The sequence below is a fragment of the Prionailurus bengalensis genome, chromosome C1 (genome assembly GCF_016509475.1).
Source record: "Prionailurus bengalensis isolate Pbe53 chromosome C1, Fcat_Pben_1.1_paternal_pri, whole genome shotgun sequence".
Lineage (NCBI taxonomy): Eukaryota > Metazoa > Chordata > Mammalia > Carnivora > Felidae > Prionailurus > Prionailurus bengalensis.
In genome coordinates, this window is record NC_057345.1 from 219,273,499 (window position 1) to 219,416,981 (window position 143,483).

At 50.1% G+C, this 143,483-nt stretch overlaps 1 protein-coding gene across 8 annotated transcripts; it reads right to left on the reverse strand.

Annotated features, from left to right (window-relative positions):
• Positions 1-18,042: 18,042 nt before the first annotated feature.
• Positions 18,043-98,495, reverse strand: COL6A3 (collagen type VI alpha 3 chain). 8 transcript variants are annotated; one of them, XM_043578253.1, is made up of 44 exons: positions 98,064-98,495; positions 83,860-83,980; positions 81,734-82,351; positions 75,842-76,444; positions 71,471-72,055; positions 69,178-69,777; positions 67,269-67,841; positions 65,058-65,666; positions 62,408-63,013; positions 60,186-60,800; positions 58,687-59,286; positions 57,545-57,882; positions 56,327-56,405; positions 55,074-55,219; positions 53,540-53,632; positions 52,837-52,890; positions 51,830-51,901; positions 50,791-50,817; positions 50,397-50,441; positions 50,223-50,276; positions 49,705-49,767; positions 48,883-48,948; positions 48,473-48,526; positions 46,270-46,305; positions 45,605-45,667; positions 44,715-44,777; positions 43,367-43,429; positions 42,579-42,641; positions 41,062-41,112; positions 40,826-40,861; positions 40,314-40,376; positions 39,403-39,465; positions 38,130-38,162; positions 38,009-38,045; positions 37,896-37,907; positions 37,306-37,799; positions 35,719-35,815; positions 34,208-34,906; positions 32,789-32,891; positions 29,395-29,792; positions 27,830-28,093; positions 26,712-26,810; positions 19,415-19,579; positions 18,043-18,755 (listed from the first exon to the last, which is right to left on the reverse strand). In XM_043578253.1, the coding sequence occupies exons 2-44, from the start codon at positions 83,948-83,950 to the stop codon at positions 18,715-18,717; spliced, it is 9,534 nt and encodes a 3,177-aa protein (XP_043434188.1). In that variant the 5' UTR covers positions 83,951-83,980; positions 98,064-98,495; the 3' UTR covers positions 18,043-18,714. The 8 variants fall into 8 exon arrangements, with proteins under 8 accessions (XP_043434188.1, XP_043434190.1, XP_043434189.1 ...); XM_043578255.1 differs by lacking the exon at positions 81,734-82,351; XM_043578254.1 differs by lacking the exon at positions 69,178-69,777.
• Between the last annotated feature and the right edge of the window lie 44,988 nt (positions 98,496-143,483).

Consider the following 143,483-nt stretch of genomic DNA (forward strand, 5'->3'; position numbering starts at 1 on the left):
TTCAGGCCAACTTTGAACTAATCAACTTCATGGTGTCCCTTTTTTATGGTTTTACCCAAAATGTATGGGCTCATAGGAGGCAATGCCTTGCACATAGAGCATTTCACCGGAAAAGTGCCCTCCAAACACCTGGTCACCAGATCTCTCTCCTGGCAGCCAGCCACAGGTGCTTCCTTACTGCCACAGGTGAGCCTCACGGAACCAGAATCTGAATTGGAGAGCTGCATGCAGGAAGCCACTGGAACGTGCTTTGGGGAGCAACACTGTCATCTCCAAGGATGGTCAGAGTTTTGGGGGTGGGGGAGGCTTCAGTGAGGGGAGTGAAAAGACTTGGGCAGATGACAGCAATCAAATGGAATGGAGTGGTTTTCATGAGGTTGTGGGGGGCAGCTCTGGGAGATGGTGATGGGGAGCAGAGAAGGCAAACCCATCCTACTGGCCCTGGTATGGCTGGGATTCAAAGAAAAACCCTTGAAAGAACGAAGGCAGAGAGCATTCCCCTTAACAGAAAACCAGTTTTAGGGTAAGGCAAGTAAGAGAAAAAAAAAAAAAAAAGATTCTGAAAACTTTTTGAGAATACAAGGGGAGTTTGCCATGATACAGGTGATCCAATAGGCACGGTGGAAAGATCTAGAAAAGAGGGAAGAAATAGGGGTTGGAGCCTAATTAGGAGGTGCAGAGAGCGTGTGGGAGGAGTCTCCAGCAGTGATGAATGACCAAACCTCCCACTAACCGAGCTGTCAGCCTCCCACCAAGCAGCCCAGGGCCTCTGCCGCATGGGTCCTGGGCTCTGGTAGAACTTGTAAGCAGCCAAACTCAATACTCCCAGGCTTTGCATGTTTCAGCCAAATAAGGGACTCTTCCAGACCCTGACAAAAGGCGAAGAAATAAACCCTGGGATGTTGTCAAGAAACACAAGACGGAAGTGGCACCAGTGGCCATTTCTCCCATGCCCCACACCGAGGACAGGAAGAAAGGCACCTGGTCTGGGCATCCTGCCGGGAGCAAGGCGGGGCTGGGCACAGGTGCGGTGTTGCGTCATGGCACGCCTGTGCTGGGTCCCCACTTTCAGAGGCCTTGCTCTTTCTCCACTAGCAGTCACGTAGAGCCACGGTCGGCCCATTGGCTCTGGGGCCCAAGGATGCCCCGAGATGCTAAGAAACCCGAGGCCCCCATTTGGTTGGGGTTTCCCTGGCAACAGAACCTTGGTGAGCTGCCTCTCAATTTCGGTTTGCGATACGCACGGTGACCTCAGGCCACAGCCTGAGATCTAGGAGTCAACCACTCTTAAACGCTTGCCTGCCGGATGTGACAATCGAAACTCACCTTGCTTCTACGATTAACAACGGACCCCAGGGAGTCTGCCCTTTGCTGGGGTTCCTTGAGTAGGACATGGCTTCTGACACCAGGAGGTGGGGCTATGGGGCAGCTGCCGGAGAAAAGCCAGGGGCCTGGGCAGATGCCCAGACAGCATTTGCTACACGGTGTTCTAACCTGGAGACAGAGATGACGTTTATATGCATGGCAGCAGCGATGACGTTTGCAAGGGGGAAAAAAAAACAGTAGGTTTGAGCTCATAAAAATTTAAAGCCATGAAAATACCAGGAAAGGGGTGAACACTTGAAAATGTGCAATATTTGTCAAAGTCCTTCAATGAGTGAAAAAAAAAATCTTTAAAATAGAACAATAAATAGGCCAAAAGAAAAATAGCAGAGATACCAAGGCAGACTTTCAGACTGTGTTGAATTCAAAAGTCAGGTTGTCCGTTTAGCGGCTATGTGACTCAGGGCAATTACAAAACCTCTCTGAGCCTCCGTCGCCCTGCCTACAAAATGAAAAACTTGCATTTTTTTTAAATTGTGTTAAATGTTTTTATTTTATTTTTGAGAGACAGAGTGCGAGGGGGGGAGGCGCAGAGAGAGAGGGAGACACAGAATCCGAAGCAGGCTCCAGGCTCTGAGCTAAGAGCTCAGAGCCTGACGCGGGGCTCGAACCTACGAACCATGAGGTCATGACCTGAGCCGAAGTCAAATGCTTAACCACCTGAGTCACCCAGGTGCCCCTGGGTGACTTGCATTTTTACTGGAAGAATGCAATGCAATGGGCTCCAGATACAGAGCACAGTCTCTGGTCTGGAAAAGCCACTGTGTCTGTTACCTTTAGACTTTTTTGCAACTGTTTAGACTGCATTCTAAATGTTTAAAATTTTAACTTCTCTAATAATTTTAAAATTAAAATCATGCAACATAAATTCTCACATATCGAATGGGCAAAGAGTTCATGAAATCAACATAGCCCTAACGGATGGATGGAACATTTCAAAGCCCATAAGTAGGAGTACAAATTGGTATCACTTTTCTCGTGGGCAATTTGGGGATGCATGCCAAACAACAAGATGGAGAATGGCCCTCTGACCATATATTCCATTTCTTACCATATATTCTGCAGGAACAAAAAGAGAGCTGGGTTAAGATCCATGCACAGGGTTACTTGCCACCGTGTTATTTATTAACATGAAAAAGTAGAAACAATGTGGGTGTTTCGAAAAGCGAGCTGATGGGGGCTCCTGTGTGGTTCAGTCCATTGCGTCCGACTCGATTTCAGCCCAGGTCACGATCTCATGGTTCGTGAGATCGAGCCTCACTTTGCTTGGGATCCTCTCTCCCTGCCTCTCCCCCACTCATGCTCGCTGCCTCTCTTTCTCTCTCTCAGAATAAATGAACATAAAAAAGGAAAAGTGAGCTGGTATCATTGTGGGTCATGCAGAGGTGCGAAAGATCACAGGTGCATCAAAAGGAGGCTCCAGGGTCCTGATCGGTAACCAGAAACACCATCGTGATCTGTTTAGTAGGTGACAACTAAATATTCTCTCCCCTTGAGATTCTCTCGTCCGTCACCCTTCGTTTGCAGAACCCACTCCCCTGACTCCTGCTTCCCATCCCCCATTCCCGGTGAACCCTTCCGAAGATTCCACCTCTGGGTCCAGGTCTCTCCTCACCCACCCAGTTCCCCAGCGCCTGGTGCCTGCCTTGCTTCCCTTTGCTCGGTCCACAGTCTCTCTGGGCAACAGCATCTGTGCCCAAGGTTTCCACTGCACAGGGATTCTCCTGAATCTGTCGTCCAGCTGACTTCCCTCCTCTGCTTCTCTTGTGTGGCCGATGCTTGCTTAACAGCTTACGCACCATAAGAGCCTCAAGACCATGAGTCGTCGTTCTCCCGACCGGTCCATAACCCATCATGTGCTCCCCGTCTCGAGGAATGGCCCCACCTCGCATCCCGTTCTGTAACCCGGGCCTGGAAACCACCATCGGCCGCCTGCTGTCCTCACCGGCCCCATCGAAGCAGCCCCCCGGCCCTCTCGTTCCGGCCCCACGTCTCCTCCATCCACCACTCCTTCCTCCCCGGCACGAGGCCCTTATCAGGGTCTTCGTCATTTCCAGCCAGACCGTTCATAGCCTCCTTTCCTGCCTCCCATGAACCAAACAGTTCATGACAACAGCCGGTGGGGAGTAGACTGTCCTGCTACCATGAAACGTAATTGTGCCGTTTGCCCGCTTAAATTTTTAGTCGATGTCCCTTCACCTGCTCCGTATTAAACACTCTTTTGCATGACAGGCTGGGCCCTTCAAGACCTACTCTGAGACTCTCAGTCCCAGCTTATCTCCACCGTCTCGAGAAGGTCAGCGATAACAAAGCTCATGTCCCCCTGAACACCGTCCTCCCTCCAAAGCCAAGCATTGCTTGGCGCTCAGGTGCCCACGCTGCGTCCTTTGTGGCCTTTGGAGCCACCAGCCCTGCTGTCACCTGCCCCTGGGGCCCGGGGCAGACTCAGACGCGCTTCTCCTTAGCTCCTCTCTTCTTCATTGTCACCTCGACTAGAGGAAACCCCACCTGTGTTCACTTGCCGGTGTGGCTACCTCTGAAGGCCTCCCTCTGGGGGCAAGAGCCGAGACTTTCTGTTTTCTTATCCCAGCTGCCTTTCACGGGGCCTGGCTCACAGGGGCCCTGCAGACAGAACTGTGATTGCCGTGTGCATTATCTGCCACCCCGACTAGACCGGACACAGAAGGCTCTGTCGTGTCCAAGGCTGTCAACGCCGAGTCCAGCAGAATGACACATGTACGGCACACGGCACGGAGCACAGACACGAGCCGCAATAGGGGCCGGGCAGTGAAACTCACACCTCCCCCCTGCCCCACCCCCCAGCGTGCTCTAGCAGGACTGTCCTAGATCCGAATGGATTTTATAGCTGCCAGCTGTGACGGTGACCGAAGGAGACGAAACCCAAGGCCAGGTTGAGAAGGGGAACCTGGTCTGTAGCTTTGTTTCCAGAAACTTCTTCCTCCGGGAATTTCATTTATGAAAATGTCTCCGGCATTTGGCTCCCATAGCGGGCGTTTTCTTCTCTCTCCTCAGGGCCCGGAAGCCCAGCACATCCAGGACAAGCAGGGGATTCCCTCAGGTACCCTGCTGGGCCTATACGAAAGCAGCGTTGCCGAATGTAATGAATTCTTGGACAACTTTGGCAACCGTCCTAGTCGGGCACAGGCAACCGTCCTAGTCGGGCACAGGGTGAACCCCTCCAGGCCCTGCCATGTGTTCTGTACCTCTGTTGGGGTCACATGCAGTGACCCTAAGGTCGAGGGGACTCCATTTCCAGGCCACGGCTGCAAAATGTTGCACAGTCCGTATACGACAGACCGGACGCAGCAAAACTGAATTTTAACTCGGTGTCTCTGAACCAGAGATTGAAAACTGGTGGCCCAAGGGCCACTCTTGCCTAGAGGAAATTTATTCGGCAGTCGTGTATTAAAGTCATCAAACCTGCGTGCCTGTGAGAGAGACGAGTCCCCCCATCTGCCTGTCCTCTGACCTTAGTCATCTGTGACCCTGGTCGGGGTCTGTGACCACGCCTAAACCTGGCACACCCCGTGAGCTCCAGACTCAGGGGCGGAGCCTGAGGGTGGTCTCTGAGATGCGGTCACGGCGGCTGCTGTGGCCTGGTCTTTTCTGCCCACTTGGAAACCCCGTATTGAGGAAGGGGGGGAATTTGGGGGCCCAGACGCCAAGGAGGCATGACCGCCCTCACTGCCAGGGCACTTACAGACCCGACCGACCTGAGGGGCTCCATGCTGGGGGGGCCCCTCTCTGAAAAACAAAAATCAATTTGGGGTGGGGCTTGAGTAACAGCTTCTGCCAAACGAGGGAATTAGGGTCCCAACGAGACCCAGGAGACAGTTCCTATATTTTCGCAGTAGATATAAATGGGCTGCGGCCGCAAAGCCTAGTGAACTACCCCGGGCTATTTTTAGCCCCTCCTCTCTGCCACGCTGGCAGATGTTCTCCTGCTAAAAGGCAGGCGATGGGTTCCATGTGTGCAAACGGGAACAGAGCGGCTGAAATGCTTCCAGACGCTGAGTCCGTTTCCTTAAAAGGACTGAGAAAGTCACATCGGGTGGCCACAGGGACAGGAGCACGGACCCCGCGCAGAGGACAGATTTCCATCCGAGAGGGCTCTTTGGGCCCAGCAAGGGAGCCCGGGCACGAGCATCCTTTACGTGAACATAGGTTTTTGTTTTGAAACTCAGATACAGAGGAAGAGTTGAGCCGACAGCTACGTTGCATTCTGACAGTCTGAGGAAAGACAATCCTCGTGTGATTCATTTGTGGCAGACACTTTAGAGTCACTCACATAAATCCCCTTCAGGCATTTACTTTACGAATCAAAGCTGTTCCCCCGGCCAGTTGGTTAGAGCTTGATGCTAAACAGACCCAGTCCTCAGCTCACGCCTTTCCCAGGGCAATGTCACAGAAGGAAATAGTTTTCAGAATATGTTCCAAGACGAATAGAATAGAATAGAAACAGAATAGAATTAGGATTAGAATATTTCTTTCTTTTTAAATCTTTATTGATTTATTTTGAGAGAGAGAGAGAGAATCCCCCAGGCAGACTGCACACTGTCGGGGCGGAGCCTGATGCAGGGCTTGAATTCACCAATCATGAGATCACGATCAGACCCAAGAAACTCTGAAATCGAGAGTCAGGCGTTTAGCCTGACTGAGCCACCCAGGCGTCCGAGGATTAGAGTATTTCTAACTTTTTTACCTTAATTCTGAATACAGTGAAATCTGCCTAAGTTTGTGTTTCTGGAAGTGGTTAATCTTTCTTTTTGATATCCTGAAGTTGTGTCTTATCGTGAGTAGTATTAACTCCCTTGATGAGGTCGGAAATTCAACAAACCATTTATTGTGCTTAAGGCCAAGCCCTCTGTTGCCCCACTAGATATAGAAAAACATAGATGGGGAAATGTTTGAAGTCGTTTGTACAGCCCTAGACTCCTGTTCAACCTCCATACCGTTTGCCAAAACCTAGCTGTAGGTCATAAGTGTTAAACCTGGCCCAGGAGTTAGTGAAGGCTGCCAGGAAATTGAGAGGGTGGGGAGTTAGGAGTGGGCTGGAGTGCTGGGCAGAGACCCCCGACATCCAAATCAAGACCTGCAGTGAAAGGTGCCTCGTGGAGGCAGTGGAGCTGACAGTCCGGAGTTCTGGGCCACCGTGATGGAGCCACAATAAACTAAATGTCCCATTAGCTCAAGTGCTCCTCCTTGACAAAAGCTATAAAGCTTTGTTTCGGCTATTCTGCTCTTCCTTTGGAAAACGTCAAGAGAGTTCATCGAGAAGAATCTACCTTGTACGGTGAAACCTTGGGATTGCAAGTAGCTTGTTGTGCGAGTGTTCCGCAGGACAAGCAAACATTTCTAATGCATTTTCACTTGATAAACGAGCGACGTCTTTTGCAATCGAGTGGTATGTGACATCAAACACCACATGATCACAACTGAGCCAGTGGTTCTTCTCTCCCTCTCTCTCTCTCTCCGAGACTGTAGGTGATCGTCTCCCGTGCTCAGATGCTTGGTCTCAGGCCACGGTGTTTGGTGGAAATCAGTGATTTTTCAGAACGTTGGAAGGTGCCCATAACTGGCACGAGTGTATTTTTTGTCACTTCAAAGCACCTATGGACACTCCTTTGCTTTTCCACGTGAGAGGAAGTTCAGCGAGGCTTTGCTTCATTCTAGGTCAGGCTTCCAGCAGACACAGACCCTTTTCTCTCCCGCTTTATTTCCAATTACATTAAATACAGTAGGACACGAGTTTAGTCAACATCAGTTAGTGATAGTGAAAGTCGTCCTACACAACAACCCTCTTCTCTCTTGCCTCCTTTGTGCCAGCCACGAAGGTTTTCAAAGCGTGAGTTAATTGGTGTCTCTCGCTATATTTTGTATTTTCCTTTTTACTTCAGATTATATGACAGCATTGTAATCATTTTTATATGACTATGTTTGGATTGCAAAACAAAGCATCTGAGTCTCTATCATTTCTTATGGGAAAATTCGCTTTGATGTACAAGTGCTTTGGATTACAAGCATGTTGCCAGAACAAATTATGCTCGCCCACCAAGGTTTTACCGTACTAGTGGGTGAACTATATGCGGTTTCTTAAATGGCACATACCGTCATGAGCCGTGGATGCATCCACGCAGACCCGCACCGTGATGGATAGATACAGTAGTGGATACAGTCGACCCACATCCTCCTGACCGCCATCCCACCTATCTTTAGGCTCCTGGGCCTGAAGGGTGGGGGGCTTCTTTGCCAGTTGTCCCGCCAATGACTGGGGATGTCTGCTGGGGGCTGTGGGGAGACACTCCCTCGCACCCGAGAAAGCCACAGAAGCGCGGGTCCTGATCTTCCCTGCAATGGTGCCGTGTCCAAATGAGAGCATCTTGGTACCAGGCTGAGGGTGAGCCCAAACTGAAAACAGCACGCAACGAGGATGGAACCTGGACCCTCAGAGGCATCATCCAGCCACCTGACTGGCCAGTCGCGCAGTCCAGGCTCCAGATTTTCTTTGCAGCGGAGGCAAAGGCTGTTCCTAGGGCCCAAGCCAATTCGAGACAGGGCTCCAGGTCCCGGCCGCTGAGAACATGTACTGCACACGTCAGCATCCGCACGGGTCTTCTCCAGACCTCCCCGGCCCGGTCTCAGCAGGACTCAGTGCAACAAAAGTCTCTGTGTCCTTGAAACAGTTCACGTTCGTGCTTCCCATGACCCCCGTCCCTCCTGGGCTTGGCCTGTTTCCTCCGCTCGGCCCGAACTGTCAACGAGCCGAGAGGCCTCTCCTGACTCCCTTTCCCTTCCTTACCTACTTGCAGACCAGGCCATTTATCGGGACTCATGGCTCAAAGGACTTTATGTTCCCAAGCTGCCACATTTATACCCCCCGCCCCAACTGCTCCCTGGAGCTGCATCTATTTTTCTGACACCACTTCGAAGATTGATGAGCTTCCTGAATTAAAATGCACATGAGGGAGGTGCCTGGGGGGCTCAGTTGGTTGAACGTCCAACTCCTGACTACGCCTCAGGTCATGATCTTGCGGCTCTATGGGACGGAGCTCCGAGTCAGGCTCTGCGCTAAGAGTGTGGAGCCTGCTTGGGATTCCCTCTCTCCTTCTTCCTCTCTCTGCCCGTCGCTCACCCTTTATGCGCTCTCTCTCTCTGTCTCTCAAAATAAATAAATAAACATTTAAAAGAAGGAATGAAAATAAAATAAAATGAACCTGAGACAATTCTTGACTCCTCAACCGCACTTCTGAAGATAACCAACACTGATGCTCCCCCTCCCCCTCCGTTTTTCCTCATCTCAGTAAAAGGCATCACCAACCATTTAGCTTCTTTTCCGACCCATGTGTCTAAGTCGTAAGCATGTCGTGTGGATTCTATCCCCCAAATAAGTCCGAACCCGTCCTCTCTTCTCCACTGCCATGGCCAACGCCTGGTTCAAGCCTCCATTTTCTCTAAACCGGGGCCACGGCTCCTGAGACTCCCGTGTTTGCCTCAGCCACAGCAGCCACCCTGCTATTTCTCCCAAGTACCAGAGTCCATGCACCAGACTCAGGAGAGACTTTGGCCCGGCCCTTCTCTCCACCTAGAATGTTCTTCCAGGTCCTCCCATGGCTGGCTCCCTTTTTGCCTTTTGGGCTTGAGCTGATAAACCAACGGCTAGGAAGGCTTGCCCTAACCCCACAGACCCTCTGGGCCCCCCGTGATGCATCCTTACTTCCACACAGTCTGACTGCTGCAGAGACAGGGAGCGTGTACCGTCCGTCCTGCGTCTGGAGGCCTCGTGTAGCACCTGGCACATGGTAGCTACTCCACAAAAGTCTGTCCCACTTCAGCTTCTAGGCTGCAAGTGCCAGAAACTCACTCTGGTGAACACACACAGAAAACTACTTTCTTAGAAGGATATCGAGTAGCTAGCAGCAACAACGGGAAGACTTAGAAAACCAGTTTGTTTCCCAAAACGGACAGGAGCCCCAACAGCCGGAGAAACAGCCAGAATGCAGACCACAAGCACCATGGCTCTCTCTAGAGCTCCTGCACCGAGGGACACCGGATGGGCCTTTGCCAAGACAGTTTGCCGCCTCCAGCCCGGTGGAGTGCCGGGCCCATGTGGGTCCATGGGGAGAGCTCAGAGTATCTGCTCAATCACTGCTCCCACTAGAGTGGCCAGGAATAGAGCATCCCCTCCGTCCTCTCTGACAATCCTCTCTCATCGGCTCGATTTTTTGTCTCCACTGAGCTTCCATGGGTTCGTGTCCAACCAGGCTGCTAGCCGTCACACTCTTCAGCCCACCTGTGAGCTCCCCCGCAGCCACGGTGGACGGGTCCAGGTGTGCCAACAGCTCTCCACCCCAAGGGCCCACGTCTCCCTGCTTCTTGGCCTGAGGACTTTCTGTAGCAACAGTGCGGGCCTAGGCAACCCAGAAGTGCTGGGACTTAACGCCCCCATCGTAGCCCCAACCACGAGAGATGAGAGTCGAGAGACAAGCACCCATCTCCCCTCCCTCATCACACTTCTCCCCGGCTCCTGGCAGCTCCCCAGCAGGATGAAGCCCCAGGTGTCTGCGGCCACCCCACCCAGAGGGGGAGCCTGCCCAAAATTAACGTACTTGCTGTTGACTTTTCTCTGTACTTCCTTTCAATTCCCTCAGCTGCGTTTCCCGCATACTTTCCCGAACCAACTACCTGCAACCCAGCAGTCAGGGTCTGCTCTTAGAGGCACCTGAACAAAGACTGGTGCACAAATGACCACGAGCTTCTTAAACCAGAATTGCTCCCATCAAGCGCAACTGCCCTAACTTGGGTCTTTCCAAGTAGAAGTATTCTTCCTCGAGGGCATCGACTTCACCGTTTTTTGTTTTTGTTTTTTGTATTGTGCTATTTCTGTTTCAAACATCTCCCAGAAAATTAGTGCCAATCCTGGAACTTCAGCATTCCTGTCGAATTCAAACCTGCTTGGCGAGTTCCATCTACAGATGCCCAAGCCCCTTCCAGGAGATGACATTTTGCAACAGCGTGGCCTGAGGGTTTTCACAGACACCTGTGACTTAAGGCAAGAAAAGAGCATCTACTTTCCAGGTTGAGTATTACTTGGAAGGTGTTGCCCTTATGCACAGACTGGCCCTTTCTCCCCTGGCTGTTCCCCCATTACCCGCCCCCCCAAACGTCTCTGGGCTATAACAACGGAACTTTAAAATACCCCTTCTTGGGGCGCCTGGGTGGCGCAGTCGGTTAAGCGTCCGACTTCAGCCGGGTCACGATCTCGCGGTCCGTGAGTTCGAGCCCCGCGTCGGGCTCTGGGCTGATGGCTCGGAGCCTGGAGCCTGTTTCCGATTCTGTGTCTCCCTCTCTCTCTGCCCCTCCCCCGTTCATGCTCTGTCTCTCTCTGTCCCAAAAATAAATAAAAAACGTTGAAAAAAACAAATAAAATAAATAAATAAATAAAATAAAATAAAATACCCCTTCTTTGGGGTGTCTGGGTGGCTCAGTCGCTTGAGCATCCAACTTCGGCTCAGGTCATGATCTCACAGTCTGTGAGTTCGAGCCCCGTGTCGGGCTCTGTGCTGACGGCTCAGAGCCTGGAGCCTGCTTTGGATTCTGTGTCTCACTCTCTCTGTGCCCCTTCCTAGCTTTCTCTCTCCCTCTCTCTCTCTCTCAAAAACAAATAAAATATTTAATAAATAAATAAATACAATACCCCTTCTTCGGTATTTCGCTCTTTGGCCTGCCCATGTGGGCCTCCAAGATCAGGAACAATGCGGAAAGACATCTGTGAACTGGCTCCACACTGGGCCTCCGAACCTCTGAAGGACCGTCCAGCTCTGGAGTCGTGATTCCAAACAAGCAGAAAGACACCCCCACCCCCACCGAGAACCCAGTGGCGCTAAGAACAGCCCATCATGTCAGCTCGGGGGAAGGTGGGAGGCCCAGACAGCATTAAAGCTCAGACCGGCAAACTGAAGTTGGAGAAGGAGCAGGCCACTGGGCAGCCTGGACGGTGGCCCGGTGGCACCACTCCACCAACAGCCCCCAGCTTCTCTGGAAGCCGCTCCCAGATGGGTGGGCCCGGATGACCTGGCTCCTGAGGAGCAGCCAGGTCCAGCTGGAAGTTCGACAAAAGGAATTGGCAGGGAAATCTGAACTGTTCCCTAAAAATGAATCACCATGGGGGACGAAATTTAAGATTGCTCTTCCGAGTTCATGATAACTGGCTTCCTACAAAAAGACCGGCTTCCATTCATGCTTGTGATTTTTTTTTTTTAAGTTATATAGAAAGTTGTTGGAGAAGGGTAGCTGAAGGCACTTATATTCACAAATCCAGCCAAGATGATGACATACGGACTGAAACGTGCTAATAGTTGGGTCCAAACAGATGTCCCAGTGACCTGGCCGCAGAGGCTTGAGCAGGCCATCCTCCCTACTCAGGCCCTAAACTTGAGCTGAACGTCTAGCTTCTCTGAGTCCTTCCCTGAGCAGAGAAGCTCCGGATAATGAGAAAGACACGAGAACAATTATAACACAAAGAAGAGGGCAGGACAGAGAGAGAACCTCTGTCCACGGAAAGTGACACCAGGTCTCGAGTAGGGTGCTGGGTAGGGCTTGCTTTGTGCTGGGAGAAGACAGAGCCACAGCCGAAATCCAACCCCCAGGCAAGCAGTCCAAAGCCCCTGGAGAAGACGGCGAGGGTCCCGCCAGAATCAATATGTCCTCAGAAACTCTGGAGCGCATCTGGGTCACGACGTCTGGCTCAGATTCAGCCTCCATTAGATCGTTAGCTGGGTGAACTGGACCACTGGGACCCCCCCTGCTGCATCATCTATGAAAACCAGAGTGATGACCACACCCAGACAGCACTGCCCGAGGGAGTGTGTGTGAGTTAGTGTGTGTGAAACACCTCGTACATTGCCTGACACACAACTGCTCCTGGATAGAGACGCGTTGTTATTAATGTCACACGAGCTGCTAGGACAGCCCCAAACCTCAGTGCGTTACCTGTAGAAGTTTAGTCCTTGCTCACAAAATCCAAAACAGGTGTGGCAAGCCACCTCCAGACGGCCGATATGGCAGTTCTCTGACGCTACCCCAGAAAGAACCACGTGGACGTTCGGATCTGGGGCCCACCAGGGTTCGAGGAAGGGCACAGCGTCTGTGACATGGGCTGGCAAAAGGACGGGTCTTGGAAAGAAGTCCACAGCTGTCAGGGGTCAGGGCTCCTGCGGCTCAGACCACACTTTGCTGAACGCAAGCTCAGGACAGATGATCTAACGCGGGAATTTATTTTAGCTCCTTGGTGGGAATAAACGTGAAAAACTGGAACACAGAAATTACATCCATTCTTGCATATTTCAGATCAAAAGCTACCCAGAGCCCACGCTTCGCCTCCTCTGCTATTTCTCGGTCGTGGCCACTGTTGCCTCTCACTGTCACCTGAGTTTCTGCCATAGTGTCGTCACTGCTGCCACCGTCTCACTGCTCGGATGTCTCGTCCATGCAAGGCAGCCAGGGGACCCTTTAAGATTCATAGCAGAGCAGGCAGGCCCCTTGATGGAGCTGCTGAGCGGCGCCTCCTGTGGCACAGAGTATAGGCCAGCGGGCTTATGGGGCCACTGGCGTGCCTCCAGCCCTCCCCTGCCTCGCTGCAGCCCTGCCATGGTCTTCCCTGGTGGTCCTCCTTCTGCTTGAGAGGAGGACTCTGTGCTCTACGGTCCCCTCTTCCCAGAACCCTCCTCAGTTAGCCACCTGGCCGCCTCCCTCAACATCCCCAAGTGTTCCATCACAGCAGACTCCCCAGCCAGGCCCCCAGGTCTCCCTGCCGGAATTGGGTGCCCCCCCCCACCCCAGCAGGGCCAGCTCCCATAGCAGCCTGGCTGGCATTCGCTTCTTGTCCCACTTTCCACTCTTGTCTGTCTCCCGCCATGAGAACGTGAACCCCCAGGGACACACACGATGTGCTCAGTGTCTGTAAAATGAATGAACATAACCAAGTGTCAGTTGAACAAAACAGAATCATCTAGAAAGGAAATATTTGTGCTAAAATGGGAAATCTGGTGTGGCCGAGCCCATTGAGGACTGCTCGGCTCTATCTTGTAATTCATATGGGGGTGAGAAACAGCTAGAAGATTAGGGTCTGGATGTGAGGGAAGGGACAGCGCAGTAGCTGGCCAAGAAAATTTTGCCGCATTTGCTTATTTAATATATTTTCCCTTTGTTAGAAAGAAACATATATTTGTGTGTGTGCATGTGTATGTGTGTGTGTGTGCTATTATTGTATTAAATATACAGATTTGTATCATTTTTTAATATTCTATCATAAACTAAAACTGATTAGTGGCCTGGGCCACTTACCAACATTATGACCTATTTAATGGTTACTTTTCCTTTTCTGTTGTCAGCAAAGCATGATGAATTTCAGCATCCCCCTCTCGTTACCCATTTTGATGGCCTCAAATTCATTTTTGTCATCGCAAATAATGCTGCATGGAATATCCTTGGACAAAAATTTGTGTGCACCTGATTTCTTCCTTGGGATAAATTTCCACATGGATATTTACTGGGAGCAAAGTTGCACATGGGGAAATGTTACACATCGTGAGTATGGGGGGGATGCCATGGGAACATCTGTCAAAACTCAGCAAACAATATGCATAAATGGATGTTTTCTTGTATGCAAAGTTGTTTTTTTTTTTTAATTTTTTGAAACCTTACTTATTTTTGAGAGAGAGAGAGAGACAGAACGCCAGCGGGGGACGAATAGAGAGAGGGGGAGACACAGAATCCGAAGCAGGGCCCAGGCTTTGAGCTGTCAGCACAGAGCACGATGCAGGACTCGAACTCATGAACCTCAAGATCATGGCCTGAGCTGAAGTTGGATGCTTAACCGACTGAGCCACCCAGATGCCCCATAAAGTTGATTTTTTTATTATTATTTTTTTTTTTGGTGGGGGCTGAATAGACGTCCTGGGAACAGTGCAGGAAGCACAATGTCCACCATTCCCCATCTCTTGGGGTTTTGCTTTCCCAGACGAAGAGCCCATGCCAGGGGGCGGGCCAGCACCGCTGTGGGCACAAAGGGCTATAAACATCTGGGTGCAGGAAGAGGAGGGGGAGACGTGAGGCAGCTGCTGGAGGTGGGCAGAGGCAGCTTGTTAAAGGGCACTTGTATGGCGTAAGCCATGGAATGTGTGAGAAGCTTCTCTCCAGTGTCTTGGGTTCAAGTCTTCCTTCTGAATGCCCCTAAGGCCAAGAATGGGGGAGTGCAGTATTCAGCCCATCGCGAAGGGGGCCAGGGCCCAGAACTCTCTGCTTATTGAGCTCCCACGAGACGGGTATTACCTACTTGCTAGATCCTGCTCTCTCAGACTTGGTCAAGGGCCCAGCTCAAAGCACACTGCCCCGAGTCACTGCTGAGATAGAACAAGATAGATGGGACAAGGTCATGGTGGCCCTGAGAGGGCAAAGCAGTGCTTGCTTCTTTCACCTTCCACGGGAAAGGGAAAGGACTCACTTCCTAGGGTGGCAGGAAGCCACACTGCCCAAAGTTGGCCCCCAGTTTCCTCCAGAGAACCAGTATGTGCCTCAAGAAGCCAGACTGGGGACCCTGACTCAGAGGGAGGCCGGGGCAGGGCAGGGCGGGTTAGCAGGGCAGCAGCAGGGAGCCAGGGCCAGCCTCGCCCCGGGAGCCAGGAGGGCGCTGCAGCACAGAACCCCACAGGCCTGGCTACAAAGACGAATAGGGGAAGAGAATAAGCCACAGACTTCTCCACCCTGACTGCACGCAGGCTGGTGAATCCAGCCTGTGCGGGGTTCACAGCGAAAGGCTGTGAAGTGTATATTTAAGTCCTGGAGCGCCTCGGGTGGCTCAGTCGGTTAAGCCTCTGACTTCGGCTCAGGTAATTATCTCATGGTTCATGGGTTCGAGCCTCGAGTAGGGCTCTGTGCTGACAGCTTGGAGCCTGGCGCCTGCTTCGGATTCTGTGTCTGCCCCTCCCCACTCATATTCTTTAAGTTTTAAAAAGGATGGGACCCAGCCTTAAGATCCAGTAGCGATGGTTTCCATAACCAAAAGCGACTAGAAAGTGATAGGATTCAGGGGGGCCTGGGTGGCTCAGTCGGTTGAGCATCCAACTTCAGCTCAGGTCATGATCTCACGGTTCAGTTCGTTGAGTTCAAGCCCCGCATCGGGCTCTGTGCTGGCAGCCCAGAGTCTGGAGCCTGCTTCAGATTCTGTGTCTCCCTCTCCCTCTGCTCCTCCCCCCGCTCATGCTCTGTCTCTCTGTCTCTCAAAAATAAATAAAACATTTAAAAAATTGTTTTTTTAAAGGAAGTGATCGGATTCAGCGGAAAGCCCTCACTGGAGGGCTAGCTAGACCCTGGAGCAAGCAGGCTGGCAGCAGGTACAGGAACGGCTAGCGCTGTGTTATGGGCTCAGTCGTGCACTCTCTACTCCCTTCCCCCCAAAAGATATGCCAGGACTCCAACCCCCAGTACCTTAGGATATTTGGAAATAGGGTCATGGCAGCCATAATAAGTTAAGGTGAGTCATACCATAGTAGGGTGGGCCCCTAATCCCGTCTGACCGGTGTCCTGAGGAGAAGACGGCCTGTGCAGACAGAGGCAGAGACCAGAGCAATACAGCTGCAAGCCAGGAGGTCACCAGAAAGTATGAAGAAGAAAGGATTTCCTACAGATTTCGGGGGTAGCGTGGCCCTGCCATCTCCTCGATTTGGGACATCCAGCCTCCAGAGCTGTGAGAGAATAAATCTCTGTTGTGTCAGCTGCCCGGTGTGCGGGGCCCCAGCGAGCGATCACAGACCGTCTCATGGCTTATGTTCCATCCGCTGAACTTGCGATGCCCCCTCTCCCTGGCCCCACTGCAAATATTTCTTTGCTCCGATGGTACGAACTTGAACACATGCAGCCCGAGGGGAGGCACATGGGCCTATTTATAGGGAAGGGGGGGCTCTTCCTCTAAGATTGGGGACTTTGGGGGCAGCTGTTCCCGAGAAAGTCACAGAATGCACATTTCCCACCCAGGTTGAGTATCCATGTGAAGGGAGTTACTTCGAAGTCCCCTGGGATGACCTTATCCTAAAAAGGGGTCCTTAAAGATGGTGGGAGGAGTCAGCATGACCTAGAGGGCAGAGAGGGCCCATGGTGGGGGAAGGTTGGTGTAGTGCATTGCTCGCATGAGAGGAACCCCACGGGGCTTCTGCACAGGACGCGAGCAGAGGTGTCGGGGGGATGCCCTGACTGTGAGAGTGTCCGAGGGCTTCCCAAAGCTTCTTGGTTCCCTTGAAGCTGCCCTGGTGTCCATCCAGGCCCTCTCAGTCCCAAAGAAGGCAGGTAAACTCACAGCCCGGATGTCCTGTGAAGTCTTGAGTCCTCCCTCAAATTCCTGCAAATTCCCAACAGAGGTCTCCTCTGCCCACCCCCTTCCTTCTGCTTCTACGTGTCCACCACCCCAATACAGGCACACAGCTCACTTCTTCCACCAGTTTCTAGGCAGATGGGGCCTCTCGGAGTGTATTTTGAGAATTTAAAGATGTCACCCAAAGACCCGGATGGAAGTCACAGGGAGTGGCTCGCAGGGAACTTGGCACACTCTCTGACCTCCCGTTCCTCTCTGTGGATTAAGTGACAGGGTCATCCCTGGTCTCACACAAAGCAGCTCGGCCCATGCCCACGGCCCCTGCCATCTGTCAGGAGCACTTGTCAGAGCAGATGTGTTTTGGCAAAGGAATCCAGTGTCTCTCCTAAGTGGGTTTCAGGTGCCCCCGAAATATGTATTTATTTGGGTCTTGTGTTCTTTCTGAAGACGGGAGAAAAAGGTCTTTAAGGGAAAAAAAGCTTAGGTTTTGTCTTTGAGACCAGAAATGAGTCGTCCTGACCAACTGTGTCCCATCTCTCAGTCATTGTGGGGTGAGAGCAAACTGAAACCCCAGAAACAGTCACTTTAAAGAGGTGGCACGAGGGCACCTGTGTGGCTCAATTAAGCATCCAACTCTTGGTTTCGGCTCAGGTCATGGTCTCACGGTTTGTGAGTTCTAGCCCCGCATCGGGCTCCATGCTGGCAGTGTGGAGCCTGCTTGGGATGCTCTCTCTCTCTCTCTGCCTCTGCCCGCTCACTCTCTCTGCCTCTCTCAGAAACAAATACATAAGTAAACAAACTTAAAATTAAAAAATAAATAAATAAAAAGAACAGGCAGGGAAGGAGGTCATGGCTCTGGGTCTCGCCAGAAGTCAGAACAGAGGATAAATGTCAGCTTGGCTGCAAAAGATCACAGACTCCAGAAAGGGGGCCTAAGCAGGGAAGGTGATCCACCAGGTCCCAGAGCACTGCAGCGCCAGTGGGCTGAGCCCCCGGTGTCCCCACACTTGGTGACAGGGCAGTCTTGATCCCCCACTGCAAACACAGGGTGGTGCCCAGGACCACGGGCCTGGGCTGGGCCCCCTTTCCCCGGCCCGGGGTCACTGTGACAGTAAGTGCTACAGAAAACCAGACGGCCAATGACACCAAGCCCACAACACTTTCAATATACTTTATTAAAAAGTTTCTTTGTATAAATTTCCTAAAATCTTTAAAATTAAAATTAAACCCCCTCCCCACCCCCCACCCTGCATAAAAAAAAAAACCACACAACATTAGAGGAATGCCAAAAATATTCTCTATTATGACTTTCTTCATTCTTTAATGAAGGCATTGGTCCCACAACAGTGCACCAAGATTCAGGGATTTTGCTTCCTTCTAACTAGGTCGTTTGTTAGAGGCTTTAGGAAAAGAAAATTAGCTTGACATCTAATCTAGGAAATTGGGGGGGGAGATTAAAAAGTTGGAATCGTATTTCTTCACCGTACACAGGCTTTCCATCTAAAGTCATGCTCTTTAAGCATGCTCATTAAGTCATGCTCATTAAGCAAGAGGGAAGAAATGAACCAAGCAGAAGTATATAGAGTAGCAGTGAAATTTGGAGTTACGTTCTAGATCTTACACTTGCCCGACACAGGCATAGCATGAAACTCCAGAGGGGATCTGAGCTTACAGACATGTCCACATAAACACCAGCAGTGGATAACTATTACACAACGTTCAAAGTATACGATATAACTGCCTGGAGACAGAGAGCGTTGGGTCCACAGACACATTTAGCACCATATTGATAGGTCATGCGGCAGAATGGTTCGTCCCAAGTTCGAACGTACATCAAAGCGGGAAATGGAACAGTGCAAGGATGTCTATACCCAGAGCTTCTACAGAGACGACTCGGAAATGGCTGCCTCCTTCTTCAAGAGGTATGTGGTGCTGGTCGGCCACGCTTAGGTCCCCATGGCAGCCATGACTCCGGGGTTGACGAGCGCTGAGCATTGATGGAGGGGGCGGGCCGGTGAGGGTGGGAGAGAAGAGGAGGGAAAAAAGCCACATCACTGACCCAAAAGGACACAAAAACGATCCCACGGCTTCTAGTTTTCCTCCCCAGTCTTTCTTCCCCGCTCAGTGCCTTTAACGGCGCCCCTGGCACTCCCTGGCCTGGGGTCTGGGTCTGCGTGTGCAATCTGAGCCCATCGGCTGCCTTGCATCACCAGCCAGGCCCCTGGGCACCCTGTACTTTCCCATTCTGGCACCAGCCGGGCACCCGGAGAAGCTGTTTTTTCTGTGTTAGCCGTCAAGTTGCCCAACGTAACGGAGATACTGGGTGGCCCCAGTGTCCACATCAGTATAAAGACGAAGCAAAATTATTTAAAGATGAGCAGGAAAGAATAGTTTGGTCTTGTGTTTACTTCGTGGGCAAAAACCCAAGTACACAAGAATGTTTTTAGGAAATAGCAATAATTCAGAAAATTAATTTCACGTGTTCTATTTGAGCATCTTCCGTATCTAAAGATACAACGTACCCCCTTTGTCCTATCCACCGTAATCATTGTAATTCTTGTATCTTAAAAAAGGTGAATCATCGGCCCGGACCTCTTGTCTGATTTGCAAAAGCCACAGACGCAAAAAGAACAAGCAATCACTTACCGGGAGCGCAAACCTTTTCACATTCTTTCTGTGAATTAAATCTGTTCTCGTTGCCGCCGCAACCTCCGTACCAGAATCTCGCACAGCTTTGGGTGTCCGTGTCGTAGTACCATTTTAGTATGAATTTCCTGCAAGTCCCTTCTTCTTTGGGTAGCTTACATATATCTTTAATAACGGGATGAGAACAGAGCATCATTTAGGACACGCTAAGGACTCTGCTCCCAGCGCGAGGGGCTGAAGGTCTTATCACAAGGCTGGCCAGGCAAACAGGAGAGTTTTGAGAAGGGAAACCTGTCACCCTCCCCACGCCTCCACCTTCTGGCTGTCAGACGCACATGAATCTCACCCACAGCAATAATGCAGTCGCCTCGATGAAAGGACCTCGCCAATTTTACTCGGACCCCAAATGCAAGCCATCGTTACTGGATAATTTCAGATGGAATGAACTGTTTCCCCTTTTCTCATCATGGGGCCATTTACTGTCCAATTCCTCCAACACTAAAGCCCCAGCTAAGAAACTACCGCTTAAAACTATGGCGCTTTCTACTCCTCGGCCAAATGGCACGTAAGTTCTGTCAGATTCTAGTTTAAACAGAAGGCTGTATATCTCACTACAAGATGAGCGGAGGGGAAATAAAACTCAACGTGGAAAAGAAACATCTTTCTGAGTATATGTGCATGTATGCCCGTGCGTGCGTGTGTGTGTGTATGTGTGTGTGTGTAGCTGGCAGCCTTCGAGAGCAGCCAAATTAAACAAGCAAAGCAAAGTGCTACCGCTGCTGTAAAATGCACGATGGCAAAAATGTCACATCGCAGAGCTGTTTTGAAGACACGGAGGCATTCTTTGTCCCGTTAAGGAAGTTTATGTTTTCAATGCATACTTCCGGTGTGGCCCAGCTGCAAAGTAATGCCGACGTCAGAGCCATTGCACAACGCCTGCAAAGAAAAGTTTACAGCCCTTCCACAGGAAAACATCTGTTTACAGAGTGCTGGCAAACTCTAGGTCATGCTGGGAAAGAGGAGCATTAATGTCAACCATCTTCTGTAAGTTTGAAAAACGTAATCCTTCCTTCTATAAAACTCCCTGGAGGGGACAGTGCTACATGTTTACAGGAGTAGCCAACACGCCTGAGTCACCGGGCCCTCCCCACGCAGGGCTGACGTCCCCACCCCCGTGGGTTGCTCACAGCTGCAGAGCTGGTGAGCACGTGCAGCTCTGATTGCACCAAGAAGTGAAAGGAAAACCTAAATCTTCAGGTAAAGAACCAAAGCTTGGGTCAACCGTCATGGACCAGACTCGGGTACACAGGATTTAGGCTCAGAATTGGCCCAAAACATTCCCTGGGGACATGGGGGAGGCCATCACCTAGGCACAGACTGGTGGCTCCACAGTCTCTCCTAGTTGCAGACCCTCTCAAGGGCCCAGAAAGCCAGTGGCCCTACCAAGAGCCTTGGAAGACCCAACGAAGCCAGAAGAAAGTGACGACAATTACAAAAACAACTTTCTTGCTCCCAAATGTGCCTACCACCAAAGGAAAATGCCTGGCTTTCAAGAAATGTCCTGCGGGGAAGTGAGCAAAGCAAGAGTATTTCAGCCACCAAAATTTATCCCTCATTTGCCAGTGGGTTCCCCTTTGAGTGTGAGGCTTGGGCCAAATGGTTGACTCGTCCCCCTTCCTTCTTCCCCTGAGCATCCCCCATATGGCTCATGTCTGTTCCATCTAATTTGTTCCACGTGCCATCAGTCCTGGCCACCTCTGTTTAGCTATTCTGTTCCCGTTCCCCCGTGCTCTTCTGAAGCAGACACGGGAAGTCTCCCCAGACCTGAAGCCACACAGCCCAGCGGCTGCCCTGCAGAAGGACACTCTGTTCCCTGACTGGTTGGCTTCTCCAGCCTCCTAGGGTTTTCATCGGAATGGTTCATCACCAAACTATCACTCCTGCAATTCCACAACCTTTATGCCAGTGACAGTCGCTGCTAAGACCCTGTAGCTTTACCAAGATGACATAGGGGCGCTGTCACCGTGGGCACACAGATATTTGGTAGACCAAGAGAAACATATTAATGAGGGCCCTGCACTGTTGGAAGACAAAAACGTGGGATTCTTCCCTCTTAAAGCATGGAAATGAAAGGTTTTGTCCTAAGAAGCCTTGTAGTTTTCATTCCCATCATCCTGACTTCTGAGACACGCCATGTAGACGGGACTCAGCTGTGTCAGTGCTAAAACAACCATTTTAAAGACACAAAACTAAAAATGTCTTATTGTCCAAAGAGGTGTTGATTAGATGGACCTCATTGAGCTTTTCCCCAGAGCAAGTGTTTGGACACAACAGTTGTCCAGGTTTTCACTCCAAAATGAGTGTGCCCTTTGGGCACAAGCCTGGAAGAAGCCCGGAGTCCCCTCTGATGTGAGAGGAAGGTCAGGCTGCATACTCATTAATTTTCTCCTCCTTATGGTGAGAACCCAACAGGAGCCTGAAGGCCAATAGGGAGCGACATTTTCAATAACCTTTCCTGATTCACTTTTGCCGAGAATAACCACATAATAGGTTCCATCTGAAAAGATAGACTTGAAGGGTTGTGGATTCAGATCACTCTCTGGTGACACTTGCCAGTGAAATATGAACTGGTCAATGGGCACCAGTGAGCATCCAAATACAAGAGGAAACTGAGGCAAGGGCATCTGGAAAACCCTGCCAGGGAATCCCACCTGTTCACAGAAGCCATGGGAGCCAACCTAGGAGTCTTAGAACAGCAACCACAGGGTGGAAGGTGCCCTAAGAAACATGAAAGACGTGTGCATGTGTACATGTGTGTGTGTGCACATGTGTGCGTGCATGCCCATGCGTTCTATTCATTTAAAAAATTAAGAGGGCTATGCATGGGGTCATTAACAGCGGTCATCAATGCTTCAACTATGGGAGTCATATTTTCTTAGGTTTTTTTTGTAAGTTCTGGATTCTCCACAACGAATATCTATGATTTTATAATTAGAAAGAGATATTACTCTTTGAAACACATAAAGGGTTCAACTGAAAATCTTGCCTTTTTTTATAGTTTGAGATTTCTAAAAATTTTTTTAATGTTTTATTTATTTTTGATACAGAGAGAGAGACAGCATGAGCAGGGGAGGGGCAGACAGAGAGGGAGACACAGAATCCGAAGCAGGCTCCGGGCTCCGAGCTGTCAGCACAGAGCCCGACGCGGGGCTCAAACCCACGAACCACGAGATCATGACCTGAGCCGGAGTCGGACGCTTAACCGACTGAGCCACCCGGGCGCCCCCAATTTGAGATTTCTATAGTGTCTATGAGTAGCATTTAAAAGTTATCAGCTTTGGGGCACCTGGGTGGCTCAGTCGGTTAAGCTTCCAACTCTTGGTTTCAGCTCAGGTCATGATCTCACGGTTCATGAGTTCCAACAGTGATCACCTTGTGTTCTAAATCCAAAGTGCTACTCTGTAACAAAATACAGTTCCTTGTAACAAGCCCCAGTGAATCTTTTATTCACGGAGGTTAAAAAAAAAAAAGGCAAAGAAAAGTATCTAACCTTTAATATGAAGAAAGGGACACATCTTTGTAAATACAAACCGTGTTTCTAATTAACTGGTACTGCGAAAAATAAGAGAAATTAAACTGTACTCACAACCACCTATAAAAACCAGTTTTTAAACTTAACTTTGCCTCCGCTGCCTAGAAAAAAACATCTTTGGAGAGATAATTTATAGTATGCATAGTAATTGATATTTAGATGCAGCTACTGAGTAAGAATACAGTGAGTATATTTTTAAAAGCTACTTAATAAAGTGATTCACTGTCTCTCTTTTTTTACCTGTAAAAATAGGAGTATCATAAAAATGTTTTACCCCCCTGGGAAAAATTCCTAAGATGACTTAACTATGGCAGGGGACAGGGAGGTGGGGAGACAGGGGAAGCTTTTGTCTCCTGATTCTTCTTTCCCATTTGGAGGTTTAAACATTTTAAAGTAAGTATCTGATCGATTTCCTTCAAAAGAGTTCTCAAAGACTCACAGGCACCACCAAAATCCCTTTTCTCTGCCACATGGTGAAAGGAGACCTAAGTGTTAAAGGTCCAGATTAGGGCACCTGGGTGGTTCAGTCATTTGAGTGTCTGACTTCAGCTCAGGTCATGATCTCGCGGTCTGTGAGTTCGAGCCCCATGTCGGGCTTTGTGCTGACAGCTCAGAGCCCGGAGCCTGGAGCTTGCTCCGGATTCTGTGTCTCCCTCTCTCACTTCCCCTCCTCTGCTCATGCTCTGTCTCTCTCTGTCTCAAAAATAAATAAACATTACAAAAAAATTAAAGATCTGGATTAAAAGGACTTTCCTAACTCTGAACCCATGACTCAGTCTTAAGCAACAAACACAACAGCCCAGTCAGATTCTTGTTTAACAATTATGTTGTTTATATCAACCAAATATTGTTTATATATTCCTGTCCCTTCTGGGCCACACAAAAAAAGAACCAAAAACATCCCCAAGTCTTGCCATGGAATTTACTCTCAGTCATTTTCTCTCAATGAAGCACCGAATTTGTAGGAATTTACAATCTCTACTCTCTATGAGGGGTAAAGTTACCAGTGACCAGGAAATAAGAGACAGATTTCAATTACTTTGAAGTCAGAATTTCATCTTCCCTGACCCAAATCTTTGGGGAAATCCTAGTGAGTTCTTTGCCGCTTCTCTCTGAGCTCGAGCACCATGCTGGGAACCAAGTCACCATGGAGGTGACCCAGGAAGGGGGCAGAAGGGGGACAGGAGCTGAAAGGACCCCCGTGCAAGGGACAAAGGCTCAACCACGGTGTCTTCATGCGAGACTCAGAAGACGCCTTATGTGCAGAAATCAAAGAGGCAAAGACAGATGTCTTCTCCACATACTTCTCCTTTTGTTAGTTTGAGTTGAAAATTACAACCTTAAAAGCTTTTATAAAATCCTTTTATACAATCTCGAACAAGTTCAAGTTTAATTACCCTATCTACCCTGAATTCCTGAATTCTTTCTATATCTCTTTTCTACATCTCTTTCTCTTTGATATCTCTTTCTAGTCTCTTTTCCCATAAATTTATATCAAGAGGAGACAACGTCTTGTTTTTCAGCCAACCTTTCCAGTGGGAAGGCTGCAAGAGTTTGAAAAATGCATGGCTGCCTCTAACATAGACCAATTCCTAAACTTGCTTCCAAAAGCAGATTTTTTTTAACCTTTTCCAGTTCTATATGTAATTCATTTCTTTACAGTAATTACACAACTATGTGTATGATAGTTCCACAATTCCTGCACTGACTTAGTTACTTTATTTCTAGTAAACTCCCAATGCCACCTGTCAATAGGGGTTGTGGCTGTACTAATGGATGACAGAAAGAGAGAGAGATAGATGGATATAGACATAATACAGTATAGATACAGATATAGATACAGATACAGATATATAAAGGTACAGATATAGATCACTGATATATGTGTGCACAGATACACGGCTACAGGGCAAGTCCACTGATGGCATAAAATAGTCTAGCAATAGAGAAGATTCTCTCTAGAAACAACTAAAAGAATCAAGAGGCCTCTCCTCCCGAGGGGCCACAAAGAGATGGGGGTGTGGAGACAGAAATCATCCAATATTATTTACACACAGATGGGATGGGATGCAGTCTCTACACAAAGGTAGAGACCGGAGGTGAAGAAACAGACATCATCTCCAAAACTTGCAGAGCAAAGAGTAAAATGATAGAATCCTCATGGTGCCCAGGTGGCCCCATCAGTTAAGCGTCCAACACTCGATGTCATGATCTCACAGTTCACGGTTCATGAGATCGAGCCCCGTGTCGGCCTCCGCCCCGGACACGGAGCCTCCTTAAGACTCTCTCCCTGTTCCTCTGCCCCTCTCCCCGGCTTGTGCACTTTCTTTCTCTCTCTCTCTCAAAGGAAGAAAGAAGAAGAAAGAAAGAAAGAAAGAAAGAAAGAAAGAAAGAAAGAAAGAAAAAGAGGAAAAGAAGAAAGAATCCTCACTAATGGCTCAGAAAGCAATGTGTCGCTGCTTCTGACAATGCCATGAGTATTGAGAAAGCACAGAGCTTTTAAATCCAGAACAAAGGCAGCGTGCCTCGGCAAATGCCTTCTATCAGAGTCCACTGCAGAAATAAACATTGTAAAGAGGAACGCCTTCCTTCTCCGGATGGCGGCCAGCATATCAAAGAATAAGGACTTGTCTTCACAGTGAGGGGGGTCTATAAAACAATAACATAGGTAAATGCCCATGGAATGTTGACTTCGGAGACCGGTGCCAACATCTTCTGAAGAACACTTATATATACGCAGAGCACACCAACTATATCAATAATCAGTTTCTCAAGGGAGAACAGTCTAAGCTCAGGGTCCACTGGACAAGGGTGAAGGTCTGGAAGGATCACGGAATCCCACTGCCCAGGAACAAAAGCACGTATCAGCTGTTGGTTCCAGAAACAGGTCGAACTCATCACTCATGTAAGGGTACACACACTTGGGCTCAGGCACACGGACAGTGGGATGATAGGGTAAGCCAAGGTGTGTGCTTAGGGAATGAGGACCAGAACATCCCTCCCGTGGTTCGCTTCCAAACGCATGCCTTTCACGGATTCTAATCTTGGTTGTTTTGTGTTCTTTTAAGCAGCTGTCATTAGATTGAGTCACTGAGTGGACAAATCCCTATGCTTCCAGCTTCATGAACCATAAATCAACTCTAGTCCCAACAGGAGGCTCAGGGGAATCCAATGAACACACACATGAACTCCTGGCTATAGCCCCAAAGCAACGGCCATCTGGCTTTCTTTTAAGAGTCTGGTGACAGGAAAGGAAAGTCACTATTTACAACTTGGACTACGCAGAATCACACCACATTGGGCCACAAAGAGCCGAGGTGGAACATTCCCATAGAATCCAGACTTGCCTGAGAATCAGAATCCCAGTGGATGACCCAGAGTGGAGGCTTCAAAGGCTTTGAAATGTCTGGTAGAGGGGCGCCCGGTTGGCTCAGTTGGTTAAGCATCTGACTCTTGGTTTTGGCTCAGGTCATATCTCATGGTTCGTGGGATCAAGCTCCAAGTCTGGCTCTGCACTGACAGTGTGGAGGCTGCTTGGGATTCTCTCTCCCACTCTCTGCCCCTCCCTGGCTCACACACGTGTTCTCCATCTCTCTCTCTCCCTCTCTCCCTCTCTCTCTCTCAAAATAAATAAAAAAATTTGTTTTAATGTCTGGTAGAATGCTTTCTTAGTGTTGTTAATGGACCCAATACTTCACAACTCACCTGCTTCACCACCAGCCAATGGCTCTGTGCTCACCATCAGATTGATGGTTGAACTAGAAGCTGACCTTGCTTGTGGTGGAGATGGAGGCTGAGCTTTCTCTACAAAAGAGAAAATACATGCGACTCATAAGAAACACAGACACGGAAGGGCTTAGGAATTCTCAGCAACTGAGGCAGGCTGCCTTTCTGGGTTACCATCTCATGCAAGGGCGAGCCACCGACACACAGAGACCGGCCAAGTCTCTACAGACACTCCCGAGGTCCTCTCATCTCATTGGGCAAATGGAGGGAATCTCTGAACTCTGAACAAATCCTCCCATTTCCCATGTAACCTCTTCCGTCCACATGGTTCCGTCCATGAAAATGGAGCCCCAGCGTGGAAGGCGTTTTGCACCCACATCTTCACAGATTACATGGTGACTGATGGGAATTCCCTTTCTTCAGGCATAATTCCTTGACCTGAATTACGCTAGCCCAAATAGAAAGGCATGGGGGTGGGGGAATCCTGGAGAAGGTTCAAAGGGGAGGGGGATGGTGGGATTGTAGCTAACAGAGCCTGGAAACACATGCAAGGGCAGGTCGAGGGCCTCGGTGCCAAGGCGGAGCCAGGGAGACAAGAGGCCACGGAGGGCAGAGCCACAGCCTGGTGCACCGGGGATGGGACGTGATGCCCTCTGCGCCTGGCTGTACGTGTCCCCTGGTCTTAGGGTGGTAAGAAGCAGGGACTCCTAGGTTCCCCTCTGAGAAGCCAGTGACTCTGGGGGGTGTTTTCTGTTCACTGAACTTGCAAACAAACTTTAGAAACACGGTCGTGGTGGGCAGTCGAGGCCCCAGTCAGGGTCCACGAATGTATTTCTTTCTCCCAGAGAAGGGGCTTCACCTTAGGCCAAACGGATCTGGCTTCCCCCATAAAGCATCCCAGGACCCCCACGGCAGGACAACAGTTCACAAGGAACCCATCTTCCGCGGGATTAATTTACGAAACGGGGCACAACCAAAACACCCAGGACAACCTCCTCATTTCAGATCCAGTGAATAAGAACCATCCCCTTTGTGTCCTGTTTGACAGTCCATGCGGAAATCAGGTACTGGCTGCTCAGGGTGGCTCACGTACTCACTTGTAGTGAAACTTCCTTGGTAGGCAGCTCTGACCTGAGACTTCAAGTAGCAAAGCACCACCACGTGGTACGTGTGCCCAGCGAGCAGGCCCCCGATGGCACGCTCCGTGACCGACAGGTTCTGCCTCAGCACCAGGGACTGATCATGGGCCGAGGTGACAGTGAGGTCATAAAAGTAAGGACTGGGGGGCTCGGGCCTCTCCCAGTGGATTCTGGCGCTGTTCTCTGTGACGTCCGACACCTGGACCTCCCGGGACGCCTTAACTGGAAAACAGATGGAAGCAGAATGTGGGGATAAAACTTAAAACCCCACGTGACTGTAGCACACAGGCAGCAGAAGAACAGAAGCGATGCATCAGCAGGCAACTGGGTGGGAATTCGGGTGAGCAAGGAACTAATTTCTTGTTTGAGCGCCTGAGAACTGTTAGTCTCGTAAGCTACCGACATACACGAAACATGGAATTCATAATCTCATTACTCATCAGCAAGATGCATCACTATTTCTTTTCTATGGAGAATCTGTGCTGTTAAAGAGAAACTTTGAAAACACACAGTCCAGGGGCACCTGGGGGGGGTTCAGTCGGTTGAGCATCCGACTCTGGCTCAGGTCACGATCTCGAGGTTTGTGACTTCGAGCCCCGCGTCGGGCTCTGTGCTGACAGCTCAGGGCCTGGAGCCTGCTTGGGATTCTGTGTCTCCCTCTCTCTGTCCTTCCTCTGCTCTCATTCACTCTCTCTCTCTCAAAAATAAATGAATATAAAAAAAAAGAAAAAGAAAACACACAGTCCAGTGTGCTAATCTGAAACGAGACATCCAAAACAGAATGAGCTCCGTAATTTAGAATGTGTTAAATTTAAACTCCAGGGCGTGACAGGAAATTCTTTTAAAGGAATCCCTTTCTCTCTGTTCATCAAATGAAGACAATTTCTACCTTTTCGCAGACACACTCATTCTGCCTTCACCTTTCTGTATGGTTTGTGACTCTCTAGTATCTTCTAGCATCAGAGGAAAAAATAAAACAAATTCTGGGTCTCATTAAGCCCGCCCACCCTCATATCTCATTCCATCTGGAAGGTGTCTTCCCCATGGACAGCATTTGTGGGGCAGGGGGGTTAATCGTCCAGGCTGTGACTTGCCCAATATTGGAATCATCCCAATATTGGCAACAGCCCAATATTGGCAATAGTCACCAAACATCCCAATATCGCCACAGCGTGCATCTTGGGGCCTCCTTCCCGCGGGAAAACCCAAGATGGGGTTCAGGGCCCGGGGTGGGCAGTGGGGGAAGGAGGCAGCAGAGGGCGGGAGACCCATTTCACCTGCTTTTTGAGAGGAGCTCCCCACCCTCACAGAGCTAAGAGACAGACCGCTTCCGAACAGAAAAAAAGCAACGCTTTGACAATCGCACGCTCTGACCGGCACCTTCTAAAACGCATCATCATCTAGATGCACAAATCCCAGCTCAGTGACGGCATTTCAACTGCTTTATAGACAGGCTTCGAAGGACGTGCCCTGAGCACAGGGAATAAGGATGTCACAGCTGGGCCCTCACGGTGCTTTCTTACCCACGGGCTTAGCAGCGTCTGTCTTGCTGGTGGCCAGTTTGGCGGCCTGGGGCTTGGCGGCCTCGGGCTTGGCGGCCGCTGGTTTGGCTGCGGCAGGGGGTCTCACAGCTGCTGGCTTCGCGGCCGCCGGCTTCGCGGCCGCCGGCTTCGCGGCCGCCGCGGGTCTGACCGTGGCCGTCTTGGTGGCCTCGGGCTTGGCGGCCACGGGTCTCCCAGACACCGGTCTCGAGGCCGCCGGTTTGGGCGCAGCTGGCTTTGCTGCGACCGGCTTAGAGGCCGGCAGGTTTACTACTGTGACTGGTTTCATCGTGGTGGTCACCGCTTCTGTGGAGGCCACTGGCTTCGCTGTGGTCACTAGTTTGGTTGCGGGACTCGAAGTCACGTTATTCGGAATATTTCTGTTAAGACAAATTAAGTACTGTTTAATATTATTGTTGTTTGATATTTAATTATTTAATTTATCATGTAATATAAGTATATTTATATATTTATATAAATTAGTGTAATATTATATAATATATAAAATACATAAATATAAATATATATAAATATATTATATTATATAATTAATAATATATAATATAATTGTATAATATAATTACCTATATTAATATATAATAATATATTATATATTATATATTATAAATATATAATAATATATAAAATATTTTATATATTATATAATATTACATATTATAATATGCATATGTACATATACATAATACATATGTAAAATATGTATATTATATATTCTATAATATTACATATATATAAACGTAATATTATAGAATATATAATAAAATATTGTTTAATATTTAACTATTGTTAAACATTGCATGTCTTTGCCAGCTACCTACGCTTTACAAAAACACAATCCCATGAGCTATGTGAAATTTGCTGCTTTATCAAAATGCACGCAGTAGTTCTGATATTACACATCAGTATTGCTTATATTAAATTCTTTCCTTTTAGAATCGTGCCACAGAAAAGATACTGAAAAGCATATAAAGTAATAGAATCATTAAAAATGAAGCCCACAGGGGCGCCCGGGTGGCTGAGTCAGTTAAGCGTCTTGACTCTTGGTTTCAGCTCAGATCGTAATGTCACGGTTGGTGAGTTCAAGCCCCGAGCTGGGCTCTGTGCGGACAGTGGGGAGCCTGCTTGGGATTCTCTCTCTTCCTCTCTCTCTCTGCCCCTCCTCTCCCTGCTCTCTCTCTCTCTCTCAAAATAAATTATTCCTTTAAAAAGTGAAGCCTATATTGTACTATACATACATCTGTCATCTTAATTCTAATTTATACAATAAGGGCAGGAGAGGGGTGCCTGGGTGGCACAGTCGGTTAAGCGTCCAACTTCAGCCAGGTCACGATCTCGCGGTCCGTGAGTTCGAGCCCCGCGTCAGGCTCTGGGCTGATGGCTCAGAGCCTGGAGCCTGCTTCCAATTCTGTGTCTCCCTCTCTCTCTGCCCCTCCCCCATTCATGCTCTGTCTCTCTCTGTCCCAAAAATAAATAAACGTTGAAAAAAAAAATTAAAAAACAAAAACAATAAGGGCAGGAGAATGTAAAGAGACAATAGTAAATACTTTAATTATTATTCTTGTTAGCAAAATTACAGTAATAATACTCGAACAACATTCGAAATGTAAAAATTGACCAACTGAAACATATACACCAAGAAATAAAAAAAAAAAAAAACTGTTAACAGCTACTCTCATGATAAGGAAATATCCATTCAACCAAATGCTGTGCTGAGCTCAAAATTTTAAGGTCGGTGTATACTTTCACTCCCAGACCTTATTGTGTGTGTTTGTTTGCATTAATTTTCGCGTGTGTGGTTGGTTTTTTTTTTTTCCACAATGTCTTGATCTATTATGAACGTCTAGAAAGAACGGCAACATAAGGAGACACGGATCCACCAACAGCCGCACAGATCCAGCCTGTGTCCACTTCCAGCCCCGAGATGGGCACTCGTGAATTCCTAGAGCCGTCACGCTCCATGTGTTCGGCAGTAGATTTTTCAGTTGGTGTCATAAAACCTCAAATACTATGTTATATTGCCCATTCTGTCTTCCTAAAGATCAGGTTAAGAATGTTTGAGAGGAATCCGAAAGATAATTAAGGCGAGGGAAAGAGAGCCCCTGAACCTGGACAGAGCAGGACACACAGCACGACACCAGAAAGGGTCACAGCGCCCTCAGCGGTGATTTTCAACCTGAGAATGGAGTACCTTTCTCCAGGGACAAGGGCAAGAGCTGAAGGACAGAAGGGCTGGTAGAGGGAGGCGGTTCTCTGTCCCCACCCTGGAGGTCAGCCGGGAGAAAACCACATACTCATTTTTAAAGGATTAAGTCGGGTCTGCATCTCCTCTGGGGGCTACAGGCAGAACCCTCCGCTCCCCGACAAAGCGTAACAGTCCGTGGCACGCCCTTTAGGGGCACAACTTGCTGGCACATTGGCCGGGCTCAGTTCCTGCCACCACATGGCCATCGCCTAGCCCTCTGTCACACGGCCACCCGGCCCTCCTCTCTGCTCCCGGAGTTGGCACCAAAGACAAGAGCTGAGCCAGCATCCCCGTGGGTACGAGCCCCCCAGCCCCCACCCTCTCGTCTGCCTTCCTGGAAGAACACGCACGTCGCCTCCCGATGTCACCGCCATCACCTATGTTATCATGGCACTGATCGTTTTAAGTCTCGGAGCCCATTTCTTGGTTAATGTATTCAGTCCTTCCATACGAGGTCATTTCACACCAGGTGCCGTAGACTGTTTCAACACATGGCCCCAACTCCCCACCCTCTCTGTTCCCATGCCCTTCACAGTGTGATGTGACAGGGCCTCCCATGGAGTGTAGTCCCCCGCTGTTGAATCTAGACCGGCTGGCCCACTGGACATGCCTTGGCCAACAGACTGCGGCAGAAGTAACTGTTCGCTGGCTCCAGTCTCGGCCCCAAGAGGCCTCACGGCCTCTGCCTTCTCTCACGGAACCCTTCCCATCCACCTGGGAGCCAACTCCCAACACTGCCTCCTGGAGAAGGAGAGGCCATGTGGAGCCGAGGCGAGCCAACTGGCCGAGACCATCCTGACCACCGTCCACAGCCGACAGCTGACATGACCACAAACATGTGAGCGAGCCCAGCTGAGCCCAAGCAGAAACTGCTAACCCACAGAACCGCGCGTCAAATAAACAGTTGTTTTAAGCCACTACGTTTCGGGCAGTCTGCTCCGCAGCAAAAGCGAAGGGATACAACAGATTCTCTGCAGAGCATGCTCCACGTGTCCCTCGGGAAGTCACAGTCTCTGGATTTCAATGTCCCCGTCATGAAGTTAGACATTGTCTGGAGGACCTCCGCCCTCTCTCTAGCACTGTAGTTTTTAAGACAATCGTGACGATACTTACAACTGTTTGTGACCAAACTTCACAGGATTCTTTGTCAGTTGGTCCCCTTGGAACCAATCACACTGTTTCCTGATATCTGGGGACAAGTAAAAAGCATTTTCACCTGCAGAGAAAGAGAGGGAAAAAAATATCTTGCAAGTGCCTGTAGATCCCATGCAAATTAAAATTAATCTGCTAACGAGTTCAGTGGAGCCCACAGCAGGCAGTCGTGTGTATTTGTTGAATTCATTCATTCCCCCAGACAAGCTAAGTCCAATCAATTTAAACAGTAAGCCTACCGGTCCTCGATCCATAAAACATCTCAAGCCAAAATCTTTTGTTTGGCAATAGTTGGGTGATGAGGTTTGAAGAAAAGATTCACTCGGTGTGAAGGGAAGATAGGAATCAAAGAAAAATCATAGAGTTTAACAGGTTCCAAGCTCCTGAACATCAAATTGTGATCGAATTACTTGTAATATTTTCTCAATGCTGTGTTTAATAAAACTTTTGTTTTTAATCTTTGGAAGGCAGTGACAGCGTTCCCAGTGTGAACCTGCTGGCCTACCTTTGCTTCATGTTTTTCCTCTAAGACTCTGGAGGGACAGGCCTTCACAAACTGAAATGCTGTTTTCACAGAGCTCACCTTTCCCTTGAATAATAAACTCTCCACACATGCGTGTTTGTTCCTACTTCCTACAGCTCCCTTATTTATGAGACACTCTCCTCTGCTGACCTGGGGCCATGAACTGCGCTGACCTGGGGCCATGAGCCGTGGCCGGGCCCTGGGGCATCAGGAGAACGATACCCTCCCTCAGGGACCATGCATTCTACTGGGACCACAGATCACACAAATGAATAACCAGCAGGCCTTGGGATAGATATGGTAATTAGCATCCAGACTAACGATGAGAAAGCCTTGGGAGTGGGGAGCATTCACGGTGAGTAGGGGCAACTAGAGATATGCTTTGAGGATGATTGTGGGTTTGCCGCTAAAGCAGAGGTGGGGAGAGATCTCAGGGAGGAGAGTCCCATCAGCAAAGGCCCAGAAGTTTCCAAGTATGGGGCTAGCGGCTAAGTCCAGATCAATGCAACTCCTTCTAGGAGCTTCCCTATTTATTATGTCATGCATAATAAGTGGGCACTTGATCTGCGGTATACTCGCAGGGTCTATGGCTGGGAGGCGCCCAAGCAAATTTGGTTGAATACAGGAGTCAACAAGGACAGGATGTCCAGCTGTGGGTTCACTGTCAACCTTGGCTCCTAAAGTGTGTCTGAGATACGGCAGGTGTCATACATATGTGTGTTGAATGAATGAACAAGTCGGCATCAGCGCGCTAGATGTCTCTTCCGCGCCCGCGGCCCCACGTCCCTGATGGCCTGAGGGTATGGGCTGGCAGGAAGACCCTGACCCAGGCCCACGCTGTCCCCTGAAGGACTTACTGCTGATGAAGGATGGCAACAACCTCCCAAAGCGCATCAGTGGCTCCTCGTTGAGCTCAGTCGACTTATCCAACAGTTTGAAGAAGACGTCGCTCGGCTCACTGGCGAAGTTGTACAGCTCCTTGACGTTCACCTTCCTGCCAATGCCCAGAATCACGAAGAAGTAACCCTTGCACTTGGCCTGCAAGATGACCCCCTGGGCCTCTTCCAGCTGCTGCTTGTCGACCTCTCCCGTCAGCATCAGAACCACGACTTTCATGTCCCGTGGGTTGGGTGCGCTTTCGAAGACGTTCTCTATGGTGTATTGGATGGCGCGGCCCAAGTCCCTGGTGCCCTGCAGCTGTGTCATTCTGCTGCTGAGAAAGTCCACCAGCTTCTCCTTGGAGCTGTAGTCCGTCAGGGAGACCTCCACCTTCACGGGGGGCACGCTGGCGTTCCCTGCCGACTCATAGGGCGCGTGCTGCACCACCGCCACCCTGGCAAAGTGCTGGGCGGCCTTGGGGTCTGGGCTCAGGTCCAGCTGTCTGACCAGGTACCCTATGTACTTCCTCATCTCATTGAACTGGAACAGGCTGGTGGACTCGGAGCTATCTAAGACGAAAGCCAGGTCAATGTCCGCGTCACTGCCCGCCGCTCTCCTGTCCCTGAAGGAAGGCCTCCAGCTGCCAAAGCCACAGGACGGGTCAATGTTGCAGATGTCTAGAAAGAAGATGGGCAGCCCATTTATTCTGTGACTCCCACTGCAAGACTGTACGTTATCTGTTGGGAGTCTGGGGTAATTAAATCGTCACATAATACAGAAGCCTATTCATCGCTTGCTGCCTTTTTGTGGCCAGATTTCAGTTTTCATCACCTAACACTCAATCAAACAGATCAGTGAGCTGAAATTCTTATTCTGATACTATGGTATTGGTGTTAGAAGGAGGAAGAGGAGGGAGAGGAGGGGGAGGGAGAGGGAGGAGGGGAGATGCTGGAGGGAGAGGGAAACGGGGAAGGGAAAAAAGGGTGGAGGAGGGAGAGGGAGGGGGAAGGGAAGGAAGCGGGGGAGAGGGAAGGGGAAGAAGGATGGGGAGGAGGGGGAGAGGAAGGGAGAAAGAAGAATTAGGGGGGAAGGGAGGGGAGGGGAGGGAGGGGAGGGAGGGGAGGGAGGGGAGGGGAGGGGAGGGAGGGGAGGGGAGGGGAGGGAAGAAAACTACTTCTTTGCCACGCTGAAGAAATGTGTTCTAGAAAGGCACAAAGCCAGATCATTGAAATCTGGACTCCAAGGTCAAAATGTAAGCAGAGCCTACTTCCTCCTTTATTTCCTGTCTATCAAAGAGAAGCTTGGCCTGAGGGGTTCCACTTTAAATATGGAAACTACTTATGTAGGAATTACACTGGCAAACGCAAGGCGTGATGAATCTTCATGCACCTCAGGCCCTTTACATGGATGACAAATATTCGTTCAAATGTCGCCCCGTGGATAGTACAGTACATCTTGTAACAGACCGTCCTATTCGAGAAGCCCTTACCCAGGCAAACGTGACACGTCAGGACGGTCTTCAAGAAGTCGGTGAGGTCTCTCCTAGGGGGCAGGACAAGCGCGTGTCCCACCGCGGTGTTATTGATCTGGTTCAAACAAAAGGAAATGCTTGGTAGGCGTGTCCGTGATAAGTAACCCCTTGAAAATGGAGCAGGGGAGTCGAGTCGTGTCCAGAAAATAAGCTTCCCAACAGATCACCCCCTCTTCTCGGGGGTGGTGTTGGTGGGGCTTGGGAGGAGGTGCTGAGCTTAATAGGAAAACACAGGCTTTCTTCTGTGGAGCTGAGCTGAAGTTCAGATCCCTCTCCTGCACTTTCCGCTGGGCCCGAAGAAAAATTATTTAACCTCTCCGAGGTCCAATTTCCTGAGCCGAAAATGGGGGTAATGTTAAATTCCCCATGTCCAATTACATGACGCATTAGAAATGGCTGCTATAGCTCTAGGAAATAGTGGGCACTTGGAATGGCACAGTTATTCTCGGCCACAGTAACAGCCACCGACACACGTTAGCTCCAAACTCTCCCAGACGGGGATTTAACCACAAGGCAGGTAGTGAAATCGCTTCTAGAAGGTTCAAGAAGCCCTGCTCATCACGGTGCCTTGGGACCCCATCACTAAGTATTCATTGCGTGTAAAAGTAAAGTTAACTAATGAATGAATAATTGACTTTTCGAACTTGCTGGGGCACTGCTGTTAAGAGACAGAAGTGGTTCTGGGTCACTCAGCCCACACGAGGGAAAATGTACATAAATGAGCCCCTTGTGAGGGCAGACAGTTGAAAGCCCAAGCTGGGTTCCCAGGCCCAGCGTCGTGTGCTCCAACTGGCCCGTGGTTTGGCAGAATAAACCCTGAGGGATGGTACCAATGACCAGACCGTCTTTCGCTGACGTGGGCAGGGGTAAAACCATAGAATACCCAGTCTCGGAGGGAAGACGGTAGGGACCATCCCTCCCCCACTTTGCCTTTCACAGGCGAGAAACCTAAAACACAGAGAGGTTAAGTGACATGACCATATTACTTCGGTGACTTAAAGCTAGAAAGTGGGCGGGCTGGAACAAGGGCTCTTTCCCATCATGCCCACTGCCCACTCGGCCTGAGCAATGCAGCCATCATTGGCACTGAGTAAATATTAAGTGATGAATTAGCCAATTATGATATATATCATTGTCACAATTAAACCAGCTATTTAAGCAAATGACAAGGGAGCACTGTGCGGCTTCACAGCGAAGGCTGACCATCCTGGCTGAAGAAAGGTTGGAACAGGGGTGCATGGACGTCTGGGGGACCTCCCTAGGGCACTGGCAGCCTCGGGGTCAGCCCTGGGAGAGTCTCCTCCAGCAGGTGAGGAAGGACCCAATGGGAATAAATCACAGGCATGTAGATGTCGCTCTAGAGCCAGAGCCACTCGGCTGTCCTGGAAATATCGCTCAAGTAGCTGCCAACCACAACAGCCTCATCCAGGAGCTTTTGGAAACTATGGTGCATGAATCCATCAAGCAGGCACCAGGTGCCCGAGAACATTCTCAGAGCCCAAGAAGAGCCAAAGGAGATGTCAACCGTGCCCACAGGGTACAGACCTGCAATGCGTTGATAAGCTGCCGGTCCTCCTGGCTCGTGAGGAACAAGGGGGTGATCCCCGCATCCGAAAGCTTTAGCACAGCCTCCCTGAGCTGTGGGGACGCCCTCGTGGGCTTATTGCTGAAGAAAACAGCCACTTTCCTCATCAGGAATCCGTTCCTCACACGCTTAAACGTGTTTCTGGCCACGAAGGACATGGCCGTTTCCAGACTCTGTTGCTTGGACGTCAGAGCCACCTGAAGGTTCTTGATCTTGTCCAAGAGGACCGACTTCTTCTTGGAGTCGGCAAACCGGATCTCCGTGGTCACCTCATTGTTGTAGGTGACCACGGCCACGCGTGCCCCCCGCGGGCAGTTGCTCTCAGCAATGGTCAGGTCGCCCACGATGCTCAGGAGCACATCCCTCATCCGGCTAAACGTGTCTTGGGTCACCCCCTCCGAGGTGTCTAAGGCAAAGGCCAGTTCCGTCGGGAAGACGGGGCATTCCAGGGGCCCTGTGGGAAATGGCGGGTTTTCAAAGACAAACTTTACTTACTGGGAAAGGGGTCTTCTTCCCGCAGGAGAAAGTCAGACGGCTGAAGTCAACTTACCGTAGCAGCAAGCTAGAAAAGAAACAGAGAGAGGAGTGAAACACAGGTACCGCATGAGCATTTCAAACATGAGAGCAGACGTGCGTCACAGACAGCAAAGATCATGTACTTACGACATTTATCTTTGATGCTTTGGACAAGGGCACATTGCTTTAAAAAGAAAGGAAAGAATCGTGAGGGGGGCGGACAAGAGGCTTACGGCTCAACGACTGGTGATACACACATGCAACTTACATCCATGGAGTCACCTCTGTTGCCCTTGGGACCCTGTGGAACGAGAAGGAGAGGGTGAGAAGCATCACAGACGCGCGGGACCAGCAACGTGACAGAAACACGGCTGAGGGAGCAAAGGTGGGTCTGGGCGGCCCTTGACCATTTTCAGGCTCTCCCTGTAAATCTGACTTTACTGCTCAAGGAACAAAAGAGAGGGGAAACTTTGAGGACAGAAGTGTTTCCCCTGCAAAATGAAAAGCTCCACACCCTAAAAACCCGGAAGGTTGTGACAAATCAAAGGGATCACACATTTGGGCTCGAGTCTAAACATGACTTCTCCTCAGAGTAGAGCTTTCTTTCCACCTGCGATCTTAGTACCTCCTGTTCACAGAAGGGACAGCGACGCGTCACTTAGCTAAGCCTCAGCTCCAGATCTAAAGCACACTGGCTGGATACCACCCTAGAGGAGGTCCAAGGACAGACCCGTGGCTGCTCTCAGGGTCTTATCACAATACACAGCCACCCTGACAGCCAAGCAGTTGTCTCCTGGGCCAGTCAGGTGCGTTTCCACAAGACTGCAGACTGCCTTAACTTTCTCCGTTAAATGCTTCACTTTCTTAAAGGCAGAAATCACTTGACTTAGCCTTTATCCAAGTCTGACCAGTCTAATCCCTCCACCTTTCCTTGTACGAGTGATTGTCCGTCATTCTTTGAACCTCATGAAATGTTAACGTAGGGAGACAATATAGGGAGAAATTCAAGAAGATATTCATAATGAAGAAATGCAAGGGAAAAGCTGCAGTAGGTCGCCCTCTTGGCCCCAGGTGGCCCAGCACTCGTGGGTTTTAAACCATAAATCAGAAGCTGTCTTGGGGATTTTATAGACCACAGGAAATAGTTCGCAAACCGACGTCTGACATAAATTATACTATTTCTACAAGATGCAACCAAGAGGTATTAGAACTTGTCCTCTCTCTCTCTCTTTTTTTTTTTTTTTTTTGTCCTGTACACAAACCTCAAACCTACCCCAGGAAATTATAAAGGCAAATTACAATATACCCTAGACCACAAGGTTCCACAAGAAACTTCTTTGGAACGTTTCTGGTTAGTCTCAAATTCAAAAGCTCTTTTCTCCATTGTGACATCAAAAGAAAAGTGGTTTATAAAAAAAAAAAAATCAATGGCAACAAAAATGCAGCACGTCTTTTCTGGGAGGCTGTAGGAAGTCTACAAAGGGACACATGTAAAGCTTCCAGCCCATGGCTGGACTGGAACTGGGTGGGTGGGTACTTACAGATGGTCCTGGGTAGCCAGGGTCCCCCTTCTGCCCAATTGCCCCTGGAGGTCCTGAATTTCCCTAGAAAAGGCAGAACAAACAGTGAGATGCTTGCCCAAGACCGATTAAGAAGACTATCCATGGAGGGGCGCCTGGCGGGCTCAGTTAAACGCCTGACTTCGGCTCAGGTCACGATCTTACAGTTCGTCAGTTCAAGCCCCGCATCAGGCTCTATACTGACAGCTCAGAGCCCGGAGCCCGCTTCGGATACTGTCTCCCTCCTTCTCTGCCCCTCCCCCCCTTCTCTTTCTCTCTCTCTTTCAAAAATAAAATAAACGTCAAAAAATTTTTAAATAAAAATTAAAAAAAAAAAAAGACGATCCACGGATGTGCAAGAATGCAATAAACGGCAATCAGTGAGACCAGCGCTCGGTGCAGATAACCAATCCAACGTGGTAAAACCACCTGGAAAAGTAAATGATGCAGTTTGTCTCCACTGAGCAAATTAACAGGATCATATGACGATTTTAACTATATTTCAAGCTAAAAATAACCGTTTCCCACATCGAGACCGCGACGTGCTAATTCAGGACTCGGTGCAATCTTAAGAGGATGAGTAAACATCCACTGAAGACAGTCATTTGGAGCCAAAAGCAGCTTCAGGAAGAGGACGGTTATGCCTTGGAGCGCGGGGTCTGGTGATCCTCGAGATGTGTTAGCAGAAGGGCTCCCGGGGCCTCCCCGTAAGGGCAGCACGGCTGAAGAAGGCAGTGTAGACAACCACAAGGGGTCCTGAGGACACCGGCCTGGGGCCTAGGACTCCTTTTCTTGTACCCCACATGCCACCAGCCAGGTTGCCGGGGAAGAAGGAGAATGTTCACCACACGTGTTTTCATCCCCCACCTGCAGCCAGGTGCGGGCAGACTCACCCTTCGGCCCCTGATGCCTTTGGGTCCTGGTCCTCCATCCGTCCCAGGCTCGCCAGGGGCACCCTGCAAAGAGAGCCGGGAAGAGGCACATTAAGTTCTGAAACGGAGGGTCCAGCGGAGGGCCCCCGGGCATCTGGACCACACTCCCCAGGGCAGCCCAATGGCTAACTCTGGTTTACATTCCACTGGGTTACTAGTACATCTGTGTCCTCCACAGATGCAGCCTTAGTTTACCGCCCCCATGATGACGATGTCATACAGATCAGAGCACGTCAAGTTTACAAAGTGTGTGATTGCCATGTCATGATCCAACCCTCGCAAGGCCCAAGGCAAGTACACTGTCCACTGTCACCTCCACTTAACGGGTGAGGGAGTATCTCAGAGAGGGCAGGGCCTTCGTAAGCGGCTGACCCCACACTAACACCACAATATTCCGATTTTCAGCCCATGAACATGCCAGACGCAGCCCCCCAAAATGGTGACGTTTCACCACCAGGGGAATATTTATTTACCTTTGGACCAGGGTATCCAGGGAATCCTCTTTCTCCCTGTAAGAGGCAAATAAATAACTCAGTTTTGGGTCCTAATTTACATGCATCTAAAAGAAATTATTCTTGAGCAGAAACGAATACATCCACGGAGTCACCAAGACAAAAAAAAAACTCATGACATTCCAACAAAATTTTGAGAAATACTTCTCTAAAGACACAAGACACCAGAAGCTCAGGAATCCTCAGCAGATACGCACTTTTCTGCCTTTGCGTCCTTCACCGCCAACCCCGTCTCTGCCATCATCGCCCTGGGGGTGGAAAGGGAGCATTACCACAGGCCGCCATGCTGGGCACCCCACAACCACTCTGTCTAGAGCCCGGAGCACAGGGTCGTTGGGTCCCTGAAGGGTTCCCAGATCAAGGAAGCGTTCCTGCTCCCACCCCATCCTCCATGTGTAAACAAGAAAGCCGTCTGCAAGTAAGTGGCCTTCATGGACTCCTTCGGGAAAATGGTGCTGCTGTGCCACCGATAAAAAGAACATCTGACAGCCACCGGGAAAGACAGCACTTGGGTGTGGAATCAAAGGCCCGCGGAATCTCTGAGACTCTTAGAGCAGAAAGGACTCCCAAAAGTCACCTTGCCAAAGTGCATCCTTGACTCTTTGATTCTAGCAGGAACGCAGGACTCAGTCTCTCACGCCCTCCTGAGTCTCCTGCGCTCAGACCTTCTCTCCTCTCCCCCCGTGGCTTCCCCCCCTCCTTCCAGGTCATGCCACTGGACTGCCTTCTTTCCAAACACCCCCCTCCCTATGCTCTCCAATCTGTCCCATCACACCCTCGCGGGAGACTTTCAGAACTGCACTCCATTGACTATTTCAAAAGACTCAGAACAATATGTGTGAAATATATACACTGGTATCTCTAAAACATACCCAGAGCATGCTATTTAGTTAAAGTTTTAGGCAAACATCAACAGCTAAAGAGCCATTGCCCCCAAATTTATGGACACGCCATCAAGAGATTTCCTTCTGGTCTGAACAGATTTTAAAGCCTGATTTTTTCCCCCTCTGCTTCTGAAACTGAAAGTAACAGAAACGGATCCTTCAAACTTCAGTTTTTTGTAGAGAGGTTACATACACACACAAAAAAATATTTTTAAGTTTGGGATTATAAATCAGATCAACCGGGTTCTCAAAACTTTCTTAAAACAGTCTATAGATTTCTTTGCCCTGTACAGAAGTGTATATTAAAAGAGTATCGTTCGTGAGCAGTCAGATTGTCTTTAGATAATATTTTAAAAAATGAGTTATCAAGGTAATAACTTCTATTCCTAGGATGTCTCATCCAAAGGAAACAGTTTCAATCTGGATTGAGACCTGATCAGATATGATTCCATTTTAACCAAAGGACATTTATTTCTCTGCAGAAAAACTCCATCTAGTCATGGTCACAAACCATTTGCAGGACGACAATGAAGGTGGTTCAAGCTTCAGTGAGTCCCCATATTCACTTACCAGGAAAAACACAAGAAAAAAATGTCTTTCCCCACTCTTCCCCGATGTAATGAAACTTATTTGGAAATTGATTTGCTGTTTATAAGCAGTCAGTCTCACTGCATTCGGTCATATCCCCAAGGACACAAGGAGCAACTATCCAGTTACCTGTTTAGGACCAACCCAATTTGCAACGAGAAAGGCTAGCCCAGAGAAAGGCCCCGTCTCCCCTGCCTCGCACCTTCCAGCAAAGGATTGGCCACAGCACATCCTGATCTTACCGTCTCCCCTCGGGGGCCCCGGCTCCCGACTCCTCCCTTTGGTCCCGGCTCTCCAGGCTCGCCCTACACACGAGAAACAAGGCTGAGACAGCTGTGGGGCTGAGACCATTAAAACATGACTCCAAGCAATTTCTGTTCTACGTGATGCCGGTGGTAAGGTAAAGTCAGTGGGTGTTGACTACAGCAGGGAAACCCCCCACCACCACCAAGAGACCGAGAGACAACCGTGGATTCACACGAACACATTTCCTTTACTGAGAAAAGGCTGCCCTTTGAGGCCCGTTCTGATAAATTGTGTTTTTTCTTAAGGCTTATGGAAAGTCGGTTCTCAGACAGTCTTCGTATGACAAGCTGCTGTTATCCAAAAGAGTCGGGGAGCTGGGCCTCTTGGATTAGCTAAATATGGCCAGCAGAGCTCTGTGCGTGCGGTGCCAGTGTTTAAAGAATGTGTGTTCAATGCAACACTGGGGCTGTGCTAAGTGCCTCCCATCCGCTCTGATGACTCCAAGGAGGCCAAACTCCCGTCACATACACAGGCACGAACAGATCAGGGAATCCACCAGCTGCTGGCAGGTTCTGGCCACAAGAAAGCCAACCCGCTGAGTATAGCCCATGAGTTCCCTTCAGGTGGGACAGGACAGGGATCCCACTGGCCAAGCCGGGCTGGCAGCTGGGGAGGCTGGATGCAGACTAAGCAGGTGAGCACACGGACAGATGAGGGCAAGGCCACAGAGGGTACGGCTGGGCCCTGACCTCAGGAAATGAGCTCTACTTTGGTTAAGACAAACCTTTCTTCCCAGGGGACCGACTCTGCCACGTTCTCCAGGAGCACCCGCAGTCCCTCCGCTGCCCTGGAGCAGGGAGAGGAGCATGTCAATGAAATATTCACCCTCCAGCCAGAGGCCCTGCACTCGGCCCCCACCCCGCAGCACTCAGTGCCAAGTGCGGTGCCGCAGACCCAAATGCACATGGACATGGCTTGTGCAAATCTAACACATCCGTGTGACCGCTCGGAACCAGCCTCCACAAACCAACCCATGTTGCAGTTAATATCCCGAGTCCCTGACTAGAAGAGAAGAACCCAGATTTTGTGGGACTTTGTTTCCTCTCCCTTTTCACACCTCCACAGTGACACCTGATTATACAGGGGCAGAATCCTGTACACATATCCCCTGAGGGAGTAAGTAAATAATGAAGAAACATAGCTCTTAAAACGGGGTGCAGCCTCCAGAGCCCAGAAATGACCCACACGAACATGCGAGAAACAGGTGGTAGGAGCTCTTTGTCATTGGTGACTATTAGAAGAGTTTCACCTCACCCCCACTCCACCTTAGACTCTTGACTAACGAGAGCTTAAATGATGTTGAGTAAAACCCACAAAAGCTTTGAAAATAGGTATTTATCAGACGGCGAACCAGGAAAGGAATGTCTAAGCCAACAAGGGATCTCACAAAGTTCCTACTTGGTTGCAACACCTTTCTGTCCATTTCTGTAGCAACAAGCCAGCTCTTTGCCACTTTTCGGTTATTACTGTTTTCTGTAACACATGACAGGGTGGCTCCCTGAACAGCACGTCAGACAGGACGGACACCAAGTGTGCAGTGCTGGGGACCCGGGCCCCACACAGCTAACTCATTTCTGCTCATGGTCGCCGAGCCCCGAGATGCATGTCCATGCCTGTGGTCGTTCAAGTTTAAGGAGCAGCTTCAGTGTTGAACCTGAGGGTGGGGAATGCCTTACACTGAATACCGAACCACAAGACAAACTCCAGGGGCCACATATGAAACAATTTGGCATAAGCCGAGAATTGGGGCAGATTTAGAGTTTACAAAGGTCCAGCCTCAGGCTTTGGAAGTACAGGACGGCCTCACCACCCAGCTGGCCAATGTTTGGAAGGAGCAGCACTGGGATTCAGAAGCCCCTGGAGCACCAAGAGAAAGGGTCTCTTACTTCCTCAGGCAAACTGGCCAGTCGCCGTGAGGACTGAGGTTGACCCGGGGTCTGTGCTGGCAGGGGGGAGGCGAAGGGAGAAGTCTGCCTCTTAACACAGAGGTCCTACACAATCCGCAGGACCTCAGCCTGTGCAGGCCGTGCTCCCGCTTAGCTAAAGACAGGGGTGGGGTCAAGCGGACTTACCCGAGGCCCAGAAATGCCTTGTTCACCAATCAGGCCTGGGGGACCCGTGGGACCAGGTGGACCCTGAAGAAGCAAAAGGCCAATATAAGTGCTGCGTTGAGGTGGCGTTCCATGAGGAACGTCGGGGTGACACCTGCACTTTGCACAGAGCCCAGAGCCTCGCTCCCGCCGGCCAAAAAGACCGCTAGAGACCATGCTTCTGTCTCAGCTGTTAACAGCAGCTCCAACCCGGGACACTAAGGGGGAGGTTAGCTTAAGAAAAATACAAGGAGCCCGGAGGGCTCAGTCGGTTAAGCGTCTGACTCTTGATCTTAGCTCAGGTCATGCTCTCAGGATTTGTGAGTTTGAGCCCCACATCAGGCCAGAGACAGAAAGGAAATCAGTGGTTTCCAGGAGCTGCAGGAGAGGATATGGGAATGACTGCCTAAGGGCTCGGGGGCTCCTCTGGGGATGATGAAAATGTTTTCAAACTATGTAGAGCTTATGGTTGTACCACACTGTGAATGTATTATGTGCCACTGAACTCTTCAGTAGTTAATTCTGGGTTCGATTATATAAAACTGGCTGTCACCTCATTCAAATCGAAAACCATCTGGGGACTCCTGGGGAGCTCGGTCGGTTGAGCATCTGACTCTTGATTTCAGCTCAGGCCACGATCTCACGCTTCGTGAGTTCAAGTCCTGGGTCAGGCTCCGTGCTGACAGCGTGGAGTCTGTTTGGGATTCTGTCTCTCGCCCGCTCCCTCTACCCCTCCCCTGCTCGTGCTGTCTCTGTCTCTCTCAAAACAAATAAACATCTAAAAATAAACACACGGAACAATTTAAAAACACATACTGGAGGAGCACCTGGGCAAACATCACAAGGCGCACGGCCGCGCTGGGAGTACTGACCTGTCCACCTCGGGTGCCCTGCTCTCCCACGGAGCCCGGCTGGCCCGGGCCGCCCTTGTTGCCCTTGGAAACAAAAGAAGATGAAGGGGGGGGGGGTCAGAGTGGTTGAGGCCAGTGTCAGCTGTGTATTCGACAGTCACGTCTGGACAAAGGGGGTAGGGGAGCAGCCCCACAGGGGAGTGGAGGCCACCAGGGCAGTGGCCCCAGGATGAGACATTCAGCACGTACAGCCAGTGCCATTCTGCACGCTTACGATGGTTCCCCACACCTGCCTCACCTCTGCTCAGGATGGTTGTGAAATCAGGATTTTTGAATCCAAACCTGCCTTGCACAGCTGGGCAGACGGACACAGTAAGACGCGGAGACCGGCCGCCGAGCGGGTCAGCGGGCGCGTCAGGGACGAGGGACGCCCGGACACCCCCTGCTCCGTTCCTCCCCTCAGTCTCTGCCCCTGGTCCCCACAGCCACGCGGTTTCACAAGTCGTTTGGAAGAGGCTAAATGCACGGAGTCGGTACAGAAGGTGGTGGCTGGTGTTTGAGCCCCACGCCTTGAAGGCAGAGGGACAAAGCTTTTGGCTCCCCGGCTGATTGCATTCTTGCCCTTTGAGAGCACGTGGTGAGTCATGGTGTGAGGGCAGAAGAAAGGCACCAAATCAGAGGCTTACCTTAGCTCCCGCTGGTCCCCTTCGGCCAAAGCCGCCCTGTGGAGGAGTCACACAAACTGAGAGGGAGCCTGGGGACGGAGCCCGGGGCTTTCTGCAACATGAGTCGCCACGAGCCAGCCAATGTGCCTGGCCGGCCCTGAGCAGACTCAAGAGAGACACCCTTCCTCCTGCCCTCCTCTCCGCCAAGTTTTGCTTCCACGCTGCCCTGTTAGCCTCCCAAATGGGAGTTTCCAGAGTTACTCCCAACCTGCCAAGCAAAACAATGACTCCTTCTGGCTGCACGATCCCAGCCAATTTCAAAAAAGGATGTAAAAATGGTAACGTCAACCTGTCTGTTTTTCAACCATTTTCCTAACTGCAGGCAGAAGCAGTGAAATACATCAATTATAATGGAAGGGAGTCCCAAACTCTCCAAACGCTCCTGGCCAAATATAACACACACTCAGCTAAGTAAAGCGTCGGGAGTGCACATACGTGAACCTAAAAAGCCCAACCGTACTTAGTCTGGCCTCATGACTTGGCAGCATCTTTCTCGATGTTCCAGAGGTGACCCTTCGTTCAAATAAATGTGGGCCCATCGCATAAGCAATGCTTTCATTCCGATTCTGTGATGGCTTCCTCTCCATCGGAAAGGTTTGGGACGGGAACGCATGAAGGTCCTGGGTGTATCTTTGTGAGGTGAAGGGTTAGTGTTCTGGACACTGTGAGGCACCAGCTCTGTTATGGGGCTTGGCCCATCTGTGGCGTCCACCAAAGAAAGACATTCTCCACTCCCAACGGGCCAGCCCAGAGACCTTCTGGGGTGACTGTTTTAACATTATTCACGGTGGTGGAAACTTCTTTAACGGAAGGCCTTGGCCTCCTTCTACGGATGACACGTGGACAAGTGGAGGAGGAGACGGGCCAGGCGGCTCCTTCAGAGTAACAATCTGCCTGGCCTCCCCCTCCCCCAAAGGGCACAACTAGGAGCACAACCAGAGGCTAAGTGCTCAGTGACGCAGTGCTCAGGCCAGAGGCAGCCCGCAGAAGCCCCAGTGTGGCTGTGTGAGACGTGAGGTGGCCCGGTGGGAAGGACACGTTTCACCTTGGCCTGAGCCGGGCACAGCGAGGTCCTAAGGGAAGGAACCGGAGGCCCCCGGGCCAGGCCTCACCCTAGCGCAAGGAAAGAAGCAGGTTGACAAGAGCCCTTGACTCCATCAAGGGTGAACCGAGGTCTCCACCTCGCGCGCAGAAATAAAACAAACTGCAGGCAGGACTCTGTGTTAAGTCACTTCGTGAAAACAAGTTTTGGTTCCGTCACACGCTGAGCGGGTGGCTCATTATAACAGCGGGGTCTTTCCTCATTGGTCACTTTGCAGTTCGCTCGCAGTAACACTCAGAACTTCTAAGGTGGCGTTTTCAAATTTTGTTTTTCTTCTGAATTCTAAAGGCACAATTTTAAAACTTACGCCCCTAGCATACCATGTAATCACGGGTGAGAGTCAGCCCTTCCAAAAGCTCCCATCTCAGGGCACAGCCCCGTGAGGGTCCAGCCACTGATGGATCCCTCACCGCGTGGCTGGTGCTGGGGAAACGGCGGAGGTACCATTTTTGGCCGCCCAGACCCAGCCTGCTGCCGCTCTGCTCTCTCAGCTTGTGAGCAGAGCCATCCTGACTGCCCCTGACGCCTTACAAACTTCCAGACCACTCCTCCCCCGTGCAGGGACCCTCTTCTCCCTCTGGAGCCACGCTCTGTGTTCCCCGGGGCCCTGGGAGCTGCCAAGGGTTTCCCAAGGGTCGTGTACATAGCTTTGGTCTTAGCAGCTCTTCGAGGGGACTCAGAGATTAGGGACGCAATGAGCTCTCCTGCAACAGACATTCGCGAAATGTCTCGCAAAGGCAACCGCCTGATGCAATTCACTAGAAAACACAATCTGGTGTCGTCGCTTGAATTACAGCCGCACCAACAAACAATGACTAAACCCACAAGCATACAACCCATCAGCCCTCTTGCCCCTCACTCCCTCACTCCCTCCTGAGTTTGTGCTTCTGTTTGGATTTTTTAAATATTTAGCGGGACAGAGCCTAGCCACATGTTTGAAATCCCCCTCAAAGCCCCCAAGTAAAAAGTTGCTGAGTAACGCTGCCCCAGATCGTGTTGGTGATTCAGGAGGCACTTGCTAGGACTCCCCACAAAGCCCCCTGAGCCCCAAGAGGCACTCACGTCCTTCCCGGTTTCTCCAGGCCTTCCAGATACCCCGTCTCTCCCAGGGAGACCCTGACATGGAGAAAAAATCAGCGTAAGACTCTCATCCAACTCTGGCATATTGTGCCAGAGACCACGGGAAGGGGGTTGCTTGTACACACGGCAGAGGCCGGGGGGATGCTTGGTGGGACCCCTTAGACGGGGGACATGCCGTCTGCACAAGCCTGAGAAGCACTTTCCGTAAATACCTAAGGGGCATAAATTCTGCAGAAAAGGAGTCCCTCTGGGTAGCAGGTGGACACTGCCTTCCCAGGCACACAGTCCACACCCGACCTCGTGTGCCCATAGCCGTGAAGACCACTTCTGTGGCCCCTGTGGCTGGGGGTGAGCCCTCGGCAAAGGGGGTCCGGGGATGCAGAGCACCGTACCATGGGGCCGATGTCTCCGGTTTCTCCTTTGGGCCCTCTCTGCTGACTGTCCCGTCCTGAGTCACCCTGCAGACAACACAGGTCAGGGACATGAGCCACGTGTGCAAGAAAAAGGCACTTCAAATTCGCCTTAGGTAAACAGAAGAGTTTGCCACCCTTCTCAGTCTATGGCTCTACAAAACCTATAGGCCAACCCCCTCCCGAGCCAGCCTCCCTCCTCCTGGGCCAGCCTCCCTCCTCCTGGGCCAGCTTCCCTCCTCCCCACCAGGCCAGCTTCCCTCCTCCTGGGCCAGCTTCCCTCCTCCCTACCAGGCCAGCTTCCCTCCTCCCCACCCAGCCAGCCTCCCTCCTCCGGGCCAGAACAAGACAAGAGGGACGGTGAGACACTATTCTCCCTGTTGAGGAAGGACCGCTGCCCACTGCCCAGGGCTGAGAGTGGTTTGGGACCCCACGATCAGGCTGTCAGAGTGAGATGGGTGGGCCATGGGGGATGTGGCCAAGGCGTGGCCCCTCAGGGTCCTACATTTTTGTCACCTCTGATACTTTTCTGAGCACCTGACCCCGCTAGATTAAAGCGCCTTGAGACCACCTTTGAGGGAAATTCCTGAGGCCTTCGTATGACAGGCCTTGCAAACACTATCTTTGCAGCTAGAGAGCAAACGTGTCTCCAAAACTGTAGGAGGAGGACAAGCCATGTACATTATCAACACATTCTAAAGCAATTTCAAAACTCTGGTTAAAAGCTCTTCCTCCCAACTCACTTTCCAACGACCCCCCTCCCCAGACTTGGGTCCCAAACTGTCCGTGAGAAAGCTCCCTTACCGGGTCACCTCGAATTCCAACGTCTCCCCTCTCCCCTTTGTCCCCTTTGGGTCCTTTGTCACCCTAAATAAAAATACCAGCAGAGACAAAAATTAGATAAGGTTTCAAATTTGTATCTCGCCCCTTAAAAATCACGTTCTTCAGTTTATAAATCTTAAAAAGAAGAGTATCTCCCGTTTACTCGTTTACATGAAGGTAAATCTACTTCCAAATATTTCCAATTTGTTCAGGTAATCCCAAATCTTTACTAGGACCTACTCTGGACCAGGCACCAGGGATTTATTTAAACAGAACACAGTCAGTCCCTGCCCTAGGAGATATACTCTTCAGACTAAAAGATACGATGTAATTGTCACAACGGACAGAGGACACAGGAGACACCACAGAAGCACCCCCAGAGGACATCAGGGAAGGCTGCCTGGAGGAAGCAGTCTTTACATACAAGAATAAAAAAAATTTTTCTTAGGTGAAAAGTTTTTAGTTTTTCCATAGCGGAAACACTATGGAAACATACTTACCCTTCTGCCGGGACTCCCTTTCTCTCCAGGAGAACCGGGTAATCCTTTGTCCCCCTGTCAAAGACAACAAGAAAACGTCACTCCTGGCACAATTTCCACCGTAGACTGAAGCATGAGTCACAGGGATGCTCGGGACCGGACGCGGTTGGGACTTAAGAGTATGAAATTGCTTACATCTTCGCCGTTGAGACCATCCAGCCCGATTTCTCCTAATTCACCCTGCACGGGAACAAGACACACGGTGAGGGGAGAAAGCCACCTGGTAAAGGAAAAATGACCAAAACGGGGGAACGCTTTGAATTTCAAAAACGAGGGGCGCCTAGGTGGCTCAGTCGGTTGAGTGTCCGACTTCGGCTCAGGTCATGATCTCACGGTTCGTGGGTTCAAGCCCCGCATCAGGCTCTGTGCTGACAGCTCAGAGCCTGGAGCTTGCTTCGGGTTCTGTGTCTCCCTCTCTCTCTGCTCCTAACCCATTCGCTCTTGCTCTCTCTCAAAATTAAATAAACATCACCAAAAAAAATTTGAAGATAAATAAATAAATTTCAAAAACGAAAACCAGCGTAGGTACCTTCTCTCCTGGGAATCCGCGAGAGCCCTGGAAGGGAGAGGAAAGGGGAAACATTAGCTCCTCCCTGAAGGCCAAAGAGAAGAGGCTAGAACAGCAGGGGGTGGAGGGAGGGGCCCACCCCACCTGAACGCCCTGAGTCTGAAATTCAGTGCCGGGGATTCATCTGTCTGCCTTGTCCCCTCTCCATCCCGTGGGGGATCCTGAGGCTAATTGCCCTGGCCCTGAGCAGGTGGCCTTCTTGGCTCCTTGGTCAGGAGGGGTGGGTCCTGAAAGCCAGGGACCCGGCTACAAGACCCCTTTGTGACTTTGCCACATGCTGGCCCTTTCCCTTCAGCACCTGCTTTCAAACCTCAGCAAACAGAGGAGAAAGCACATTCAAGTGTTCCACACAAGGAATTTTCCAGCACGAGCCACCCTCTTGCTTCCTCCCACCCCGCCTGGACACCACCCTGGCTCCTCGGGGGGGCCCCGGGAGCTGGAACCACTGCCCCCCGCCCCCGGCCCGTGTTCTCTGTCCTTGTGACTCCTTCCTGGCTGCTCTACACGCCATAGAAAATGCCTCCTTCGTGGGGGGTGGGAGGGAGGGGAGGATGGGTGATGGGCATCGAGGAGGGCACCTGCCGGGAGGAGCACTGGGTGTTGTATGGACACCCTTGACAATAAATTTCATATTTAAAATAATATGTCACGACTTATTGTCAACTTGACAATAAATTTCATATTTAAAATAATACAAAAAAAAATACAAAGACATATAAAGTAAAAAAGAAAAAGAAAAAGAAAAAAAGAAAACGCTTCCTTCATTCCCAGGCTCCCTTCCCAGCGCAGCCAGTGCCACTGACCCGCCAGACTGCGCCCTCTCGCCACGATGCGAGGCCACTGGCTGCTGCACACGGATGACACAAAGGCCCCGGGGGCCTTCCTCCCCTCCAGGCATTTGGGGAAACTGTCTCACTTCTGCACGTGCCACTGAAAGCCTCTGCCTGCGGGGCCCTGGTGCTGCGGTCCCCACGCTCACACAGGGCTCAGCACACGGTACCTTTATTCCTCTCTGCCCGGGGCAGCCCTGGAAACCTTGAGTGCCGTTCACGCCGGGAGGACCCCGTTCACCCTGCGGGAGAAATGAAGGCAGTTACGAGGTGGAGCTCCGGGCCACCACGCCTCCTCTGAGTGCGCAGCCCTGGGAGGGTGGGGCCTAGAAAGCGGATTTCGCTGGGCTGGCGGGGATGCTGTTCCATCCCGGTGGGGCCTCCAGCATTCCTGCACCCCCCGGCCCTGGGCCTGGCCTTGAACCTGCAGTTCCTGCCCCTGGAGGGACCAGGGAGGGTCTGCAGCTCAAAAGGGTACCAGGGTGAGCAGGTCACTGGGTCCTGGGTGTGCGTGAGTGTCGGGTGCCCACAGAATCCCGGGCCTGACAGTTCCTCTGCATGGTCCCTTGTTCCCGGCTCTCCAGTGGGTCCTGGGGCCAGCCTGACACCCAGCACTGCCAGCTGGGACCCTGTGACTTCACCACTCCCCACGGACCCTGTATCCCCGTCCCAGGGCTGGGCTTCTTTCTAGTGTCTCAAAGCCTCTCGGACCACATCTGCCCCAGGCACTGCTTCTCAAACCCCCAACCAGACCCTCTGGCTACTGATGACCCAAGTCAGTAAACCTCCCTTAAAGGGCGTGACCCCGACGACCACCCTGGTTGGGTTTCCCAGGCGCCCCTGCTCTGGCTCACTCCCCTCTCTGCTTGGATGTCTGGGTCTGCTGGGTATGCCACATTCGGTGGCCCCCAGTCTCAGAAGCCATTAAGTCTCTCCCTCTGAAATAAGACCAGCAAAGTGCCTGCACTTCATGTCCATATCTGTCTTGTTGGGGACGTCACACTGTTCTCCACAGTGTAGAAATCTGAGTGGAGTTGCTAAGGAGGTTAGAAACTGATGTTATCCCAGTAGGAAAGTCATTGGAAATGGAACAGATTATGAGCCCCACAATTCAACCCCAATGAGTGAGGAACAAGGAGGCAATAAAAGCTTAAAGAACAAGCCATCTTGTACTTACGGGTCCGCCCTCGTCACCAGGATAACCTCGGTAGCCATCTTCCCCGGGAATACCCTAGAACAGAGTAAGTTCATGCTTCAGTTAAAGCTCATAGTTTTCTTTGTTCTCCAAATATCGCCCTGCCCCCCTTTCTTGGGTAGAGCAATGCCACCATGTAGCACGGCTTTAGGCGTCCCCTTGAATTGGGGTTTCTTCTTACTGTTACAGCATAATTTATCAGAATCTTTAAGGCTCGTCTCCACCAAGAAATCCTGCCAGTTTCCTGTAACTTAGACACCTACTAAGAATCCTTGCTGACCATCCACAATGAGGATGCCAGTCAGTGATGCCCACTAATTTTAACATTATTTTTTTAAGTTTACTTGCATTTATCTTAAGAGAGAGAGAGAGAGAGCAGAGGAGGGGCAGAGAGAGAGAGGGAGAGAGAGAATTCCAAGCAGGCTCCACCCTGTCAGTACAGAACCCGATGCAGGGCTCGATCTCAAGAATCGTGACATCAAGAGTCAGACAATTAATCAACCGACTGAGCCACCCAGGGGCCCCTGATTTTAACATTATTTTATAAAATGATAAACAGACCCCCTCACCCCAAGGAAAGAGAGAAGGCAGCAGGCATTCAGCACCCCTCAGGCCTCATGTTGCACCCCTTCGGACTCTCCTGAAATCTAGTCCCAGACGTCAGAGAAGGGCAAAGCCAGCCTACCTTTGGCCCAATGCTGCCAATGGGCCCGCGGTCTCCCCTTTGCCCGGAGCATTTGCAGGGAACTCCACAGCAAGCTTTCTCAGCAATGTTGTCCTACCAAAAGGAAAAGAAAGTTCAAGTCTGAACAAATGCCTAGGAAAAGAAAAAAAGCATAAATACGCCGTGGAGGTCAAAATCGATGTACGTGGATTTCACGGTGAGAGATGATCTTCTTCCCACAGAGCATTTCCTCCAAGACTGCTCAGCAGTCAGGGTGGCAGAGGGCAGCCACCAACGTGGGAGCATGGACAGCAACCAAAGTAACACAGACCATACTCACGGTGTCACCGCAGGCTCGGCCTTATTTCTAAAAGTTTCCAACACACGTATCCAAATTTCAAATGTTAAGCATAACTTACATATTTTTAAAACCCCGAAGAGCAAGACCTAACAAATAAATTGCATACGGCCGGGACAGAATGCGGTTCCACAATGGAGATCCTTACACCCTTCCTCAGGACCATGGTCAGAGCACAGACTGGCTCCAGCTGGGAGGAGACCTTGGGAACAGCCGCGGTGTGGGGCCGACACACAAGTGGTCCCCGCCTCTTGGCCACCAGCACCGCCACTCTGGGCCACCAGTGGGGCCACACTCATCAGACACCCTCGACGTTCCCTTCCCATCCTAACCCCTGACCTTATTGGGAAAGCGCATGCCCAACCAACATTTCCATCTGCTAAACTCGTGGTGCTCAAACACTTTTCTCACAGCGAGCTTCCTAGAGTTTTCATTTCCTCCATGGCCCAGATGCATCAACTAACGCAAACTCCTTCCACCCAATAGAAAAATAAAATCCCAATTCCAGCCCTAGGAAGAATGCAGGAGGGAAGAAGGAACAGTCAGTTTATCCTCCAGCTCACTGTTGCCACCAGAAAGCAATGTCCGAGTTGACCACTCAGCCCCACGTCCCCCAAAAAGCCCACCCACTCCCGGCCCCAGGGCTAGCACCTCCAGCTGAGAGAGGCTGAACCCCGGCATTAGGATGCCTCATGAGGGCACCTTTATTTGCTCCAAAGGAAATTAGGAGAGAAGACAAGGGAGGTGCCTCTCTGCCCAGAAACGGTCTTTCTTTTCCTGCATCGTCTTATTTTCACATGTAACTTTTGGATGCTGAGGACAGTTTCCTGTTTGGGGACAGTCACTCTGATGTCTTGCCTTCCCAGCCATCTTATGAACGGAAAGGTTCTCACGAAAGGGAGCAGAGGAAACTGTCAGGTAATACCACCAGCATGCCTAGAGACCCATTTTCCAGCTTGCTGCTTTCCCAGCTCTTGGACACCTCCGTGTTCTGGACTCACACCTGGGATGGCCGCAAGGCAGGTCCCAAGTGAATTAAATAAACCGAATTACCCACCCAAAGGGCCCCTCTGCCATTCACCTCACAAACAAACAAACAAACAAACAAACAAACAAACAGAAATGCCTTCGTGATCTTAAATGACAGAAAAAAATTGGTGTCTTGACCGCTTTGTGTGTAGAGACACAAAAACTCACGAGCTGCTCCGCCAGTTCATAATCGAGGTCCAGCAGGTTAAGCCTCAGGGGCCTGTTGTACATGAAACCTCGCCCGAACTCCAACTGCATCAGCTGCTCCAAGTTGGCTACACGTTCAAGGCCCACCAGGATCAGAGCTTGGACGCCTGCAGGGGGAGGCACATTCGGTGCGGCTCAGCTGGGCATTCCAGAACCACCATGGCTTTTCCCTCCTAACTTTTTTTTTAAAAGAAAAAACTTCAGGGGTGCCTGGGTGGCTCAGTTGGTGAAGCGTCCAACTTCGGCTCAGGTCATGATCTCACGGTTCGTGAGTTCAAGCCCCGCGTCGGGCTCTGTGCTGACAACTCAGAGCCTGGAACCTGCTTCGGATTCTGTGTCTCCCTCTCTCTGCCACTCCCCTGCTCATGCTCACTCGCACTCTCTCACTCTCCCGCTCTCTCTCAAAGATAAACATTAAAAAACTGCTTTAAAGAAAACTTCAGTATAAAATGTGACCTTTACCTAAAACATGTTGAATCAAACCAGTTAGCTTCTCTGAAGAGTTAAAATACTGGAACTTTGGAATTCTCTAGCAATTGTTCAAGGAATGTCAGTAACTAAACTGATCAGCAGAAATACAGGAAGTGACACCATGAAACGCATTCATACGTAGATTCTCCAACTCTGACAAAACTCAGGTGTGCTTCAGGGAGAGTTGCCACACCGCACCCCCAACACCAGATAGTAGCGATCTCGTCCTCTTGGCTCAGGAAAAGCCAGCTAATAAAGAGAACACTCTTAGGATAAGTTATGCTTTTTGTGAGCCTCTGGTGTTGGCATTCTCGTTGTGATAATCAGTGCAACCAGATTCCAAACCAAATAAACAGATATTACATCTGATAACGGGCATCCTTGTCTGTCTAGTTACCTTAAATCTGGAAGATGTGGTTTCACTGTTGATTTTAGAGCAAAGTGCATTTTCTGCTTTAAGTTGTAATGATTTCAAGCGGTAATCACGAAGTCATGTTCTTTTGCAAAAGCATCATGCTTTCAAGACGTTCTACCACCCGAATGAGTCTGAGAGCCTGAGGGTCCTGGGTCAGGATTTGGTGAGGAAGCCGACTGTGGCACAAGGGGAACCGCGGTAACCCCAGGGAGGCGACAGAGGGCCAGGCTGCGAGGAGGAGTCCCCCGGCCCCCCAGAGGACTCCAGCAGCGTGGTGTCCCTGCCTCACCCAGGCCAACTTCTCCTGTTTGGAAAGCCCACGACCCACCTTCTTGTCGGAGATCCTCAGACGCCCTTTGTAAATCAGCCAGATCTCCGTCCACCCCATCAGTAAAATGAATGACCACCTAAAAGCAAAAGAGGTGTCAAACCCCAGCCCAAATTACAAGGAAATGACCTCCCGGGGGTCGGGGAGATAGGCCCATTCAAACCCTCCATCCACAGTTGAGGAGACTGGGGCCAACATTGAGAAACAATCACCCCCACTCATGGTTCTTTAATAACATGCACTAAAGGAGGGATAAACGAAGTGGGTATATGGTGGTGTTTGACTTACTAAAAAAATTACAATAAAAATAAAAAGAGTATTCATCTCATTTTCCTATGTATGTGATGTAGTTTCTAGAAATGTGTGTGTGTGTGTGTGTGTGCGCACGCGCGTGCGTGCGTGCATGCTACGGGCTGACCCATGTCCCTCCAAAAGTCATATGTCAAAGCCCTAAACTTCAGTCCCTCAGAATATGACTGTATTTGGTGATAGAGCTTTTAAAGCATCATTAAATTCAGTGAGGCCACTGGGACCATGTGGTCTCTAATCCGATGTGACTGGTCTCCTTCTAAGAGAGATTGGGACACAGACACACACAGAGGGAAGCCCGAATGGATACAGAAGGAGAAGGTGGCCATCCACAAGCCAAGGAGAGAGGCCTCCAAAGAAACCAACCCAGCAGAGACTGATCTCAGACTTCCAGCCTCCAGGACTAGGAGAATACATTTCTGTTGTTTAAGCCACCCATTCTGTAGTAATATGTCTTGTCAGCTCTAGAAGACCAATGCTGTGTGTGTGTGTGTGTGTGTGTGTGTGTGTGCGTATTCACACTATATATGTATGTATCTGTATGTAGGTACACATACACGCAGAGAGATTGAGAGAAGAGAGCGTGATGTACTCAACGGGTAGGACAATAATCAAACAGGAATTAATCATAAATTCAGCTCAATCAAGCTTAATTACTGATTTCCAGGATTTTTTTAGAGCATAAGTAAAACTATTGAAACGGGACAGATATCACATTTTGGACTTTTATGACCAGTTGACGATAAAGCACTTTTACGTTCAGGCACCACCAACCCCATCAAGCATGAAAAGCGCTTCTAGAAGAACACTTGGGGGTAAGGGGCTTCTGGACACGGAGGTGCTCCTCCTGACCAGTACAAGTCCAGAAACTGCATGGGAACCTGGAACAAGGGGGGAGCCCATGCTCACCTTTACGTTGTCTGCTGAGGACTGTCTGAACTTGTTCTGATAGACCTTCAGCGTGTCCGCAGTGAGGACGTAGGGGTGCTGGCTGCGCATGTTCTGGAACTTCTCAAACAGCTCCGGCTGGTACTCGGCAAAGTCAAAGGCCTCCACGGGGCCCGAGGGCGTGTTGGCCACCACCGACACGCGCACAGTGGGCATCTGGCCGCCGGTGCAGCTGATTCTTTGCATCTGGCTGATTCTATTCAAGATGGTGTCCACCTTGGACTCAAGGCCCTTCTGGGTCACAAATACGTTCTGATCCCTTGACCCATCAAACCCCAGAATCACATCCAGATTACAGACTGCAAAAAGGAAAGGAGGCAGTGAGCTCTAAGTCGAGGTGGCCGAGATGGGTCCAATACACAGGCACAGCCCCGGGACGTGGACCGGGCATCACGCTCGAGGGCAAAATGAGATCCTCTATGTATGAGCTTCGAGAAGCAATTCAGTCTGCCTCTCTCTCAGGGAACACCAGTGCTGACTCTTAGGAACTGAAAGCGTAGGCCATTTTAAAGTGTTTGCTTTTCTGGAGTGTTCATCACTTTTGGCCTGCTCTACAGCAGGTGTTCACATCCATCTCAAGATTGTGCTTTAAATGAAATGCACTTGAGAACTCAAATACTCTGAACTCAAATAGTTGATCTAAGGAGCCTATAAACAGAAACAGGGATCAGTAAGTCTGAGTAATTTGGGGAATTCAAGAATAGAGGGGGAAAATACATCTTATAAGATCAAGAAAATACAGACTTCCACTCTTACCCTGAAAGATAAGATATCCTTATCGATAACAGGGGCTAAGTGGTTACCAGGATCCAACCCACACAGTTGGGTAAGCAGAATGCCTGAAGCAGCCAAAGGCTCAAGGAATCCATAGGCCAGCAGCGGGCATCTAAATATCTAAACTAGGTCCAGGGGCACCTGAGTGGCTCAGTCGGCTAAGTGTCCGACTTAAGCTCAGGTCACGATGCCGTAGTTCGTGGGTTCAAGCCCCACACTGCTTTCCATGCTTTTAGTGCAGAGCCTGCTTGGGATTCTCTCTCTCCCTCTCAACAGATGCTCCACATTGGCATGACAGGATGAAAATGTACCTAAAGGGGATTGGTTACCTTTGGAAACATCGGTCACACCCGGACACAAGGTTTCATGCATCGCATCATGCAGAGTTTCCAAAACTTGCTCGCTCAGCTCAGACAGCTCCTGGACGTTCCCCACACGGAACGCCGTGGCGCTGTTGGATGCGATCTTCCCAATCTCCTCTGAGTCGATGTTCTTCACGCCCACGGCAAACACTTTGACACCTCTCTGGGTGAGAGCCAGGCTGGCTTCCTGGGCATCCTCCACCGACTTCCCGCCCGTGATCACAAATGCTATCTGAGGGACCCTCTGATCCAGGCGGCTGCCCGCCTCCGGCACGAAATGATTCAGCCGCAGGTGCTGGAGGCCCACCTTGGTGTTTGCGTGTCTCCCCCCTTTGTAGACCACTTTGTTGATAGCGTCGATAATCTGCTGCTTGGTGGTAAAGTCCCTCAGGAAGAACTCATCGGTGGGGTCCGAGTTGTACTGGACCAGCCCCACTTGGATGGAGTCGCCCCCCTCATACAGTGTGTCCACAATTTCAGACACGAAACGGAGCACTTCCTGGAAACTGTCCCTCCTGAAATTGATGGAGCCGTCCAACAGGAACACAACGTCTGCTTTCTTTTTCTCTAAAAGCGGTTAAAATGGAAATGAGAAATTTGGTTTCCATATCCAGAACAAATACACAAAGTGTAAAATAACTGAAAAAAGGCATTCTTGTAACTCGTTCACAGCAGACACCTTTGCTTTATTCCATGCCTCTACAGGGCCCAAATTCACAGCCACCATCATGCTAAAAACAAGAAGATAAATGATAAATCATCTGAACAAAAAGCTAGGAGGCAGGAGGAGGCAGGAGGACGCAGGGAAACTGAGAACTGAGTCCTGGTTATCCCATGCAAAAGGGCCTTATGGCAGATTCAACGGTCCATGAACTCAGATGTTTTAGGAAATGCCGCTCAACACGATCCTTCTGGTCAGAAATAAACAATGGTGTCTGACGGGTGTTGGGAGAGATATGCTAGAGGCAGAACGAAAAAGGGCTGGGAGAAATAGACTGGAAGTAGACCCTATACACCTTGGAAGGGCTGCCTGCCAGCATGCTAAGAGCTCCATAGAAGCCCGCCAAAAGCGAAAGGCATTTGATGGTAATTTCCTAATTATAATCAAACAATGAAGACTGGAGTAAAAGAGGGGTATGGATTGGCCAACCTCAAAGATGCTGTCCTATTCTGAGAGCCAGTGAATCTGTGGTTAGTCCTCAATGCACCTTCATAGAACCTTTCAGCGGGGCTACAACTAGCCTCATAGAAGCCTCACGGAAGAATTAATGACCCTATGCTTTCCGGGTTATGTTTCCTTCTACAGTTTCAACTAAGTCATTTTTCCAGGATTTAGTTTCTAATATTATATGCAGCAACGACCATAACAGAAGAAAACTATTAAAATACATGCTAATTGCATTTTTTTTTTCAATTAAAAAATAACAGATGTCACACTCTGTGGTTATGTGTCCCAGAGGTCATACCTGGCCGTGAGGGAGACGGTATGTCCACTCCTGGAGGTGCAGGTGTGATCCCGGAAGGTCCAAAAGAGTTCATGATTTTTTCTTCTATGTTGGGGAGGTCTCTGAATTCTCGCACCGTGAAGACCAGTCTGGGGTCATTGGTGATGGTCTGCAGCTCTGTTCTGTCCACATTTCGGTCTCCTACCCCTAAACTCACAATCCCTGAGGAGCTAATCACCTGTGAAAACCTGGAAATATCATCCTGGGATTTTCCACCCAGAAACAGAACCAGGTGTTGAGGTACGCCATCTTCTATCCGGCTCCCAGCAGACTTGACAAAGAGATTTCTTGCCACAAACTCCAGAGCTTTGCCGGTATTCAGCGGGGACCCCCCTTTGAACCTCAGGCGACGTATTGCATCAAGCACAGGGGCCTGGGATCTGTGGGTCTTCAGGTAGAATTCTGGGAAGACCTCATTGCTGAACTGTACAACCCCAATCCTCACTTTGTTGGGGCCAATGTTGAGTCTGCGAACAATTCTGCTAACAAAGTCCCGAATATGCGCGATGCCATCTGGCCTGACGTTGTCAGAGCTATCAATTAGGAAGACAATGTCTGCAGCATCACTCTCAACATCTGTGGATAGAAAGAAAGGAAGAGGAAAACTCAGTATGTGACTGGTGTTTCTTTGGCTTTGTTTCGGCTTTTGTTTCTGAACTCGGAACTATCTTGCACTATCTTGCACAGTGTTAACTAGCATTAAAATTACAAGCTAACGCACATGTGTTTATCTCTTGAGCTTTTTAAAATTAATCATTAAGGGGCACCTGGGTGGCTCAGTCAGTTACGCATCCGACTTCACCTCGGGTCATGATCTCACAGTTCGATTCATGAGTTCAAGCCCCACATCGGGCTCTGTGCTGACAGTTTGGAACCCGGAACCTGCTTTGGTTTCTGTGTCTCCCTCTCTCTCTGCCCCTCCCCTGCTTGCTCTCTCTCTCTCTCTCTCAAAAATAAATAAACATTAAATTTTTTTAACTCCTCATTAAAAATTGAGCTTTTTTCACCAAAACAATTTCCACTTCTTAAAATCTTTGAAGTTCTCCAAAAGTGTCTAAGTTTACTCTATTTTAATTATGGCTTTGAAGTCTGGGTTACAACCAGTTTTAAAAATGTAAACAGCAGTTAGCAACTGGATTACCAGAATCTATAAAATCATGAGCTGTTACTACCAGAAGGGATCAAGATCTCCCAGAACATCACTGGTGTACAAGAAGAGGGAGCCAGCTAAGGTCAAAAGTCCTCTCTGTCCAAGGCCACCACTTAGGTAGTGACACCCGGAGAATGCCAACTGTCTCCCAGTGTGCCACAACAGCTCCCCAGGTGTTTGACTCATGGTATTTCTTCTTTTTTTTTTCTATTTCTATTTCTTCTTGCCCACATATCCCTAGCATTTATACAATTTTTTTGTTTTCACTGTTAATTCCCCTATTTTCTTTACGTGAGTCTATTTTTAGCTACAAAACTAATCCAAAAGTCCTGGGAAAGATGAGCCATGTTTTCCTTTTAATTAGAATTCTAGGTACTTCTTGGAGGCTATTTTATCAACTAGTCCTATGTTGCCACTCAACAAGTTCGGCCTGTCTTTTGCTTCATAAATCGTAGGGCTACTTGTAATGGAAACACAGCACAGCAAAAGCTGAGCAAGTCATAGAACTCAGCCATTTACACTGAGAAAGAGAAAAGCTGGCCCAGCACACAGAGCCAGGCCTTGGGTTCTCCTGTAGAACACAAAAGATTTCACAGAACATCAGAATCATAGGTCCACACTGACAAAATGAAGATGAAAATAACCAAACACCTGCCCTCCCTGCTAATAGGAGCGACTACTGCTTCTTCACCAATTACAGCTGTAGCCATAAGATGAAGAAAGATACCAAATCATAGAATTACTTCCACTTCTTGACAATATCCAATCCAGGCCAAATCGTATTTCCTTAAGCCTCCCACAAAATTGCCTACCGCAGGCTCTGATCCTATCCTAAGACCTAACACCCTCTACTGAGACGCTCCGTGGTTCACCGTCATGTGCATCCTCCCTCCTTGCAACAAGCCACTGACATAACTGGCTCAATATTAGGTGTCCCTTTATTTTAACTTATCACGAGTACTATGGATCTTCGAACTTGTTATTTTTTTATATCAAAAATACTCAGAGAGCCACAATAAATACCCCATCTTACCTGGAGAAGGATAGCGAGTGCTGGCTAGGATCCGCTGTATCTGCTCTGAGGTCAGGGTTGTGATGGGGGTCAGCAGTTTCTGCTCCAGGCTTGGCAGCTCCCGGAAGGTGCTCACCGAGAACACATACTCGGGGCTCAGGGAGATCTTAACCAACTGTTCCTGGTCTGCATTCCTTGCGACCGCAAATGGCGCCACACCAAACTGCTTGAGCTCTGCCGCGGAATCGTCTACCTCGTCATCAGACTTCCCAGAAGAAATGAGGACCAGGAACTGAGGGACACCCTCTTCAATCCGGCTTCCCAGTGGCCTCTTGAAGATATTCCTTGACACGTACTCCAGGGCACCCCCAATGTTGATCTGCCTCCCGCCTTTGGGCCTCAGCCGCCTCACTGCATTCTGTACTTCATCCTTACTGGAATGGGCATTCAGCAGAAATTCCACTCTGGGGTCCTCGCTGAACTGGATGACTGCCACCCGAGTCGTGTCGAAGCCCACGTCCAGGTAGTCAACCAGCCTCTCGATGAGGGTGCGGATGTACTGGAATTCAGGGCCAGCATTTTGGGACCCATCGATGAGAAAGACCACATCCTTCTTGTTTCCGACACCTGCAAATCACGTTACCGCGGGTTTCACATTTGTTGGCACCAAATTCTTAGTGTTCATGAACCACCTCCCAGTCTGTCATGGAACCACCACCTGATGGGAAAAGTATCCTAATTCTGGCCATTATAGCTAAAATACCAGTCCTGGTAGTTAGTCCTGGCATTGCAGTGATTACAAGCCAGGGAGAAGAGGAAGAACCAGAAAAGGATAAAGAGGAGAAACTCTGAGGGAGGCAGAGAGTAGATACACAAGAGCCATGTCTGGACAAAATAGGGATGGTGTTTCAGGAAGGAGGTGATCTTAACTGTGACATGTATCAGGTTCTCTTAGATCAAGCAGAAGGGCATCTGAGAATTGACCATTGGGTTTTCCAGATGTAAAGACCTTGACAAGAGTGCTTTCTGTGGAGTGGCTACAGCGAATGACAGATGGGGGTGGGCTAAGAGAGGGATTGTGAAGATTGAGAGAATTCTTTTAAAAGATTCAGGCACTATTGGAGAGGGGAGCAGGCATCAAGAGAGAGTTTTTAAGAAAGAAGAAAAAGTGATATGTTTATATTGTAAAGGGAATCATCCTTCCCATCCTCATTGGAGAGCCAGTGAGGCAGGACAGAGAATGGTGAGTGGCGCCCTTGGGTTGCTCGGAGGGGCAGGTGTCCTGGAGGCAGAGACAGCTCACCTGGAAACAGGTCAGGGCTGAGATATGGATAGCAGTTCTGGTAAGAAGAAGAGTGTAGAAGACGTGGGAAAGGAAGAAGGTGAAGGTAGAAAATACTCATTTTGAAGTGTGGGAGAGCAGCCATGCTATAGACATATATGCTTGTGTTTAAAATAAAGAAGTTGCATATGCACTACGACAAGATTTCCAAAGTGCATTCTTGGGAACACTGGTACCTCAGGAGGCATCATAGATAAAAGGACCCTGCAGCCAAATAAGTTTTGGAAACGTGTCATTCTTGTATTGTATTGGAGATATGCAAAACACATCAATTAGAGGGGGGAACCTCTCTCTCTGTTTCCCAAACTTATTTGATCACAAACCATTTAGAACATGCCACGGAGGCCTGTGGGGCCTGCCGCACTCTGTCCTGGACACCAGCGAGGAAACGCCGGCCCTTTTAAACAACACCACGTCCGTCACCCTCACCTCCTTCATTCACCCAAAGGGCACCGTATCTGGCATCTGACTCTTCTCTCACTTGCTTCTTCTATTCCTGGCTTCCTTCTGTTCCCCCCTGCCTTTCCCTTTTCCCCCTCTCCATGCCATGAGGCTTCAGATGGCACTCAGTAGGATGTAAGCCACAGGGAACAAGGATGCTGCTGGCTTTCCACCACTGTGAGCCTCCCCACCTGAGTACCCTGGGGAGGCAGGCCCTCAGTGGGTATTTTGAGGGGGTTGGACACATCTTAGTGCCCCTTCAGCGGCCAGGCTCCCACTGCTTTCTAGTTTACTGTAACCAGGCCTAGAAAAGGGGCACAGGAACAATGAAATAGAATAAATCTTGCAGTCATAAGAGCAAGTTGGGATACTGCCAGTTAATCCATTTACTTCTTAGCACCAGGCAAGTCAAAAGCAATCATCACTCTTGGGCTCTAGAAACACCAATATTTCAGAGACTGTGCCCCCAGCTGGGTGGACCCTATGGTCAAGCTCCCTCCCTGATCACAGAAGACTGCCAACTGGACCTGCCAGGGGCAGCATAGAACTGACATTGAACTAGGGCCACCAGCTAGATGGCCCTGTCCCTTCTGATATCTGTGCAGAAGCCTCTACACAGACTTGGGGGGTCTGCACTAAAGCATGCACCTGCCCCTCTTTGAAACTTTAATTTGGCCCCAAACATGAATCTCAGCATGTCCCCAGGCCTGTGCCACTTCCAGCCACTGAGACCAAAGGCACACGGCTCCTAATTCTTCATGAAAAGCCAGTCCCCGCCCCCCACCCCACAAGGCAGAGGAAACCAACAGAGAACACTCAGAGCCCACGGGCCAAACGAGTAGCCCCGGATGTTTCTAGAAACAATGACCCAAGGAATCCCCTCCTTACCTGGGCTCGTTGGGGGGAGCAAAACTGGCTGCAGCCTGCTCAGCTCTTCCCGGCTGAGCTGAATCACTCTGTCGGAGATCACCTGCTGGACGGTCCCTAGCTGCCGGAAGGTGGGAATGGCCACGGCAAAGTCGGGGATAAAGGAGATGGTCTGCATCTCTGTGATGTCGGCGTTCCCGATGCCAATGCCAATGGGCACTGCCCCTCCCCTCTTCAGGACCACGGAGGGGCCCCTCACGTCATCCCCAGACCTGTCAGCCGTGAGGACGATCAGGAGCTGGGGGACACCTTCTGCTATCCTGCTTCCGGCCGAGCTGATCAGGATATTCCTCAGGACAAAGTCCAGGGCGGCCCCGGTGTTGGGGGCCGGCCCTCCCAGGAGGGCCAGCTTGCGTATGGCACTGACCACACTCTGCTGGTCCATGTATGAATTCAGGTAGAACTCAGGTCTGGTCCGGTCGCTGTACTGTACCACGGCCACACGAACCCGGTCTGGGCCCACATCCAGGCTCTCCACCACTCTCTGGACAAACTCTTTCAACAGTGGGAAGCCGCTCCTGACACCCTCAGAGCCATCTATCAGAAACACCACATCCTTTTCACCTGAAACTGGGAGACAGACAGCATCCATGACACACAGGACCCGAGAGGGACCATCTCCTACAGATCATGGAGGGCTGAAGAATGGCCCCACAGAGGTAGCCGATCAAGAATCCCCAGAACTTGTGAAGGGGACTTTGCGGGTATGACTGAATTAAGTGCTTGGGGAATGAGAAAATTATCCTGGATTATCCAGGCAGACCCAGTGTAAGCAATCCCGTGTCCTTCTAAGAGGGAGAGGAGACGATGAGAGTTCAAGGAAGAACTTTAAGGTAGAAGCAGAGATCAGAGAAGAGAGAAGAGGGTTCGCTGCTGCTTTGAAGATGCAGGAAGGGTCCACAAGCCAAGGAGCGAAGGCCACACGAGGCAAGGAAATGGATGACCCACCAGAGCCTCCCAAAGGAGTGCAATCTGGCTGACACCTTGCTTTTAGCCCAGTGAAACTGGTTTCGGATTGCTGACCTCGAAAACGGAAGACGATGCATTCATTTTGTTTTAAGCCACTAAATTTATGGTAATTTGGCACAGCGGAAATCAAAAATGAATACAGCAATACAGACAGGTAGGTAGACAGAAGGACAGGCCTTTAATTTAGAACCTTTGGTGCCTGTGCAGCATTGTCAACTTTCCAAGGTGTCCTCAAGAAACGGTGTTGGGCAGGGGAGAAACAGGACGGTAGGTACATCCTGCCTGCCCATTAGCATGTTGCACAGAGGGGGGTTCAAATGATTTGTTGTAAGTCACAGCGGGGCAACAGGGAAACGTATAGACCAGATGTCTGGGTCACCATCCAAAGCCAACAGCGTGTGGGCCCCCTGGTCAATGTAGAAGTTGGAAATTCTCGGGTTTTTTTCCAAAGGGTTATTATAGGTGCAATTAACGACTTTCTTCACCACATTTTTACCAATAAATGGAAAGCGGTTAAACACCAAGTCATGGTAACGTGGAGTAGCAGCTGGAAATTTTAGGTCAGCAGTTAGGGTGCGGGATCTATCCCCCTCTCATCACACCTTATATTCTTGGTAAGTGGACTGTGGATGAATTACAGCACGGTGAGACCCGCTTAAAATAAGACATTGGTAGATCATACCGATGAAGACTGTTTTAGCTACAATGTATCCACGGGTGTGGCTTTTATTGTGCTTATAGTAAAAATAGTGTTTTTAAATGGATTTTTAACTACTGATATGTCTAAATCTTTATCAAGTACCTAATTATGAGAAATTATTTTTTTAACTTATTGTTTTAATTTGTTTGAAGTTTTATCTTGAGATACAGAGTGGGGGGGGGGGTGGAGAGAGCACTCAAGGAGGGGAGGGGCAGAGACAGAGGGAGAGAGAATCCCAAGCAGGCTCCACACTGTCAGCACAGAGCCCCACGCACAGCTCAAACTCATGAACCGTGAGATCGTGCCCTGAGCCAAAGTCAGAGGCTTAACCGACTGAGCCACCCAGGTGACCCTAATGATGAAATACTCTCCTGTCACCCGGATTCTCCTGTTTTGCCCTGAGAACCGTTAGACAATTCAAGTGGGGAAAGAGTCAGCGGCCTACTGTCACTCATACCCTAAGGTACCGGGCCGCAGAAGCAACCAGAATTCCCATGCCGTACCTGGTGTCGGCGCCCCATCCTGCACGGATTTTAAGAGATTGACGATCTGTGGTTGAAGGTCTCCGATCTTGGGGAGTGACTCCGCGGCCAGGATGAAGACGGGGGACGGCACCATCAGCTCCAGCTCGGCGGGATCTGCGTTCTTGGCCTGCAGTATGAAGGTCACCACCTGGCTCTGCTTCAGGTTGAGTGCCGGCGTGTCCAAACGATCCGAGGACCTTCCTGCAACTAGCAGCACCAGGAACTGAACCACTCCATCCTCGATCCGGCTTCCGGCGGACTTCACAAAAATGTATCTCTGCGCGTACTCCAGCGCGTAGCCCAGGTTGAGGGCTTTGCCCGTCTTGATCTTCATTCTCTTCACGAGATTCAGGATCTCGGGTTTGTTCTGGTGCTCATCAAAACGGGACTCCACCCTGACATCATCGCTGTACTGAGCCACCGCAATCCGGGTCCCATCAGGCTTCACGTCAAGCTCGTCGATAACCTTGTAGAGGAAGTCGCGGACAGCAGGGAACTGGCCCACGAGATTGGCTGAGCCGTCAAAGAGGAACAGAATGTCTCGCTTGCTTTCTACAACAGAAGTAGGTTAGGACACAGTGAGGGATGAGAACCTAACGGGCACCAGAGTGACTTCAGCCCAGCGCCACTAGGATTTGGTAACGGGGGGGGGGGGGGTGTCACATAATTCATCTGATGATCACTGTACCAGCAAGAGGGGAGAAAACCCGCTGTCGAAGCCTCAAGCACCAGCTGTCATTAAGACGCCCCATTTCAGAGCAGTTCGTATCTGCCAAGGCCTAGGACCGGAGGGGTCTACCCGATCCCACACCGTGCTTCTTCCACAAAGCAAAACAACATAAGCCCCAGAGGGTCCTATTCTCGGGGGCAATCACTGTAAGAGAACAGTGTTTTCAAGCCGTTATAAATCAAGCTACGGAAAACGTGGTCCTTATTGTCCTTTGTCTTAAAAATTGACCAGTCTTTAGCGCCAGAGGCTGATGCGGGTTAGCCACCCATAGATAACTGAGTTGACACATATCTGCTCTAACGGGATTTTCTTTTCACTAAGTTTGAAGTTATGGGCCAGGACCCCAAATAGCACCCATCGTTCCTCTGTGGGTCAGGCTGTCTGTCAGTGCATCCCAATCTGCTATACTAAGCCAACAGGAAACAGGGCTGAAGGCCCACAGGGGGCCACAACATGTAGCATGTAACGGGAACATAACTTTCAGGTCAAACGGTTCTTGGAGGTATTTGATTAGGTTTCAAACTGGCTCAGTCTTGCTCCCCCTCTGTGTGGTGTCCATAAGCTGGCAGGTCCCACGCATCCGGGCCTCAGCACCGTATTAATCTGCAAGAACAGTAATATTCCCGACTTCCTTTGGAAATCATTTTATCATCACATAAAGATGCAGCCCTTGTTGGGTTTGCAAAAAATAACTTTTGTGTGTACAGCAGATGTTGAACATGACAGAATCATATAAATAAAATAATGTCACTGTCTTTTTTTGTTGTTGTTTTCTTTTCCTATACTTAAGTTAGTTAATATTTCTAACCGGCCCCAACGCACTCTCCGATACGAGAGGGCGTCAATCCCTCGCGCTCTCCCTTCCGTCTGGATGTGTGTTCCAGAAACTTCACGGGCACTGGGGCAAAAAAAGGTGGTGGGGGGAGCCGGGATAAGACGGGAGGGACATAAGCTGCGTTTCCCAGACCTTTCTTTCATTAATGAACCTTAGACAGAGAACCTCAACTTGCTGGTACAGTGTCTCAAGCCCCCAAATTACTTCAAGCACAGAAATCCGGTCTTCTTCTACAGTTCACCGCACGCTGGAGTTCAGGCTGGGCCACCTGCCACCGGGGAAGTGTTGGGGGAAGGGAGCCCCGCGCAGCTGGGGAGCTTTACCTGGCTGGGCGAATGGAACTTCCTCCACACCTCCACTAACATATGTGGTTAGGGGCTGAATCAGCTGCTGAGGCAAGGCTGGCAGGGAGCTGAAATCGTCCATGAGATACACCAGGCTCGGGTTAAAAGCGATCTGCTCAAGCTCTGCCTTATTCGCCTGGCTAGCTCCCACACAAAAGGTCAGGACGCCTGCGCGCGCTAGGGCGTTGGCAGCTTGCCCATAGGAGTCCTCGGACTGCCCGGCCGTGACCAGGAGCAAGAGCTGTGGCACGTGTTCGCGGATCCTGCTGCCGCCAGCTTCGGTGAAGTGGTTGGCATGGACATAGCTCAGGGCCGCGCCGGTGTTCAGGCCCGACCCCCCCTTGGGCTGCAGCTGCCTCAGATGAGCAAGCAAATCTGACTTTGTCTGGTATGTGTTTAGGGAGAACTCTGTTACTGGCGTGTCGCTAAATTGCACTAAACCGACACGGATATTGTCGCTGCCGACATCAAGGCTGTTAACTACGTTCATTACAAAGTCCCGCACATAAGGGAAATCGGTCTTGCCAACGTTGAACGATCCATCCAAAAGAAAGATGATATCCCTTTTGTTTACGTGAACTGCAGTGGAGCACAGAAAACAAAGTGAGACACAGACAACCGCGGAGGGCATGCCATGTGTGCCTGCGACACGGGGCACACATGCCAACATTCAGAACACACAGACAGTCGGTGAGGCAAAGCACGTCCATCTCGTAAAATATGGCAGAGGGCTGCATATTTTCCACCGGTGGCGGCTGGTGTTTGTGAGGCATATCGATAGCCAAGTTGACGAAACCAAGTTGGCTCGCGGAAAGATACAGTGCCAAAGTTAGGACGTTTGCAACCAACAAAAATGATCAGAATCCTCCAAGTGGAACGTTCCTTCCCTAGAAGCGAACGCTACCAGGGACCTGTGCCTTTCTGCCTCAGTCCTATCTATGACCACAGTCACGGTCAGGTTTACGTGTGTGAGACGGGGGTCCCCGGGATTCACCTCTACACATCTGCAGAGAGATTTCCACTTACGGATAGATTACGAGTGTTAGCCCGAGTCCACCTGAGAACATGAGATCCTGAAGGTTTAAAAAAATAATAATAAAACTGGAATGTTCTCATCCTGAAGCATTCCTAGGACCAGCCCTTTGTCACTCTCTACCGGTACCCTTCTTCTGTGGGGAGTCACAGCATTGTCGGGCAATAATCCAATGGGAGAGCCCGTAGGAATTCCTCCAAGGTGAGATAATAGCATCGTGGAAAGACATTCAAGTACAAAAACACTAGCTGCCACGTCTGGCTGAGGTTGTACACACGATGAATCACAAGTAGAGTGCTCAAATTAGAGGATACGTAGCAACACATTTAGTACAACGTGCCTTTAGGAAAATTATCTCCCCTCTGTTCCCTGGTGTCTCCCTAAAATTTAAACCTAACAACTAATTTCATCCTACGGTCTATCCATCAACTTTGGCCATGAAAGTGTGGACCGGAAGTGTGCAGGAGGTAAGGAGAAGAGAAGGAGGCTTTTGGAAGAGCAGAGAGCCTGGGGAGAAAGCATGCATCATGCAACGTGAGTCATGCATCCAACAGTCCTCCAGTGGTGCACTTGTGTGGCGGAAAAGCTGGTTGGCGTGATATTCATCTTCGTTAAGGACGGCGAATTGTACTCATCCACTTGTAAGCTCATAGACCGCTATCGTGTCTTTCAAAATAACCTTTCCCTGACAATCATATTAAATGAAAGATTTTAGAAACCACTGGGCTTTTTGTCTCCATGCCCATTCACTGACTGAAGGAAAGGCCCTTAGAAAAAGGAGAGAGGGTTAATGTTCTGCACCGTTCGGGGCTGGGCCACTGAGAGGGGACTGTCAGCTCAGGAAAGCAAGAGCCAGGCCACATCTTGGTGGTGGCAGAAGGAGGCTGGACAGGAGTCACTGGGAGACACAGAGCCCTGGGATCTGACAAGAGGTAACAACTGAGAAGTGACCTCCTAGGCCAGAAGCAGTAAGGACGAGTGGTCCTGGTCCTATAGCTTCCGTCATAAGATTTCTACTTGATGATTTGGCAAGTTCATACAATTCTTATCATATGGCATTTTAAAACATACATCCGTATCATATGGCATTTAAGTCACACAATCCCCAACTAAAGGAAGCCCGAAATAAATTCTGTTTATCATTCTCATTTCCATCATTTAAGAGCCATCTCTCATCTAAGCTCAAAGGCTCTGCCTGGAGACCACCCTGCTGTGCATCTGACTTGCTCCCCACCATACCTTCAGTGGTTCCGGTGAGGGTCCTGAGAGGCGCCAGTAAGCCGGGCAACACGCCTTGCAAAGGGGCGGCTCGGAACTCGGCGGGGATGAACACCAGGGAGGAATCGAAAGCAATCTCTTCCAGCTCAGCCTGGTCGGCAACCTTGTTCCCAATGGCAAAGGACATGATGCTGCTTCTCTTCAGCTCCTGGGCAGGCTGGCTGATTTCATCTAGGGACTTACCGCCTGTAACCAGCACCAGAAGCTTTGGGACCCCCTCGGCGGCCCGGTAGCCAGCCGAGCTAGTGAACAGGTTATTCCGAACAAAGTCCAGAGCAGAGCCCGTGTACAGGGCCGAGCCTTCCATGGGCTTCATTCTCCGCACGGCGGCAATGACTTCCCTTTTACTGGGGTAGCTATTGAAATAAAACTCTGGCCTCACAGTGTCTGCATACTGAGCCACTGCCACTTGGATAAGATCCTGTCCGATTTCCAGCCTCTGGATGACTTTGGCAATGAAGTCTCGGATTGCATTGAAGTTGGCCAGTCCCAGTGCGGATGAGCCATCCACCAGGAAAACTATGTCTCTCTTGTTGACTTCAATGACTGTAGGTAGCAACGTTATAAGGTGAGTACAATGGCCTTACCTGTCACATTCAACTACGACCGTCTCTACGGCTAACGCTACTCAAGGGGCACTCCCATCTGCTCTGGCCAATGTGAGGTCAGCGGGAGTCCCCGAAGAACCAGTCGTAACACACATCAGTGACAGCTGCATCCTCCCTAGGGGGTGGCAGGTAGGGCTCCCGACCCACCCACCCCCACCCCCTTAGTACCTTTGACAAAATAGTTGCACAAAAACAAAATGAGCTTTAGCAACCACCTGTGCAGCATGTTGTCAGTAAAAAAGCCAGGAAGCCCTTTTCTGCCAAAAGTCTGTAGGTTAGGTTTTAGGGTCCAGAATGAAGCTAGATCTTAAATACTTAAAGGAGCGATCAGTGTCTACACAGAGGGCACTTCATCTCACAACTGTGACTTCATAAACACCCACTGCCAAGTACAAAAGTATAGAGCAGGCACACCCCCGTTGCCTTCCGTTCTCTTCTCCGTGCCTGGGTTTTTCAGGCAATGAAAAAAAAAACCAAAAACAATTCCTTGACATCATAAAACTTATAAAAAGGAAATCGATGTCAAAACCAGCAAGAGGCACAGAAGGATTTTCATTTAAGAGACCTGCACCATGAAGGTGCAACTTACGTATCAGGACTGTGATAAACTACAAAGCAAAGACAGCTGGGCAAGGTCACTAGCTTGTGACTCTAAGCTTGTGTCCACCTGCCGTACGCCCACCTGAGCTGTGGGCACAAAGTACCGTGTCAGGCATGACACCCAATCCAAAAACCTGCTAGGACTTCCAACACTCACAAGGATATAGAGGGAGGAGCGCTTACAGTTTATTAAGTATCTGGACGTGAGGAGGCCTCCAATACTCCACACTGCCAGATGGATTATATACCTTGACGTTTGACTATACGGACATCACTCGTCCAAACTCTCCTCTTTAAGAGAAAACACGTAGGGGCGCCTCAGTGGCTCAGTTGGTTCAGCATCCAACTTCAGCTCAGGTCATGATCTCAAAGCTCATGAGTTCAAGCCCCGCGTCGGGCTCTGTGCTGACAGCTCAGAGGCTGGAGCCTGCTTCAGATTCTGTGTCTCCTTCTCTCTCTGCCCCTCCCCCACTCGCGCTCAGTCTCTCTCTCTCTCTCTCTCTCTCTCTCTCTCTCTCCTCTCTCTCTCAAAAATAAATAAAACATCAAAAGAATTTATACGAAAAGAGAAAACACGTAAATGCACACATAGATGCAAAGCACACAAGGACAGGCACATGGAGACCACTGCTTTGCCATCAGCTTGTGGTACAGAGAATGAATTCCAAGTCCTTAAGCTCTCCGTAGAGACGTGCATACACGCGGGATTCTCCCTCTATGTACGTGTGAAAGACACGGAATGCCACACGGCCCTGCCCTCTCCTTCCCTCAACATGTACGTAAAAGACATGCGTATGTGCACACATATGCATGTATGCACGGTTAACCACACGTGTGGCATTTCATGCACACATGGATAGTGAACCTGCCTGGAGGCACACACACACACACACACACACACACACACACAGCCCTCCTACACCATTGATGTAGAAGTGTGACTGAGATTCCGGCATCCCATGCCTGTATAGACATATATGTATGCAATATACACGGGAGATGAATAAAAAGACAGGTCAGCTGTCACCCCGACCAGCAGGCTGACTCACTCAGCTGTTGAGTGGCAGCCCCCCCCCCACCTCCAGTAAGTGACGTCCCCCTTCCTGGCATGTGATGCCAACCCAAACAGAGCTGTCTTCTGCTCGGACTGGGTTTGAAACACCCTTGTTGGGAGGTGAAACTGAAGGTCCTGCCAGTCAGTGGGCTGCTGGCCTCACCTGCACCACTACCCCCTGCAGGGTGCGTCCTCTGCCCTCACCCGCTTCTCCCGCCCCTCCTCTCCACGCGCCCCCGGCACTGCAGTGACACTGATCTGCCAGGGCCACAGTGACCTGCACATGTGGACACACGCAGTGGGGCTCTTGGTCTCATTCTCCTCAGCTTCTTAGCAGCTCGGGGCCCTGGCAACCTCTCCAGCCCTTGAGACACGCCGTCGGCACTAGGCTTCACGCTCACCCCCTAAACTGGTTGCTTCTCCAGCCTCCATGTATCAAACGAGCTCCAGCCCCATGGCCTGCTGAAAGTTCTGGAAAGCAGCCAGGCTCCTCGGTGCCCCAGAGCCACGGCACCTGGAACACCGTCCCTTTGTTCTTCACCTGCTGCCCCCTTTCTATCTTGCGGCTTCTCCAACTGGCCTTCCCCGGCCACCCTGTCCAAAGCTCTCTCCCCCTGTTCTTCTGTGTACAGCCCCACACAACTTCTGACCCTCGGAATATTTGCGTCTGGACACTGGCCCCCATTTCCACCAGCTCCCCATTATCCCGCAACAGGCCGGCGGCCACGTCTCTCTCGTCCACCAGCAAGCACTGTGTATCCAGCTCAGACCAGATCGCCAGGAACATTTGTTAACTATTACAAATCGGTCACAAGGATTAAAGATGCTGTCTGCACGTGAGGAGGTACTATTCGAGTTAGCTAGGGAAAACTGAAATGTGAGCAACGTGTTGCCACAAATAAAAAGGAGAAAGAATTTGAAACTTCTCCTGGAACAGAAATCTCTTCATCCAAGGGAACTCCTCTCTCATACATTCAAGAAATCAGAGCCCAGGGTGGTTGCGCAGCCTGCCCAGGATCACACAGCTGGTTAACGTAAGAGCGGGGACCGAAGGCCAGGTCTCCCGGCTACAGCCCTGCTGCTCCCTCATCGTTTTCAAAAGCTATGGAAACCACCCGTGTGTGTCCACACGCACACGAGCCTGGAGCAACCTTGGTAAGTTGTAGTCCGATGAGAGGGAGGTCTAGAAATATCAAGCGAATTTTCAGGATGTAATTCTGCATCAATTCTGATTTTCCCTACCCGGTGATAATGCAGAAGGCCATTGGTAACCTCTGGCAGACGGGGGAGATCACCAACTAATGTAAGTTGGCACAACCGGATCCGCCTTGAGGCTCAGCTGCCTCAGCGCCAGGCAAAACCGTATTCTTATTTCCATTTCGAAAACCACATTCTCCTCCCACACTTGTTAAATGCGTATTCGTTACGTGATGCGATTCGTTTGATGTTTATAAACGAGTCCCGTTGGGCTATTTTGCCAAAGGCCCTCAGTTTGACTGGATGTACGTCATGACCTCGCGACTCGACGCAACTACTCCGAAACTTGAGAAGCACAGGAAAATGGTTTCTCGTAAATATCCCACCAAGTGAGCGTCGTGTGGTTTCTTACCTTCAGAAGCGCAGCTCTCAATACCCAGCACAGAAAGGGCCCCACGGGGCAGCCCTCACCTACCTGCAAGGGCGCTTGTAACACGCGGGCTTAGAGGCCGTGCCATCGTCCTGGACTAATTTTCTCAGAATTGTAATGAGCCCCTGAGATCCATTTTTCAGATGACTGGATCGCAAGTGAATAATACAATTGATGTTGAATAGTCTCCAAGTACCGGCTTTCTTGAATTCACCTCAAAAGCACACTTCCTCGACAACGCACGTGTTGACGAGAGCTTTCCACTCACTCACGGATCTTTTGTTTTGCACCCCCGAGAGCTAGCCTATCTCAGAAGGACCCCGCCGTGGGTACTTACAGGTTCTCCTGAGGCGAAGCGTTCTGGAGGTGCCTGTCTTGCTTCTACAAAAACCAACCCACAAAACACCCCACTCCCACACAGATGGCGAGGAGAGCATACGTACCTTCTGTGACAATGGTTGGCGGTTGTAAGACAATGCGCCTTTGGGCCACGCCAACAATGTACAGCAGTAATTGCTCCTGGAGGTCCCCAAAGCTACGGAATTCCGGGACAGTAAACACCAAGTTGTCACTGGTAGCTATGTGCTGAAGCTCTGCCCTGGAGGCGGCCTGGGTTCCGAGGCCAAACGAGAACACGCTAGCCTGTTTCAGTGCTATGACCCCGTCGCGGATCTCGTCACTAGAAGGCCCGGCGCTTATGAGGACCAGCACCTGGGGAACCCCTTCCTCCACTCGGCTGCCCCCTGCCCGGGTGAAGTGGTTCTCCACCACGAAATCCAGGGCCAGGCCGATATTGGCCAGCTCCCCACCAGTGAACGCAAGGGCTTTCACTGCATCCAGAACCTGCACCTTGGTGGAGTAGGTGTCCAAGGAGAACATGGTTCTGGGCTCATCGCTATACTGGACCACCCCCACTCGGATCTGCTGAGTTCCAACCGAGAGTCTCTCAAGGAGATTTACAAGGAAGTCGCGAATGACTGCAAAATGGACACTTCCGGTGTTGTTTGATCCATCAATAAGGAAAATAATGTCAGCAGAGTCTTGTGCTTTAAAAGAAAGAAATGCAAAAAATGTGAAAGCGTTAGAACAAGTGACCACATGCATTGTTCAGTGTTCTGACATGTTTCTTTGGAAACCAATAAGAAACACGAAATACAGACAAACAAAACACACGTTGATTAAGGAATGTGAAATTCTCTTTTAGTTCTGCATTCTGAATGGATAAGAGGCAACTCCTCGCGAACAGTGGCGTAAAACAGGAACACTTATATCAAATGTTCATTTGTACCATCTTTGTAGTTACAATTCAAAACATCATAGTCACTTTTCCGGGGGAAGAATCGTGAGTATGTGTTCTAGAAATTTCTACTAAATTTGGAGGGAAATGTTGTTACGTGGAATTGTGCGTTACCATACCTCCAGGAGGTCCAAACATGATTTCTAATTTTTGGATGTTTCTCTCATAATCCTCAAGGGCTTATAGGAATTTTCTTTGCCACAGCTACGAAACAGAAGCTCATAGTCAGGGTTTGGTGACTTATCATCCCAGCATGTTGAACACCTGATTCCTGGAATGACTACTGGTTCTTCTCTTTAAAAACCAAGATGGCGGCCTGCACGCAACTTTGTGAATTTGAAAGGAAGAACTCAAGCTACACTTCAAGTTTTAATCTTAAAAATATCTGATAGATGTCTGGTTTGATCTTCTCTTCTCATACGATATTGAGTTGCATGGAACTCACATGCGGGTCTGGGATTAGGCTAGATGTTTTGTTCACGTACTTTTCTTATTGCCTCTGTATTCAATCACATAATGCAGAACAATGTTAAGCAGAGTGATATGAAACCAGTCATGACATAATTATCCAACCTTATTTTTATGACGTCCTAAACTGACTGCCTAGCGAGACCATGAGCCTCTAATAAACCCTGGATCAGAATTAGTTCTGGGGTTATACAGATGGACAAAAAAACGGGGACCTTGGCCTCTTTCCTCCTTACAATGGCAAACTAGAAACTTCCACTCCACTATGGAAAATGGGGACTTCACAGAAGCATTGGGTAAGGAGTAGCAATTAATAATCTATAAACCTGAGTGGAATATTTCAAAGGCTCCACTAGAAAATTTAAATTGGACTGATTTAAAACTAGAGGAAAAGAAAAATTATTCTGGCGAATGTTTTTTAATAACTTAAGTGTGTGTTAGGAACAGGAAAAGACCGTATGTGAGCATATGTGATATTTATATTCTGAGATTTTAGGAAGCTATATTTGGGATATAATCACAACATCGTATGCAAGACCATGAGTTCTGATCTTTCTCATGACAGTGAACATTTTATGTTTAAAACTAATTTTTCCTTGTGCCGGAAAAAGTTGCTCCCATTTTCACTGTGGAAACAGGATACAAATCTTATCTCATAAAATTAAAGAATTCTGCTACAGTGAAACTATGTTCTTACTCAAGTCCCCTCATACGAAAGCTGAGCCAGAGGTTGCCTGAACCAGAAGAACTCTTCCTCCCTTCACACACAATCCCTGACAACGTTCTTGCAGGTGAATCCCTTGCACAGGGAAAGATAATAACTTGGAAACATGAGGGTTAATGAGAAGGATAATTTCTTGCTACAGTAATTAAGATCTTGTGTTTTTAGTAAGTGTCACACAAAAGTATGAAATAAGAGTGGGCCTTTGCTAGGAATCCCAACGCATTTGCTTTTTCTTTAGCCAAAACATAAGATTCCTGAAGGATCTTTGGGAGGGCGCAGTGCCATAGAAATGGCCCGCATCATCATATGAGCCGTAGGCTCTGTCCATCACACCACTGTATCCCTCAACCTCTCCCAGGCGTGAACCGATGACCCTGAGAGACCGTAAAAGACGTGCATACCAATAAAAGGATTAGCTAGGAGCCTAGGGTCCTCAGGAAGAGAGAAACGATAACCCAATGCACAGGATGACACATTCCTTATTCGTTTATTAATTTTTAATTAATTTATTACATTATCTTTTTTGGTTGCAATTTATAATAGTGTACAAATTAAGAGAAACCCTGTGGGAAAACCCTTGACCCTTTCTCCTCCTAAAGGCTGAACTGCAGCAGGTCATAGAAAAATGTTGGATAATTTGTCATCACTGAAAAAACAACATTGTCCTCTTACGCACACAATGATGGGACACACATTGGCATGCTGTGTTATCCAGGTGAGCTGAAGCCTCAAACAGACACAAGAGCTGTGGGTTCTTGTGTACAGCAAGGCGTACCGATGACCAGTTTTAAGTCTAAGGATAATCAGCTCTAACTAAAATTTACAACGTGAAGTTCCCTGTTTTCCGCTTTCGTGGCTCACGTATCACACACACCCTTCTGTGGCATTTTCCATAGAAAACTTTCACCGTGTCCATGGAAAAGTCAGGCTCCTTCAACACTGTTGGAAACATTCTTTTCTGGAGCACACTGATGTGGGCACAATGCCTTCCTCAGCTCGTGGGATGCTTCCTTTTTTTTTTTTTTTTTTTTTTTTAAGAAAAATTAAAGAGATCATCTGTGTGTTTCCTCTGCAAACACAAAACTGTAGATTGATTTCGAGAGTGCTTTAAATGTTCATCTTTTGCAAAGAAGAGAAGGCTCACACTGAAATCCTCACCGAATACAGACCACTTTGGGCTTTCACTTCAGAACACATTTTAGTGATATGCACTTTAGTGATATGCATTTTAGTGATATGCATTTATAAAAGGATGACAAGGAGATTTTAAAGAACACCACCTTCAGAGACTGATTATGTGAGTAGAGTTCATTTAGAACAGGGGGGACCATTAACGTTTTATACACACCATAGATTTCGGTCAAGAACACTCTATGGGGAAGAGTTACCCAGCGGACAGGTAATGGGAAGAAATGGCCCTAACTCACTAGCAATCTCTAGAATGCCCTCTGGAAGCAGAGGATTATTATTATTTTACGTTTATGCTGTGGAACATGCAATGGTACGTGATACCAGAGGAATTGCAGAGTGAAGTTAATCAGAAAAGACAACATAAACGGATTAATTTTCCACCGCGGAGCTGCTAGTGGCTTGGACACTAGAAGACAGAGATGCTTTCTTGGCATAAAAACAAAGGTTTTTTTTTCATCTGTGTGGAAACGTACCATGTTGAAAGGCTCAGTTAGCATTCACGTAAGAATACGATTGTTCATTTAAACATAAAAGCAAACTCGTCCGCTCTTTTCCCTCACTTGGCCAAAACAGCAATAAAGAAAAGGTGTCCTGTGTCTCCACTGACCCCTTCACCCTTCTGACATGGATCACTTATCATCCCTATATTCAGAAATGTGATGATCGGTGAAAAGTCAGTATAGGCAGCCTCACAGCATCCCCTTGTTCCCCGGAGATTTTGGTTTGGGATGCTCTGGGGGGGGGGGGTCCCACCTTCTTCTCCTATAATCTGGCAGGATCAACACATGTATCATGAAACACGGGTGAGGCATGTCACTTGTAGCACAGAACGCTTTTTGGGGTTAAACGGGAAGAATCCAAACTGTCACCCGCTCCTCTGTCAGAGGCAGAGCCGTTGGCAGGACATTAGCATCCCCACCGCTGTCAGAGTTGAAATCATGGGCAACCACTGGGCGGACCATTTTATGAACAGCCTCCCGAAACACCTTGTGGGTGGTTAGTTCTGAAACCCTTCTCCCATCTAAGCTCTGCCTGCCCAGGACGACTGGTTCCTTCTCCTGACCTCTAGTCATATTGTTCCTTAACCCCTGCTTTCTGAATCTGTTACAAAAACCTGACGTCCATACCGTTTACCTACAATTCCCCCGTTATCCTGATTGCAGTCCAGAAAGCCCTCCCTTTCTCCAGACTCCACGTGTCCCTTCTGTCTTTCCACAAGCCCCTCCTGTGTGGCCCTTTAGATTGACCTATTTAGGGGCACCTGGGGGGGCTCAGTCGGTTAAGCGTCCCACTTCGGCACAGGTCATGATCGCGTGGTCCGTGGGTTCAAACCCCACGTCGGGCTCTGTGCTGACAGCTCGGAGCCTGGAGCCCACTTCGGGTTCCATGTCTCCCTCTCTCTCCGCCCCTCCCCAGCTCGTGCTCTCTGTCTCTCAAAAATGAATAGACATTAAAAAGTTAGATTGGTCAATTTATGTCTCAAAATCCCCAGTCTTGCTTCTCCCTGCCCCATCCAACATGTCACCCTGCCTCCCGCCTCCTGTTTTTGAGCCCTCTGGGGGGCAACCACTTTTGAAAGCATAGGAGAAAAGGGGGCTGTGAATCCCGCTCCTGTGATCACCTCCTGGGGCCGGTGTGGAGGCTGCCTGTCCCCTCCACCCCCTTGCATTCAGACAATCACCCGCCTCCCCAGCTAAGCGCGCTGAAGGGACCTCCAGCCTTCCTTGGGTTTCCCTTATATCCCACTCAGCCTGCAGCCACACGGCACGCCTGTGCTCCTCTCCAGAGACTTTAACGTCTATGCGGATAACCTTCCTGAGCACCGGCCTCCCAGGTCCCCAGCGGCCCCCTGTCCACCTTGCCCTACGCACGTGAGGGCCACCCCGTGAGCATCTCGCAAAACTACTGCACCCCCATGATGTGCCCTTGGCCTCCCTCCCCACGCTGTGGTGGCAGCGTCCCCCAGGTCCCATGACCAGCGGTCTCTAGGACTCCTCCCCCTCCCGGCCCCCGTGAGCTCGTCCCCCTCCTCCCCACCGGGCAGGACCCCCTCGTGGGCTGCTGCAGGAAGGAACTCACTTGCCACCATTCTGGATTTCCTTCCCAAGAAGATCCTCCTGCCCCTCCATCACTCTCTCTTTGTAAGCCCTGCCGTGCGTTCACAACACGGTGCTCTCTCTCCAGGACACGGGTTCTCTGTCCCAATAACAGATGGGAGGGATCTTTGTGAGCTGCCCGCCTGGCCACGCTTCCTTGGCTTCCTTGGCTAAGGATCACAGAAGTCCCTTCCGTGGGGTCATAATATGAGAATGGGGTTTTTTAGAGTTAAAATCTAACTGTTTCCGGGTGCCTGGGGGGCTCAGTCAATTAAGCGTCCGACTCTTGGTTTCGACTCAGGTCATGATCTCACAGTCGTGAGTTCAAGCCCCACATCGGACTCCGTGCGGACAGTGCAGGAAAACGCTACCTTAGAAGGAGGCGACACAGCGTGGTCAAACCTTTGTTTTTACACCTGTGAACAGCCATCTCTTCCCGGTCCCGCCCTCCCCCCACCCCCCCATCTTTTAGCCACAGTGTTGCTTTAATGCCAGCAGTTGCCAAGCTTATCTCCAAAGAACAGCGAGGCAGGCAGCAGCTTGGCAATGGTGCCATTACCTGTGATGTCTTTAAGGGTCTCTGTGCCTCCAGCCCCTTCTGGAGCCACGGATGACTGCACACAGGACACTAAGCTTCCTACTATGTCGTGAAGTGAGGTAAAATTCTCTAGGTTGAACACATGCATATTGAGCGGTTCGCTCGCTATTTCTCTTAACGCTCCTTCATCTGAATCCTCAACTCCAATTGCAAACACGTTAACATCAGCAGACTTAAGTTCCGCTGAAGGCAGAGCAAGGCCGTCGTCCGAGTGTCCACCGGTCAACACTACAATAACCTGAGGGACTCCGTCACTGGCCCGGCTTCCAGCAGCCTCAGTGAGGTGATTCTGCATTACGTATTCTAATCCTTTTCCAGTCTGATTGCTTCCCCCAATATAAGACATGTTGGAAATGTGGGAGAGGACTTCTTGATTAGTACGGTACGTATTTAACAGGAACTCGGTATGTGGGTTGCCGTTGAACTGGACCAGAGCAAAATGGAAATCATTTTCTCCCACAGCTAAAGATTTTATAACATCATATAGAAACTCTCGAACAAGTTGGAAATGTTCCTTTCCAATGCTCCAAGAGGAATCCACTAGAAATATTATATCGGCAGCGGCACCATTTTTGACATCTTTAAAAAAAGACATTGGTTTAGATTTTTCTCCTGTTCGGCAATTACTTCCTATCGGCGCAAAGCCTTCCTAACCTAACTCGGCTTACGCTGTGCTGTTAACTGAGTGGCCCGCACCTCGCTTGCACTACGGGCAGGCGGGAGGACTTTACCTGAGGGGCAGGGACCTGGGCACAGGGACAGCTGTTGGTCAGCAACCCTTGGCCCAACTTCCATATGCAATGAACCCCATCCATGAACCAGTAGCAGGCTCCAGAATGGGGGAGAAAACATCCCCTGGCGTGTCTTTTAACTCAAGCGTGATTCTCTGTGACAGTTTGAGCCCCGACACCCACCTGATGAGACCAGGCTACTCCATCAGAGATAACCAACCGCCATTTTAAAAATTCCTTCTTCATTTTTGGCTCTGAAACGGGGCCTCGAGAAGAAGGAACAGTGAAAATGACCGCTTTACGTTAACTAGCGTCCGATGCTTGGCGTACTTTGCCAGAAAAGTACACATGGCAAGTATGTCTTCCTTACGTGAAGACTTCAATAACTGGAGAGAAAGGAAAGGTCTCATTGTTCCCAGACTTTTTGGCATGAAGAAAGGCACCCTAACTAGTCACTATATATTTTTCAGGGCCAGAAGAGTCTTTGCAGATGTGGGATATTATTTATCTTTCTCAAAGACAGTGGGAGCAGGAAGCTCAGGGCACCAGGCTGGGGGTGCCCGAGGAGGGCCCTTCTGCAGCTGTGGGCCAGGCTGGCAGTACACAGCCAGCTCCCAGACTCTACTTACCTCAGGCTTCCCTGATGCCCCAAGCAATGCTCCCCTTTCCTTGAGGTGGCATTCGCCTCCCACCATCTAAGGACCACCGCGTCCAGTGGGAGAATCCCTACCCAAGACCCAACTCTCCAGGCAAAGGAGAGAGAGACTCAAGGCCATCCCTCCAAACTCATAGTGCGTGAAGCATTTCTAAGTTTTCTAAAACTCTGCAAGCAAATTCTTAAGAGGGTTCATTTGGATCTTTTTTTTTTTTCATCATTTGGGGAAATGTTTTTTTTCCAGACTTGATTCTAGACGAAAAATGTCTTTTTGTATCCAGAATTATACAAAGAGGGTGATCTGGGTGTTTTGTTTTCAAGGAAAATAATGCTTACTCTCAATAATTGTCTCATCCTGGTTTTAGGTGCCGTGAGATCAAACCAGGGCCAGGAGTGCGGAAAAGCCCTTCATTTTGGTGAAATGTTTGTGACACAAATGTTCTGCTCATACCCAGTGTGAAAACGAACCACTTGCGAACCAACTCCAAGATATCAACCCAAGGGTTAATAAAAGTAGGCCATCTCTTACTGGATACAGAGCATCTGGAGAAGTCTGTGCATTGAACGAACATCCTGAGACAAAGGGCTCCACCATCCCCTACGTCACATCTAAGTTCTGGCTCAAGCTCACGAGGTCTAAGATCAAAACACCAGAGAGCACCTTCCTCTGAATAAAAGTAAGAAGCGTTTCTGGATCTTACCTGCTTGCTGCTGTTGGGCACGGGTAAGAGAAAAGCCTGAGAGAAAGAGGCAAAAGGTGGCCACCAAGGGCAAATGTCGATGTTTCCTCATTTTGAACGTGTCTAAGCACCAAGTGGGAACCTAAACAAGAAAAGAGGGTGGAGGCAAAATGATCAGTTCTGGTGCTCAGATGACAAACCACTGCACCAAGGATTTAGCCCTTCTACGAAAAGGAGTGCTGACTACACAGTCAGTGAAAATCTTTGAATCCCGTGATGCTACTCCTTTGGTCGTACCTAAAACAAAACCAAACAAAATGGGTAATTAAACCTTCATTCCTCTCAGACTGAGGCAGGCCACAACAGCATGTCACCCAGAAAATGGCAGAGAAAGAGAGAGGGAGAGAGAGAGAGTCAAGGGTAAAGGTATTTGTGGCCGCAGAAAGTGGTGGGTCTGCGACACCCAGCTTAACTATAGATCGTGTCTGAAAGATTCCCCCAGGAAGTCTTCAGTTCATGGAGAGAATGGGCTTTGCCCAAATCAGAGCGTGTGCCAACACGGCCATGGCCTCTGGGACCACTGCAAATCTTGCCCTCGTTCCTGTTGCTTTTTTTTTTTAAATTTTTTCTTAACGTTTTTATTTCTTTTTGAGACAGAGACAGAGCATGTGCTGAGCTGTCAGCACAGAGCCCGACGCGGGGCTCGAACTCACGGACTGTGAGATCATGACCAGAGCTGAAGTCGACGCTTAACCAACTGAGCCACCCAGGCGCCCCGCCCTTGTTCCCGTTTAGCATTTTTTCCCAGCAAAATCCTGCTGTGTGCCAACCACCAATCTCAGAATGAAAGAAGCCCAGGGCCATTGAATTAACAAGCCTGTGAAGCCAGACCTGAGGGCGGGCCGCCTGGTGGCGTGGTCTCCCGTCCCCACGCACCAGCTGGTGGCCGCAAGCGTGACTTCCAACCAACCACGCTCATGTTCAGATGGGCAGATCTTTGCCCCGCAAACAAAACCCTCTCCTCACCCCAAACCAGAAGGCACCCTCCTCTGTCAAAATTCCAATGGCCTTTTTTGTAGAAATCCAGGGGGAAACATCCTAAAATCATTTGGAAGTTCAAAAGAGCCAGAGAGCCACAGTGATCTTGAGAAATTAAGGAAGAAAAATATAGCTGGAGGTTTCACATTTCCTGATTTCAAAACATATTACAAAGCTACGGTAATCACAACAGTATGGTAATAGAATAAATACAGGCATGTAGGCCGATAGAATAAAACAGAGATGCCAGAAGTAACCCTCACCTCACTTATATGGCCAAATGATCCTTCATAAGGGTGTTCAGGCAACACAGTAAGAAAGAATAGTCTCTTCAACAAATGGTGCTGCGGAAAGTGCATCTCCACATGCAAAAGAACAAAATTAGACGCTTCCCTTATAATACTCACAAAAATGAACTCAAAATGGGGTCAGAGATCGAAATGTAAGACCTGAAACTATAAAACTCCTAGAAGAAAATAGAAAAGTCCGCATGATGGTGGATTTGGCAATGATTTCTTGGATATGACACCAACAGCACAGGCTACAAAAGCAAGAACAGACAAATGGGATTGTAGCAAATGTATAAAACTTCTGTGCGGCAGAGGAAACTACCAACAGAGTGAAAGGGGGAATCTGCAGAATGGGAGAAAATATTCACAAACCATATATCTGATGAGGGTTCAAACCCAGAGTATATAAAGAACTCCCACAACTCAACAACAACAAAATAATCTGACTTAAAAATGGGAAGAGGGCCAGGGGCGCCTCGGGGGCTCTGCAGGTTGAGCGTCTTGACTCTTGATTTCGGCTAAGGCCACAATCCCAGGGTCGTGGGATCCAGCCCCGTGTCAGGCTCTGCACTGAGCATGGAACCTGCTTAAGAATCCGTCTCTCCCTCTGCCCCTCCCCCACTCACGTGCGCACATGTGTGTGCGCGCTCTCTCTCAAAAAAATAAATAAAAATAAATAAATAAAATAAAAATGGGAAAAGGGCTTGAACAGACATTTCTCCAAAGAAGATACACAAATGGCCGTTAAGCATATGAAAAGATACTCAACATCATTAATCACCAGAGAAATGCAAATAAATCAAAACCACGATGAGCTATCACCTCACACCCATTAGAATGATGGCTATGAAAAAAAAATAGTAAACGATAATTATCGATGAGGAGGCAGAAAAATTGGAACCTTTGTGCCCTGTTGGTGGGAATGTAAAACAATGCAGCCACTAGAGAAAACTACATGGAGGTTCCTCAAAAAATCAAAAATAGAATTCCTGTATAAACTAGCAATCTCACTTCTGGACATATAGCCAAAATAAATGAAACAGGATTGCAAAGAAATACATCAACACCCCAATTCACTGCAGCACGAGTCACAATGGCCAAGCGGTGGAAACAACATGAATGCCCATCGATGGGTGAATGGATACAGATAAAGACGATGTACGCATACAATGAAATCTCATGCATCCTTTAAAAAGAAGGGAATCCTATCATATCCCTACAACGTGGATGAACCCTGAGGACGCTAGGATAAATGAAATGAGCCAGTTCCAAAAAGACACATACCGCGAGACTCCACTTCCGGGACACAGCCAACTATTAGAAACAGGTAACGGGGGCTCCTGGGTGGCTCAGTCGGTTAAGCATCTGACTCTTGTTTCGGCCCAGGGCATGATCTCACAGTTCGTGGGATTGAGCCCCACATCCGGCTCTGTGCTAAGCATGAAGCCTGCTTGGCATTCTCTCTCTCCCTCTACCCCTCTCCCCAGCTTACACTCTGTCTCTCTCTAAACTTAAAAAAAAAAAAACTGATGTAACACTGAGACCTGGTGCGAAAATTATCTCTGCCCTAAGTCCCAGCTGAGCTATGAAATGAGCTCCACCTAAGGCCTAAGCTTTGGCACCTGCTTGACCTTTCTAGCGTGACCTTCCTCTTGCCCCTAGGCACTCCATGGGCCCAGAGATTCTCTTCACAGCTGTCCGCTGTGCAAGGCAGGAGCTCCGCCTTCCCCACATTGCTAATGAAGCCAACGTTAAGACGGTCTGATATTGTCAATGCTGTCGTACAGAACGACACAACTCACGATAGCAGAGGGAAGTCTGACTGATTAGTGATGTGGCCTTGGCAGAGGACCAATGTCCGGCTGAACTGCTCAGCGAGACGGCATCGAGGGCCACGGGGAACAAAGAGACAGCCCCTTATGCAGTCTGCCACCTAAGCACATGGGTGCAGGGGGCACAAAGAAAACCAGAGCTCCGGCCCACGGTCGTGCCTGCCAGGGGTCGGGCCCAGAGGGAGAAGCTGGAGTCCAAATCTTGTGGCCCAGCTGGGAGGAACAGCAAGACACAGAGCGTGGGCCCTAGGCCAGCCTGCCAAAAGTTGGAGGACTCGAGAAAGATAAAACCATGAACAAGAGAGGAGATTCCAAGACCCACTGTGCCTTTGCACTTCCAAGGAAAGTCAACAAAAAGTATCACCTGTGACGAGACCACCCTGTGACTCCAATTCTGAGAGCCTGAAGACATTCTCGGCAGCTAAAATAGAACCACCTGTCGATCGAGATTTCTCTTGGAAATGTATCAGCTGCCGAGGACATGTTCTAACGATGATGGGAAGGCCAGTCATCAAGAGGACATCTTTCTCTCTTACAAGAAGGTGACAGCGAGTGGTGAGAATGGCAACATTTCAAAGGCACAGCCCAACCACCTTGGCTTGAAACGGTGAACACACGTTAGACACAGATTGATACAACCGAGAAGGGCAGTCCCCAGTGCCCAGTGCTTTGGTTCCACGATGTCCCCAAGTCCTAGTTGAGTCCTGGCTGGTGCTCAGGACAGTCCCCACAGGCACTGCTTGGCTGGTTGGTCTGTTTTCTCTACTGAGGATGACCCTCTAACACAGCCCCACCATCACCGCCTCTGCGCTCTAGAGATCCCTCAAGCCCATGCTCCACCCTGGGAATCTTCCAGATCTTTCCATCCAGCCATACTTTCCCTCCCCCACACTCTGCAAGGCCTATTCCTGAGTTTTGGGGGCAGGGGGAGGAAGTAAACGCAATGTCTGTCATTTGTGTATGTGTGTTCTCAATAAATTGAGAATACACGCTTTAGAACAATGTAAAAGTACATTGTACACATGCTATTCGTGAGTCTTCTGATTACAGCAAACACTGGATTTTCCTATAAGCAGTAAGCATCCTACTAGAAAACTGTTTTGTAGGAAAATTGTCCACACTATTTAAATTTTACTGGATTCTTTCCAAAAATATAAAGTCCTTTCAAAAAAAAAAAACCTGGGGGTGCCTGGGTGGCGCAGTCGGTTAGGCGTCCGACTTCAGCCAGGTCACGATCTCACGGCCCGTGAGTTCGAGCCCTGCGTCAGGCTCTGGGCTGATGGCTCAGAGCCTGGAGCCTGTTTCTGATTCTGTGTCTCCCTCTCTCTCTGCCCCTCCCCTGCTCATGCTCTGTCTCTCTCTGTCCCAAAAATAAATAAAAAACGTTGAAAAAAAAATTAAAAAAAAAAAACCTGTAATATTACAATTGGTTGAGAACTTTTTTTTTAAATATGGGATCCACGGGTCTGTCAACCTCCCACAAATGTGTACAAAACCCTATCTGTGTACATGTAGGATCCACATTCGCGTGTGACTCTAAAAGCATCCATTCTACCTCCCCCCTAAAGTGTAAGCAGTACCCTTTCCACAAAAAATTTTGATGCAAATCTTCTGGGGAGTCCAGCTCAATGGTTTGAAAGATTTGATCCATGCACAAGACGCAACATTCTAAGGAGTACTTCTGTTCAAGAATTAGAGCGAGAGAATATCACAGGGCCTCGCTGGAAAGCGCTAGACTGTGTAATGCATGCCGAGAAAAACAGGACGTGAGACAAAGATCTGCCCACCCACTGCTGGGTGCTGGACGGGCGAGCCACAGGCCCCTGCAGGCAACCTGGACCCATGGGATGTATTGTGTGGTCCGCAGTTTGCTAATGGCGTTTTAACCATCTCTGTATCTCACAGGGCCTCACATCTGACTTCTTGGAATCCACCAGTCCTCTCATAGGGTAAACATTGAGTGGGCCCTCTACTGAGAAATTCTAAGATATAATTTTCTCATCTTTGATAAAGCTCGTAACATCTAAATGGAAATGGGATGAAATCTGTAATATCTTCCGGAGGCATTACTTACTTCGCCCATTCTCTAAGGAAAAGGAATTTTAAGTTGGTTGAAAGTGACATGTAAAAAAGTTTATTTCCAAGATATTAATCTTTAAGGGTAATAAGCCCCCTAAACAAAGTGCTACCCAATTGAGACACAAAGTACAGTGCATAGGAATTCTTTTTTCCAAAATGTGCCCAGTTATGGAAGGGAAGGGAAGGGAAGGGAAGGGAAGGGAAGGGAAGGGAAGGGAAGGGAAGGGAAGGGAAGGGAAGGGAAGGGAAGGGAAGGGAAGGGAAGGGAAGGGAGAGGAGGGCAGCGAGGGCAGAAGGGAAAAGCTCTTCCCACTCTGGAGACGATGCTTGTGCCACGATAAGGAGTTATCCAAGCTCCGCTCGTGACCGATGAGCTCACGTGGCTTGGCTGAGCTGAATTCCCAGGTGGGAAAACTTTTTCTTGCCATCACGCCTGGGAGCCAGTCTCGCGGCTCAAGTGTTCCTGGCCCAGCTGTTGAATATTTGTTAATATTTTCGTTTGCAATTAAATCTATTCTATTTATCATGCCATGAAGTCCCAATTTTTAAAACTGAAGTTTTTGAAAGACATCAAACGTCGTCTCCCCCGGTGATCACGAGCTTGCTCATTTCAATGAGGGGGAAGGAGGCAGCCACGCCCTCATTACCCACCCCTCTCTGCGCCAGCCTCTCCCCACCCCCCAGGAAATGGAGACAAGAGAGCACAAGTAAGGTTTACTGTGCGTCTGTCTCACCGTAGGATTTCATGCCCTCCTCCCAACGGCCCAGTGGCTGCTTCCCCCCTACCCTGACCCCATTTTATAGCTGGGAAACTAAAACCAGGCAAGGCAAAGCGATGTGCCCAAGGCCACATGGATACAACAAGACAGACCCAGAATCCTAACCAAAGTCCACATTTGCAAAGCCCAAGGAAAGGACCCCAGGAAACCCGGAGAGACTGAGCCAGGCCTGGCCCAGATCTCAAGGAAACTCCCCATCCCTTTGGGGTCAAAAATAGACTTCTCTGTAACAGATTCTGTGTCGACAGAATCCATTTGACTGTTGCCATTCTTTTAAATATGAAAAAAAGTCCCAACCGGCTGCTTGAGCCCCTTGGGTTGGGTGGAGTGAGGTGCTCCTTTGGGTCATAGAGTCTGTGTCCAAAGGGCAACAGATTCAATAATAGAATTTCATTAAGTTTTCACTCTCATCTTTCTATTGAGCATTAGTAATTCCTTTTTTCACTCCGCCTCATTCTGAAAAGGATTCCAGGTGCCTTTTTCCTTTGTGTCGCTGCCCATTTGAAACTTAAAAAGATAGCTCTTATTACAAAGATTGCTTTCCCCGGACCTCCAACTTGCAATCGTATTCGGTCATACTCCAAAGACTCTCCCGAGCTATTTAGCAACCCCGTGAAATTAGTTTTCATTAAGTCTACTCAAAAGCTGTTTCATTTTCCATGTCTGGAAAGCTTTTTTAAGAAAGAGACACACACATGCACACAAGGAAATCATTTTGAAACAAAGGCTTAAATACTTCCAGAGTTCCAGAGGCTCCATTTTGAGGGCATTTATTCCGTCCTCTCCGACTACCGCTTTCTAAAATCAGGCTGGTGCTCCTACCGAGTCCTAAGACTTCTGTTAACTCCTGGTGTCCCGTTTCACAAGGGAGCTACAGCAGTGTAGGACGCGGGGGCGGGAGGGCGTCCTATCTGCTGTGACTCACACTTCAGGAAACCCCAGGGACCTTGAGCTGGCTGCCACCCTGGTTCTCTCTCTTTCCCTTACTCCCCTTCCCTTCTTGCCTGAATCCTGGGAAAGGAGTCCCCATCCTTGTCCCCAGGGAGAAAACGGAAAGGATTCATTATGTTCCCAGAGGAGGAAGAGGATAGAATTTACTATACGCCTGCCATTTGAAAGAGCTTTGGGGGATCCTCAAGCGATTTGGAGAACACTAAGAAGGCCCCTCTAACTCAGGAGGTGGGTTTTTTTTCACTGTTTATTTTACAACCTCTTAAACCTCTTCTTTCCATTCTATGAAAAAGCACCAGAGAAGAGAATTATCAGCCACGCATCCACGTCTGCAAACAATTATCTGGTTGACCCAGGCTCTGAACATGTTTCCTGTGATAGCAAAATTTTAACTCTTCTGATTATGTGTTTTGGCCTGGCCTCACTGCCACCCACAGTGTCCTTGCCAGACGCTGAAGAGCCAACTCAAGATCTTTGATGTTTGGCCCCTCCTGGCAAAATCAAGTAAAACGATACCCGTTCCGCAGCTCCTGTGTTTGAACGGAGCAAGACAGGGGCGCCTGGGTGGCTCAGTCGGCTGGGCGACCAGCTTCGGCTCCAGGTCACGATCTCATGGTTCGCGGGTTCGAGGCCCGCGTCGGGCTCTGTGCTGACAGCTCGGAGCCTGGAGCCTGCTTCAGACTCTGTGTCTCCCTCTCTCTCTGCCCCTCCCCCACTCGTTCTCTGTCTCTCAAAAATAAATTTGAAAAAATATTTAAAGAATTCTAAACAGAGCAAGAAAGGAAGCGGGAGGGGGTTTGGACATCCCCTTGCAAGCAGCCTCCTCCCTCATGGAGGTCACGTGCAAGCATGTGCTGAGCGCCGTCAGGGTTCGCGTCCTTCCCCCCCTAAGGGCAGCTTGAAGATCCTTCAGATTAGGTGTCAGATACTTGGAAATGTATTTGAAGACATATTCCTAGGGTCCAAGGCAATAACCGTGAAGCAGAAGGTTCTACATCTGCTGTAGATGAGAGAGCTAGGCACCACCATGCAAACATAGAAGGCAGCCAGACGAGACTTCTCCATTTATACTGCTAATTATAAACGTTGAGCAGAGACTAGGTTGGATTTAACATTAAGGAAGAGAATGCCTTAGAAATTGCTTCAGAAGAAATTGTGCAAACACCCATCTCATTCCAGCCCCGTGAAGCGTGGTGCCGGGTTCCATCCGCCTCTTCCCTTCTTGGCCACGGACTTTTGGGGCTACTGGCCTCTCCAAACCCACGGCGTTCCATTGCTGGGTTATTCGAAGTGGCTAAAGCGCTCTCAGATTGAAAGGAAAAGCTCAACATTGTTTTCTACTCCGACTCACGATCAAGTCTAGAAGAGAAAGTCACTTAAAATAGACTTTTTAAAACCTTAAGCTGAGACGTCTGATATGACATCCTCAACACCAGATTTAGTGTAAGAGCCTGGAAAACTCCTACTTCCTTTCCTCTCTATCAGTAATGATCAGCTGATCTCTCCAGGCTCACTTATCTTAGGCATAAACTAAGGCTAACTGCTGATGCTCTGACAGACGAGGTTCGGAGACTATTTCCTCTCCTCTGTTTCCCTGGGCGGGACCAGTGATGGGGATCCTGCTGCCCCCACGAGAAACACAGAGTCCCCCAGGGACACATTGGGCAATCCGTGGGCCTCAGCTGAGCTGGCGCTTGCTCTGGCGGCTGGCCCCCGGCTGCTGAATCAACTGATGAAGATTCCAGAAGAGAAAAACCAGTTTCCTGGAATGGCTTCCCTTGAGACCTGACTCATCTCCAGCTGTTGTTCGATTTTTAATTTTCAAATTAAACTCACCCGGGGGGCTCTTCCGTCCAGCGGCCAACTCTCGATGCTCTGGGTCCATGAAAACTAAATGTACAGCACACACTGGGGAAATGTTACCGAACCATTTCCTACTGTGCTTTCCCCTGGCCGCTGTTAACCCACAAATGTTTCCCGGTTATTTCCTGAGTCTTCAAATTCAGGAGGACGGCAGGGATTATGCTATGCTAGACGCAGCCAGACCCCTCCAAAAGATTAATAATTTGCCTTTGGGAAAGGGTTTGGCAGGACTTTACATGTTTGTCTTACTTTTCTCCTCTCCTTTTTCTTTCCAGATTTTTTTTAAAGTAACAATTACCCCTCTGCCAACTAAACTTGTGATAATATGCTACTCCACGGAAGACGGGTCAATGGGAAGAAGTGCCTTTCTTCACATGATGTTCTAGAATATTCTCTAACAACTTTTACTCCCTGGATATTCCTGGTCCCGGACACCTGCTGACGGGCGTGCATCACCGTGGGCAGGGGCGCCCAGAAATTCTGATTTCACTCTATTAGCACTGTGACCTCAGACCAGTAATTCACCTCTCTGTGCCCCATTCCCTCATCTGAAATATCAAGGGTGGGGCGCCTGGGTGGCGCAGTCGGTTAAGCGTCTGACTTCAGCCAGGTCACGATCTCGCGGTCCGAGAGTTCGAGCCCCACGTCGGGCTCTGGGCTGATGGCTCGGAGCCTGGAGCCTGTTTCCGATTCTGTGTCTCCCTCTCTCTGCCCCTCCCCCATTCATGCTCTGTCTCTCTCTGTCCCAAAAATAAATAAACGTTGAAAAAAAAATTAAAAAAAAAAAAGAAATATCAAGGGTGTGGAGAAAGTATCCACCAAGGTGGTAATTTTTTGATGTTTATTTATTTTTTAATTTTTTTATGTTTTTATTTTATTTTCGAGAGAGACAGAGTGCGAGCGGGGGAGGGACAGAGAGAGAAGGAGACACAGAATCTGAAGCAGGCTCCAGGCTCCAGGCTCTGAGCTGTCAGCACAGAGCCCGACGCGGGGCTCGAACTCACGGACTGTGCGATCATGACCTGAGCCGAAGTCGGGTGCTTAACCTACTGAGCCACCCAGAGGCCCAATTTTATGATATTTAAAATAGCCCAATGGCAATCACATATTTGCCAACCAGAGGGCAGGGTCTATGTCTCAGTCACCCTTGTGCCCTCCCTCAACCCCAAAGCTCCATGCCATGAGCACAGCAAGGCTTATCCAGCTTGAATGAATAGGAGAACCCATAGACAGAGTACAAGGTTAGGGTCCTCCTCTCGGAGCTGGGATCCCGTCCTTCGGGATCCTAACAATGGATAGCTCGGCAAACGAGAAGTCTGAGAGTCAATAATATACGTTTTTTTTTTATTAACCAAGATTTAAAATGGGACGTTCATAATTATCGTAGTCTGTGTGCATTTTTTAAAATATGTTCAAACAAGTCACCCTTTGGGGGGAAGCAGCAAAGGGCAGATAATGAGAAGTCTGAGAGTTACTGGATCAGTTTACTACCTTAACATTATTACTGCCTGTTTTACGTTAAAAAATTCTATGTGGACACATTAAGGCATGAACATGCAAATTCACTTGGGTTCTGAAACAACTTACTGTCAATTTAAACTTTTCTTAGGAGATGTGGGTAAAATGCTTCCTTTGTAAGTTCTTATATGGTTAGTGCCCTTGTAATGAAATTATTTTAGAGTACAGAATGCCTCGTTTCAACGCATAATCTCACTTCAATACCTGAGCACAGAAAAAAAAATAAAATAAAATTCTAAATTTATATCTACTTCAGGTATTACGGGCACATTTAAAAATATACGTGTTTAAACAGTGTAAAGTTACCCATGAACCCTGTTGAGATGTCTATCAACCCTTGCAAACCCAGAAACCCCACCCTGAAGAACTCCCACCCCTTGCGAGATTTTTCTGGGGCTCGGAAAGATACACCGCCCTCTAGAGGAAAGAAAACCACACTGCATTTTCAGGAAAGGCTACACCCAGGTGAATGTGCTAAGCCAGAATTTCGTCTTCCTCCCAGAACAGACCCAGGAGACCAGAAGGTGTTAAAAACTGTGCTTCCAAAGATTAACATCATGAAGAGACCCCCCCCCTTTGTCAATCAGGACACAGTGTGTGCTGAGTGTGAGGTGTCAGGGGCCACTGCCCATGCTGCAGAGAGAGCGAAGAGCATCTTTTCTTTAAAGCATAGAACCTTCCAGAATTTTCACACTGGAAAGACAGAAGCCATGTCTGGAAGTGTGGGGAATGAAGAGAACCGTCCTTGTCTTGCTCAAAGCTGTCTGAATGTACAGGAACTTTTTGATGCTACCCTGCTTTAAAATTTGAATTAAGTAAGGCTTTCGTTTCCTCGGCTAGAGCTACTAATAGGATTTTTTTTTTTTTTTAATGTCAGGTCACGCCTCCGACAGTGGATGTTTACGCAGCCATGGCACATAAACCCTAAGGGACTGCCTCACCGTGTCCCACTCAGATGGGGCAACAGCCTGGGATTCTTCTCCAAAAGATAACAGATCCCCAGGTTGTTCCAAAGAGAACAGTGACAAAACCAATGGTCAGACACAAATGTGGGCTGCGGCCATCAGCACGCCTTGCGAGACGGTCTCACAGGGCAGAATTTGTGGCTTGTCGGTGACTTTTAAACCCTAAATGTGGAATTTCACCTAACAGTGGCGGGTGGTACAGGCTGCTGGGAGGGACCATACTTCATCCGGTTGTCCAAACACGCTGAGCAAGCTCCCAGGGCGGGAACCCTCTCCGACTCTCAAAAGGGACAGAAGACTGGTTTCAAGCTGGCATACAGCGGTGGCCTCTGTGGCCTCCTAACCCCAAACTACGGTCGGAGGGGGAGCCTCGTAGGAATCAATCACTGATCATCGATTAGAGGTGTTTCCTCCTGCTTTATCACCAGTGACGTGTTAGGTTCTAAGCAACAAAAAAGGACAAAAGGGGCTCCTGAGGACAGAGTCAAATGTATGAATGCTAAACACTTTGTTATAAAGGGAGGTGCAGAAAGAAAAGATTTGGTATCAAACAGGTCCTTACGACCCCTCGTTTGGACATTTGCCATACAGGCCATCAGCGGACAGCCACGGCATGGTGGAGAGGGGCACACTTCCTCCCAGGAAATGGAAGAGCCTGGGCCACAGGCTAACCATCTAGAGGTTTCCCCGGCCCTGGAGGGTGGGGCGGCCACACCCTCCAATTCCCCCCTACGAAAAAAGCAGGACGACCACACCTCCCCACCTTGCTGTGTGCCATCCCCTCCCAGGTCTTGTTCTCCACCCAGTGTCTTCTTAATGGCCATCTCCCTGCTGGAGTAGGGAAAGAGAAAGCTCAGCCTCACGGCAATACGATCCCTTGCCTCCACATAGACGGTCAAGATCACACGGCCATTCCTATACGTAGAGTTCCTACAAAAGCCCCTCACCTCCCCATCCCTGTGCCTTCACCCTCAGCAACGAGCCCACGTTAAGAACCAAGTAAAATACAGTTCCCACCCCTCTGGGCCCCAGCCCCAGAGGTGACCTGAATGAAGGAGGCCTCCTCAGGCTCTCAGGTCGTACGGCCAAGGCCAACGTCCCTGCCAGCTCCTAGCACCTCCTTCTCCCTCCGCTGGGCTGGGAGAGCCTTAGGGGGCCTAAACCCATTGTCCCATTACTTAGAACAGAACAGGACAGAAGGACACTATCCTCGGGGGACAACAAATCAAAGAGCCCGTTCCAGTTCAGATGTTAAGTGAGTTCGGGATCCTCCATTGCTCAGACATCTGCTTTCCTGAAATGGTGATGCTTTTACCCACCATCTCAACCACGTACTGGTTCTGTGGCCTCTGCAAGCAATAATTTGGCACCTCAGGGCCCCCGCCCCTGATTCTGCATCTTTAAAACCAGCGGGCCACACCTCAGTGGCTTCCAACCAAGAATCTCTGCCATTACCTTTCGCCCAGCAAAGAACTCAGAAGTTCTGGTACACTGTCCAACAGCCAACTGCTTTCCAATAGAACGCTGGTTAGGAACAAAGAATGTTTGGTTTTTGAAGCCATTTCTGTTCAGGCTTCGCAACTGTTAGGAATGGATGCCCTGGGAGGTTGGGGGATCCCAGGCAGGGGAAAAATCTGCCCACATGAGCTCCAAGCACCTTTGCGGCTCTCGGATCCTACAGCTGTCGTGTGGGGATAGCTGTGTGCAGGGCAAGGAGGGGCGGGCACGGGTCAGCACCCCTGTGCTCCGTCTGGGTGCAGGACACAGCCCTACACTCAGGCCAGTCTGGGTGTCCGGACCAGCCTCTAAGTTTGCTCCTGGGGCTAGGCTGTGAGCTGCTGATTTTTGTTCTACACTCCCCCCACCCCAGACCCAGTATTCCCCTGGGCCTGCCCAGGGACCCCACCCATGCTTCAACCCCGGCCCACTTTCTAACACACCAGGCTCTTGAGACAGGTCCCCAAAGCTGGCTGGCAGCTCTCAGGAGACACTTTCCATCGTGGGCGAGTGAGGACCCACGTCCCACCCTCCCGGCCAGGGAACAGGCCTCTGGGCGTCCCAGTCTGGCACCCGCAGCACATGTGGGCACCACGGGCCGGGCCCACGGCCCCCGGAGGCCTGCCTTATCCAGTGGGCACGCAGCCCAGACACCAAATGCTTTCTCCTCCTCTGACCTCGACCTCGGCAGCTCCTTTCTGCAACCCCCAAGGGTAAAGACTGCAATAGTGACCTCAGGTTCCTCAAAAGAGGTCGGCCCGGCGGCACCGGCTGGGGAACTCTTGACTCGCCCCGAGCCTGGGCACCAACGTCACCCCCGAAGGCCACAGATGTGTTCCACCAGCCCCCGCCCACGCCAGGCCCCGGGCGGAAAGCCGCCCCCCCCCCACACACACCCCCAGCTGGGAGAATTCAGAGAGAATCTCCCCAGAGAGCTGCTCAACAGGTAGCTCTTGAATCCTCTAGCCAAGACACGTCTGCTCACAGAGCACTGGGTGCTGTATGGAAACCGATCTGACGATAAATTTCATGCTAAAGATAAATAATTAATTAATTAAATAAAGAAGGAAAAAAACAGAGCAGGTCCCCACCGAGTGCCGTCAAAAACAGACGGCAGCGAGCCCGGCACCACCACAGTTGGGGGGGGGGGTGGCGAGGGACAGGCAGAGAAAGCCCGCGGTGCCACCCGACGGCAGCCCAGAGCTCTCGGGCAAGCGGCGGCCCTACCCAAGCTGGAGAAACCCAGGGGCCACCAAGCCAGAAAGGCAACTCAGCAGAATCTTCCAGAGACGGAGAAGGCGTCCAGAAAACGGACTCAAGCGAACAGGAGAGCCTCCTGGAGCCGATCCCCGGGTTTAAAGCATTTCCTTCTTGCCCGCAGACTCGGGAAAGCAGAGGGGCAATCGCACTCACCCTGAGCGAACCTGAAGACGTGCGTGTCCCTGGGCTCCCGCGTTCACTTATGGTCGAACCTGACGCATGTTTCTCCCGCTCACTGTGTCTGCTCTCCTTTCTGCCGGAGAGGGGCTCCGGGTGGCGGAGGAAAAAGCCCTCCGGGTCCTCGCTGGAGGCTGGAGTGCAGGAGAACTCAGCGGCCCTCAGTGGAAGACTGAGCTCCGAACTGGACCCGATCCAGGGATACAGTCAGGGCTCTCTCCAGCTCCTCCTCCTCCCCCTCCTCCTCCCCTCCCCTCCTCCCGACCCCTCCTCTCCCCCTCCCCACCGCAGGGCCTGACCCAACTGTAAATGAAAACCAGACTCTCTGAGCTCTGTTGCTTCTGGCCCCTGCTGCAGGCTGATGTTGCCCTCCCAACGCGGTCTTCACCCTACAAGCCTCTAGCCGGACTCCCGCAAACGCTGACTCTTGAAAAGAAATCCACCTCTTGTACTCGTCACCTTTAGGGCTGGGCCCCTGGTGGCAAAGAGAATGAGTTTTGGAATTTTCTTTTTCTTTCCGTGGGTATCCATGGTTTTCCTGCAGTGTTTTCCAACACCATCTGGAAGGCAAACAGGAAATGCAATCTCCCCCCTCCACCCTCACCACGCCCTCCCGTTTCTCCTTGAAGTTTCTGAATCCGGACTTCTCCTAATAACTTCCCTTTCAAATAGAAAACCCAGCAATCAACATCTCCCCCCCACCTCCACCCCGCCTTCTGCTGAGCAAAGCTCTGTTCGCCAGTGAAAAGGCAAGAAAATGGGACGACTTCTTTTTTAAAATTCTCCACATAATGGTTCTGACTCTGCGGCCGATGGTGCCACTCTAGGACACATCCGAGGGGACACAGGGCGCTTTCCTTGCTCAGAGCTGCAAGAAAATTCTTGAGAAACAACTTGCCAGGCTTTGCACATTTCACTACACTTTGATACACATTATGTGGGTTACCCCAACATCACCACCCTCCACCCAGCCGCCCCTTGCACATTTCACTACTCTTTAATACACATTACCTCCGTTATCTCAAACATCACCACCACCCCCCACCTTTAAATAGATATTTGTTATTTTTTCTTGTTGTCAGGCGAGATTATGGCCTCCTTTTATAGGTGAGAAAACCCTGGGGGCCAGAGCAGGGCTCAGCCCAAACCCTGGCCTCCAACACCCCCAAGCCTCCCCTGCTCTGCATCATGGGGCTCTTTGTGAGATTAACGGGAAAGATGAAGAAACGTCTAACAGATACTTATGACTTTGAGATCTTCGTCCAGCCAAGTGTAGAGAGTAACGATATCATTAACTCCTCTCTACAGATTATCCCCTTTAAATGTAGGGAAGAGGGGGAGACAGTTGGAGGAAACCAAGCCTGTCCCCTCTTAGAGTAGGCAGCTTAGACAGGAGCTGGGAGGCCTGGGCTGTGATACCCGGGGAGACACTTTACAAGCCTGAGGGTACAACATCTTGCCTTTGTGGCTTTCAACATCATGGCCTTGAGGCTTGTAACACCCCAGGGGGCTGGCAGACCAGGAGCCACAGGTGCAAAACCTGTGCTCACCTCTTGAACTTCTGCCCCGGGGTGACCCCCGAGGTTCATTATAATGTATTTGTATTTCAGTCTGCCCCCTCCGTGGGGGAAGGCTGCCGGGAGGGAGGCAGTGCAAACCTCGTAGGGTCCAAAACTCTCCCTCATGATTGGCAGGAGCCCCCAGTAGACATCACTCCATCCTGTGGCCCAAGACCCCCACCTCCATAAAAAGAAAGGACCCCTGTAGCCTCAGGGCAGTGGCCACTTCTGGACCTGCCCTCTCTCCCACCTTGAGAGTGTACTGTCCTTCATAAGCAGCTGTGCAATTGCTACTTTCCTTCTGGCTGCCTGTATTCGAGCCCAGATCCTCATGGAAATCTTCCGCGGGGCATCCAAGAACAGAGACCTCCATGCACACAGCCAGCCTCTCTCCTCCACAGCTTAAGGTTCAGCTGGCAAAATGTCAGCCTAGGGGACAGGGATGGGGGCCTGGGTTGTAGCAATTCCCTGCCCGGCGCCTGTAGATGAAGAAGAAATGAACAGAGGCTCAGTGTGGCCACCGCATTACCCGTGGGACGCCGGTGCTCCCACCTGCGACCCCACCGCACAGGGCAGCCTCGGACCAGGTCCCATGCTGCGGGGACATTGGCTGCACTTCATTGGTTGGTGTCTGCAAGTTCAGCACTGGGGGGAACCCTGGGTCCAAGGCCATCACCTGCTGCAAATAAGGCAACCTCAGATTAAGACTTCCTGTCCCAAGCATTGTGGCCCCGCAGAGGTTAACCGGACAAGCCTGTCCTAGATGTTCCCTTTCAGCACTCTCTCTTTGCAATTAAGAATGCAACTACTTCCGGAGCGCCTGGGGGGACTCAGTAGGGTAAGCGTCCCACTGCCGCTCATCTCATGATCTCGCAGTTCCTGAGTTCGAGCCCCGCATGGGGCTCTGTGCCAACAGCTCGGAGCCTGGAGCCTGCTTCGGATTCTGTGTCTCCCTCTCTCTCTGACCCTCCCCTGCTCGTGGTCTGTCTCTCTCTGTCTCAAAAATAAATAAAAACATTAAAAAAAATTTTTTTTAAATACGACCATTTCCTTTCAAATATTGCTTGGTCTTAGGAATTAGTGGGGGTTCTTTTGTTTTTGTTTTTTTTTATTGAGGCATAGTTGACACGCAAGGTTACATTACTTTCAGGTGATCTAGACCCTTTCCAACACTGCTTGTGACTAGAGAAACTTCTAGAAGCTGGTGGCAGGTGGTGGCAACTCAACCCAGGCTCCATGGGTTTTTTTTCCCCCCTTAATCACTGGGATTTATGATTGTCACTGAAATGTCTGTTGCTCTCCCCCACCTGGTCCCAGGAAGAAACCATCTCAAATGTCAGCACTGACCCGAACATCGAGGGTCTTGGGTCCCGGCCACCTGAGGGACCTCATAAGCCACAGAAGCTCTCAGTTCAGTTTCCCACTGAAGGTCGTGTTGGACTGACCTCGGCACCTCTCCCCATACCTTTCGGCACAAGTTAGAGAGCTGCACATCCCATTCCCAGGTTTGCTAGTTTTTAGGGCTCTGGGTGGGAGCTAGGCTTCCCCATGTGGATGTTCTGGTGTGACGTGGGAAAAATGGAGGGATGCACACCGGAGACTTTCTGCTGGCAAACAGAGTATGCGGGTGCTAGGGAGCCTCCTCCAGACCCTTCGTGGCCTGGGGCCCCCACCTCAGCCAAAGCGGGTGTCAGCCATTAATGGCTCACACCTGCACCCATTTTGGAGGCTTGTCCTTGGCTGCTTGGAGGTGTCTCCTCAGGAAATGTCAGAGTGTGGAGGGTAGACAGAATTCTAAAGCAAACTCCAGCTTCCCAGGTGCCAAGGGCTGGTGGGGGTGCAGGGGCAGCTGGGCTGGGCATCACAGAGTCCACATTCCAGCCTCCAGGCAATAGCCAAGGATGTGTCCACGTCCCTCCCCAACCCCTGTCCGTTCCTACCCCAGGTGGTGGCCACACAGGCTCTCCAGGGAAGCCCCTGTGTCCCTACCTTCCAGAAAGGGCCAGGGGAGAGACTAGGGAGTCCTGGGAATCATTCCCGGAGGCCCAGCCCCAAGCCTACTCCACTGACCCTCCCAAATTCCCCTACAATGGAACCCTTTCTGCCCATAACAGCTAGAAGTGCTTCTTTTCCTTGTCCAGACCCCCGACCAGTACAGACCTAGTACATCAGCTCTGAAGTTTCCTTCAGTTCCAACAGCTGTGTTTATGTGTTCGTGTGACAGACACAAAGAAGAAATACTGCTGGACCCACACGGGACTGAAGATGCCATATTGTATTTAATTAGTCTCAAGCTCAGTCACACACAGGACTCCTGGTCCTGGTTGCCTCTCGGGCTTTGAGCCTCTTCTCTTGAAAAGACGGCCTCTCTTACTGTTCTGTTGGTACCTCTCCCGTGGCATTTCTTCTGATCGGTTCCATCTGCCGTTTGCAGTCCCCATCAAACCAGCAAACACGTAAAATCTGCCCAGAGGTCCAGACTATTATAATGAATCGCACCATCGCATCTATGCGGTAATATAATGTGGAAGAATGCCCTTAAGTAGAATTGTAATTCTTTTCTTTTTTTAATGTGAAATGATTTCCCCTCGAAAACCATTTTAATTCAACGTAGTAAGTCCATGCCGATGGAGAAGAAAGTGTAAATAACACAACGGACGTGACCCTGAGGTGGTAAATGCTGTATCTCAGTTGACATGGAGACCCATTTAGTTTGTGGGAATGTTCAGAAACGTGACGGGCTGGGGTGCCTGGGGGACTCAGTCCGTTAAGCGTCCAACTTCAACTCAGGTCATGATCTCACGGTTTGTGGGTTCGAGCCCCACTTTGGGCTCTGTGCTGACCGCTCAGAGCCTGGAACCTGCTTCGGATTCTGTGTCTCCCTCTCTCTCTCTGCCCCTCCCAGGCTCACACTCCCTCTCTCTCTCTGTCTGTCAAAAATAAATAAACTTTAAAAAAAATTTTTTTTAAAGAAACGTGTTGGGCTAACACCTGGGGAATTGAGAGAAGCCCATCACCGTGACCTTTGTCCCCGGTTGAGAGATGAGCTCCTGATCCCCTGGCAAGTCACAAGGTGCCTCACTGCCTTCCACACTTGCAAAGGCTTTTTCCGGGTCACAGCCCACGCCCTCAACTCCTCAGCCCCAAGGATATTGCTTGAGACCAAAAGGATCTTCCCAAGAAGCGTCAGTAGATTCGGCGAACAACAAGCAGACAGGAAGACTACAGCATTATAGGCGGAGTCCCACTTGGGCATAATTTGCCCTGATCTTAAGATCACGAGATCCCTAAAATGAAAGGATGATCGCATTGTCATCGGCTCCACATGCACCTCCACAAAGACATCAACTAGAGGGGCAAATAGTTGCATCTTCCTTGGTGGGGGTCAGGGCACACAGTCGACGAGCATTTCCCGTCAAAACTCTCCTGGGAGCACCTCTTCCCCGGCCAGAGAAGTGAGCGTTCCTGAGGACAGACAGTCCTGCGCATTAAATGCTGCTCTTGCCAATGCTTAGAAAGCACTGAAAAAGGACAAAAAGGAAAGTTAACAAGCATTTCTGCCTTTAAGATAAAAATCAGGAGGCTCCTGGGTGGCTCAGTCGGTTGAGCGTCTGGCTTTGGTTCAGGTCACGATCATGCAGTTCGGGGGTTCGAGCCCCACGTTGGGATCTGTGCTGACAGCTCAGAGCCTGGAGCTGCTTCGGATTCTGTGTCTTCTCGCTCTCTGCCCCTCCCCCACTCACACTCTTTCTCTTTCAAAAGGATGAATAAACATTTAAAAAACATTTTTTTTAAAGATAAAAATCAGATTCTTAGAAGGGGCTTAGGGTGGATGGAGGGAGAGCGTCCAGGCTTCCCGGCTTGCCTGCACAGCTCGCACTTTCGAAGCTCAGGGCAAGAGCCTGTAGTTAGATGCTCAGATTTGCCCACGGGGCTGGAGTTTACTTTCTTGGACAGGGGCAGCTTAACGTCAAATGCTCCAGAGACGCAGCTGTATTATTTCAAGAGAAGAAGGATGGTGAGACCGACTAAAGAGGAGGATTTGAGGTTTCCACTGACCCCACGGCCGGACGGTAGCTGGGCTTCCTCCGTGCATCCTGAGCCGGTTTCAAGCCTCCTCAAGCGGCATAGCGGGAAGAGAGAATGACACCCTAGTGCCTTCTGTGCCGCTAACGCCCCACAGGTCTGGACCAGTCAGCTCAGCTTTCTGCTGCCCAGTTTCCTCGCCTACAGACCGCGTGGCAGTTGTGCAGGGCGACATCAGGACAGGTCTAGCCCCGACCCTCCAGGAGCCAGGGCTCTCTCAACCACAGTCACCCCTACCTGATTTCTAGCCGCCACTTCTTTCCCTGCCCCAGGCCATAAACGTCTGATGCTCCAGATTCAGCCCCACCCAACCCCAAGCTCAAGGGCAATGATAGAAAAGATGTGCCGGGCTGGCTACCCCCTGCCGCGCTCCCGATGCACCTGACTCCTGCGTATTGACGCGACCCTCCCGCTGCTCCAACCCACTGCTGAAATGATGCTGTGGCAACAATTTTTGAGGGTCTAAAGAGAAAAGACATCTCACCTCCAATTACTAGAGAGCACCAGGCTGTGAGGCTAGGAAGGAAAACCCTGTGTTCTTCATCATGTGCTCTCATCATGCGCCCTCTCATCACGTGCTTCAAAAGAGAGCTGTCGTTTTCCTGCAGAACTTTCCAGCACCACCTCCACTGGCTAATCCAGGGATGGGCATAGGACACGGGAGGTCGAAACCGAGCTCTTCTCAGGGGGTTCCAGCTTGTGCCCAGAGCCAGCCAGTCTCAGGCTTTCTCTGCTATGAGCCCAGGAGCCACCGTATTTGCAGCCATTGGAGGAAGCCAGCCCGAGAGAGCAAAGCAGAGGGGAGAGACAGAGAGGGAGGGTGCCATCAGCTTCCCGGTTCCAGATGTCCTAAAAACAAGTCTACCCCACAGTTTGGTCCCACCCCATCCGTCTCAACTTTCCCTTTGATGATGTGAGCCAAAAGTTATTCATTTTTTACACTAATTTGAGTCAGGTTTCCCACACTTGTAATCAAAGGAGTCCTGCCTGATGCAGAAATAAAAACGGTTCACAGGGCGACTTTCTTTTTTTTTTTTTTAACGTTTATTTATTTTTTGAGAGACAGAGCATGAACAGGGAAGGAGCAGAGAGAGAGAGAGAAAGACAGAATCCGAGCTGCCAGCACAGAGCCCAACGCAGGGCTCGAACCCATGAACCATGAGATCATTACACGGAGCCGAAATCTGATGCTCAACCTACTGAGCCACCCAGGTGCCCCCATAGGGTGACTTTGTAATATGAGTCCCGGGCTAGCTGATCAGTCTGGCCCACTGCATCTTTACCAAGGTCGTTCCATGACGACTTCTGCTAATAGTCAAAATGTGCCCCATCCTGATTTCCCGTGATTTTTCTTAAAACCGTTTTTGAATCAAACAGAGAGGAAGTGAAGTCTTTGTCGCTCATGGCACATGGACCCAAAAGCCAAAAATAGAAATTAGACATTCACTAAAGCATCTGCCCAGCGAGACATGAGGCAGATCGTTGAGTCCTCCAGCAAGTCTTTGACTTTCAGTGCCCAGGAAATACCTTGAAACAATGTGCATTCTTGCGAAGAAACACCCTCCAGAAAGAGTTTTCTATTTAGCTTGAACAGGTAACTTTGGGGGAGCATGTTAGACCCCTCCGTCTGGGGGGAATGAAAAGATCGCCAACATTGAGCTGGCTCTAGGAAAATCTGTGTAAAATTGCCCAGTGAAAAATATAGCATTCTTCCCAGAATTTTGTGAGCTATAAACCATGCTCAGCCGATTAATTTTAAGGATGTCAAACCCAAACGTGAGACGAGCCAAGAAACTTTCGCAGTTGATTGGAATTCAAAACTCTGAGCAAGGAGATGTTTGGTTTTACAATTATCAGACTACACCAAAGTTCCAATCTTGACTCATTTTTTTAAACTTTGAAATATAAATTTCCATTTAGAAAGGATGGGTGGATTGGTTCTTTTTTTTTTTTTTTTAGCAATCTCAATTCCTTCATTTATTCCACACATGTGTGCTGAGGGGCTCTTTTGTGAAAATGTTGGGCCAGGAAGTAGAGGTGATGCCCAGATGCGTCAGACACGGACACGTCCCTCCAGGACCTCCCTGCATAAACCCCAAGTGAGATGGAAGCCAAAGGAAGAGGTCTGGGAGAATGCATGGAGTAGACACTGGGGGAGGGAGGCAGAAGAGGGCACCCTCAATTCTGTGGGGGAGACCCAGGGGGTTCCCAGAAGCCTGGCAGATTCCCTTCAGCTGAGGAACTTGAGGACAGGACGTTTGATATGTGGTTGTGGGTCGCTCAGGAACAGGAGATTCCAGATACTTTTCAGGAGTGAGCTGAGGCTGAAAACACAAGGATTGGCTGGGAGTCTGAGTGCAAAGGACGCAGGTGCCTAGACGGCAGCCCCGTGAGGATCATCCCTTCCTCACTCCAGAGGAACCAGGAGGTTACGTCCAAGAGCCATGGAAGCAAAAAACTGCAGGTCCTGGGGACACGGGGCGCAGAATCGGGCGAAACGGACTACTACTTGGCAATGGGAAAGAATGAAATCCTGCCATTTGCAGCAACGTGGATGGAACTGGAGGGTATTGTGCTAAGTGAAATAAGGCAGTCAGAGAAAGACAGAGATCATATGTTTTCACTCATCTGTGGATGTTGAGAAACTTCACAGAAGACCATGGGGGAGGGGAAGGGGAAAAATAGCTTCAAACAGAGAGGGAGGCAAACCATAAGAGAGTCTTAACTACAGAGAACAAACCGAGGGCGGGCAAGGGAAAGGGGAAAGTGGGCGATGGGCATTGAGGAGGGCACTTGTTGGGATGAGCCCTGGGTGTTGTATGGACGCGATGAATCACGGGAATCTACCCCTGAAATCGAGGGCATCCTGTAGACACTGTATGTTAGCTAACTTGACGATAAATTATTAAAAAAAAAAAAAAAAAAGAAAAAGAATAGGGCAAGGTGAGACCCTACAGTGACAACGGACGGGACGAGGGCCACTGAGTATGATCTTCACTGTCCTGAGGACGTGTGCCTTCCGAGCCGCTGGCCCCTCAGCCTCTGCAGCAAGCAGTGAGTCCTGTACTCTCTGGAACTGTGTCCTGGGATTACCGTCACAAGGAGCCACAGACAGCAGGCCCCAAACACCAGAAGTTTAACGTCTCTCAGTCTTAGAGGCTGGAAGTTCAAAATCAAGGTGTCCACATGGCCACCCTCCCTCTCGAGCCTCCAGGAGGGGATCCTGCCTTTCTTCTCCCAGGTTCCAGAGACGGCAAGTGTTCCTCCAGTCTCTGTCTCTGTTGTCACATGCCCTGTCCCTGTACATGTCTATCTTACAAGGACACCAGTCACTTTGGACTAGCGGCCCACCCTGTCCAGTGCGCCCTCCTCCTAACCTACCACACCTGCAGCAACCCCACTTCCAAAGATCACGTTCTGAGTGCTGGGGACTAGGACTTGACCATGCCTTTTTTTGGGAGACACATTTCAACCCATAACACTGTCCCAGCAGATACCAGAAAGTGACTCCACCGAGAAACTCAGGGACCCAAAGGAAATGTGTTCGGATGCTAATATATAGAGTCCCTCAGGAAATAGGTAAGTCCTCAGTCTCCCGCGAAGCTCGTTATTCGACAAGCCCCACCTGTGAACATAGAGCTTCCAACTAGATTGTCACGTTCTTAAATTTGGACAACCAGTCAAGGCCTCTAGGGAAACTCAGGAGTAAGACACAGAAACTTTTTTTTAATTTTTATTTTTGAGAGAGAGGGGAGGGGAGGGGCAGAGAGAGAGGGCAACAGAATCCCAAGAAGGCTCCGTGCTGTCAGCGCAGAGCCCGACGAGGGGCTGAATCCCACAAACCGTGAGATCCTGACCTGAGCCAAAATCAAGAGTTGGACGCCTCACCGATTGAGCCATCCAGGCACCCCAGAAGCAGAAACTTAAATAATAAACAGAAATTAATTAGTTATTTAATTAAGGAACTTAGAGGAAACAGAGATAATGCAGGGAGCAGAGGAAACTTTTCACGGGGTAATAACAAATACTCACAGAAAGCAAAAAAATATATATGTTGCGTCCATAGAACAAGAAAAGGTGTTTTATTTTGAAATGAGAATATTTACTGAACAAGAAATCTTTCAGAAGTTATAAACACCACAACAAATCTCACTTCTCTGTGAATTCTAAAAAGGCCAGACTCAGAAAAGCAGAGAATAAAACAATGGCAACCAGAGGCTGAGGGGGTCGGAGATGTGGGGAGATGTTGGTCAAAGGGCACAGATTTGGCTTTAAGATAAGTCCCGGGGATTCGATTCAATGTATGGCATGGTGACGATAGCCACTAACACTGTCTGGTACTCTTGAAATTTGCTAGAGAGTTGGTCTTAAGTATTGTCACCACACGCACACACACACACATGCAGTGGTAACTACGTTCGGTGATGGATGTGTTAGTTTGCCTGATTGTGGTCATCGTTTCAAATGTATACATCATGTTGCACACCATGAATATATACAATTTTTATTTGCCAAAAATCTGGGGAAAATGTCAGAGCAAAACTAAAAGAAATCGAAGGGCACCTGGGTGGCTCAGTCGGTTAAGCATCCGACGTTTGATCCAACTCTTGGATCAGGTCATGATCTCGAAGTTCATGAGTTCAAGCCCTGCATCCTGGCAGTGCTTAGGATTCTCTCTGCCTCCCTCTCTCTCTGCCACTGCCCTGCTCGTGTGCAGGAGTGCTTTCTCTCTCTCTCTCTTTCTCTCTCTCTCTCAAAATAAACTTCAAAAACAATCAATATAAGATGCTGGCACATTAACTAGAGGAAATCCCTCAGAAAGTATAACCAGAAATCAAAGAGAAGGAAAATAAAACAGGAAAGACAAGAAAACTAGAGGCCCATCCAGGAGGTCCAACATCTGAGGAACAGAATCACAACATGAAAGAACAGAAAACCAAAGGGAGGAAATTATCAGATAAGTAATATTTTTTTAAAAAAAATCCCTGAATCGGAGAGATTGAACAATGAAATGGTGAATGAAGAAGGACCCTGGTCAAGGCACCTTACAGTGACATCTCACAAACACTGACAATAAAGAGAAAAGATCCTAAAAGCTTACCGAGAGCTAAAACGAACAAAAGTGGGGAGTTTTATACAAAGCATTAGGGATCGGAAGACTTGTCAACCATGCACAGAAGCAATGTTGGAAACAAGGTGATGCCTTCAAACATCTGCGAGAGTAAATGTCTCCATCCTAGAATGCTACACACGACCAGCTATTAATCGAATACAAGGGCAGAGTAAAGACACCATTAGGCCAGATCTCAAATACTTATTTCCCGGTACCTTTATCAGGAGTCTGCTAAAGGATGTGCTCTACCTTGTGGAGAAAGAAAACCAAGAAAGAGGAAAACTAGGGCTCCGGGAGGCAGGGATCTAACAGAAGATGCAGGAAAAAGGACATTTCCAAGTAGATGATGAGGGACAGCAGCTTGTGCAGCCCATCTGGAAACCAGCCGGCCAGGACCAGAGCGAGAGTGTGGGGGGTCTCCAAAAGGGAGGTCCCAGGAACTTACAAAACACATAGATGAGTGAAGTGTTTGATGGTTATTGAAAGAAGCTTGAGGAGGAAAGACGCATCAGCCCTCAGAGAAGCAAACCAAAGAAGAGGCCATTATAACTCTCATAATAATGGAAGACTTGTTGAACCAAATCACATGACATGATTACCAACCGGGGGAAGGGGATGGCGTGGGTAAGGGAGCTACGCACTTACGTCCACAGCAGGAGGTCAGAACTTGGTCCTGAAAACACTGAGAACAGTACAGGCATCGCACACAGATAGATGGATGAACGAAGAACGAGAAAGAATACAATGAGTTAAAATGGTTTCAGGAAGCGTGGGACAGAGGGTAGCTGAACTTTAATTTATTAAAAAAAATACATCGTTTTTTAAGAAAATAATAATAACAAAATCAGAAAGAAAATCAAATAACTTAGCTCTGGGTTTAAGATTTAGCTTCCAAATTTTCTGAACACGGTGAGAGGGCAGAAGCAGGAGGGGGTTCCTAACCACAGCATCGAGTTGATGCGTCCCGAAGCACGATTTTTCAGTTTGGAGAAAGGGATCTTTTGGCTTAGAGTTTAAAACTTCCAGGCAACAGGGGCGTCTGGGAGAGTCAGTCGGTTAAGCGTCCGACTCTTGGTTTCGGCTCCGGTGATGATCTCGCGGTTTCGTGAGTTCAAGCCCCGCATCGGGCTTTGCGCTACCAACACAGAGCCTGCTTGTGATTCTCTCTCTCCCTCTCTCTGTGCCCCGTCCCCACTCACACTTTCTCTGATTCTCTCAAATGTATAAAATTAAAAAATAAACTTCCAGGCATAAATTTATGTAAACATAGTTGTTTTGTTTTCATCATTACAAAAAAGGGGGGGGGGGCACCTGGGTGGCTCAGTCAGTGAAGCGTCCGACTCTGGCTCGGGTCATGGTCTCACGGTTCGTGGGTTCGAGTTCCGCGTCGGGCTCTATGCTGACGGCTCGGAGCCTGGAGCCTGCCTCGGATTCTGTGTCTCCCTCTCTCTGCCCCTCCCCTGCTCATGCTCTGTCTCTGTCTCTGTCTCTCTCTCTCAAAAATAAATAAACATCAAAAAAAATTTTTACATTAAAAAAAAAGAAGAGAGGAAGGAAAAGGAGAAGAAGGCTTGGCACCCTTTCTTGAAGCCCATAATGCCCTGCAAAACAGAAGCAGGTAATCGTGAGAGACAACCTGAACATAGCCAAGGAATGCTTTACTGTGACCTGATGTCTCAGCTTCGGGGATTTGCCCTCTAGGAGGCTGAAGCAGGGAGAATCTTCATTGAAAAGACTTTCCTCTCCTCGCTTCCTCTGCCACCGAGTCTCTGTCCCGATTCAAACAGACTGTGTTTCGTGAAACAGATTCCAAACTTACCACAAACCGATAAGCGAACTTCAAGCTCGTCTGAAGCAGGTGTGTGGAGTGGCTGCTGGGGACACCGGCGGGGCGCGTGGTGCGCACAGGACAGCGAACCCCGCCTGACACTGACATGGACAGAGACGTGTCAGCCATGCCATTAGGCCTTCCAGAAGGGTTTCGATCATCTTTGTGAGACAAAGCGCTTATTTAGGGAAGAGTTCCACTTCTAAACACGGCTAAAAATATCTGGTCTTCATTAATTCCAAACGAACGGCCATTTCTGCGTTCCAAGAAACTGTTGCTGCTTAGAGAAGAGGACACACTGCATTTGACTTAGGGATTCCAGCTAACGATCCACTCATTCTGCCATATGCAAAGTCAGTCTGAAATTTCCAGTAGTCTCCTCTTTTTCCCTTGTCTACAAGGAAGAGAGGAAGACTGCTGGGTCTATCAGAGTGTATCGTTTTCCCCGCCGATTTTCATTCTCTTCTCCACGAGAAGAGTGTATATTCCCTCCCATTGCCGTTGACTTATAGCACCTGCTCTCGCGCAGATTGTAACCCCCACCCCACTGTCGGGGGTGACGAGCTAGGCATGAGTAGCTAAGGTGGAACGGAAACGCATCAGTGTGTTTTGCAACACCCAAACATTCTCTTCTGCTGCAAAACCGGTGGGTCCAAAATTGCCGTTTCTCCAGATTAGGCTCATCCAGACTGCAATATGTGTGGCACCGAGCCTCGGCAGGCCACCCACAGCCGCCTTTATGCAACATGATAAAGAAATAAGCGTTCAGTGTCGAAAGCCACTGAGATCTGAGGATGGGTTGTTATCATAACACAGCGGCCGAACAGACTAGGTTAGTAGTAACTGCAACAGTTACGTACTGCAAAGACGGCTGAAGACCATTCCCTAAGACAAAAGTGTTCTATCTGCCCGTATGCCCTCTTCTCCTTAAATGTGTCCGGCTTTGTGTTCCTTGGGAACACGGGCATTTGTGCATTGACGGGAAGTCAAATGCTACCCGTCACATTTTCTCTGCACCTCCTGTTCTGGGGGAGCTCTTGGACAGCTTCCAATGAAAGAACTTATTTACTGGGGGAGCCTGGGTGGCTCAGTCAGCTAAACATCCGACTCTTGATTCGATCAGGCCACGATCTCATAGTTGGTGTGTTCGAGCCCCGCATCCAGCTCTGCACTGACAGCCTGGAGCCTACTTGGGATTCTCTCTCTCTCTCTCTCTCTCTCTCCTCCACTGCTCACTTGTCCTCTATCTCTCAAAACAAATAATTTTTTAAAAAAGAACTTATTTACTGAAAAATGATTCTCCCTGGAAGCGCCTGGGTGGCTCCGTTGGTTAAGCAACAAACTTCAGCTCAGGTCATGGTCTCGCGGTTTGTGGATTCGAGCCCCGCGTCGGGCTCTGTGCTGACAGCTCGGAGCCTGGAGCCTGCTTCGGATTCCGTGTCTCCCCCACCCCTCTCTGTCCCTCCCCGGCTCACACTCAGTCTCTCTCTCAAAAATAAATAAACATTAAAAAAAATTTTTTAAATGATTCTCCCTGGTTTGTCACATGATATTACCAGTCACTCTATGTCATAGTAACTTTCCAGATCAGCAACTTTTGATTAAATTTGTGTTTTACAATATGTACATATATCCCATATATATTTAAGAGCCCCGAAGGGAGGACAGGTCAAGGAGTCATCCTGTCATGACCCACCACTCCTCAGACATGGATGCCATCCATCTGCGAGGGAGTTAGGATGTAGAGTTGCAAACCAACTCAGAGCTCATCAACGTGCAGTGCCAGTGCCCACGCTTGAGCTTCTGGATCCCAGGGAGGCTGTGCCAACCAGACCCTCCCACATGCCCTACCACTTGGCTCCAGTGACATCTGTACTTTGGCTCTCACGGCTTCTGCGACTCAAAGGCACAGTGGTCCTTCCTGGCCATTCGGGGGGGGGGGGTGGTTAATGCATCCCTTTGACTTGAGCCCCTTTCTTACCTCCTCCCAAAGCAACTTTCCCTCTCAGTCCCAGAAGCTTCTCCTGGGCCCTCAGCACAGCTGGAAGTCTTCTATAAAGACACAGTCCTGACTGTTCTGCTCTGCCCTGTTAAGGGAGGACGTAAGGCAGGCTGAGTTTCAGGTCTTAGGCCCAGTTTGAAGCTTGGTTTTGATCTTGGTGTTGGTCACCACCCGATGATGCCAACTCTTCATCTACCATCAGGAGCCTCCTTGAGCCTTCATCCTTTTCTCAGCCTTCTGAGTCTCTGTGGGGGGGCCTGGTCCCTGGACGGGGGCGCCCAAGGTCAGGAAGCCTCATCTGCCATAGGCTCTCTGAGCACTCTGATAGAGACGTCTGCCATCACCCTCAAGTGATAATGACCACCATCAAATGGAGGCCCAATGTCAAGGGCATCACATGTTTTGCCTCACCTAACCTCACTGCAACTCCAGCAGGTACCCCTGGCACCTCTGGCATCTACAGGTGAGGGAACCAAGGCTTGGGGCAGGTAAGACATTTGCCCAAGCTCACCCTCCTAATAAATGGCAGGGAAGAGGTGTGAACCCAGACAGTTGAGCCCTGAACATCATGGCAAGGTGAGGCTATGAAGAAAGACAGCTGGGTCCAGAGTTCAGCCCTAAAGGCACCTGGGACTGGGACCAGCAGACAGTACCAAGAGCCCAGCCCTGGCTTTTGCTTTCCTTCTCCATTCATAACTTTCCCGATGCTCCTCACTTCTCCCTTCTCTTCAAACACCACGACATCTGCCCTGATTGATTCTGTAAGAGACCCGAAGGACGTCCGCTTCCTCAACACCTACCAAGGGAACACACGCTTTGCCAACCAAAACCACTTCTCTCATGGCTTAATTGGATGTTGTGAGTCGGCAAAGGAGAGAAATGTTAACTCAGCTTGCCCTTCAGTCCAATAGATGCCTCTCGTTCCCCATGAGTCCGTTCCAGCTGCTGGTGCAACAAAAGAAGAGAAACTCATATAGTGTCAGAATGTGTCAATCCAGAGAAGTAGAGAATTTGAGAATCGAAGGCTCCCTGAGAGAGCATCTAGTACGAACTCTTCACATTACAGATGAGGAAACCAAGGCAGGAAAAGATCATGACTTATCAGGCACAGGACGAGCTGGCACCACAGCCAGCTCCAGAACTCAGCCTCCTGGTTCCCCAGCCCTGCAAGTCACAGGGTCTCCCTTAACGCCCTTCTCATTTTTCTGTGGTTCCCCCTAGGGGCTGCTCTATTCTCTCACCCCTAACCACAATCTTCCCGAAAAGAACATCAAGTTTTTCTCTAGTCTGTCTATTTTCAGCCTCAAAATGTAGGCATTTTTCACTATTTTTGGTCTTTGTCGGAAGATATACTGTAATGAGATTTTTCTTCCACATAACAAATCAACCTTGACTTTTCCTCATGTCACCCACATCACTTAAGTGGCTCTGAGTCACATCTCTGCAAGCCTCATGGGGAAAGAGAGACGTTTCCTTTGCCCATCCTTGCTAGCTTGCCAGCCCTGGATTCATATCCAAGATTAGAACACTTGAAGTTTCCATACAAACTTTAAGAATGTTCTTCGGGGTCACAAGCCTCCAAGATGATGAGCATGTATGTTATCCAAGTTTGATGTGCAAAATTTGAGGGCAGAATCAGTGCAGGGTCGAGGGAAAAATTCTCTTCTCCAATCAGCCCCAAAATAAGCATGAGTTTGTCCTAAACTGGTGAGAACCTTCTAGCAAAGGCTGCTGAACAGCCCTATTGGACTCTGGGGGTTGTCAGAGTCCTTAACCCACTCAACCAAAACAAGCATGACCCCAAGGTCCCAATGGAGTCCATCATCTCCTGCCCTCCCTGCCCATCCCTCGGTCTTCGTAGCACCTGACTTTCTCAACACTTTCCCCGTGCCAGCCTGACCTTAGCCCTTGGGCTTAAGAAGGCCAGGATATTGGAAACCTGGATCTTCATAAAGAAAGGAAAAGCATCAAAGAGGGAATACACGAAGGTAAAACAAAATCTGTTATTGTTCTTACTCTTCATGGATATAATTGATAGTTGCTCAAAATAATAATAGCAACAATGGATGAGATGGTTATGGCCTGTGGATATGAAACACACGACAGCAAAGTTGTAAGGTGCAGGAGGGAAGGATTGGAAATAAGATACTTCCACTGTCTGTGAAACAGTTTAGTGTTCATTGAAATTGGGCCAATTGTTTGCAAATTTGCACGACAAACTCTAGAACAGCCACTAAGTTTGTTTTTTATATAGTATAATTGCTATCTTGAGGGAAGAGAGAAAATTAAGTTATATAAAACGCTCATTTAAAGCCAGAGAAAGGATAAAAGGGAGAGGAAGAGAACAAAGAACAAGTACAATATATAGAAGACCGTTAAAAACGTGGTACACATTAATCCATCTTTGTCAATAATCACTTAAAATAGGGATAATCTAGGAGCACCTGGGTGGCTCAGTAGGTTAAGCATCCAACTTCAGCCAGGTCGAGGTCTCATGGTTCGTGAGTTCTAGCCTCCTATCAGGCTCTGTGCTGACAGCTTGGAGCCTGGAGCCTGTTTCAGATCCTGTGTCTCCCTCGCTCTCTGCCCCTCCCCCACTCACTCTATATCTCTTTCTCTCAAAAAATGAATAAACATTTAAAAAAATAGAAATAGTCTACATGTGCCAAGTAAAGATAGCAATTGTCAGAGTGAATTGAAAAATAACCAAACTATATGTTTTCCATAAGAACCCCAATTTAAATATAGAGATCCAGATAAATTGACAGTAAAAGAACAGAGAAAGATATACCATGCTAACATTTACAAAAAGAAAGTTGGGATACCTATCTTAATTTCAGACAAAGTAGACTTCAACACAAAGAAAATTTTCAGGGATAAAGAGGGACATTACATGATAAAAGAGCCAGTTCTCCCAGAAGAGATAACAATCCTTAACATGTATGCACCCAACAGCAGTGCATCAAAATACGTTAGGCAAAAACTAATAGAAATGCAAGGAGAAAAACTAAATCCTCTATCATAATTAAAGACTACAGCCCCTTTTTCAGTAATTGATAAATCACTTAAACAGATAATCAATAAGATGTAGGTAATAGAAATCAGTGAAGATACAGATGAACATCACTATCGATTAACTTGATCTCATTGATATGTTAAAAAATATTCCATCAAACAACAGAATAAATATTGTTCTCAAGCTCACATGGAATATTCACAAAGATAGACCACATTTATTTGGACCATAAATATACCATAGCAAATTTAAAAGAATAGAAATCGTACCAAGTATGGAACTAAACTGCACATCAATAACAGAAAATTTTCTAGAAAACCTTCAAAAATTTAGAGATTAAACATGCTTCTTAAAAAACACATGGGTCAAAGAAGCATCAAGAGAAATTAAAAATGTTTTGAACTAAATGGAAGTGAAAATATAATTTATAAAAAATTTGTGCAATGCAGTAAAACACAGTATTTAGAGGGAAATGTGTTCTTCTAAATGCCTATATTAGAAAAGAAGAAAGATGTAAAATCAATCATCTGAGTTTCCACCACAGGAAATTAAATGAATAAGAGCAACTTAATTTTCTTTTTCAGTACAGGAGAAAATAAATACTATAAACTGGGGCAGAAATTGATGAAATTTGAAAAAAAAAAACTCAAGGAAAATCAAAACAAAAGCTGGTTCTTTGAATAAATGAATAAAATGTGTAAATTTCTAGACAAAATAACCATGAAAAAGAGAGAATACACAAATTACCAATATCAGAAATGAAAGAGGTGCCATCAGGAATGATCTCATGGATATTACAAAAATAATGAAGGAATGCTTTGAGCATCTCCATGCCCACGGATTTGATAACTTAGGTAAAATGGACCAATTCTTGAAAAACACAAACTACTAAAACTTCCATAGAAAGAAAGAAATAATCTAACCAGGCCTATATCTATTAAGGAAATGAACTCAATACTTAATATTGTTCCAGAAAAGAACATACTAGTCCCAGATAGTTTTACTGTTGAATTCTACCAAACATTTAAGGAAGAAATGATGCCATTTCTCCACAAAGTTTTCCACAAAATAGAAGCAGAGAAAGTACTTTGGAGCTCATTATATTGAGTCAATTTGACCCTAATATCAAAACTAGATAAAGACATTGCAAGAAAAGAAAACTACAGACCAGTATCTCTCCTGAACATAGATGAAGAATTCCCAACACAATATATAAAAAGAATTATGCGCTATGATAAAACAGGCTTTATTTCAGAAATGCAAACATGTTCAACATTTGAAAAATCCATAGGCTAGAGAAGAGAATCACATTGTCATACCAATTTATGTAGAGAAAATATTATACAAAACTCAACAGCCTTTGTGATAAAAAAAAAACTCTCAACAAACTATAAATAATGTGAAACTACAGAAAATCTACTGTTTACATCATAATCTGTAGTGAGAAACTAGACACTTTGCCGGTAAGATCATGAACAAGGCAAGGAAGTCCTCTCTCACCATTCCTATTCAACATCTCATGAAAGTGATAGCTAGTTCTAATAAGATAAGAAAAGGAAATACAAGATATACAAATTGAGACCAAAAAAGTAAAACTATCTTTGTTTACAAATGACATGATTACCTAAGTAGAAAACCCTAAAGACAGCAACAAAAATAATAAAATATTTAAAAATAAATGTATCAAAGGGAGTGCAAAACTTATACTCTGAAAACAACAAAACATTGTTGAAATAAATCAAAGAAGAATTAAGTAAATGGAAAGGCATCCCATGTTCATGGATTGGAAGACTTAATATTGTTAAGGAGGCACTACTCCCCAATCTGATCTACAGATTCAGTGCAATCCCTATCAGAATCCTGGATGACTTCTTTGTAGAAGTTGACAAACTGATTCTAAAATTCATAGATATTTGCAAGGGATCTGGAACAGTCAACACAATCTTGAAAAAGTAGCACAAACCTGGAGGCCTCACTCTTCCTGATTATAAAACTAACTACAAAACACCAGTAATCAAATGGTATGGAACTTGCATGAGGATACACATATCGATTAATAGAACAGAATGGGGTACAGAGATAAACCCATACATTTATGTTCAATTGATTTTCAACAAAGTTACCAAAATAATTTCAAGGGAAAAGAGTCATCTTTTCAATCATTGGTGTCAGGAAACAGGATATCTACATCCAAAAGAATTAAATTTGACCCTTACCTCCCATCATAACACATCATATTACAAAAGTTAACTCAAAACGAACCAAAGACTTAAATGTAAGAGTTAAAACTATAAAACTCTTAGAAAAAAAAAAAAAACTAGGGATAAATCTTAACAACCTGGATTAGGCAATGGTTTTTAGATATGACGCTAAAAGAATAAGAACAACAACAAAATAAATTGAACTTCATCAAATATAAAAGTTATTGTGCCTTGAGGAGCTCCTGGCTGGTTCATTCTGTAAAATATGTGACTCTTGATCTCAGGGTTGTAAGTTCAAGCCCCATATTCAGTGTAGAGATGACTTAAAAATAAAATCTTTAAAAAAAGATTTGAAAACACCTTCATGCTTTGAAAAACAAACACCTTTAAGTGGAAACCCATCCCACAGAATGGGAGAAAATATTTGCAAATCATATATCTAACTAGGATTTGTATCTAGAATATATAATGACCTCTTATGATTCAACAATAAAAAGAAAATTCAATTTTTAAAAAAACGGGCAAAGTATCTGAATAGGCATTTCTCCAAAGAACGCATGCAAATTGCCAATAAGTGCATGAAAGACCCAACAAAGTGCATGAAAGACCCAACATCATCAGTCATTTTGGAAATGTAAATCAAAACCACAGTGAGATGCCACTTCACATCCACAAGGATGGCTTAGACAGGACGTGAGAACGTGGAAAACGTGAAATGTTCATGCGCTTCTGGTGGGAATGAAACATCACCACTTTGCTGAGTGCTTGGGAAGACAGTCTGGCATCCCCTCAAAAGCTTGAACATAGAGTTACCCACCCTATGAGCCAGAAACTCCACTCCTAGCCCTATATCAGAAAGAAATGAAAACATACATCCACACAAAATGTTCACTATTCATAGTATCCAAAAAGCAAAAACAATCCAACCAACGAGTAGATAATAAAATGTGGTCTTCGCATACAATGGAATATTATTCAACATTAAAAAGGAAGGAAGGTGGAGTGCCTTGGTTAAGCAACCGACTCTTGATTTCAGCTCAGGTCACAATCTCACAGGTCGTGGGTTTGAGACCCAGGTTGGAGTCTGCACTGGCAGTGTGGAGTCTGCTTGGGATTCTCTCTCTCCCCCGTCTCTGCTCCTCTCCCACTCTCAAAAATAAATAAATAAAGCTTTTTTAAAAAGGAATGAAGGATTGATACAAGCTGCCACATGGATGAAGGCTGAAAATATTTTTTGACATTTATTTATTTTTGAGAGACAGAGAGAGATAGAGCACAAGCGGGGGAGGGGCAGAGAGAGAGGGAGACACAGAATCGGAAGCAGGCTCCGGGCTCCGAGCTGTCAGCACAGAGCCCGACGCGGGGCTCAAACCCACAAGTCACAAGATCACGACCTGAGCCAAAGTTGGACATTTAACCGAATGAGCCACCCAGGCGCCCCTGGAGCTTGAAAACGTTATGCTAAGTGAAAGAAGCCAATCACAAAAGACCATGTATTGTATGATTCCACTTATAGGAAAGATTTTTAAAAGATTTAAAAAAAAAAAACAAGATTCTCTCTCTCTCATAAAAAAAGAATAGAATAGAATAGAATAGAATAGAGGCATCTGGGTGGCACAGTTAGGTAAGCGTCCAACTCTTGATTTTGGCTCAGATCATGATCTCAGGGTTTGTGAGTTCAAGCCCACGTCAGGCTCTGCACTGACAGTGTGGAGCCTTCTTGGGATTCTCTCTCTCTGCCCCTCGCCCTCTCAAAATAAATGAATGAATTAAAAAAATATATTCTGTCCTCAAAAAAAAAACCAACTGGAATGGAATGGAAGAGAAGAGAAGAGAAGAGAAGAGAAGAGAAGAGAGAGAAGAGGATGGGATGCGGTAGGGTAGGATAGGAAAGGAAAGGACAGGATAGAACCGGTCCTGTATTGACCAAGCAGTCAAGAAGTAAGGGGCCAGCAAGAACCAGAGGACCGGACGAGGGGACTCGGACCGTAGGCACCCGTCTCCACCACTGTGGCCGTGGACCCTGAGCCGGTTACTGTCTCTGAGCTCCAGTTCTCTCTGTGGTAAAATGAGTCATTTGCCCATCTTTCCGGTCCCGCAGGGCTGCCGTGGAGGTTGGTTGACAAGAGTCTGTGAGGGAGTTCTCAAGGCTGCAGGACAGTCTAGCAGAAGTGACAGGAAAGCAGCTTGGCGTTTCAGAGCCTCTCTTACTGCTCTCCCTGCCTGGAAGTGTGCCTTTACCTCTCCCTTCTTCTCTGCCCAGAACACCTGCAACTATCGCCTCCTCTTAGCACCTGACAGCCCCCCCCCCCCACCGCCACGGCGCCCCGGTGGGTTTGTGTTCAACGTTCCCCGTCGTCACCTCTGTGCCCTGGCCAAGGGACCCGGCTCGCTGCTGACGGACAGGCCTGGGAGGGGAGGGTGAGCACCGGGGGAGAAGGTGCCAGGCACCCTCTGCGGGGAAGGTGGATAGAGGTGGGAGGTGACGGGGAGGAAGGTGACAGGTGGGTGGGGACGCTCCCGGAAGATGACGCGGCAGTGAGTAAGGGTGGAAGCAGGCGTGGGGAGCCAGCTCACCTCCAGCCCGGCCACCGCAGCCACAGACCGGGAGGGGCCGGGCACCGAGCCGGGGTGGACGAGGCGTCCCGAGAGGAGCCGGCAGGCTGCCAGCCAGCCATTCATGGCAGTGGCACCGCCACGCCCTCTCGGGCTGCCACCCCAGCCCTCCTCCGAGGGCTCGGTAATGGGAGACTCACCGAGGACGCCGTCAGCAAGGGCGGCCGCTGATTCATGGTGTACAAGCAACGGTGAAGTCCTTTTTCCACTGTTTGCAACAGACGAGGTGCTGTGCCCAGTAACGGTGACCGTGCCAGTGGGTCCCCACCGCGCCCTCCCCTCGCCTGACCTCTCCGGCCCCGAGCGGAGGCTCCTCGCCCCGCTGCCGCAGCCGCATCCTGGAGAAGCACCGGAGACGGAGGTCGACGCTGCCAGCCAAGCAGAGGCAGGGGGTGGGCTGCAAGCCCGTTTCCCGGACAGACGGAGAAGGGGCGGAAATGGAGGTGTCGAAGTCCCCAGCAGGACTCCCAGCAGCCGCATGGCCGGGGAGACCGGTGGCAACAGGATGGGGGGCATCGCTGCCTCGTTCATTCATTCACTCATCCGGTCATTCACCGCTTCATTCATTCATTCACTCATCTGCTCATTCACTGCTTCATTCATTCATCCATCCACTCATTCACTGCTTCATTCATTCATTCATTCACTCATCCGCTCATTCACTGCTTCATTCATTCATTCATCCGCTCATTCACTGCTTCATTCATTCATTCATCCACTCATTCACTCATTCACCGCTTCATTCATTCATTCACTCATCCGGTCATTCACTGCTTCATTCATTCATTCATCCACTCATTCACTGCTTCATTCATTCATTCACCCATCCGCTCATTCACTGCTTCATTCGTTCATTCACTCATCTGCTCATTCACTGCTTCATTCATTAATTCACTCATCCGCTCATTCACCGCTTCATTCATTCATTCATTCACTCATCCGCTCATTCACAGCTTCATTCATTCATCCATCCATCCGCTCATTCACTGCTTCATTCATTCACTCATTCACTGCTTCGTTCATTCATCCACTCATCCACTCATTCACTGCTTCATTCATTCATTCATCCACTCATTTACTGCTTCATTCATTCATCCACTCATTCACTCATTCACTGCTTCATTCATTCATTCATCCGCTCATTCACTGCTTCATTCATTCATTCATCCGCTCATCCATTCGTCCTTCATACCAGCAAGCCACCCCTGAGGGTTTTTACCTGTCGGGACCTGCCAGGAGCCAGAGAATCAAAACACAGACAAATGTATGTGGCTCTCAGCACCAAGGGAGGCTTACGGATTCTCAGGACTCCCTTCTGTCACCTTCTCATTTGCAAGGGAAGGATCCCCTCCAGGTAGCCGTTGATAGGACCTGTTGGTGGCTGCCGTGGTCAAGGTGCTGGAGCCTGGGAAAAATTCCAGAAGCATTCCCAGCGCACAATTGCTTAGATCTATGGGGATGGAGTACATTTCTGCAGAGTGCTTAGGGAAAAGGACTCTGACAGCCGCACCGTCAGGCTTTCCACCCAGCCCCTGGGATCCCAGGGAAAGCCCATCGCCCAAAAAGCAGCAGCCACAGCTTATAAAGGTTGTCACCTGCAGCATCTCTGCGGGCTTGTCCCCGATGAATGGGAGTCACCTGCCCAGAAATGCTGGGAGCTGTGCCCCCTCCAGAGGGGAGACCCAAAGCCAGAGAGTGATGGAGGCAGGGGTCCAAAGCAGTCCAGAGCAGCCCCTACGTGTGCTCCAGGGGTGCCACTGAACCCACATGCAGGGAGCCAGACCCAAAACAGCTGTGAGCCAAGGTATCTGCATGAAATCCCAGCTGCAGAGATTTACCTGGGCCAGGTCCTTAACCTCTCCAGACTCCGTTTCCTCCTCTATAAATTAGGGACACAGTTGTTGTGCAGGTTGTGTGTGTGTGTGTGTGTGTGTGAACACAGGAAGAGGTTGGGGCAAACCCCAGCCTACAGAAAGCACCTTTGAGAGTCGGTTGTTCACTCTGAGATGTGTAGGCGACCTTTCCGGAGCCATGTGTCACACACCCACTACCCATTCAGTCCTCTCCCTAGAGAACGTCGTGGTCAAACCAGCTGTGTACCTATTTCTCACGTTAGGCACACACATTGGGCATTTTCTTAGCCTGCATCTGAGGCTGAACGTTTATTTCCAGGGAGAAAGCACAAATCACAGATGAAGCTTACCCCAGAAATAAGTACATAAATCCACACGGCCTTTGCAGGCTGCTCCGAGCAGAGCAGTGATTGGAAACACGGCTCCCAGTCAGAATCGCCTGGGAGCTTATTAAAAACGTTAGCTCCCCTCCAATGCCACTTCTCACCCCTGAATGTCTAACTCAGTCGCTTCTGGGGACCTGCACCCTTGACAAGCAGCCAAGACGGCGGGGCCATAGAAAGCCTTCCCGGAGGAGAAGATACTGCACAGGTGCACAGGGTCTGCAGCGAGGAGAGCAAGGTGTCCAAAGGGGGAGGCAGTCGGGGAGAGGGCCTCTCAAGCAGAGAGGACAGCGAGAGGAGTGCGGGGTCTGGAACTGCTCAGCAGGTGCACAGAGCTGTAAGCACTCCTGTGTGGCTGGAACGGCAGGGAGGTGGCAGGTCTGGAGCGGCTGCAGTGGCTCACGATGCCCGCGACGGTCATGCTGCTGCACCAGCTGTGATTGGAGGCTCTCACAGCCCCCGCTGGTTGTCCCTGCTGTCTCCCCGCATCTCCCCAGGAGGTAAGCCACGAGGCCCTGCAGTGGGACCAGTCCTCAAGAGGCATCTCTGTCAGGCCACTACAACTTAACAATGACTCCAAAGACCTGGGAGTGCCTTCCAGAAGCTTCCCTCTCCGCCCTCCTTCATCCCATTATGACCCTCAGGGGCTATCTTTGCTGGGTGAGAAGGTGGGCAAAGGTGGGGCGGCTTCCTCCCAAGATCCCCGGAATCGCATCCCCAGGTGGGCGGCGTCCGGCTGGCCCGATGGAAGCCAGCCTTCCTCCCAAACCCACAGAAGGTGCCAAGGGAACCGGCGTCCTTCTCCAGCCATGGCAGCTGCTGAGTTCACTCACCAAGGGATCCTTGAGGAAAGGGGTTCGCACGGGTGCATCAGAACAACGCAGCATTAACTCTTCAGTGTTCACTGGGCATTTACTGTTTGTCGGCACAGCCTAGGGGCTGATGTCTCGGCACAGCAAACAGCCCCAGCCCCAGCCCCAGCCCTGGAAGAATTTAAAATACAATGGCAGGAAAAGAAAAAGACAAAAAAGCGAGTCTATAATTGGGATTATTTTGGTGACACAGCTGCTTTTTAAGTTAGTGGTGTCTAAGACAATTGGAATCGATCCATGTAATGTATGCTTTGGGCACGTGATGGTGTTATTTACAAGAAACACCACAACAGCCCTTAGTGGACAAGGAGGGGCCGGACCCAGAACAAGGTCGACAGCAGAGCCTTAACATCGTGTCACTCTGTTGACTCCGAGTTATGGCAGCTACAGTTACACCAACATCCCGATGACACGTGTGGGTTTTAAAAGACCACCTTCACTCATCCCAAACCGATAAAAGGAATCTGCAATGCCGTGACGTGCCCTGTCCTTGGTTCTTCAGGCCGTCCAAGAGCGCAGAATGGCAGAGGCCCCCAGGCGATGCGGCCCGTGGCCCGTCGCTCTCACTGGCGGGCAGGGCCCACCTCCTGGGACCCCACTGGCCAGGCCCCCGAAATGCCGTCTTCACCCTGTTTCCAGCATCTTTGGGGCTTGGCTACAAAAAGGCGTCACAAAGACCGTGTTCTACAGACTGACATTTCAAGAATTTTGTCTCAGAAGCCAAGTGATCAGTTCCATCTATTACCAATTTTCTTTTTTTTTTTTTAATGTTCTATTTTATTTTTCAGAGAGAGAGAGAGAGAAAGAGGGAGTGGGGAAGGGCAGGGAGATTGGGGGACAGAGGATCTGAACCCGGCTCTGCGAGGAGAGCAGTGAGCCCGATGCAGGGCTCGAACTCATGAGCCATGAGATCGTGACATGACGCTTAACCGACTGAGCCACCCAGGCGCCCCCAATTTTCAAGAAAATTTTATTTCTCTTGATCTCGATCTTGTAACCCTTTCCCCAGCGGATCTCTCCTTTTCTCGTACTTTAATTATCTTTTATAAAGGGTTGCGTGTGGTCGTAAGGAATCTCAATTGCTTTATGAAAAGTGAGTATATAAATTACAAAATATTATAAACAGCATATATAATCACATATAAAATAGAATATTATATAATAAATAGAATATGTGTAAATATATAAACATATAATCTTATTTTATATTTATTATATTACATTATATTCTATTAAACAATTTATCATTTAATTAAATATAGTATGTGGGTTCTCAAAGCCAGTTATATACAAACTTCACTGGGATGTTTCCTCAGTAGAGGTACTGATCAAGGTATCCTTAGCCTTCTGGAGCCTTAAAGGGTTCAGGCGGAGTCCCAGCTGCTCAGGGCTGGCCATGTCCTTCCTTCCCCAGCCTGGAATTCTGGTCTGGAATGCCACAGGGTTAAGGAGGTCAGCTTCTGCTCTCCCAACCCCAAGGGGGGGGGGGTCCATACATCTGAGTCCAGACTCCCAGACTGTCTCCAGTTATACCAGTTAAGACTGCCAGATGGATGAACAGACACACACACACACACACACACACACACACACACAGGTTTGGGGTGGGGGGTTGTATGTGTGCGTGTATATACCTCCCAGAGACAAGTTCGGGGGTCCTAGACGCTGGCCTCCCTCTCTCGGACTCCACCCCCCCCCCGAGCCCTCCCCCTCACCCAGTTTGGCATAGTGAATTCGAGGTGGGAGCCACTGAAGAGAACACCCCCCTTCCTCAAAGGGTGTCAGCCCACAGCGGCCAGAATTTTCCAGCATTTCAAGAGAGGCTGCAAACTACACTTTTGGTGGGACCTCGAATTTTCAAATGTGGGAACAAATATCCCTTGGGACCAAACACGTCCCGCAGGCCTCCTGCCTTCAAGTCTGCTTTGCAGAAGGTCCAAATGACAAACAGAGGCTCCTCATGGGGAGGGAGGTGCGGGCCCCCGTCTTTCGGCTCCCTCCCAGCTGTACTCCCCCGCCCCCCCAAAAGCCCAACCTAAACGTTCTAACTACCTCTTGGTGTAATTTATGAGAGCACTAACAGAATTATAAAGGCGTCTATTCAAACAGGGGGCCTGGCCAGTGAAATTTTCACCAACTACCAGATTTCCAACTGTTTTCCATTGACCCACATATTAAAATAGTAGAAGCCATTGGTCTCATGAGGTTTCTGGACCAGCCTGGATCCAGCGGGAATGACGCTCCAGTTGTGGAATTTCGCTAGGCAACAGGCCCCAAACAGAAAATGTCAGCACTTCTGAGGAATAATGCAGGGTTTCTGGTACACTCTCCCCCACCCCTTTCCTTTCTTTACCCAGTTTCTGTCCTTTTATTTTTACCATTCCTTTTAAGGGTTCATGTGTGTTTTTTTATTACTATAAGGAGTACTTACCTGCCTAAAATGACCCTCTCTGACTCACCAGACATGCCTTAAAATTATCATGCTGGCGCCTTCTCTGAAATAAGATTCGACTCTGTTGAAATGTCCACCTTGAAAGGGCAATGAATTTGTGCCTCATCACGGGGGTCGGGGTTTTAAGGAGAATTTCAAGAGAGTATCTAGGCATTGCTCGATGGCCAGACAACTAGCCGACCCAGAGGAAGGCAGCTCAGGAGGGAGCAAGGCCAATGTCAAGGTCCAGCCAAGAGTGTTTGAGCCTGGAGAAGGATTCAGGCACCAGCATCATCCAAAGGGGAACCATAGAAAAGGCACCCAGGAGAAGCCAGTCTGCCACTGTACCTCTTCTGTGCCACACAGAATGTAAATACCCGTTAAATAAATACAAACTGAGGAGCGTCCGGGTGGCTCAGTTGGTTAAGCATCCAACTTCGGCTCAGGTCATGATCTCCTGGCTTGTGGGTTCGAGCCCCACATCGGACTCTGTGCTGACAGCCCAGAGCCTGGAACCTGTTTTGGATTCCGTGTCTTCCTCTCTCTTTCTGCCCTTCCCCCACTCATGTTCTGTCTCTGTCTCTGTCTCTCTCTCTCTCAATAAGTAAACATTTAAAAAATAATAAAAAATAAATACAAATTGAGAGATCCCTCCTTCGTACACTTTATTATCCTTCCGTTCAGTGACACAGAGCAGGATGGCTCCCTGCAGACCCAGAGGGGCCTGAATCCTCTCGTCTTTTCCCACAAGTCTCTGCAGAGAACTCGCTCTACAGGGATCTCTGTTGGAAAAGGAGATGTGTAGGGAGTTGGGAGAGTATAGTGCGTTGAATGGTGGTACCCCCCCAAAAGATAAGTCCACCTCCTAAGCCCCAGAACCTCGGAATGTGACTCTATTTGGAAACAGATCTTTGCAGATATGACTAAGTTAAGGACTATGACATGAGACCTGGTGGGTGGCGATGAACAGCACCCTCGCAAAGGATCGAAGACAGAAGACACGGGGAGAGGAGGAGGCGGAAATGGAGGCAGAGAAGGGACTGGTGTAACCACGAACCAAGGAATACCCGGAGCCCTGGAAGAGGCGAGAGGCAAGGAAGGACCCCCCCACCGGAGCCTCTGGCCGGAGCCCAGCCCTGTGCACACCATTATCTCAAACTTCTGGCCTCCAGAACCGTGAGAAAATAGGTTTCTGTTGTTTTAAGTCACCAAGTTTGTGCTGACTTGTTACAACAGCCCCAGGAAAGTGTAAGAGGGAGCTGTCCTTGGAAGGGGGCTCCGTCCCCTTGCCCAGCAGGGAGGCCAGGTCATTTGGGGCACAGGACTGTCATCTACAGAGACTGACAGCGGGGCTCCCTAACGAGCCGACCTCCGGGTCACCCATCACAGAACCTTCCGTCGGCACCCTGAGGCCCCAACTCCAAATATGTGCCTGACACAAAAGTCAAAGACCAAAAGAAATCGACCAATACAGGAAAAAGGGGGAACTCTGAGTTAAAGCAAACAAAAAAGAGAGCAGAATAAACTTTCAGAGAGTCTATATAAAATCTCAGAGAGGAAGAGAGAGAGTCCCAAGCAGGCTCTGCCTATCAGCACGGAGCCCGACGCGGGGCTCAAACTCACGAACCATGAGATCATGACCTGAGCCGAAGTCAGACGCTTGACCGACTGAGCCACCCAGGCGCCCCGATCCTAGAAGTCTTTAAATGGAGAAGGGAAGTGAGGAAAGAAATAACACAGGGAAACATCAGAATTGAAGGACCCAGGTCAACACACTGAGGGGCTGCCCGCAGCCATTGACCCCGGGGGTGACTCCTGAACCCCGTTTTGTGAGTGGTGCTACCTACCTGTCTTCTCCCCCCACCCCCACTCCCTGTGAGGCACCATCACTCCCAGCGTATGATGAAACAAAATGATAACATTTACACGTTTTCATGTTGAGTAAATTATCCCGAAATAGAATCTGAAAGTTAAACACACACACACACACACACACACACACACACAGGTGCACAGTGCACCACATAAATACTTTTGACTACACGCTTCTCCCTCTAGAAGGCCAACAATCCCCGTGAGAGGACACTCTGTGCACGGGGCCCTTGCCACACCCCACTACTGTTCCCCACGCCTCTGAGACGCCCCACATCCCTCCTGTTCCTCCTCTGCCCTCACCTCCTTTCCAGAGGCCTCCTCTCAGGGCCTTTCCACCACCACCTTGGGCCCAGAGGCCACCCTGCTGGTTGAGTACCTGCCCTGCCTCCTTGCCTCCTTCTCGACCTCTCCTTCCTCAGGGGTTTGTCCTCCAGTGGCTTCGTGGGGAGGTGGGGGGAAGCAGGCCTTAGGTGGAGGAGGGCGCCTTGGTGACTCTCTGGTCCTTGAGCAGCAGTGGAGAGGAATTCTGGCCTGAAGACTGTTTCCCTCTGAGCTTGGAACCTTCCCCCGGGTTCCCAGCGTCCCGGCCGCTGCTCAGAGCCTGCGAGTTCTTTGAGGGGTATCTTTCTGCCCTCTCCCGCTTCCCTCCATTGACCGCGTTCTCACTTCTTGGCCTCTGGAGGCGGGGAGGACAAACAGAACAAAGCAGAAAATGAGGCCCCAGAGGGCCAGCTGGGGGGGACCTGTGCTGTGGAGGGGGTCAAGCCGGGAGACCCAGGGGCAGCTCTGGAACATGGCCAACTCGCCCCCCCAGTCCCGGTGGCACCGGGCAGAGCAGGACATGAGAGCCCTGCGGGCAGCTCCCCGCCACCCCGTCAGGAACCTTCCCAAGGGTACCAGCCCGGGTCCCCGCGGTGCAGGAGGGGCTGTCCCCAGCAGCAGTTTCTGCCACTCCTAGTCACACAGGAGACTCCTACGCGGACCCTGGGCCTCTCCCCTCGCAGTGTCTGTTCTCCGTCTTCTCAACTATTTTCCAGGGGATTTCTTTGACTCCTAAGCCTTGTCCTGAGGTTTCTCCTCTAGTTTTGATCCCACAGCCCTTCCTTGCTGTGACTTCTACTCTCGGAGCCCTATTCGTGTTGCACGGATGCGTGATATTTTCTCTAATTCACTGAAGACACCGACGAAGCCGCGTTTTGGTCAGAAGTGTTTAGATCTCTTTCTATTTCCTTTTGATCTTGCTGGGTTGATTTTTCTTTTTTTCTTCCTTTATTGTGTCAGCTGGATCATCTGTAAAGCAGACACAAAGAGCAGGGTTAGGAGTGAATGACACCGGTTGGCAGCAAAGCCGATGACGGTTAAAATCCGAGCAGGCGAGCGTTTCCAGCTTGCCTCCAGACTCCAAGCTTGGGCTGGAAAGCTGGGCCTTCCTCCTCCTCCGTCAGCAGGTCAGATCACACTCCCCCCACGCACGGCTGAGATGCCAGCTGGAGGAGGGGCTCTGGCCTACCTGTACCAACCAACAAGGGGGTCTGGGCCACCTGCTCCTGAAGGTCCTCTGTGCCCCCCGGCCCTGCCCAGGCTCCATCCCAGAGGTACCATTTCCATGGTAGAATGGACCACCCCCGGGGAACACACAGCTTTGTCACCTGGTGGGTGGAAACAGACAGGAGGTGAACCACCAGCTCTCTTAAAGGTTGCGTTCTTAAAATCTCCTAAGGCACGACCCACTGTGCCAACCCATCCACCTTCCAGAAGGTGATGTTGCTTTTGACTCAGTACCTTGGCCGAAGGGGGGGTAAGGAGGCTTTCAAAGGTTTCCACTTGGTCTCCCCATCATGATTGCTCTTACCCTGCACTCCAAGGGTCCGGCTCAGGGTTCACACGACTGCCAAACATATCAAGCCGAATGCAGTGTTGAACGCAAGACAGTAAGAGTCAACTATTCAGACTGTCGCCTCAGTCTGGGCCACCGTCTTGTGCCAGGAGCTATCCACAGCCCACGTACCTTGTGGGATGGGATCCCCTTTGCCAACCAGGCTGCGAGCGATCTGGTCCCTAAACGCAGTTCTTGGGTTCTCTGCGAAGCAGAAGCACAGACAGACATGCAAGAGATTTATTGGGCATCACACCTGTGGAAAGTGAAAGGGGGAGGGGACAGGAGGCGGGAACAGCCTTCAGGCGGTGATGCAGGCCTGGCTCCTGCGGGAAGAGAAGGAAAGAAGGACCAGGGAGGAGAGGACCAGGTGAGCCGAGCAGCCTTGAGGACATCTCAGCCTTGAGGACTCAGCGGGAGCGTGGGTCATCCTTAGAGGGGTCCCGTGGGGGCCAGAAACGATGAGCCTGGTACGTCCCCTGTCGCCCATCACCGGCCTCAGCTTGCAGTCAGGACAGAGCGGACCTCGGCCGTGGAGTTTCTGGAGGGACATCAGAGGGGTCCACCCCCATGGCTGTCGCGTCCCTCTCCGAATGCTCTTTTCTTCTGCGTTTGTGTGTGTGTGTGACCGTTCCGCTTTGCTGTCTGGGGAAGGGGCTGGCAGCTGGTGGCACCCTCACAGAGGGTGATGCTGGGCCAACAGTAAGCTGGGACCTCAGGAACGGGGTCCGGGGCAGGGGGCAGGAAAAGTCAAACTGCCAGGACTTGGCCCTGGGGTGCACGGCAGAGGCCACGCCAACGTCAGTCCTCCCGGAATAACTCCTTAAACTTCTCCAGTGCGGAATCCTTGGTCGGTCGGTGGGTGGGTGGGTGGGTGGGTGGGTCAGCTGCAGCGGGAGGCGGGGTGCTCTGGGAGGGGACCCACGTTTAAATGGCAGCTATTCTGGGGATGAGGGGTCAGGTGGTCCACAGCCTCCCCCACGTGGCGCACCCCGAGTCCTGGGCGTCCCCAGGCTCGCGGGGTTGACGTGCCCTCCTGGAGGCTGTCCCTCTGTGAGCGTCCACATGAGGATCCCCCGCCACCTCCCCGAAGGTGTTGAAATCTCTCATCCTGCGCAGGATCCCCTCCCATTCTCTTTCCTTTTGTGACCCTCTAAGTCGGTCTCAAACAAGTCACAGAATTTATAGCTGTAAAACTGTAGTGGGGACGCTTGCAAATCGTTCTCTCTGGCTGCTTCCGCCCCTCTCCTCCCGACCCTGCTCTTGGCTTCGCCCTGAGCTCGGCGCCGCAGTCAGTCACCCTCCTTCTGACTCTGAACCGGGGGATAGGGGGCCTCGCGCACCCCGTCCGCACACAGTCCTACCCAAAGAAATGCTCACCCGCCAAGACGTGAGCAGACGCCACAGAGATGTCCCCTGAGGTGTCTCGGAATTGCTGGGGAGAGAGCAGCCACAGCTCCCAAAAGCTCCCTGAAACAGTCCTGAGCTTGGCCCCCTCCGCAGTTCCAGCCCAGGGGTCTCCTGCCCCACATCCCCTCCTCGCAACCCCCTCAGGGCGCCTCCCTTCCTCCGCCCCCCGCCTCGGGGCTTGCCCCCGGCCTCCGCCTCCGCGCCCTACGGCCCACCAGGCAGCCACCCACTAACGTCAAGTGGAGACGAAAGCCAGCATTGCCACACGGGTCCCAGAGACGCAGCTTGGCTGGGGCGCCTCAGCGAGGCCAGACCTGGTGCCACTCGGACCCCTACAGGCCTCCAGCCAGAGGCGGCCAGTGAGGCCCAAACTGACCAGTGTCCACAGGAGAGGGCTGTCCCAGCGGAAGAGGGGACAGTGTTCAACAGAAGCCTCCGTGCCCACCCAGAGGCAGGGCCCGGAAGACAGAGCTAAGGGCTGGGGACACTCGGTGCCCTGTCTTTTCCCCACATCCCTCCCCTCACAGGGCCACAGCCCGCGCAGAGATAAAAGTTACACGCATAAACAGTTAAATGCTTTAGACTTTTCGCGCCAGCGTTGAAAGAGGCTGCACCCACCCCTTTCCGAACCTCCCGGATTTGCATGTAATTATATGCACAGTTACACAGCACACAATTCTTTCCATCACACGAAATGCGGCTTCAGTGAACATGTGAGTGGTGCCATCGTTCCGTAACGAACCCATTCGAGATGAGAGTGATTCACAGAACCCTTCTGGCTTGTGTCTGGACCAGCAGTTTCTGGACCCCCAGTGAGGAGAGGATTTCTCAGCCCCAGGAGACACAGACCCCCCCCTCACTGGGCAGCTGGGCGCCACCCGGGACCACACTCATCTGCACAGCAGCCTCCGGGGAGGGGGCGTCCGGGTGGGACACCGCTGTCACCGTGGGACACCGCCGTCACCGTGAACGGCCGCCACCGGCCACGCCTGCAGTCCCCAGGCAGAAGCGGGAGCCACGGGTGCCCTATGGGGGGTCCTCTCCCAAGACCTGACATCACAGCAACTCAGGAGTGAGCTAGTGAACGGCAGGTGGGCCTATAGGAGCCCCGTGACGTGGCCGGGCCTGGGAGACCCCAAATGTGGCAAGGTGGGAACTGGGCAGGGGTCCCCCTGGGTGCCCCTGGCTGCAGCTCCTGCTGGCCCCCAGACTGTGCACGAGGCCTCGCTGATTGTGACCCTGCCTCGCACCTGGACCGTCACCACCCCGACCCTGGCATTGCAAAATAGGGGAGCCTCACACAGCCAGGGGCTCGGAAGCAAGCAGGGGGGTGTGATGTGTCTGCGTGGTACCCAACAGCTCGGGGGCGAGGTGAGAGGGTCCTTGGTGGGGCTGCCCATCACCTGCCCTCACCAGGGCCCCAGTGATGGCCGGTGGACTGACCACCATGTGGATCATGGTTCTTTGGAAAAAATGCATTTTTTCCACATATTGAGCAACACCCAGTCCTGATTCTCCAGCTAAGATTTCCACAGATGTTCCTCTGGGCTTGGTTATTACAGTGCTGCAAAGGCAGCCGAAATGGAGCAAAGGTATTCAGGGGCATGGGTAGGGAGCCTGATGAGCCTACAGAGGAAATACCTGGGTAGAAGCAAAATATGAATCACTGTGAGAAAAGCTTAGCCAGGACAGTGTTCTCCGCTGAAAGAGGGTGGGGAGAGAGGACGGAAGGGGAAAGAATGAGAGGCCGGGGGCGGGAGGGGTGGGGGGGGAAGGAAGGAGGGGAGGGGAGGGGAGGGATGGGGAGGGATGGGGAGGGAAGAGAGAAAGGAAGGAAGGAAGGAAGCAAGGAAGGAAGGAAGGAAGGGAGGAAGGAGGGAAGGAAGGAGGGAGGAGAGAGAGGAAGGAAGGAGGGAAGGAGGGAAGGAAGGAGGGAAGGAAGGAGGGAGGGAAGGAGGAAGGGGAGGAGGAAGGAAGGAAGGGAGGGAGGGAGGGAGGGAGGAAGGAAGGAGGGGAGGGAGTGAGGAAGGAAGGAGGGAAGGAAGGAAGGAGGGAAGGAGCTTACTCTATTAAGGTGCCAGGTTGACAGTAAGATGCACAGGAGCAACACTGAGCGCCCTCTGTTAGTGACCTTTGGAAATGGACAGGAGTCAGACGTCCTCCAACCAAGAGTCACTTTTATGTCCCTGCCCCAGAACCCTTTTAACTACGTCTACTTCATTCTAGCAGGCTCTGTTGGTTCAGTCCTCTCCAGAAGCGGAGGCCAAGAGGAGACCAGACGTGCAGAAACGTCTTTGGGGGACAGCGAGCAGGACAGAGAGAGGGGGCAGAAGGAGGCGGGGTGAGCCTGCAGACAGGGAGGCTGGCCTGACCCCCGAAAGGAGAAGGGGAAGGAAGAGCCTCAGACTCCATCTCTGCACCGAGAGACTTTCAGCCAGGTCGGCGGCACGTCCTCTCGCCAAAGCCTCCCGTTCGAGGGCGTCCCCCTGCTCGTGGAGTGGAAAGCCGCTTGCTTGGGGCGCCACGTGCCCAGTCGGTGCCTGGGAGGTGTGGCCTCCCTGAGTGACAGCCCCTGCAGCAAGGAGCCCGTCCCAGGCTCATCACCCGGGAACGTTGCCATCAGAAAGGACCTTTGGGATACAATTTGCCTCCAACTTCCCCAGCCGGTCTCCTCCACCAGAGTATCAGCCCCCCGAGGGCAGGACTTCACCCGCTGTATCAACCCCTGGCCCCTAACACACGGCCACCCACTTAGTAGGAACTCAAGTACCTGTGGAAGGGAAGACTCCACGGAGGAAGGTCTTGGCTTGACAAATTATTACATTGCAACAGAGAGGTTGAAACCATGGAGGTTTAACCCACCAAATTACAATAATACGTGTTCAGATTTTTTTCCTGATTGACATCACCAAATATCACTTATTTGTATTAAAAAGTAAAATCGCCTTGGGGGGCCCGGGGGGCTCAGTGAGTTGAGAGTCTGACTTCAGCTCAGGTCACGATCTCACGGTTCGTGAGTTCGAGTCCCACGCCCGACTCTGTGCTGACAGCTCGGAGCCCGGAGCCTGCTTTGGATTCCGTGTCTCCCTTTCTCTCTGCCTCTTCCCCGCTTCTCTCTCTCTGTCTCTGTCTCTGTCTCTGTCTCTCTCTCTCTCTCAAAAATAAATAAACATTTAAAAAAATTTTTTTAAGTAAAATCGCCTTATGTGCTCATGATGAGCATAACCAGCCTAACCCACAGTCCTGGGACACTCTCAACGTTATTCTTTTCAGCAGAGGGTTTGTGATATGCGAAGCCACATGTGGTATTATTTTTATACCTCTATTAGGCTTTCCAAATAAAAACATTCCTTAATCAGGGAGGGGAAAAAGAGATTTGATATCAAGCCATGCAGCCTGATTTTTGGCTAACAACACAGAAGTTGTGTCGATGGGAGCCTCGTATCAATGCACATTAATTGCCTCGGGTATCGAGCAGGGCTAGGACCCAGGCATACAGCCGTTTTACCTTACAATGTTATATAAACAGAGCCCTCTGCACACGAGGGCAAAAGATAAACATTTGGAACAGAATAATTAGAAAAACCTGAAACCACCATAAGCAGAAACAGCCTCTGAAAGTGGTTAATTTTAAGACTGTGTTGTATTATGGGCTTTGCAAATAGGCTTTATTTTTTAACCAGGGGGAAAAAATCCAAATGCACGTGCTACTAACTCTAGCAAAGTTCAGAGACTGTTTTGCATGACATTTCAGCATTTTAATTATTCCAGAGGGGACCCAGAGTCCTTGAAAAGCAAAGGACATGGGGCGAAATCCAGCTCACTTAGCCAGGAGACCAAGGTTATGCTTGGAAATGCAGGACTTTGATAACTTGTATGGCTTTTTTTTTTAAATGTTTATTTATTTTTGAGAAAGAGAGCATGAACGGGGGAGGGGCGGGGATGGGGGACAAGGGATCCAAAAGGGGGCTCTACAATGACAGCAGCGAGCCCGACGCGGGGCTCATACTCACGAACCATGAGATCGTGACCTGAGCCAAAGTCGGACGCTCAGCAGACTGAGCCACCAAGATGCCCCTGGCTGGTTTTTTTTGTTTTTTTGCTTTTTTAAGATTTTATTTTTAAGTAATGTCTGCACCCACCATGGGGCTCGAACTCTCAACCCAGGGATCAAGAGTTGCACACTCCACCAAGGGAGCCAGCCAGACGCCCCTACTTTTGTGGCTTTTGATTTCAAAGTGGCAGGCAGAACAGACCTGGCCTGATCCACCTGGACCTGACCGGCCTCCGACAGGCATTTCTGTCCCCCTGCCCTTTCCTCTCCTGCTTCAGGGCAACCTGGGAGACGCCTTCTGGGTGTTTCCGGGAGATGCGTCCCAGCTCCGTCAGCAGCAGCCCTGGGGGACGGACACACAAGGGGGCTGCTCTGAGACACGTCTGCTGATGACGCACCTGAGGCCCCCTGGTGACACCCAAGCAGCCCAGGCTGGCCCAGGCTCTGCTCCCATCCGTCGGCCCTCGCTGACCACCCGCCTCGAGGAACGTTCGAGCCCTCACGGCCCGTCCTTCCCGTGATTTCCGGATTGGGAAACTGAGGCCAGAAAGGTCAAGAGGGAGCCTGGAATCAGCAACTGCTCAGCAGTGCCGAATTCGAGCCCAAGCCTGGAGGTCCCAAGGGACTTGACTTCAGTCCACACATCTTTCTTTAGTCTACACTTGCTTTGCAGCTGGGAACTGGAGGTGCGGGGACATTAATGGTTTACAGACCCATCGATCAGTCTTGAGCTGCTCGCGGCCGGGAGGTGAACAAAACAGGGACAAGCCCAGCCCCCAAGGCAGCATCCCAGGGAGAAGAGGGACAGCAAGCAGACACGAAGCCCCCGGTGCCACGGAGCTCTGGCTGGAGGGTGTCCCGTCCCCTCCCGCACCCCCGCTTCTCAAGGGGCAACTCCCTCCTCCCCCCGGGGGATCGCAACTGTCCGGCTTTCCCTGCGCATCTGAGCCTCCCTGTCCCCCGGCCGTCTGCCTGGGCCGTCTCCTGACAGGGAGGGGCAGTGACAGGGAGGCCAGGCCCAGATGGCGAAAGAAGGAAGAAGAGGCACCCTGGCTAAAACTCGCCTTCAGAATGCCAAGATGGGGACATTTATCTTTGCACTTAGAAACAATTTTTTTTTTTTTTTGGAATAGCACAATATGTCTGGGGCCTGTTTTTGAACGGGAAGTTGTATTTATGCAACTGTTCCTTGTTACCTCCCTTCCCACCAGGACAGGGCGAGGGCGAGTCTGATCTGCGACTCTCAGAGTTCCGGGCCAGAGAGCAGGGCAGGATCAACGCCTTGACCTTCCTGGACAGCGCCCCCGCAAGCCTGTGTCTCCCTCCCTCCCCCTCCCTCCCCCTCCCTCTCCCTCTCTGCCTCCCTCCTCCAGGACAGTGTTTGCGTTGGGTCCCGTCCTCCTGTTTCGCCCCCGCTGAGGCACACGTCACGCCCTGCCGTACGTGATCCTGGAGAAAGACCCTGCGTGTGGGGGCCTCCGGGGAATCTTGACATCTTGCTCCGGTTTGCCAACATCCACCTCAAGATCTTGTACGTTAGCACTTCTGTGAAAGATTTAAAAACGATTTTCAGGAAACCCGAGTGTTTCCTGTTTGGCACTGGCCGCACTCAAACATCCCACCGGGAGCAGGGAATCTGGCTAAAGACGCTCGTGTTCATAGAGGTCAGTACGGAAGGGAAGGCAGGCAGGGCTGAGCCCGCTGTTTCTGTCAATTCCTCTGCCACTGCCCCTTTTCCATAGATGTCAGCGGGCTCGGCCAGCCTGGAACAGTGCTCGGTAGAGCACCAGCCGTTTGTCAGGGCCCTCTGGCCAGGGGCCGCCCTGCCCCCTTTGTGATGCCCACAGGGCCGTGTAGGGACTCATGAGCACCCTGAGTGTGATCGCTCGCCCCTCCCGTGTGTCCTGAGGACCTTCTCCGTGCGGGCTATGGCTCCGTAACGCCCTGGGAGCCAGGCCAAGAGCCCTGGGGGGAGGACAGGCCAAGAGCCCAGCCCTCAGGTGGCCTCCATCCACTCCAGAGAAGGGGCCAGACGGGTATGTAGATCGGTCGGTGAACGCCTGTGATGTGATCCGGGGCTCCTAGGGGGACTCGGAGGCAGGGACCTGACTGGAGAAATGATACTGAAAGTTCCGGAAGCTGTGGTCAGGAAGGGGAGCTGGGTGTCGGGGGCCCTTGAAGGCCTGGCCATTACTCTGAGAGAAGCCTTGAGGCCCGAGGGAACGCAGGGTCGGGCTCCCTTCCAGTGGGGGAGGCGGAGGCAAGCCAGCCAAGGACACAGTCAGGGACACGAGACAGGCCGGGCCCGGGCCCACGAAGGGTCAGACTCTGATGTGCGCGCTTCTGATGCCGCTAGGTGACAGTGACCATCTGAGTCCCGGTCTCCTGTGGATAAAGTCTATCTTTTCAGATCCCAGAGTGAACACACTCAGGCCATTTTCACACCACACGTAGTCGATACATTTCTGCTAAAAACGTTTCTCCAAGCAGGTGTCATGGAAACGTATACCCCTGACCACCGAACCAGCCCGAGGAGGCCGGCTACAGGGCCCGGCACAATCACGGGTCAGGCCCCGGTTCCTCAGCTCTGAGGAGGGACGATGAGGTTGACATCAGAGAAGAGTGAGCTGAACGCATAGGTTATTGGATGTGCTCCCTGCCTGCACTGGGCTGTGGTCCACTCCAGGGTGCACAGTGGGAGCCACAGGAGACCAACAGCCCAGAGCACGAGCCTCCAGCCCGGCAGCCTCCGCCCGCCGCGTTCACACTGCTCTGGAGGCAGGCAGGATTGACCCCATTTCTCCCCGTGGGGGGGCCTCCACGTCTCTAGTGGACCGGCCGCATCGGCTGCAGCCAGGATCCCCCGGCGTCCAGCTTGCACCGCCCTGGGGTCCCTGAGAAGACCCCAGCCACGCGGGGTGAGCTCTGATCTCGGGGGCTCAGCAATCAGGCCACGACCCCGGGCCAGCCGTCCACCATGGGTGGCAGGGGAGGGGAGGCCCACGTGGTGTGGCCGCCATACAAACGTTCCCTTCACCACACACAGTTTACCGGGCAGGGCAGCGCCCAGCACACGGGTCCCAGGTCATCACTCTGCGACGCCCTCGGTGAGAGTCCTCCCTCCGTCAGGCCTGTCCTTTTAGAACGTTCTCTCCCTCCCTGCAGCCTGGCTTTTCATCTTCTTAATGGTCTTTCATGGAGCGTAAGTTTTCATCTCGATGAGGTCCAGTTCATCGATTTTTCCTTTCATGGGGCAGGAATTCTGATGCCGAGCCCGAGAGCCCTTCACCTCGTGGTGGGTCCCAAAGAGTTTCTCCTCTGTTTTTTCTTTTTTCTTTTTGTTAACGTCCATTCATTTTTGAGAGACAGAGACAGAGCGTGACTGGGGGAAGGGCAGAGGGAGGGGGAGACCAGAATCCGTAGCAGGCTCCAGGCTCCCAGCCGTCGGCACAGAGCCCGACGCGGGCTTGAGCCCACGAGCCGTGAGATCGTGACCTGAGCCGAAGTTGGACGCTTAATCCACTGAGCCAAGAGTGTGTCCCTCCAGGCCTCGGCTTGGCACGTAGCAGCCCGAAAGCTGTTTCTTCATCCGGCCCCACCATGCCATTGCAGGGACACACACGCCACCCCGTGACCCCACAGGGGCTCGGCCAAAACTCTGCCCAAACGAGCGTGTCCTGACACCCTCGCCCCTTCGCCATGCGGGACCCGCCGCTGGTCTGATGGTGGAGGCACACGGGGAAGATGAGGACTGACTTCCCTGTACTGGGGGGACTGGCTTGGGCGCCCCACCAGGAGCTCTGGTGTCAAGCAGGGCTCCTGACATCATTGGGTCCCCAAAGAGTTCCTCCCAGCATCTGTCCCTGGAGCCGCCACATCTCCCGCACTCAGGACCCCCTCCCACTCAGGACCCCCTCCCACTGCAGCTGAGCCCCATTTCCTGCTCAGCACCCCCCTCCCCTGCCCCACGCAAATGCACAACAGCTGGGAAACCTCTCTGCTGAGGTTTCGTGCGCCGCTCCGCCCCACCCCTTCCTGGCTCATTAACTGCTGAAGACCCAATCTTCCTTTTCAGCATCCTGGCCCCCCGGCCGCCCTGCTGAACCTTTTCGGACCTCCTCACCTTGTGGTCACAAAACGACCCTTGCGCAGAGAGAGGGAGGCGGCCCTGCGGGGGAGTCAGTTCAGCCCCCACGTAGTGACCACCTACCATGTGCCAGGCAGCGTCTCTGTGCCATGAAACAGAGATCTCTGCAACCTCATGCCTCCTTCCTCCCCGGCAAGGAACTTTGGCCCCACAGGCGGCCAGGCCGTGGGGTGATGCCTCTGACAGCAGCTGAGGGGAGGTTAGGCAAGGGCTTGGAGAGGGCAGAGCCCAAATGCTACGGGGACATGGGGAGAGGAGGGAGAGTCATGACGGCTGGAGGACCAGGGAGGTCCCGGGGAGGAGCTGGTGCCTGAGACCGCCCGAGGGAGTGTGTTTGTTCTCTGAGAGAAGGAAGGAGACACGTGGAACTGTAAGAGACAGGGATGCTGGGGAGCGGTGGAGGCGGGCACATGGTCCAGGGAGGGGGGCTCAACTGTGGGGTTTGAGGACCCAGCCCCAGCCCAACGTTTCAACCCAATGATGTGGGCCCTGCTCGCGGCACTAGGGTCCTCGGGCCAACGGGACAGGCACGGGGAGACATCCCAGGCTAAATCTCTACCGTTGCCCTGGAGACCAGCCGCCCTCCAAGACACGGCAGGGCCGACTAAAGTCGTGGAAAATGTTTCGCGATCAACGAAATGTCAACAGGTTGTGTAATAGACAACAGATTCACCTGCGCTTTAAGGCTGAGTGACATCAGAGACATTTCACCCAGCCCACCAAGCCCAGACCTCTGACACCAGTGCTGGTCCTTCTCTGTCCTCCCCAACCCAGGCTGTTTGGGGGGAAAACGTGAGAATTCCAGATTTTACTCTGAAGCTGCGAATGTGCCCCCTCAGAGAAGCCAGCTGTGAAATCCCCAGCAGGAGCTCGTTCCTTGAGGGCTGAGACGGATCACAGAGTCTGGCAAACCTGAGCAGCCCTGAGGCGCTGCAGGGCAAGGAGCCATGGAAGGCCCTTGGGGGAGGGGGTCCAAGGTGACGGCAAGGGCTCAGAGATACTGGCCCCACAGGGCACTAGGGTGGGAGGGGAGGATCCCAGCAGACACCCTGTAAAGTGCCCCCCGCCGTACCTGGGGTGAATCCAGCTAGCAGGAGACCCCTCCCCGTCCTGACACCTGACTCCGGTCAGCCGTGGCTGCCTTGAAGTCTCCTTCAGTGTCAGCGAATACACCCCAGCCAGGTCAACACCGCTTCCAAATCACAGAAACTCCAATTCCAATGAATTAAAGCAGTGAGACTCTTCTAATAGAAGTTCAAGAATGGCACCAGTCTTGGCAACAGCTGGATCCAAGACTTGAAGAAGGTCCTCAGGGCCCTTCCCCGCCCCTCCCAGCCACCCACCACTTGGGGGACAGTGACCGCCTGCAACCCCAGGTGTTCAGCCTCCTGCACTGGGACCGGAGGTCTTCTGTCTCCTGGGGGCCGCAAGTCAAGCCCAGGGAAGTCTCTGGTTGGCCCTGCTTGGGTCAGGAGGATGGGACTGTCCACCCTGGCCCAGCTGGGCGAAAAGTAGGGGGGCATGAAGAGCAGTTCCCCAGAGTCCCACAGAGGATAGGACCCCATGGAAGGAAGGCAGCAGGGAGAACGATGCCCACACAGATGGTCATGGAGACCTTTGACATTGACAAGCGTTCCCACAGACATCACTTCATGCGACTCCCTGATACCCTGGGGGTACAGGCAGGCCTGACCACTGGTCTCCTTCATGACACCATCAGACTGCTCCTGGAGCATGCACGGTGCCCACCCACAGCCCTTACTTCCCACAGAGCCCTCTCGCCTGGCCCGAGGGCTCTCTCCGGACATGACAATGTACACAGCCCCCAACGTGGGCAGGACAGAAGTGCCCATGAGCAGCCCTCAGTCAATGACCAGTTGAAGAAGCAGAAGAAAGACCTCACCTCCAGAGAGGGACAATTCTGGGGACATCCTACAGGGTCCCCAAGAGGCCCAGTGGCCCACAGGGATGAGCAGGGCATTCACACACCCTGCCTACTGCCCCAGCGCCCCGCCCGTGCCTCCCGGACCACCTCCCAGATAAAAGACTTGCAGCCAAATTCTCATCTCAGGATCTGCTTCTGCAGAATCTCCAATTAAGATGCTCTGTACATATTAACAAGCTGTTGTCAATAAAGCAGATCTAAGTAAAGGCTATAAAATAACTAAATCACATACCAATGCCCTCAAACGCAGCAGGCAAATGGCAGCGCACTGCTTCACGCCCCAGGCTCTCGGAGACAGACATTACTAATCGATTGAGGTTCCCACCCACCCCACCTCCCTTTTGGAGGCTGTAGAAAGACAGCAAGGCAGAGCGTCATGGTCACTTAATCATGTCTGCCCCGGTAGAATGAGTGCAGCAAACGCCTTGCCGTTTGCCATCCCAGCCAGTTGACTTGCAAAGCCCCTAAAGCCACTCAACCAATGTCACTATCATTATGTCACACGTTCCCGAAATGGCTACTTCTCCTTCCCTCCATCGCCAGCCTTGCCAAGACTCCTATGTGCATAAGTAGCTGGTGGAAAATGCCAAGTGCTCAGCACGTCTCGCCATCCGACAAAGGAAACAGAGATGTCGAAGGCAGAGAGCAGTTAGCACCCACCTGGGGGAGTGGTACGGCTGAAAATAGGCATGACTCACCCTTGGCGGGGGAGGGCCAAACCGCGGTTCCAGCAAGCCTTCCCCCGCCTTAAATGCCACCAAAAGCATTTGGGGAGCAGAACCGTGCATCCTGTAGGTACAGCTCTGTGTGTGCGTACAGATCACGCAGCCACCCAGCTGCCCAGATGTCGCTCCCCCAAGAGTCATGTGTCCCAGGAGGGCCTTAGGGCTCCACTGCTCATGTTACACAGAGTACAGCCAGAACCATCTGGCCAGGCCTGGAGCCCACTCAGAGTCCCTGCATAAACACATCCCGTCACTTAGGAAAACAGAATTATATTTTCCATAGTGAAGAAATAAATCTCTAGGGGGTATTTACGAAAATGTATACTCTGCTAAGGGACAGTGGGTTTTTTGCCAATTAGCTAGAACAGGGTCTTTGCACAGCATAACAAAAAAAAAAAAAAAAAAAGAGTGAGTGAGGAAAGGAAAGTCCAGTTAGGTCCATGTTCAAAATAAACAATCTTTACAGTTACAGACAGTCCCTGGTTTATACCCAAGCTGAGTTCCAGGGTTGTCTTTCCAAGTCAGCCGTTTGGAGCCTGACATGCACTTTCCCATAGAAATTATGCCCGTTGGTCGTAAAGTTAACCCACAGCCGTCTCTTCCCCGACAGTGTATGGAAGTACATTACCGCCTTCATATCACCTCTGCGTTGACTCTGTGAGAAAATAAATTCTGATGTCCAGAGCAGGTCAAGGCAGGGCCAGAACTGGGGAGGGCCGGGTGATGAGTGACAGCAGCCTCAGGAGTATGGGACGGGGCAGTGAGACTTGGTGGCCATTGGCTTTTGGTGTGAGCACTAGCACCCCTTGTGCTCTGGCAAGATCTGTAAATTCCCTTAGCCCCGGTCAGTTCACCTCTGAACAGTTCCTACCTTACGTTGTTGCTGTTGGGACAATGAAGTGACAGCAAGGATACAGAGCACAAGTTACAGGGCTTGGCCCCAAACAAGAGCTTGGGGGAAAAACTGCAGTTACCTTCATGTGCAAAAGAGAACTTGATTATGAAATCTGAGTGTTTCAGGATTTGAGGGACTTTGCTAAGTGTTTCCAACAAAGGGCAGGACCGCATCTGTTTTACCCTAAAATGATACCCATGCCTGGCCTGTCGCAGTCTCTAACAAGGATTGGCGGATGGATGGATGGATGGATGGATGGATGGACAGATGGGCAGACAGATGGATGGGTAGATAGATGGACACATGGATGGATGGATGGATGGATGGACAGATGGACAGACAGATGGATGGGTAGATAGGTTGACAGAGAGGTGGATGGATGGATGGATGGATGGATGGATGGATGGATAATGTGTAGATGGATGATTGGATGGGTGGGTGGATGGATAGGTAGATGAGTAGATGGATGGATAGATGACAGAGAGATGGACTGATGGATGAATGAAGGT

Excerpts from the sequence above, each read along its gene's own strand:
- COL6A3 (XM_043578253.1), bottom strand. The coding sequence starts at position 83,950 with ATGAGGAAACATCGACATTTGCCCTTGGTGGCCACCTTTTGCCTCTTT. Across the intron at positions 52,891-53,539 it reads TTGGCAGCATTGGGCCAAAG|GGTATTCCCGGGGAAGATGG; the intron begins GTAGGCTGGCTT and ends ACTCTGTTCTAG. Across the intron at positions 44,778-45,604 it reads AGGGCACCCGAGGTGGACAG|GGTCCACCTGGTCCCACGGG; the intron begins GTCAGTACTCCC and ends TTGCTTCTTCAG.